The 144,179-nt window shown below is 44.6% G+C and overlaps 3 protein-coding genes across 5 annotated transcripts; 2 read left to right on the plus strand and 1 right to left on the minus strand.

Moving 5' to 3' along the window:
* Positions 1–1,834: 1,834 nt before the first annotated feature.
* On the plus strand, positions 1,835–102,953 carry GLB1 (galactosidase beta 1; the record flags this gene model as incomplete). Of its 3 annotated transcripts, none has more annotated exons than XM_079712048.1 (16): positions 1,835–1,906; positions 25,485–25,654; positions 27,789–27,939; positions 28,471–28,531; positions 30,014–30,108; positions 34,954–35,134; positions 37,739–37,797; positions 39,223–39,344; positions 39,431–39,471; positions 44,838–44,950; positions 63,171–63,245; positions 65,973–66,062; positions 69,359–69,472; positions 71,087–71,218; positions 73,141–73,380; positions 102,381–102,953. In XM_079712048.1, 16 exons carry the CDS (start codon positions 1,835–1,837, stop codon positions 102,621–102,623), a joined length of 1,959 nt encoding a protein of 652 aa, XP_079568174.1. In that variant the 3' UTR covers positions 102,624–102,953. The 3 variants fall into 3 exon arrangements, with proteins under 3 accessions (XP_079568174.1, XP_079568175.1, XP_079568176.1); XM_079712049.1 differs by having other exon boundaries at positions 1,835–1,891; XM_079712050.1 differs by lacking the exons at positions 27,789–27,939; positions 28,471–28,531; positions 34,954–35,134.
* On the plus strand, positions 4,195–5,538 carry TMPPE (transmembrane protein with metallophosphoesterase domain; the record flags this gene model as incomplete). Its single annotated transcript, XM_079712051.1, has 1 exon — positions 4,195–5,538. One exon carries the CDS (start codon positions 4,195–4,197, stop codon positions 5,536–5,538), a length of 1,344 nt encoding a protein of 447 aa, XP_079568177.1.
* A 19,566-nt stretch (positions 102,954–122,519) lies between the features above and the next one.
* Positions 122,520–123,596, minus strand: CCR4 (C-C motif chemokine receptor 4; the record flags this gene model as incomplete). Its single annotated transcript, XM_079713401.1, has 1 exon — positions 122,520–123,596. The coding sequence occupies one exon, from the start codon at positions 123,594–123,596 to the stop codon at positions 122,520–122,522; it is 1,077 nt and encodes a 358-aa protein (XP_079569527.1).
* Between the last annotated feature and the right edge of the window lie 20,583 nt (positions 123,597–144,179).

The raw sequence follows: 144,179 nt of genomic DNA on the forward strand, positions 1-144,179 counted from the left end.
CCCTCACAATCTCAGGCCCTCACCCCCACAAATAACCACTATTCTTGACTTTTATAATCATCGCTCACAGTGTTAAAAACCAGACTAAGTTTTAAAAAGATGCACAAGTTGTAAAAAATAGTGCTAAAAAAAATTATTCTGACACTTGCTAAAATGGTAAGGAAGATTTCCTTCAAGACTTTTTCGTAATAAGGGTCAACTCTACTGCCATAGGTGGGGAGGGATGGGTCTCAATTCTAAGTACAGCAAAGATAGCTGGGGATTTACAGCCAGCAGAGAGAGAAGGGCTTGTTGGTGAAAAATTTTAAGAGGACATCTCAAGGGTTTCTTGCTAAGGGGAGGTCAAGGACTTAGATGTCAAAGGGAGGTGGGGTGGGGATGAGGACCTTGATCAGATAACAAGAATTGGGGGATTGTTCCTAAACTGACTTAGCAGGATTCTTTGCTAAGACTGGACAATACAGGGCAGGCAAGGACAGGACAGGCATAGAAGGCCAAGGTCCAGGTCTAGAAGAGTCTAAAAGAGTCTCTAGTCAGAGGAGCCTAAGTAAAGTTTAGTCTAGGAGTCTGTCAATAGACCGCATAATTTAACCGTACATTTGTTTTTTTGTTTTGTTTTGTTTTGGTTTTGGCTGCGCCCTGAGACTTGTAGAACCTTAATTCCCCCACCAGGGATCAAACCCAGGCCACCGCAGTGAAAGCGATGAGTCCTAACCACTGGGCCACCAGGGAATCCCCTAACCCTACATTTTTATTTTTCAAAACTAAGTTAACAATATGAAAGTCGAAAATATTTAAAACGAGTGAATTTTGTGGAATGTTAATTATAACTCAATAAAGCTGGAAAAATACATATATTTGAAATCGATTTCCCTAAAGGCTCCTTCCTCTGAGAAAGGGGGGATTTTCAGAGAGTTCGGGGAACTAGGTAGGAAAGACTTAACTTCAGACTCATATCTAGTGGTTAACCAGCGGTCCTGGACACGTTAACTCACACAGTAGAGACTTCGTTTTCACGAGTGGAAAACTTGGATAAAACTTGTATTTTATGCCCAGTTGACAGATCTGCGGCATCGCAGGGATGTTGAGAGGCTCAAGGGCAAAACTGAAAGATGGGAGGTGTTGCTACTCTTATCTCTCAAAACCCAACGATGAAATAAAAATTCCGCAGCCCCTGGTGCTTTGAGGGTTGGCATTCGGAAAGATTTCGCCACAGTTGAAACACACCTCTAAATGTATCAATAACCTGGAACAGTGGTTCTCAAACTTTAGCGTGAATCGGAACTACCTGGAGGGTTTGTAAAAATACAGATTTCTGGATCCCACCCCTAGAATTTCTTGGGCGAGGACCTGCTATTTCTAACACGTACCAGATACAGGATTGGTCTAGGGAACCACACTTTGCAGGCCCCTGGTTTAGTCTTCCGGACAGCCCCGTAGGCAGGGCTGGGAGTCCATCTAGTCCACTTAGGTTTATCTGGCCTCAACTTCCCTCTTCTGTCCTGTCAAGGGAGTCAGGGAGCAAGGAGACCCCTGTTAAAGTCCAACCCCGAGGCGCGTTATCAAGCTGCTGACAGCCAGGCCTCCTGAGGGTCTTTGCAAAAGGCCCCTCCCTCCGGCGGAGCCCTGCCAGGGCCAGATAACACCAGCCTGCTGTCACGCGGCCGCGCTTGGCCCCAGGCTCCCGCCTCCCTGGGTTCAGGGCTCGGCGGCCGCTGGGCGGGGCGCGGGGCGGAGCCGGCGCGGGGCGGTGCCAGGCCGCGGGTCCTCAGTCAGGTGACACCCGGCGGCTGCCCGGGCGCTGACTGTGGAGCCAGGGGGCCGGAGTGTGGATATGCCGGGGGTCGTTCGCATCCTCTCCCTGCTGCTGGTGCCGCTGCTGCTGGACTCTGTGCGTGGCTTGCACGTAAGTCCACAGGACCCCCGCGCAGGAATGATGGATAGGGGACAGGCTGGCGGGGGACCGGGCTGGTGCTGCGGCCACCTGGGGTCCCAAAGGGCGGAGGTCCTGGGACCCCAAGGCGCGCCCAGGCCCGCAAGGCAACCGGGGGAGCTCAGGCAGTGGGCTGAGCCGGCAGAGGGCCGGCCGGGCGGGGCGAGCTTTCTTACCGGTAGCTCTGTCGCTCGTGTGTTCCGCCCCTGCCGCCTCTTTTCGCTGGGACCTACTTCCTTATTGGTGCAATGAGGGGCTGAGATAAGGTGCTTTCCAGCTTTGCGGGTTTCCGGGAGGGGGATTCCAAGTAGCGCGCGTTCTTGGAGGGCGCCTTGGGCTCTGGCTTGGCGCGCCCTCCCTTGCCAGCGCTCTGCGGAGCGCTCCGGAAGGAGAAAAATGGGGTCAGGAGAGGCCCCCGCAATGGGAACACTGGATTAATTACCTTCGAGGTGTTCTCTTTTCGGACATCTCGTGCCCTTCTCGGCCCTTCCCGCCGCCTACTTTTTAAGGCTTGGATTTTCCAAACCTTCAGGGTTTGGCGGTGGGCAAGAGGCAGGCTGCAGGTAGCCGCCAGCGTTGCTGGAGGGAGGTCTGGCGGGGCGAGGTGCTGGGCGGTGCGGGCCGTGCACGATTGCAGGAGAAGAACTACAGCCTCAGTCCACCCGGCAGAGCTAAGACAGGGGCCGAGGGAACTCCGAATCGCTCCTGGGAAGGTCAGCATCACGGCCTTGGAAAGGTGGGGTGGATCTGAGGAGGGAGGGACCGGGGGATTGAAACGGGCGCCTGTCTCTCTGCACGTTCAGGGAACCAACTTTGGTTCCTCCAGAGTTTGGGTGGGCTGAGTCTGGGACTTGTTTTATAAGTGGAAAATGGTGAACTTTGACTTGCAAATTACACCTTTGATAAAAGGCTTTCAGTAAAGTGCGTAGGGCAGGGGGAAAAAATACATACATATATATTTATTTATTTATATACTTATTTATTTATTTATCTTAAACCTAGGTTGAGAATCTTATTTGGAAAACAACTGCTGAAAATATTTTCATTTTGGGTTCTTCTTGGGAAAAGGTCACCTCAAATGACTATTTGCTAACCTTTGTCTACCTGGGTCTGTGCTTCCCCCTGCCCCAGTTTTTTGTCTGGGAGCCCTGGAGTGGGAACTAGCCAGCTATGAGAGCCACAAGAGAATAGTTCAAGGATTCAGTGGCAGAGAAAGATGGGGAGAAGGCAGATCTTAACCAATATCTAGGAGTGTTGTGAGACGGGAGGGATAAGGATTTATGGAGGAGGAGCTGGGGGACAGGGCAGCCTGCCATGTCGTGGTTGCTCATTATCCTGTGCAGCATCATTCACAGGGGCTGCCCTGTGACTGCCAGGAGGCCGTCTTCACCCCAGGAATCCTTATGTCAGGTGTCTAGGTGTCCCTCCTGGGCCTAGAGCTGAAAAAGATACCAGCCGACTAGCTTTCCATGATTTCCTTCTTTACATTTATTTACAACAGCGGTTCTCAAACATTAAGTGTCCTAGAAGTTAAAACCGAACATGTAAAAATATTTATTAACTTACTTAAGAAATCATAAAATCGTTATATGTTAATAAACTTTATATATTTCTTGAAAAATAATAATTTCTTCCCAAATTTTAGGGCGAAGAGTGACATTGTACATTTTTGCAAATCTCTTTCATGTCTGTCTTAATAGATGATAGTCGGATTCTCATAGCTACTTCTGCATTCAGTCTCGCTATATCACATGTCATGTAGCCTCTGGAAAACTTCACTGTACACTCATGAGAGAATGGTTATGGCTTAGTACTGTTTTTGAAAATAGTTTTGACTTAATGGACCCCCCGATATGGTCTCCCTGGACCACACTTTGAGAACCGCTGGTTTAGAATAATGTTTTTCTTATTATAAAAGTTCATACGCATTATGGAAATACCTTAAACATACAGAAAATGGTAAGAAAATGAAACTGCCCATCCTGTTATAATCCAGCGTGTTTGTATTTCAATAATAAAATGTAGCAACTGACTGGTATTTGAGTGGCTTGGATTCAAGGTGGGTTGGGCAGGTGTAAGTGGCCTTCAGGTTTTGACTGGGGTCAAGGAAGCTCTCATATCCCACAAAGCTGACGCCGGTTCCTGGTTGCAGGCGGAGCTGACCTGGAAACCTGTCCTTGGCCACTGTCCTATCTAAGGAGCTCACCTTCCAGAGCCCGCCTGCACAGAACTGGCAGGGGACCCTCTTAGGAGCAGAGGTGATGGCGATCTTCAGGCAGCTGTCCCTGGGCGCAAAGGCCGCCCTGGCAGCCGGCACTGTCTTCGTGTCCATGGTCGTCTCCCGCTCCTACCTGGCGGAGAGCCTCGAGCTCAGGGCCTGGCGGTGGCTGTTCCGCCTGCAGCTCGCCCTGTTTGCCAACTCGCTCATGCTCCTCGGTTCCCTCTACATCTGGCGAAGCACCGTCAGCAACCTCAGCCACTCCCCTGCTGCAGAGTCGGCCTGTTTCCAGCTTTGGAAGATGGCCGTTGTGGCCTTCCTGGCCCTGGCCCATTCCAGTTTCTTCACCATGCTCTTTCTAGTGGCCGAGGAGCCCTATCTCTTTTCCCTGACGGCCTACTCCTGCCTCGGGGCATACATCATCATGGTCTGCTTCCTCTGTACCCTCAGTGGCATGGAGCAGGCCTACCAGCTCCTGGCCTTGCGCGCCGGCAGGGTGGTGGGCAGCCTTGACAAGACAAGGAAGCTGGCACTCAGGCCAGCGCTGGCGGTGCTGGTGTCCGCCGTGCTCAGTGTGGTAGGGCTGCTGAACGCTGCCCAACCCCCGGCTGTGAAAACCGTGGAGGTGCCCATCCACTGGCTGCCCGCCTCCATGGACAACCTCAAGATCGCACTGCTGTCGGACATCCACTTGGGCCCCACGGTGGGCAGGACCAAGATGGAGATGTTCGTGAAGATGGTGAACACGCTGGAACCGGATGTCACAGTGATTGTCGGTGACCTGTGCGATGCCGAAGCCTCTGTCCTCCGGACAGCCGTCGCTCCTCTGGGCCAGCTTCGTTCACGCCTTGGCACCTACTTCGTCACGGGGAATCACGAGTATTACACATCAGATGTCAGCAACTGGTTTGCGCTGCTGGAATCCCTGAATGTCACGCCCCTTCACAATCAGAACGTGAAGATTTCTGCCACCCGGGCCCAGCCTGGCGGGGGTGAAGATGATGACTGGATCTGCTTGGCTGGGGTGGATGACATCGAAGCAGACATCCTGCACTACTCTGGCCACGGCATGGATCTCGAGAAGGCTCTGGGGGGCTGCAGCCCGGACCACACCACCATCTTGCTAGCTCATCAGCCCCTGGCTGCCAAGAGAGCTCTCCAGGCTCGGCCAGATATCAACTTGATCCTTTCTGGGCACACTCACGCTGGGCAGATCTTCCCCTTGAATGTGGCAGCCTATCTCCTGAACCCCTTCTTTGCTGGTCTGTACCAAGTGGCCCAGACTACATTTGTTTATGTGAGCCCAGGCACGGCCTACTATGGGATACCCATGCGACTGGGCAGCAGGGCGGAGATTACAGAGCTCGTCCTGCAGCGGGTTCCCTGAACCCGCCCCTGCCCCATGCACCTCCTCATTGCTCTTGCCCTCCGTCCCCGACCCTCTGCAGACCAGGCTGCCTGCTTTATCCCCTCCAGTCTCTCCTGCCAGCACACGCTTGTCACAAGACTGGCTTGCACCGTGATCAATGGTGAGGCTGCCTGGCAAGTCCAGGCCAGTTAACTCTGTAGATGGCCATCTGCTTCTTTCTGTGCATTTGTGAGGCCACTAAAGTCACATGTGTAGGAACAGGCATCTATTTTCCAGATGATGTGGAGTAAGCCCTCCTCCTCTGCAGAACTCATGGGGATGAACTGAATCAGGGGGTTGCTTGAAGGGGATCCCTGTGGAAAGTGGAGTAGGGAGGGGACTCTTGGTATTTTAAAAGCCTCTTTAGGACTTAAGCAATTTTCAAAATCATTGATCCAGAGCTTTCTGGGGAAGGGGCAGTGTGGCTAGGTAATCTGGGAGAACTGGCGAGATGGAGGCCCCCTCTGGCTGCTGGAGAAGAAGGTTTTCTTTTCCCCCTTGGTTCTATCAGAGTCACCTTTACTGAGAGCGTCAGCCAAATCGGCTGGAATATAGGGCTCATCCCGATCCGGGCCGTGAGTGATGCTGTCTAATTGGCTGTGCTCCTGGGCCTTTGGGGGTGGGGGTGGGGTAGAAGGCTGGGAACACTGGTAGGTGAATGAAGGTCCGATTGCTGCTGCCTAGGAATTCAGAGGGTGTTTGCCAAACTTGGCTCCTTTTATACAACACCTGGATGAGGTGATTAGGGACAGGCGACTTTCCCCAACGGAGAGATGAGGGAACCGAGGCAAAGGGAGGCAGAGCAGTGGCCGCAGCACAAGGGTTATGGGAGATTCTGGCTGGAAGCCAGGTTTTCTGCCTCCCAAGACCAGTGCTCTTCCCACTGCCTGACGGTAAGTAGCTGTACCCTTACAGGTTCAAACACAAGTAACATTGGAACGAGAACAAGCAAGGGCCTATAACCTGATGCCCTTTCGAAGTGCTCTGCTTGAGGCCGATTTCAGTTCATGGTAACTGCGTGAGCCGGACCTGGAAGCGGGTCAGCCAGTTTCAGTGTAGGATGGCTGTTACACTGGAGGCACAGTCAGGAAACTGGAGTGCACACCCTCCACCCCAGGTTTGGGTCAGAAACGGAGGTTCGCTCTCTACCGGTAGGGAGGTTGAGGCTTGCATGGGGAGTGGCAGGGCACTGAGCTCCCGCAGGCCCCAAGGCCTTCCCTTCGTGGGACCCCTGGCTGTGGGATGCTGGGCTGTCCTTCCTGCTGGTGGCTCACTGCCCCCTTCCCCCCCACCAGCCTGACCCCATCAGAGCTGTCCTAGCGCTCTGGCCACAGAACCAGATGGCCATCCCTAAGCTGGACCCTCAGAAAAAAAGGCAGGGGTTACCGTGTCTGGAGCAGCCCCACCCTCGCTGGCCGGCCTCTGTGCCAGAGGTAGGAGACCCTTTGACCCTGGGGTAGCAATAAGGCCTGATAGACAAGGCCTCACTGAGAATCTTTCTGCAACAGGGAACTCTGACTGGAGGGGCTTACCCTCCTCTTGTCAGGCAGCATCGGGCAAATGACCTCACTGAGCCTTGGTTTCCCTCACCCTGAAATGGGGATAATTATCGTATCTACCTCAAGATTGTTTTGCAGGGAGGGTATTAAGACATGGCGCAGAAGTTGCTTGTGGCTCAGTCACAAGGAAGCACTTGATGTTGCTAATTTTTAAACATCCCATGGGGCCTGCAAAGGGGCTGTGTTGGTCACAGGTGCACAGAGAATTTATGGAGCAGCCAATCCTGAGGAACAGGAGTGGGTACCATGCCGCCTGCCGCTGGGGCCCAGTGATTTGTCACAGCAGCAACTGCTGGGGTTGCTTCCCTCTGTCTCTTGCCTGTGTTATTGTCTCCCAGTGCACACTCAGCCTGGCCAGGGCGAGTCTCTCCATTTTCCCCCTTGTCCTCTTGGTTAGCGGAACCCTGGGGGCTCCTGGAGACCACCTTTCTTGTTTCCAGGCAACCAGAGTATTGACAGCGGGTCTTCCAGTCAAGTTTAAAATGTATCTTTGAGTTGAGATTTCAGTGGTTTCCTTATTATTTACCCCCTCGTGTTTAATCATCCTTACAGCCAGGAATAAGTTTGGAGAAAAACGTATCCAGAACCAAGGAAAGGACCCTGGAGAGCCTTTCTTTTAACACATTTTGCGGATGGTGGGGTTATAGGAGGGGGAAGTGCTTTGCCAAGGGCAGCGCCCAGCTCAGCTCAAGTTTCCTGACTGCCTTCTCGGTGGCATCACTCAACCCCCCCACCTCAGGAAGGTCACTCTTCCAGACCCTCTCACTTTCTCGTGCCCTGACCCCAGGTGGGATCACCCCCAGTCTACACTAGTTCTGCCATTTGTCTTCCACCTTGTGTGTCTCCTCTATCCAAGTATTATTTCACTGGTTTCTTGATTTGGGATCTTTCTCATCAGTGCCCTGAGCTGGATGGAATTCACTTCCATCCGTCCTGCTTTTCATCTTGCACCTTCTTGTCTCTTCTCTTTCCCTGAGTGCCAGCATTTTTCAGTCTTGAGCACCTGTCATCCCTGCTCTGAAGTCCTTGCTTGACTGATTCCTCTCTTAACAGAAACAAGACACGTCTATCTTCTGTGCCCAAGGAATAGTCAGCAGCACCTTCTCACACTTCGTTTGTATTCCATGACATGGTGGAAGTTTTCCCAGCACAAATTTCTCCAATTGTGTCCAGATACGGTCCTGGTGGGCTGCTCTCCACGGCCCCCTTGGTACCTCTGTTCCCTGTTCTTCACTCATTTACCTTCTTTGATTTGTTTATTTATTGCGGGGGGAGGTGGTGAGAAACATTTACTTGAAGCTTGAAAATGCTTTCAATTGCATTCTAGTTTCTTTTTAAAAATCTGTTAAATGCAAGTTAAAATAAAACATAAAGCTTTCTAAAAATTAACTATAGCCTGTGTACTGGGATGCTATTTTTTTTTTTTTTTTTTTTTTTGGCTGTGTTGGGTCTTCATTTCTGTGCGAGGGCTTTCTCTAGTTGCGGCAAGCGGGGGCCACTCTTCATCGCGGTGCACAGGCCTCACTATCGCGGCCTCTCGTTGCGGAGCACAGGCTCAGTAGTTGTGGCTCACGGGCCTAGTTGCTCCGCGGCACGTGGGATCTTCCCAGACCAGGGCTCGAACCCATGTCCCCTGCATTGGCAGGCAGATTCTCAACCACTGCACCACCAGGGAAGCCCTGGGATACTATTGTTATAAAACCTCAATACATTAATCCTGCTGCCATTCATTCGAAACATCCATCCGTCCAACCATCCTTTTTTCCCCCTTGTTTGTTCTTTTTAAAAGCTTTTTATTGTGAAAACTTGGAAGTACTCACAAACTAGGGAGAGCAGCAGCAGAATCCGCATCGCCCAGCTTCAACATTTGTGACTATTCTACTGTTCCTTCTCATCTACCCCCGCCCTTCACTCTTTCTTTTTTGTCAGGAGTATATTAAGGCAAATCTTAGAAAATATAATTTCACCCCCAAATGCTTCAGTATGAGTCCTTTTAAAAAAAGCATATCCATAATGCTGTTATAGCCGATGAAATTCACAGTAATTCTTTAATATCATCTTATACCTAGTTAGGAGACTTGGGGCTAGAAGTTAGGTTTTCTACCTCTTAATGAAAGTATTTTTTCCACTGAGGATTAGGTGGCTGTATCTATTACAGGTAAGTATAGGATTCAAATGCAGTTAACTGTGTGAAGAGTTAGTTTTCAGTTTTTCCTGATTATCTCAATTGTCTTTTGTGTGTGTGTGATAGAAAAACACATAGCATGGCATTTATCATCTTAGTGATTTTTAAGTGTACAGTTCAATGGCGTTAAGTGTATTCACATTGATGTACAACAGATCTGCAGAGCTTTTTCATCTTGCAAATGTAAAACTCTATACCCATTAAACAACAACTCCCCTACCCACCCCCAGCCCCTGGTAACCACTACTTTACATTCTGTTTCTATGAATCTGACTACTCTGGGTACTTCATATAAGTGGGATTATATATTATTTGTCTTTTGTGGCTGGATTATTTCACTTAGCATAATGTCCTCAGTGTTCATCCACACTGTAGCATGTGACAAGACTTCCTTTTTTTTTTTCTTTTGCGGTACGCAGGCCTCTCACTGTTGCGGCCTCTCCCGTTGCGGAGCACAGGCTCCGGACGCACAGGCTCAGCGGCCATGGCTCACGGGCCCAGCCGCTCCTCGGCATGTGGGATCTTCCCGGACCGGGGCACGAACCCACGTCCCCTGCATCAGCAGGCAGACTCTCAACCACTGCGCCATCAGGGAAGCCCAAGACTTCCTTTTTAAGGCTGAATAATATTCCATTGCATGTATATACCGCATTTTGTTTATTCATTCGTCCATCAGTGGACATTTGGGTTGCTTTCACCTCCTGCCTGTTGTGAATAGTGCTGCTGTGAACATGGGTGTGCAAATATCTTTTTGAGACCCTGCTTTCTATTCTTTTGGATATATACCCAGAAGTGGGATTGCTGGATCATATAGTAGTTCTATTTTTCATTTTTTGAGGAAACTCTATACTGTTTTCCATAGCAGTTGGACCACTTTATAATCCCATCAGCAGTACACGAGTGTTCCAGTTTCTCTATATCCTCACCAAATCTTATCTTCCATTTTTTTGTTTGTTTTAATAAATTTATTTATTTATTTATTTATTTATTTATTTATTTATTTATTTATTTATGGCTACACTGGGTCTCTGCTCTGCACGGGCTTTCTCTAGTTGCGGTGAGCGGTGGCTACTCTTCGTTGCGGTGCACAGGCTTCTCACTGCAGTGGCTTCTCTTGTTGCGGAGCATGGGCCCTAGGCGCGCGACTCAGTAGTTGTGGCTCGCGGGCTGTAGAGTACAGGCTCAGTAGTTCTGGTGCACAGGCTTAGTTGCTCCGTGGCATGTGGGATCTTCCTGGACTGGGGGTTGAACCCATGTCCCCTGTATTGACAGGCAGATTCTTTTTTTTTTTTTTTTAATTATTTTTGGCTGCATTGGGTCTTTGTTGCTGTGCACGGCCTTTCTCTAGTTGTGGCGAGCAGGGCTTCTCTTGTTGCGGAGCATGGGCTCTAGGCGCTCAGGCTTCAGTAGTTGTGGCACGCAGGCTCAGTAGTTGTGGCTCCCAGGCTCTAGAGCACAGGCTCAGTAGTTGTGGCACATGGGCTTAGTTGCTCCGCGGCATGTGGGATCTTCCCGGACCAGGGCTTGAACTCGTGTCCCCTGCGTTGGCAGGCAGATTCTTAACCACTGCGCCACCAGAGAAGTCCCTGTTTGTTTGTTTTTGATAGTGGTGTGAGATGATAACTTATTGTGGTGTTGATTTGCATTTCTCTGATGATTAGTAATGTTGAGCATCTTTTCATATGCTTGTTGGCTATTTGTATACCATTTTTGGAAGAATGTCTATTCAGGTCTTTTGCCCATTTTAAAATCATATTTGATTTTTTTTTTGTTGAGTTGTAGGTCTTTATTATTCTGGATATTAACCGCTTATCAGATATATGATTTGCAATTATTATCTCCCATTCCATAGATTGACTTTTCACTGTATTGATTGTATCCCTTGATGTGAAAAAGTTAAGTTTGATGTTCCATTTGTCTATTTTTGCTTTTGTTGCCTGTGCTTTTGGTGTCATATCCAAGCAGTCACTGCCAACCAAGCCCAATATCATAAAGCTTTCCCCCTATGTTTTCTTCGAGGAGTTTTAAATTTTGGGTTTTATGTTTCAGTCTTTGATCCATTTTGAGTTATTTTTGTATATGGTGTAAAGTAAGGATCCAACTTCATTCTTCTGCATGTGGATATCCAGTTTTCCCAACAGTTTTTGTTTAAGAGACTGTCCTTTCCCCATTGAGTGGTCTTGGCACCCTTACTGATGACCATGTGAACATTTGCGTGACAGTTTATTTTCAGGCCCCTCTGTTCTATTCCATTGGTGTATTTGTCTATCTTTATATCAGTAACTCATTGTTTTTATTACAGTAGTTTTGAAATCAGGAAGTGTGAGTCTCCAAACTTTATTCTTCTTTTCCAAAATTGTTTTAGCTATTGGGGGTTCCTTGAAATTCTGTATGAATTTTAGGATGAACTTTTCTATTTCTGCAAAGAATGCTGTTGGGTTTTTGATAGAGATTACATTGACTCTGTAGATCACATTGCGTAATATGGACATCTTAACAGTACTAAGTATTTCGATCCATTAACATGGGATGTCTTTCCATTTATTTGTGTCTTTTTAAATCTCAGCAGTGTTTTGTAGTTTTCAGTGTATGAGTCTTTCACCTCCTTGGTTAGGTTTATTCCCAAGTATTTTATTCTTTTTGATGCTATTATAATTGGAATTGCTTAATTCCCTTTTTGGATTGTTCATTGTCAGTGTATAGAAATGCAACTGATTTTTGTATGTTGATTTTGTATCCTGCAACTTTGTTGAATTCATTTATTAGTTCTAACAATTTTGCGTGTGTGTGTGTGTGTGTGTGTGTGTGTGAAATCTTTAGGGTGTTCTACATATAAGATCATGTCATCTGTGAATAGAGATAATTTTACTTCTTCCTTTCAAATTGAATGTCTTTTGTTTCTTTTTCTTGCTTGTTGCTCTGGCTAGGACTTCCAACAGTATGTTGAATAGAAGTGGTGAGAGTGAGCACCCTTGCCTTGTTCCTGATCACGGAAGAAAAGCTTGCAATCTTTCACATTGAGTATGATGTTAACTATTGGTTTTCATATATGGCCTTCATTGTGTTGAGGTAATTTTCTCCTATTCATAGTTCGTTAAGTGTCTTATCATAAAAAGTTGTGGAATCTTACCAAATAAATTTCTGCCTCAATTGAAATGATCATGTTTTTGTCCTTCATTCTGTTAATGTGCGTTCCATTGATTGATTTTCATATGTTGAATCATTCTTGCATTCCGAATCTCACTTGGTCATGATGTATAATCCTCCTAAAGAGTTGTTGAGGGAATTCCCTGGTGGTGTAGTGGTAAGGACTCAGTGCCTTTACTGGCAAGGGCGCGGGTTCCATCCCTTGTCAGGGAACTAAGATCCCACAAGCCATGCAGCGTGACCAAAAAAAAAAAAAAAAAAGTTGTTGAATTTAGTTTGCTGATATTTTTTGAGGATTTCTGCATCAATATTAATCAGGAATATTGATATTGGCTTGCAGTTTTCTTTTTTTGATATGTCCTGTCTGGCGTTGGTGTTAGGGTTATGTTGTTCTCATAGGATGAGCTTAGAAGTGTTCCCTCCTCTTTAATTTTTTGGAAGAGTTTCAGGAGGATTGGTGTTAATTCTTCTTTAAATGTTTGGTAGAATTCTCTAGCTAAAGCCATCTGATCCTTTGTTTTTCTTTGAGATTTTCAATTACTGATTCTATCTTCTTACTAGTTATTGGTCTGTTCAAATTTTCTATTTCTTCATGATTCAGTCTTGGTAGGTTGTATGTTTCTAGACGTTTATCTGTTTCTTTAGGTTTTGCAATTTATAGGTATACAATTGTTCATAATAGTCTCATAATCCTTTTTTTGTGTGTGTGTGCCATCAGTTGTAATATCTTCTCTTTCATTTCTGATTTTGAGTCTTCTCTCTTTTTTTCTTAGTTAATCTAGCTAAAGATTTATCAGTTTTGTTGATCTTTTCAAAAAATGAACTCTTACTTTCATTGATCTTTTTTCTATTCTCTATTTCACTTAATCCCTGCTCTAATTTTCATTATTTCCTCCCTTCTGCTAGCTTTAGGTTTAGTTTTTTTCTTTGATTTCTTGAGGAATTGTGTCACTTTACAGTTCTTTTGTTTGAATCAGGATCTAAAAACAAGATCCATATATTGTATGTGATATATTTCTTAAGTCTCTCTAAGTCTATAAGATACCCTCTCTTCTTATTTTGTGCCATTTATTTGTTCAAGTTATCTGGATATTATATCTTCATATTTCCTACATTTTGGATTTGTGGTGGTGTTTGACATGTACTATCCTTCATATTTTCTGTAAACTGGTAGAGGTGGACATCTATTAAAGTTAGAGCTAGAAGCTAGACAGATTCATGTTCAACTTTTCTCCTTTTTTGGTAGGAAGACTTCATTGCTTTCAGTGATGCTGAGATTGACCAGGTGTTGTCAGCTTGGCTCCTCCACTAGAAAGTTCCACATCATCTTTTCATCTAATGTTTCAGCAGTCATTGGTGATTGTTGCCTAAAGTCATTAGTCCAGCAGGGATTGTAAAATGGTGATTTTTTTTAAGTTTGATACATTTAATACAGAATTTAGTAGGCCAGAGTACTAAATAGACTTTCTGGGAGTATTTAGTTGGCTTTTATCTATTCAAGAGACAATGGAAACTTCTTTTACCTCAGTTCTGAATTTTGAAGGAGTTTTTGTGGAGCTTAGAAGTATAATCCTGGGAATTCACTGGTGGTCTAGTGGTTAAGACTCTGCACTCTTGCTGCCGAGGGCCTGGGTTCAGTCCCTGGTTGGGGAGCTAAGATCCCACAAGCCGCACGGTGCGGCCAAAAGAAAAGAAAAAGAAGTGTAATTCTGCCTTCAGCCCCCAAAACGATGATTTTAAATCTCATTTCTTCTGCATTTACTAGCTGTGGTTCTTCTACAAAGAATTCTCTTCATCAATTGTTTGGTTATTCTGAAAAAGTCTGTAGCAAAGGCAAGACGGATGCTGTATTCTTCCTCTTTATTCATCAGTTTTCAGAATAATGAGTTGATACCCCAGCAGACTTCAGGGATGCCCAATAAGCTTTTCTTTTAGGTGGGAAGGAGTATTATGAATTTGGCTATTTTTGCATATCTGATGTGTTTCAATCTAACGAAATGATAAATCTTTTAATGCTCAAAATATCCCATTTTCAGCCAGTTGGAGCTCCTTCAAATTGGCTTCTATGTCATTTTGTGTGGCCCTAATAGTTGTTGATTGTTTTAGGCTTATTTTGTATATATTCTGCCCCAGACTTGGATTAAGTAATTTCTTAAGGAGCCCTGGTTCCTTTTTGTGGGAAATATTTAGAGACCATAATTTAAGTGCTAGAGGAGCTAAGTGCTACTGGCTAGTGTCATTTCTTAGCTGTTTTTGTGGCTATTGCTGGGAAATAAATATTTTTTTAGAAAGAGAAAAAATTTTAAGTTACATTGTTTTTTAGAGCAGTTTTAGGTTCATAGCAAAATTGAGTGGATGGTACAGAGATTTCCTGATTGCAGGGCTTTTACTTAACTTTCTTTGATTTTATGTTTGTTTCTATTTTATACTGAAATGTTTGGTTCCTAAAAACCCGATGTAATTACTTATTTATCCTATTATGTATTTTATAGATTCAGAATAGTAATGAAATATTATTAATAGGATGAAATCTACCAGATGCAGGTTTATTTGTTTTAATGCAGTTCAAGATGTATTTTTATCCTTAGTCTAAATATAGTCAAAATACTATTTCAAATTCACTTGAAATGATTACTTCCTCTGTGGACAGTTAGGTCTGTTTTTCACTTTTAAGAATTATTTTATATTTTTAAATTTATTTTTTTTTAAACTGTGTACTTACCTTTTCTCCGTGATGAGGGAGCAGAATTAAATCTGTAAATGTCTGTGAGTCCTGGAGGATAGGGATCTGATCCTCAACTGTGCTCATTTCTCCTCCATTCTGCCATTTCCCCTTCCTCTTCCATTGACATTTGCACTCTTTATCCACAGTCTTTTGGAATGCTGAACAAAAATCTTCTTGGAACAAGACAAGAATAAGTAAATAAAATTAATAAATCTATAAGCCATAGCAGATCATTCACAAACTCCTCCAGATCCATATTGATTATCACCATTCATTCCGTGTGGTGGTTTTTCTTCTACAGCCTGTCTGATGTAATGGTGCTTCCATGACATTTGATGTTTGAAAGGCTCTAGCTCTGGCATTATCAATGTATGTTTTATAGTCGTCTGCAATATTCCTTCTCTTTCTCTTTGTTCTGTGAACTGAGGGATCTGGGAAGCCCATGTGTGTAAACACCCCTCCACCCCTGTCTTCTCCCCTTCTCTTAATCCCTTTTCCCTCAACACTAGGGTGCTAGCAGCCTGGGATGGTTGGGTCTCTGTCACCCTGGAGCTGAGCAGCTCATGTCAGGAATTCTCCAGGCTCTTGGGCCTCTGGGGTGAGTTGAGAAGGTATGTAGGGTGCTGGGGATGGAGATCCATGGAATAGGTGCTTACCTGAGTTATTATGAGAGACTTGAAGACGTTAGCATCTTCACGTAATCGGCATGACACATAACCTGTGATAGCACTGAGCTCCTTTTATTTCTTTATTCAGGTTGAGGAATGTGCACAAATAATGCAAATATAATTATTTTTAGTCCTGAGGATTAGGCAACTTGAGGCATGTTCACATTACCTGGTGATGTAAATACCAATGTTACGTTGAATTTTTTTTAAAGAAAGGCTTATTCACCACTGAAATAATCTCAACAGTATCATTAACTTTAAAAATGTTGTATTGGACAGTATTAGTTACCTGATACGTATTTGGTCTGGGGTTATTTCATTTGTACTGTGGTCTTTTTTCTCCAGTGTTATATGCATTATGCATAATACATTGGTTGGGGGTGGGGGCACAGCTTGGAAAGGCGTGGGCTTTGACTTGCTTGGAATTGCTTTTTATTCTGTAAGTTCTGTGACCTCATGCACTGTAAATATTGATGCTACCACACCCGAGCACATGTGAAATAAAACTGTGGCTCTTCAGTATTTGGTTCCAATGCGAATTAATTAAAAAGGGGTTGGGGAAGTAGGTGTCCAGTAGTTAAGAATCCGCCTGCCAATGCAGAGGACACGGGTTCCATCCCTAGTTGGGGAAGATCCCGCATGCCATGGAGCAACTAAGCCCGTGCGCCACAACTACTGAGACCGTGCTCTAAAGCCCGCAAGCCACAACTGCTGAGCCTGCGAGCCACAGTTACTGAGCCCGTGTGCCACAGATACTGAAGCCCGTGTGCCTAGAGCCTGCACTCCGCAACAAGAGAAGCCACCGCAATGAGAAGCCGGCACGCTGCAATGAAGAGTAGCCCCCACTCGCCGCAACTGGAGAAAGCCCACGTGCAGCAGTGAAGACCCAGCGCAGCCAAAAAAGGGGGGTGGAATTTGCACACAGGGCAAATTTTCCATTATATGTATTTGGGGGGAATAAACTCTGAAGGCAGCTTTCCCTCTTTTCTCCTCCCCCCACATTTCTCGGTGGCCCTACTTCTATCAGTGGTGCCACAGCTCAGAGATTAAGGAAGCTGACTCTTTTAGGCTGGGTCCTCTCAGGTCCTTCAACATTGAAAGGGGTCAGGTTGGAGCCATAAAGTGGATTTTCCCTGTTTACCTCGGCCCTGACAGTCACCAGTTAGAGGCTGTCTCTTAGGTGATGCTGCTTCTGCATCTGTCTGTATCATCCCCTCTGCTGCTTTTCTAAGCTTCCGTTTCAGAGACGTGTCACCGCTCCCCAGGTCCAAATAATATGCTGTTGTTTGTATATCAGACCAGTGTGACAGCTCAGGCAGTGTCCTGACAGTCGAGGTGTCTCATGGGAGAGAACGGGGCAGTTACCAGGTCCCTGGAGCAAGACAAAGAATGTGTCCTGCTGTCCTGCCCACTTACAAACCAACTGCTTTTGACCCTTTTTATTGATAGTTTTGAAAAGATTAGCCACAGACCAAATGCCAGAGGCTGTGTTGACTGTCCCACAGCTGCCACTGGGGCTACCACTTGGTTAAACAAGTGGTCCACCACCATCCAGCACGATCTGTTTTTGGCAGGGGCTCCCTGGTGATCTGAATGGGGATGTGATGAGGATGTCCACTGAGTCTTTGTGGTAGAGGCACCAGTGTCTGCAATTCCAGGAGGAACTGTGGGCTTGTTTAGATTTATCTTGGGTGGAGGTGGGCAGTGGGCAGCTCCAGGACATCTGTTTGGTCCTTCCCTCCACAGTGGCTGTTACTCATGGGGAGGCTCCTGGGGGCTGTTAAATAAAACCACCCCAGTTTGCACTCAGAACCAGGGACATCGCCATAGGGTAGATCCTCTGACTAGTGAGAAGGACGTGGGCCCTTTCCCGTGGCAACAAGGTGAGGGTGGTGGCATTCAGGAGCCCTGGTATATACATACCAGCCCAGACTGCATCCAACAGTCCTCACGAGGTCTGGGGGTGCATTGTCCTAAGTCCCGCTGGGGAAGGAATATTTATTGTGTGTACTTAGGGTGGCATCACAGGGCCCTTCCTCAAGGGGATCCATCCAATCCTTCCTTCCATCAGCTGTTTGTTGTAGAACCGCCTCAGAGCTGGGAACCAGATGAAGGAGTCATGATTTTCCACTGCAGGGGCTGACCTCAGCCTTTTGCTCACGAGTGATTGATTTTTTTCTTGCGAGACACATCAAGCAGCACCCTCACTGGTTGGCCAACCATCTCACCCTCTAGGAATGCTGTCGTTTCTGAGCCCTTGCCTGAGGTCACCTCTGTCAACAACACCCCAGCTGCCACTCTGGCCTAGCTGGTTGTGGTGGTAATTATGTCCATCTGCATCTGGCAGTTAAGTGGTACCTCTTTGGTTATGCCAGGATCTCATCACCCTCGAAGACACGAGGGAGCATCTTCTGTCACCCCCTGCCCACTGAGCACAGCCCTCAGGGGACTTCTGGAGGACACCAGGACCCTCCTCACTGCTGTGTTCCTTACTGAAGGGTGTGTTCTCTGGCCAGTCCTGGGGAGTATAGTCAGATGTTGGGGTGTCTGGTCACCGTTTTTACTTTCTCACTTCTTGGAGCCATCTCCTACCTTCCTCAGGATTCCATGGCAGTCCGGGCACCTCTACCTTATTTCCTGTAAGTCAATATCACGTCCAAGTTCCAAGGCACTGGGTTCCAACAGCACAGGGACTGGGTTGGGCACCTCTACCAAGACGATAGCTCACACATGGGAGAACGCACCATGTCCATACACTCCCCTCTATCTGCCTTGTGTTCTGCCCCCTCAAGATCCCCTCCCAGTGTCCCCCCTGCCCCTCCCCGATTAAGTCCTGGCCTTATCTTTCTGGCAGGAGATGTAGGTCTCTTTAAACATTGCCATAGAAGCCTCTGGCATTCACAGAATGCCCTGAGTGGATGGCTGATTTGAGCCTGTCAACCGGTCTCTTTCCTCAAAGCTTCCAATCTGTTAGTAAAAACCAGCCAACCTCACAATCCTTATAATTACCAGCACCCACCCCTCCGCCCCATTCCACGGGTAGAGCTAATGCAGATGCCCACTCCCCCCCCCGCCCGTGCCCCCTCCCAGTCCTGCACAGGTGAGGGCCTTATCGTGTGTGTTTGCATACCGTGGGCCGTCGCCACCCACTTAGCACCAGCTGTTTGATGCACAGGAAATGAGAAATCCAGGTATTGACTCACATCCTGAGGATCTGCTGTTTAGGACAGTTCTGGTACCAAGTGTCTTGGGTTCCTCTAAAAGTAAAACATGAAACCAGGGCTGGAGTGCAGGTGATCTGGGAAGCGGTCCAAGAGGGACGGATTCTCACTCTGGGCAACAGGACCGCGATTCTGCCAAGGTCTCCTGGAGAGCTGACTGAACGTCTCCCGAATTGCCTGCCTAGGAGAGGAGAGTGGGGCTTCTCCGGTGGTGCAGTGGTTGAGAGTCCGCCTGCTAATGCAGGGGACACAGGTTCGTGCCCCGGTCCGGGAAGATCCCACATGCCGCGGAGCGGCTGGGCCCGTGAGCCATGGCCGCTGAGCCTGCGCGTCCCGAGCCTGTGCTCCGCAACGGGAGAGGCCGCAACAGTGAGAGGCCCGCGTACCGCAAAAAAAAAAAAAAAAAAAAAGAGGGTGCAGTTATCCACTCCCACTGGTTGAGGGCCGCTCCGAGGTGCGTGGACTCCCCCCGACACCTGGGTTCCTGGGTGAGCAGGTGCCCGTGGCGTGTGGGTGGGAAAGACACAAAGACTTGACGGGTGAGCTTGAGATGAGACACGGTCAGCACACTGTACACTGAACTCGCGCAGGACTATCCACAGGGGCTGACATAGGTGTGTTTTTTTGAGGTTTCGTTTTTTTGTTTGTTTGTTTTTTTAATTTTTTGGCCGCACCTCGAGGCATGCGTGATCTTAGTTCCCCGACCAGGGATGGAACCCGCCCCCACCCCTGCAGTGGAAGCGCGGAGTCTTAACCACTGGACCGCCAGGAAGTCCCCAGGTGTGTTTTAAAAAACACGTCTTGACCTTCTCTTTATTCTGTCTCAGAGATCTTAACACAGTGGCAAGAATAAGTCATTACTCTCAGGATGTACATAATGTTTCATCATGTGTGTGTATGTACATTCATATGCAATACACATAACGTAGAAACCGTAATTTATTTCATCAGTCCACATTTTTTTTTTTTTTTTTTTTTGTGGTACGCGGGCCTCTCACTGTTGTGGCCTCTCCCGTTGCGGAGCACAGGCTCCAGACGCGCAGGCTCAGTGGCCATGGCTCACAGGCCCAGCCGCTCCGCCGCATGTGGGATCCTCCCGGACTGGGGCACGAACCCGCGTCCCCTGCATCGGCAGGCGGACTCCCAACCACTGCGCCACCAGGGAAGCCCCATCAGTCCACTTTTTAAGTTTAATCTTTTTCCAGTTTTATTGAGAAATAATTGGCATACAGCACTGGATAAGTTTAAGGCAAACAGTGTGATTTATTTACATGTTGTGAAATGATTACCACAATAGGTTCAGCTAACACCCATCTTCTCATACAGATAAAATAAAAAGGAAAGAAAGAAAGAAGAAAGGAAAAAAAATTTTTCTCCTTATGATGAGAACTCTTAGGATCTACTGTCTTAACAGCTTTCCTGTATATCCTACAGCAGTGTTAGCTATAGTCATCATGTTGTACATTACATCCCTGGTATTTATTTATCTGATAACCGGAAGTTTGTGCCTCTTTTTTTTTTTTTTCTGGCTGTGCCACACAGCATGTGGGATCTTAGTGCCCCCACCAGGGATTGAACCTGCACCCCCTGCAGTGGGAGCGCAGAGTCTTAACCACTAGACTGTCAGGGAAGTGCCTGGAAGTTTGTGCCTTTTGACCACCTTTCTCCAATTCTCCCTGCCCCTGACTTTTTAATTTGTGTCATCATTTTACTAGGAAAAATTTTCACACATAAAAATTGAGAGTTGAAAACATTTTATACTCACCTTTCAAATTCTACCATTAACAATTACTATTAATCCATCCCTCCATCCATCAATCCATCTTATTTTTGGGATGCGTTTCACAGTAAGTTGCAGACATCAGTGTACTTCCCCTCAAATACATCAGCATATAAATCATTAATTAGAGGTCAATATTTGTTTATATGCCTTTTTTTCCCTCTTAAGGTTAACTTTACATACAATGAAATGCACAAATCGTAAGTGCGCCATTTGATGAGTTTTGGCAAATGCATATATCTGGTAATCCAAAACCCTGATTCAGCCCTAGAACATTACCCTTGCCCCCAGAAAGTTCCCTCATATTCCTTCCCAAGCATTGTTATTATCTAACAATACTCTGTTTTGTTTTAATACCATCAGCTTTTCAGAGTAACTCCATCGCTGGACTTTTAGAATGTCCCCCATTTCAGGCTTGGCTTATCGCTTCCTTGTGTTATAGTTAGATTCGGGTTCAGTGGAGATTTAAGTTCCACAATGAGCACTGCTTGGAGGAGAGGCTGTATCCTTCCTCATGAATCAAAACATGGGAGTGGGCTTCCCTGGTGGCGCAGTGGTTGAGAGTCCGCTTGCCGATGCAGGGGACATGGGTTCGTGCCCCGGTCTGGGAAGATCCAACATGCCGTGGAGTGGCTGGGCCCGTGAGCCATGGCCGCTGAGCCTGCGCGTCTGGAGCCTGTGCTCCGCAACGGGAGAGGCCACAACTGAGAGGCTCGCGTACCGCAAAAAAAACAAAAAAACAAACAAACAAAAAAAAATGGGAGTGACGTCTGCTCGCTCCATTTTTATGAGGTTGACGCTGAGCAGCTGGGATCACGGAGAATCTGCCTGATCCCTTCTTTATAAAATTCCATCAACCTTGCTGATGGTTTTAGCATCCATTGATGATTATACCTTAAATCCATTATTTCACTAAGTGTTCAGAAAAGGGGGTTTTTCAAATTCTGTTATTCCATCTGCATTTATTAGCTGGAATTCTGTGAAGAGTTTTCCATTGTCAGCTTTTCGGTTACCCCAAAATATAGTTTTCATGTGAAAGGGAAAGAACCTTTTAGAGTATGGGCAACCTCCAAAGGTGACCGATTAGTTCTTTTTTCCTCTCAGTGTATCATTATGAACTCAGGTGTTAATATCCTTGCAGCCTTCCCCCACCCCTGCCTCCAGGTCATATGTCTCTTAGGTTTCTCTCTCTTAAAAAAAAAAAAAAAGCTCAAATTTTTCTACCTGAGGCTAATGGGAGCCTCTTCAGGTTAGTCCCCGTGTTCATCCTGCATCTAACCAACCCCTCCCCCCACCCCCCGCCCCCTGGTCCTGTGGGTTCCATCTCCTGCCCGCTGCCCACCTTGCTGCCACCCACCATCGTCCATGATTCTGTTTCCTTTATTGCCGTTTCAGGAAAAGACCACAGTGCCAAATATTTGAAAACATGTCTGATCCTATCATTCTTCTGTTTAAGTTGCTCTCTATAGCTCTTGGCATAAAGCCCAGGCCCTTGAACATGGACTTCAGGGCTCATTCAGTCTGGCCCCTGCCTGTCTCCCCTGTTTCGGCTGCCACCATGCTTTATCTGTGTTGAGGTTCCATTGCTCCTTCCCTGAATCCTGTGTTGTACATTACATCCCTGGTATTTATTTATCTGATAACCAGAAGTTTGTGCCTCTTTTTTTTTTTTTTTTGGCTGTGCCACGCGGCATGTGGGATCTTAGTGCCCCCACCAGGGATTGAACCTGCACCCGTGGGAGCACAGAGTCTTAACCACTAGACTGTCAGGGAAGTGCCTGGAAGTTTGTGCCTTTTGACCACCTTTCTCCAATTCTCCCTGCCCCTGACTTTTTAATTTGTGTCAACATTTTACTAGGAAAAATTTCAGGAGGGTGGAGCTCCCCCACCAGGGCTCACAGTTTCCTCTGCCTGTGTCGCCCATCCCCTTGGCTAACTCTTCCTCATGCTGGGGCTCAGCTTAGACCCATTATTCTTAACCCTGCCTGTACATTACATCCTCTGGGCAGTTTTAAGAAATACCAATGCCTGGGCTCCACCCAAGATCAATTAACATCTGAATGTCTGGGCAATGAGGCTTGACTTTGCTATTTTTAAAAGCTTGCGCAGGTGATTCTGATGTGTGGCCAAGGTTGAGAACCACAGTTTGGGGTGTTCCTTCCTCTGGGAAACTTGTCCCCCAGGCCTGGATTACATGCCATTTATTACTGCTGCAGCCTTCTGCTCTAATCCTGTCCCCCGAGCTTTACTCAGATATAATGGATGGATAATGCTGTGTACGTTGAAGGTGTACAACCTGGTGGGTTTATCCTCATTTTACTATGTAGGCCTCACTATGTCCACTCTTGGGTTTCTTCCTTGCTAGACAGAAGCTTCATGTGGTCTGTGGCTGCATCTGTGTGGTTCCCCTCTGTTATTACCCAGCACATAGTAGGTGTTTGTAATACTTGCAAGTGCTTGCTAGGTTGATGTTTGGGCTGGATTTTGAGGTTGTTTGAATGCAGAGATGCTCTCCTCTGTGGGACAAAGGCCATATTCCACCATCTGCCCAGATCGTTTCTCTCCAACCTCATCTGCTTCTCCAAATCCCTTCCCTTAGACAAGTGAACTCCAAACAGCCCTTTCCTTTTCCCAGTTATGCCCGAAGGTGCTCACTCCCTTTCTACCTGTACAAACACTTTCCCCAACATATGGGCCACCTTTGAACTCAAAGAACTTGTGGGAAACCCTTATTTGACATTTAATCATATACATGCTGTGAGATGTTTTCAAAGTCATCCATTGAGGCACCTGGTATAAGAAATCATGTGAGTTTCTTGCTTTTGAGTAGCAATTAAAGCGTTGTTTGGAGATATTAAATTGACACTCTGGCCTTCTAAAAAATGATTCTTAAATTATTTGTTTATTTTTGGTTAGCTTTAGTAACTCGCGTACAGTAAAGCTTTCCCCTAAGTTGCCCCTAAGCAGTCTCCTGGCGGCATGCAAGATCTTTAGTTCCCCGACCAGGGACTGAACCCGGGCCCCCTGCAGTGGAAGCTTGGAGTCCTAACCACTGGACTGCCAGGGAATTCCCACAGTCACAATACTTTACATTTGGATTTCAGGCCAAAGGTGATCTAGGACCCTTGCTCTCATTGATGTTTCTAGATATGGCTTCAAGGGCAACCCCCAAAGCTCTCATGGACTGTGATGCTGCTATGAAAAAGAGATTAAAAAAAAAAAAAAAAGCCTAAAGATGCACAAGGAATCTTACCAACAATGGAGGATACTAATTAAATGGTCTCTTGTAGCCCTTGTCCTGTTGGAACCTGAGGTCTATTTCTACCTTTTTATATCCACCAGAGGGCAGTGTTCTATTCTGCCTCACAGTCGGCCTCCCCTTTGAGGTCTCCCCTTTCTTTTCTTTTTTTTTTTTTAATTAAAAAATTTTTTTTGGCCACGCTGCATGGCATGTGGGATTTTAGTTCCCTGACCAGGGATCCAACCCAAGCCCCTGCACTGGAAGCACAGAGTCTTAACCACTGGACCACCAGGGAAGTCCCAGAGGTCTTCCCTTTCAAATCTTAGCATTTCAGCTCCTGAAGTGATCCCCAAACTGTGTTTCTCAAACTTTGATTTGACTTCTAGAAATACATCTTACATCTCAACCCCACAGAGACATACAACCATATGCAACTCTATATATGTATATATAACAAAATTTCATAAAATGACACTCGTTTTCATAGAGAACAGACCTGTGGTTGCCAAGGGGGAGGGGGGTTGGGAGAGGGATGGAGTGGGAGTTTGGGATTAGCAGATGCAAACTAGTATATATAGAATGGATAAACAGAAAGGTCCTACTGTATAGCACAGGGAACTATATTCAATATCCTGTGATAAACCATAATGGAAAAGAATATGAAAAAGAATGTATATATGTGTATAACTGAATCACTTTACTGTACAGCAGAAATTAAGACAACATTGTAAATCAACTATACTTCAATCAAATAAATTTAAAAAAAAACACTTGTCTTTACTATGTGCAATACACTGATATTTCTATTCTCTTTCATTATAAAAAGTGCCAATCATCACCAAATTGAGTTCACGACCTACAAATTGGGTCGCACATACTGCCTTAGAGTTCATTTAGTCTGGCATCCTGCATATTTATGGATGAAGAGATGCAGGGTTAGAGAGGGATGCTCAGTCATTGTGGGACTCAGCGCAGCACCTAGGATAAGGCTTCAGGGCTTCGGACTTCTGATCTGTTGCTTTCAGCACAAAGACATTCCTGATGAAGGACACCCAGAGCTCCGGGAGGTCACAGCCATGGGGGCCAGGGTGTGTATGTGTGTGTTCCAGCTCCAGCACACTGAGCTTCGCCACACCTTGCGAAGAGTCCCCTGCAGCAGGGTTTTCTCTTTGGGCATGTAACTTCTGCAGCTCACCCACTGATCGTCACATTGGTGCCGGCCTCTGGAATCCTGCACGTGGCTCCTCCGTGCCCTGACTTATTAGTGGTTTGCTTTATAGCCCAGAATCAAGAACGTACACAAACTAAGAGGGAAGGGAGTCAGTTGCCACTGTTGAAGCGTCTGCTTCTGAGATGCGGAGGGTGGAAGTTCTCATGTGGTTCCGTCCTTGCTCTGTAGAACGCCTCCCAGAGGACTTTCGAGATCGATTACAGCCACAACTGCTTCCTCAAGGATGGCCAGCCCTTCCGCTACATCTCGGGAAGCATTCACTATTTCCGCGTGCCCCGTTTCTACTGGAAGGACCGGCTGCTGAAGATGAAGATGGCTGGGCTGAATGCCATCCAGACGTAAGTAGGAGGGCACTGGGCTCTCACCTGGGCCTGGACACCCACCCCTGGAGGGAGGGTCCAGCTGCATCTCTCGGCGCAGCTGTTTCATTGCTCAGAACGGGGAATAGCATGGTCTGGGGTCCCGGGAGCGTCTAGTCATGGGCTTGAGTGTCCCTTCTTTAGACAATTAACTACTTCTTCCCACCTTGAACTTTGTCACCAGAAATCATAAAATGAATATCAGCTTGAAAGGGCAAAGGGAAGTAACAATGGCTGAGCGTTTACTGTGTGCAGGGCACATTACATGGATGATGCCATTTCTCCAAGGTCACCCTTCTTGTTTGCAGCTGGCGAAACTGAAATTTGCCCAGGCACATGTTTTTGGACAGAGGTCCCGCTGAGATTTGAAGATAAGGGTGTTGGTAGGCAACCATAGCTCCTCTCAGCTCCTAGAGGGATATGCCTTGTTGGGTAGATTCCTGAAACCTAGTTTGTCTTTGTGGTTCTGCTGGGGTGATTCCATGGCCCAAGGTTACAGAATTTTATCCCCAAAACTAGCTCTCCTTATCTCTTCTGCTGTTGTAAAGTGACTAATTGAGAAGGAAGTTGAGGTGGCTGGCCACTTTGGTTTTTGCATTGCTGATGTGGATTGCTGATAACTCTTCAAAGATAAAGGGTGAGAAAACCCAGCGGCAGATTCCTGGGACAGATAGTTAGGAAGAATCCCCCTTGTTATTCTGGTTCTAGGGCCACTGGGACATGTCTGTAGCTTCAACACTAAGTTCTGGGGCACCAAGACTGTTCCAAGGAACCCTGAAACCATGGGATTGTGGAAAAAAAACACAAGCCAGCGGTCATCAAAGACACCTTTGTGATGGCAGTGGATGGCTTCATATTTAAAGTTGTGTCCCAGGGCTCCTCTGGTGGCGCAGTGGTTAAGAATCCACCTGCCAATGCAGGGGATATAGGTTCGAGCCCTGGTCCGGGAAGATCCCACATGCCACGGAGCAACTAAGCCCATGCGCCACAACTACTGAGCCTGCGCTCCAGAGCCCACGAGCCACAACTAGTGAAGCCTGCATGCTTAGAGCCCGTGCTCCACAACAAGAGGAGCCACCGCAAGCAGAAGCCCGCGCGCCACAACGAAGAGTAGCCACCGCTCGCTGCAACTAGAGAAAGCCCGCACGCAGCAATGAAGACCCAACGCAGCCAAAAATTTAATTTAAAAAAATAAACTTTAAAAAATAAATAAATAAATAAGTTTGTGTCCCATGCTGCAGGCAGCCCAAGGAGCTGGTTGGAATTTTATTTTATTTTTTATAAATTTATTTATTTATTTATTTATTTATTTTTGGCTGCATTGGGTCTTCATTGGTGCATGCAGGCTTTCTCTAGTTGTGGCGAGCGGAGGCTACTCTTCATTGTGGTGTGCGGGCTCCTTCTCATTGCGGTGGCTTCTCTTATTGCAGAGCATGGGCTCTAGGCACACAGGCTTCAGTGGTTGTGGCACGCGGGCTCAGTAATTGTGGCACGCAAGCTCTAGAGCGCAGGCTCAGTAGTTGTGGCGCACGGGCTTAGTTGCTCCGCAGCATGTGGGATTTTCCCGGACCAGGGCTTGAACCCGTGTCCGCTGCATTGGCAGGCGGAGTCTTAACCACTGTGCCACCAGGGAAGTCCCAGAATTTTTGTTATTTTACCTCCTTCGGGCTATTCCTGACAAAATCTTTTGTTAGGAGGACACAGGGCTTGGAGGTTTTCCCATTTTTATTGAAAAATATTTTTCAAAATATAAGTATGCCTCTTATTACTTTAGCACCAATATTTTCATTTTTCCTAAGCCCTTACATAGGCATAAGTAATTTTTCCATAGTAGTAATTTGTGTCCCTGAACTCTGTATTGTTTTTTAAGTCAAGCATTAAATAGGAATGGGAGTTCTTTGAAGGTCATACACTTAAAAGTGTTCCCCACAAGTTTGATTCTCTTGGTAGCTGCTGTGAAAACTCAAAAGAAGGCTTCTTTTCTGTGAGTCTGCCTTAGGAAGATGTCTGTGTGTCCTGCGGGTTTATAGTTCTGCAGATGGTTCAGAAATTCACGTAGGACACCTGGATTTTTTGAGCTATTTCCAGGAAGGGGCTGTGTGTGTCTTGGCAGGTATGTGGCCTGGAACTTCCACGAGCCCCAGCCAGGACAGTATGAGTTCACTGGGGACCATGACGTGGAGCATTTTATTCAGCTGGCACATGAGCTGGGACTGCTGGTCATCTTGAGGCCTGGACCTTACATCTGTGCGGAGTGGGACATGGTGAGTGCGGCTAGACCTGCCCTGCCTGCCTGGTGTGCGGACAGGCAGGGATCTGGGGGCAAGTGAATTAAAGCAGCGTTGGTAAGTCTCTAATTCCAGGTAACACGGGCCTGTGACTGAGAAAACCCAGTTGTCTTTTACCTTGGGCAGTGCCCAGGCAGAAAGGAGCAGGGAGGGATCAGAAGGCATGGGTCCTCCTCTTGGTGGTCACATACAGAAGTCAGTTTCCTCATCTGTAAAAAGAAGTTCATGGTGTGGCCTCTGTCTCCCTCACAGGGTAGTTGTGAGGTTAAGTGGAGGAATCTGTAGAAAAGGCTTTGATTCTCAAAACATTGCATTCATGCAGAGTGATCTTATTTTTATTATGTTTACAATTTCTAATTGCCCTGAAAGTTAAAACCCAGAAAGCCCAGATCAAATACCCCTTCTCCCTGACACTTTTCTTCTTTCCCCTCTCTGCTAATGGTAATTTCTGTCTCCCCTAAGACCTTATTATGGCCTCTTCTTCCTTTTTTTTTTTTCCCCTCCTAGGGAGGATTACCTGCTTGGCTACTAGAGAAAGAATCTATTGTTCTCCGTTCTTCTGATCCAGGTAAGCTGTTACAGATGTCGTAAGAGAATTTAAGAAAGCTTAGATAATTTATATCAAAAGAGTCAGGTATTTCAAAGGCTGGGGTACTCCTGGGTGAATGCTTCCAAAAGTTTAGCGAAAGTGTGAGTGTTCATCCTCCTCCTCCAGATACTGAATGTTTTAGGAAAGAAGGACTATTCGAACAACTTGAGCAGATCTCGCTGATACCCTGGTAACTCTTTGAATTGGCACTGGGCCCTGTTTGTGGTTGACTGGCTGATTTTAATGCTTTCTCTGCCTCTGTTCTTAGAATACGACATGGCTGGTGATGACTCCCAGCTAATCAGAATGGCACGTGTAGTTTCTGCAGTGGTGTCACTGGATTTCTCAGTAGCTGCAGTGTCTTCAGTTCCTTTGTCTACTTTTACAAAGTTATCTGTAAAATGATAGGTTTTTTTCTTGTCTAGCTGTAAACCCTGATCAATCTTCAGGTCCCATTTAGCTGCTATTCTTTTTTTTTTTTTTTAATTTTTATTGGAGTATAGTCGATTTACAGTGTTGTGTTACTTTCTGCTGTACAGCAAAGTGAATCAGCTATAAATATACATATCTCAACTCTTTTTTAGATTCTTTTCCCATATAGGTCATTACAGAGAATTGAGTAGAGTTCTTAGCTGCATTTCTGTCTTCTGAAGGCTTCAGTTTCTCTTGGTGATGAAGCTGGTCATAAGAGCAGCTAACACTGATTAAATTTGCTGTGTAAAAGGCTAGTATATTATGCTCTATATGCATTTCCTTCTTAGTGTACTACCCTCACATTTTACGCTCTTAGTATATTAGTGTTTTTCCACATTTTATCTCAATTAATCCTTACAGCAACTTTATGACCTATGTACTCTGTTATCCCCATTTGACAATGTAAATGTGTAATTGATTAGAACTTAATTTTTAAAAAACTCAACTGTGACAGAGAGGACACATCACTCAGTCATTCAACAAACATTGGTGGATGCCTCCTGTGCTGCAGGCTTTTTGTCCTAATGGCAGGGGTAGATACCAGGCATACTGGTCCTTGTCCTCTCAGAGCTCCGCTGAGGAGACAACTCTCGGCAGGACAACTTTTTTTTTTTTTTTTTTTTTTGCGGTACGCGGACCTCTCACTGTTGTGGCCTCTCCCATTACGGAGCACAGGCTCCGGACGCGCAGGCTCAGCAGCCATGGCTCACGGGCCCAGCCGCTCTGCGGCATGCGGGATCTTCCCGCACGGGGGCATGAACCCATGTGCCCTGCATCGGCAGGCGGACTCTCAACCACTGCGCCACCAGGGAAGCCCGGCAGGGCAACTTTTAGCAGACTTTTAGTGCATGTAGCGCCCCCCATTTCAGAAAGTGGTTGTTGAATCCAGTCTGTTCAATCTCTGCTGCCAGCCCCAGGGTAATAGGCTGCGTTGTGTCTCTTTGTAGAAAAAGGCGTGTGATGGTGTTAAACCTGGTTGTCTTCCAGATTACCTTGCAGCCGTGGACAAGTGGTTGGGAATCCTTCTGCCCAAGATGAGGCCCCTCCTCTATCAGAATGGAGGGCCGATTATAACAGTGCAGGTAACCGCAGAGAGGAGCCTGGCCGGGTCAGGGGAGGTTTCCATCCATCCACATTATATATGGGAACGAAGCAGACATGAACCTCATATGTCTACTTCTTTCTTTTTTTTTCTTTTTAATTTTTAAGATTGAAGTATAATTGATTTGCTATGTTGTGTTAGTTTCAGGTGTACAGCAAAGTGATTCAGTCATATACATATATACATATATATTTTTTTTTCCAGATTCTTTTCCACTATAAATTATTACAAGATATTGAATATAGTTCCCTGTGCTATACAGTAGGTCCTTGCTGTTTATCTTCATATGTCTATTTCTTTAAGAGGCAATGCCACAGATGGTGCTTTGATTTAAATTGCATTTTGGGGAGGCATTACCATTTTTGAATGCTTGCTGTGTGAGACTCTCTGCTGGATGCCCTACAAATGCTATTCAGTTATTCCAACCACCATCTTCAAAGAGGTTAACTGACTTGGCCAAGGTCACGCAGCTGGCAGATGTTGCAGCCTGGCTCCTCTCCGGTGCGACGTTGCCTTCTGGCCACAGGGATGCAGCATGGACTGACCAACTTTGGTGTCTGCACTGCCTAGGCCGTCAGTTTCCATGGGTGTGGAAAGAGGATGCAGTGAACTGGGGCCACTGTGTTTTCTCTCCCACTTCCTGCCCTCACTTTCCTTCTTCCATGTGTTTTTCACTTTGCAATGACTGGTAGATTGTGAGGTATATCACGTGGCAAGAATTTTCCAAGTGAAAAATAGGTATACTTGACCTGCGATGATTTTTGATGTTTGTAAAAATACTTAGGTAAAACAAAACCATGTCTGTGGGTCATTTACCAAGGACGCTCTGATTGCAAAGAATACGTTATGTAAAACTGGCTGCATCCCGGACCAGCAAGGGGGTGCTTGCAGTGCTCCCTAGGGGAGCGTGGGCCAGATTTCCTTCTTATGAACAGCACTGTGGAGTGTTTGCAGGGACGGTCATTGTGGGGAGGGAGCCTGGCCATTTCCATGCCCTTCAGATATGAGAGGGCTGGACTGGCCAGGGTGTCCTGCGTGGTGGAGAGAGGCCAGGCTGCTACTCCCAGAGAGGTGTACTGATAGCACTCACTGCCCCTCACCTGTCCTGAGTCTGTACCAGTTAAGCTTACAGGAGCCCATTTTCCTGTACGAAGATTTCAAGGCTGAAACTGGATGTATCTGCATAGCTGGGTCTTCTTCCTTTCTCTTGATCTCAGGTTTTCCTCAGTTTCCCTTGCTTTTTAGTCTCTGCTTCTGCCGAAATCACTTTCCATTTTTGCTGACGGCTTTTCTGTACTTTTTGGTTATTGAAATGCACCACAGTGTCAACAAATATGAACTGTGCAGGGGAGAGCAAAGTTGACTGTCTTGGGGGGCATTTCCTCCTATGTCCATCCCTGGCAACCTCAGATGACTTGAACTTGACTGTGGATCCTGCCGGAGGACTCAGCTTCCTCCTCTCCCTTCCCCCCGTCACATCTCCACCTGCTAAAATCCCACCTAATCCTTTTGCCCCTTGATAATTAGGAGTGGGGGCCTTCCACCCACAAATTTGCTTCATCCAATTTGTGAGGTACTCATGAGGGATTAGCCCTGTTTATACCTGCTGTTTTGGAAGAGGAACAACTGAAAACGTCTGCAGTGTTTTGTGCTTTATTAAGGAGCTACAGGGTGAGATAATTATTCTAGAACAAAGACCTGCAACCTGCAAACCTGGCCCTCTGCCTGTTTTTGTAAATAAAGGCCACTGGCACATGACCACGCCCGACCATTTATATATTGTCTGGGGCTGCTTGTGAACCACAATAGCACAGTTCAGTAGTGGAGACAGAGACATATGGCCAAAAAGCTCCAGATATTTACTCTCTGGCCCTTTATAGAAAAAGTTGGCAAACTCCTACTCTAGAAAAATGAGCGTTCCTCTGAGGCTAACTGCAACTTCGTCTATGAGTCTCAAGCCCTTATCCGTGTGTTTCTCCTCTCACCTCCCCCGCCTCCACACACACCTCTTCTTTCCTCTCGTTGGCAATGATAGAGAACTTGACTGTACGCTTTATTGCCAGCTTTCTGAGCACTTACCAGGTGCCAGGTATTGTGCAAAAGCCCTATTCGTGTATTGGCTCAGTGAATCCTCATGCAACCCAGTGAGGTAGATACACTCACCTCTTACAGACAAAGTGACATTTTACAGGTGGAGCCACCTGGATAAGAAGAGGCAGAGCTGAGGTTTGTACAGGGACTCTTGGGCCTCTCGTGTCTGTGCCTGTGACCGCAGCACTAAGCTGTCTTGCGAATGTTGAGCTTTTCTCTTTCTCTAAAAACCTAACCAAATTAGGTATATGCATTTATTACAATCCTGTTTAAAATACAGTCCTGTATTTTATCTTCATACAATGATGATAATAGATAAATAAGATTTGAAAGAGTAAGTGAAAATCAATGACATTGGCTTGGGGCTTGGCCAGAAAAGAACGAGAGGTGCAGAGGCGCTGGGCCCTCTTAGTTGCTAAAGCCGACCCTTAAATTTAGCTCTGAACTTCTTGTCAGCCAGATGATGAAGGAAGACACAGCCATTTAAGTAGCTCTTAATTAAAGAGGAGAAAAAAGAAAATGAGGGGGACAGTACCTTGCCAGTATTTGCAAAGCTTTTCTTAAGATTTATTTCCATTATTTCCAAAGGGACTTCTGAGGCACCAATCAGAGTATCAGGATCAGTCATCCAAGGGGAGTTTCCTACTCTGTGTGAGTGGCAAACACCTTCTATTGCAGGATGGCTTCATGACCTGTGAAGCCCTTGATACTGGCCTACCACTACTTGTTTTGCTTCTTTTTTTTTTAAATTTAATTTATTATTATTATTATTTTTTTGGCTGCACCTCGTGGCATATGGGATCCTAGTTCCCCGACCAGGGATGGAACCCACGTCCCCTGCACTGGAAGCGCAGAGTCTTAATCCCTGGACCTCCAGGGAAGTCCTTGTTTTGCTTCTTTCTTTCTTTAATTTATTTTATTTTTGGCTGCGTTGGGTCTTTGTTGCTGCACGTGGGCTTTCTCTAGTTGCGGCGAGCAGGGGCTACCCTTCGTTGCAGAGCATAGGCTCTAGGTGCACAGGTTTCAGTAGTTGTGGCTTGTGGGTTCTAGAGCACAGGCTCAGTAGTTGTGGCACACGGGCTTAGTTGCTCCGCGACATGTGGGATCTTCCGGGACCAGGGCTTGAACCCGTGTCCCCTGCATTGGCGGGCGGATTCTTAACCACTGCACCACCAGGGAAGCCCTGTTTTGCTTCTTGAACCCATAACATGAAAGTATAGTCAGAGGGATTCTCGCTGAGAAAACCATCGTGCATTAAACATTTGGGAGGAGGTGCTTTGCAGATGATGATGGTGGTGTCTAGTTCTTCTACATCACTCCCTACTCCCTTCCCACTCCCCAACTCTGTCCATAGGCTTCATGGAGCTACTAGCAATTTTGCCAACAGCATACTCCTTGCAGGAATACTCTCTACCTCCTGCTTCCCTGACCAGAGAGTGCCTTTCTGTCTAGAGCTGCCTCGGGCAATCCCTCCGGGGAAGCTTCCTTAACCATCTCTTCCAACCACTCTCAGACTGGGCACCTCTTTTCTGGGGGCTCACAGTTTCTTATGCTCATATTCAAAGGCCATGTATCCCTAGGATCACAAAAATTTGTTTTGCGTTGTGTGCAGGTAGAATTTGTTATGTATGGGAAATTTTAAAATTTTTGTAAAATTGTGAAGTATACCACACACACATTAATGTGCAATAATGAAGCATTATGATGAGAACAGCCACAGAGTGACCACCCAAGATGGAAAATGGTACGTGGCCAGGACCCTGGAAGCTTCCCAGGTGTCCTTCTTAATCACACCCGACTTCTTCTCACTCTTCTGACTTTCGTAGCCATCAGCTTCTTGCTTTTCTTTCACATTTACCAATTATGTGCACACCAAGACTTGATAGTTTGGTTTTGAATGATTTGGATTTTCTATTCGGGAAATTGTATCGTGTGTATTTTTCAGTGTCATGCTTCTTTCACCAACCTCTATACCTCTAAGATTCTTTGGTGTATTGGATTTTTTGGTGTATCTGGTGTATTGGAAATAAATGAAGGTCATTCATTTTATTGCTTTAGAGCAATGTTACTTAATCTTTTTTTCATTGTTGCCCATTAAAGATCCTCTCTAGACATATTTTTCTAATTGCCCCCCATGAAATTTTAATACCTGAGATACACTGTATAATTGTACATATATCTGTACTTTATATGAAAAATAAGATTTTTTAAAAAATCCTATAAAAATCAGCTCCCACCTCCTTGGGGATGCTCTCCACCTCATTGAGAATGGACACTTCAGAGCAGGGGTTACTACCCTCAGCACTATTGTCATTGTACCCAGTAATTCTTTGTTGTGGAGGCTGACAATGCAGGATCTCTAGCAACATCCTTTGGCCTCTACCCACTGAATTAACAGATGATTTTTCTTCATTTTTTAATATTTTTGCCATGGAAAGGTATTATTTATGTAATGTTTAAAGTATCGGTTACCTATTATAGGGGACAATATCACTACAATCTGAAAACTAACATATTGGTTGTTTTCCTTATTTCTGGGAGGTATTAGAAGGTAGGTTTTTATGCTGAGTTGCTTTTTGGAAAATGAGTTTTGAGGCTTGAGTGTAGGAGATATTTGGGGGTATTACTAAGCCTTGTCATCTCAGAGATGTGCAGGTAGTTTCTCTAAACAAAAGCTTGCCTTCGGACGTTGGAGTCTCCTGATTTCTTTCCCCTCCTCTTTTTAAATTTGCAGGTTGAAAATGAATATGGCAGCTACTATACCTGTGATTACAACTACCTGCGTTTCCTGCAGAAGCGTTTCCACTACCACCTGGGTGAGGACGTGCTCCTGTTCACCACGGACGGGGTGCATGAGAGTCTCCTGCAGTGCGGGGCACTGCAGGGGCTCTATGCCACCGTGGACTTTGGAGCAGGTTGGTGTCTACAGTCACAGAAACCCAGCTGAGCAGGCAGGTTTGGGCTTTTTACTCCATCGGTCGTTCTAGGCAGCTGTTGTTCAAGTGGCAAGAGCATATCGAGTGAGATTTCCCAAGTTTTCCTGTGTCTGGTAACTGGTAAAATAGAAAACCTGATAATGCACCCCTCCATTGCAGAGATCATTTTATGTCAGCTGAGCTGGCCCTTAGGTCAAGAGCTCCATTTCCAGCCCTGGCGGAGCTGGCTGAAGCCTGGAGTCCCGTTCTCTTAGGGGCTGCCTGCCAGGAGCAGTTCCAGGTGGAGGAGCTCCACCTTTCAGGCTCTGTCTGGGATGTGCTGCTCTTCCCTGCTCCCCCTGTCCCCCGAGTCGTGGCTGGATGCTCGAGCTGGGTCGTGGCCATCGTGAACTCTGAGGCCAGCCCTGGGGTTCGGGGAACTTACCTGGCACTTCCGTTTTCTTTCTACATAAACTCATAAGGCTGGGAACTGTGATGGGCCGGAGGTGGTTTGGCAGATGCTACAAAAAATCGTCTTGCCTGATGCATTAGTGCTGTGTAAGCTGCTGAGGTTCCACACATGAAAGGAGGGCTGGGATGCTTCGGGCTGTAATGACATTAAGAAATCTCCATGTAGGTTGAGAGCAGCTTTCATAAAAGGCATGGCAGCTAAATGCATTGTGTGATCCTGGACTTTTTTTTTTCCGTGTTTTTTTTTCTTTCTTTGGTTGTTGTTGTTATGAAGGACATTATTGAGACAATTGAAATCTTTGAATCAAGCCTTTAGATTAGATAATAGTATTCTATCCATGTTAATTTCCTGTTTTTTATCATTGTATTCTGTTTATTTAAAGAATGCCCTTGCCGTTAGGGGATACACACTGAAGTATCTAGGGGTAAGGGGCCATTCTGTCTGAAAATTACTTTCAAATGGCTCAGAAAAAAATATGCATATTCATATAGAGAGGGAAAACCTGATAAATGTGGTAAAACGTTAACAGTTGGGGAACCTGGGTGAAGGGAAGATGAGTTCTTTGTACTATTCTCACAGCTTTTCTGTAAGTCTGAAATTATTTCAAAATGAAAAGTCACTGCCCCACCCAAAAAGACCAGCTCTTCAAGTAGCATAAGGATCCCGCTGTTCTCCCATCTGAGGGATGAGACACACATCCAGCGTTGCCTTCTCTTGAGAAGGATGTACAGAAAACTGAAGCTGCATTTTTAAAAAGATTCTTCTACACTACCAACAAGGAAATAACTGGCTCTGAGTGAATTGAGTGTTTCTAGAAACATGGTACGTTGCTCAGAGCATTTGACGATGAAATAACTCATCTACAAAGCGCTGCACAGGAAGTGGCATGCTGGTTTCGTCCTGCTTTGGCACACTTCCCAACACAGTGATGAAAAAGCACAGTATTTTTCTGTTGGGAGGAACAAATTGAAGATAATTATGAGTTAGTTGTAAGTATTATTTGTATATAGGGTGACAGCACATTACTGGGTTCAAGGACAGACACTCAAGACCAGTGTACCTGGGGCAGGTGGGGCTGTGGTAGCTTTATTCATTTGTGTGCAAGAGGGGCAGTGCCTGGGGTTAGATCCCAGGAGAGGCGCCTGAGAGCAGCATTTAAAGATCTGGAAGCTACCGAACGCGTAATAGTGAGAAATTTACAGCCATAAAATAAATGAGATTCCATTCTTTCTTGATCAGCACATTCTCTCCTGAAAGCTGGCCTTACAGAGAAGCCCAAGGCTTATCCAAGAGCAGGGGGTTTTTGGAGACTTGGCTGGTGTTCCTTTCACACTGGGACACTCACTGCGGGAACTGGACTGTGCAGTGTGGGGTCAGGGCGTCCTCTGCTCTGGCTGGGAAGCACTGTGCGTGTTCACTGATGTAAAGCAGCCCATTACCTCTCTGGGGAGAAACGCTTTCTCTCTTTAGAGGTGGAGGGGAGAACAGAGACGTGGGAAAGCAAGATGAGATACAGGCATCCTAATGGAATATTTCAGAAGAAAAAATTGAGTTCGCGAGTAGTCTGGAATGACTGTTGATGTACAAATTAAAATTCAGAGTATACTCCGTGATTCAGGGATAAATGTAATTAGAGCACATTTGTCCCTTTGATTTGTTAATTAAGTGGTAGATATTTGTGCCACTATGATGTGTATGGCACTGTGGAGCTTACCAGGAAGTATGTTCAAAGCAGGGCTATCCTGTAGGGAGCAGCTAGGTCAACCAGATGTCCGAGTGAAGAGAGAGAGAGAGAGAGAGAGAGAGAGAGAGAGAGAGAGAGAGAGAGACACCAGCCATGTGTCCAGGTGCTGGGGACACAGAGGAAGCACAAAGCCTGTGCCGTGACCTCCCAAAGGAAAGCAGTCAGGAGAGGCCCGGGCACTGTTCACAGAGGAAGCATCATTCTGTGGTCCCCACGGTCCGTCAAATGGATGGCCTGAGTCCCCACCTAAAGCTAGCTTGGAGGTGTGCAAGCCCCTGGGGGTGTGGGGAAGGGCGGGGGCCTCGGGCGCAAGTCCTACAAAGGAATCTTTTTATTTAACTTCTTGTCATTCCCATGGCTGACTGTCCTTCTCCCTCTCATTTTTCAGATGTCAACATCACAGCTGCTTTCCTAATCCAGAGGAAGAGTGAACCCAAAGGACCCTTGGTAAGAATCAGGTGTGAGGCCTGGGGAGACTGTTTGCTTGTACTAACTTCATTACCGCTGCTGGGAGAGAGCGATTAACTGCTGCAGAGGGTGGGAATGGATCCTTGGTTTCTCTGGGTCTGAGGTCAGCAGCTGATGGGAGTGTAGAGACCCCCTTCTGGACACATGGGAAACAGCAGAAGCAGTGCTGCTGCTTGACACTGAGGCCCTGCACTGGAGGGGGGCAGAATGGGGACCAAAGTGAACATCCCGCCTCCATCAGGCTCTGCGCTCTTGCATACCTCATCGTATTTGGTCCTCGTGCCAGCTCTCATAGGTAGTATCATTGTCTCCATTTTCAATGAAGCTCAGAGACCACGTCACTTGCCCAGGGTCGTACAGCTGGTGAGTGGCAGGGCCAGGATCTGTGTTCAGGTCTGTGTTTCTTGAAAGCTCTTTGTGACAGAGCTTCTCCACCTTTAGTGTGCTTACAAATCACGTGGGACTCTTGTCAAAATGCAAACGTTGATCTGTTGGGTCTGGGAGGGGATTGAGATTCTGCATTTCTGACAAGCAACCAGGTGACCTGGGGATGTAGGGTTGCTGACCACTCTGGGAGCCGCGGGGCTCTGTGACATGCTGTGTAGGCGCCTGGTAGGTGGAGATGGTGGCCAGGTCCTGGCAGGTATGCTCAGCCCATCAATGATGCAGCCCTCTCTGTGCTTCCCTTCTCCTTGCATTTGTGGCAGTTATCCTTGTCACTTGGCCCCGTGTAAGGGGGAATATCCTGTGCCTTCCCCGCAGCAAGTCAGGCTGCCCCGCCTGTGTACCCACCTTTGTACAAAGCAGCCTTTTCTGAACCTGGTCTCTGCTTGGTGAGCCATGCAGAACCCAAGTTCCCAGACTCTGGGTGGAGCTATTTCCTGGAGCCTGAGACAAGAAGTCCCTAGAACACGTCCAAGATTTCTCTTTCCTTCTATAGATCAAGGGCTTGGCAGGGTCATGCCCAACAGAAACATGAAGTGCTTGGGGCCTGCTTGGCAGAATATTTGGACAAGTCTACCTCACTTTAAGTCAACCTGAGATCTGAAAATCTGGATTCACACAAAGGGTGAATTTGGAGCTAATTATTTTATAAACATTTTGTCATCTGATTCTTTTGCCCAACAAACTTTCCTACCATATTCAAACTGGGGATTGGTTAACAAGATTTTGATGCAGGTACAACTTTTCAGGGACACCTGTATTGTCTGCACCTGAGACCTGAGTTTAGGCAATGCTGTATGGGATGTCCTCATTGGTCCCCCAGCTCCAGGTAAAGTAATGAATGTCAGCTCCTCTCCCCACCTGTTTCTCGGTAGAGAACCTAGGGCAGTAGTTACTGAGAAGCCCAGCATGTGAAAGTCTTAAATCTATCCTAAGCTCCGTATCCCTTTCTCTTTTCAGGTCAATTCTGAATTCTACACTGGCTGGTTAGACCATTGGGGCCAACCTCACTCAACAGTCAAGACTAAAGTGGTGGCTTCCTCCCTTCACGATATTCTTTCCCGAGGGGCCAGTGTGAACATGTGAGTGTTATTTTTCGGAGGGGAGGCTGTTCTCCGTAGCTGTGGGCTCATGGTGAAGTACTGTCTGTTCTCTTGTTTCCTTGTAGGTACATGTTTATAGGTGGCACCAATTTTGCCTATTGGAATGGTAAGAGCAATTTAACATCTGTTTGTAGAATCTAATCCTAAAATGTTTCTGGTGCTTGATTTTTGGAGGGGTGTGCCTATGGACAATTGTTATTTTCTACTTTTGTTTGCTTTCTCCCAAATTTTCTAATATATAAGAATTGCCTATACAATTTAAAAAATCATTTTTCTTTTATTTATTAAGAAGAGGAGAGAAATGTTGAATTTACTTTTCTATTGAGAACTGATTTAAAAAAATTGAGTATCCAGGTGTTATGAAATAATCAGTGTTATATAAATGAGGAACTGCATTATGATGATTATAGATTACCCTTCTTCTATACTTATTTTAGATGCTCACAAATTACTTGTTCTTTTAAAATTAAATTCAGAATTTTAATTTAATTTATAAATGTGTTATAGAATCATAGAAATGGAATATTTTTCATATGTAAATACGAATCTTTCAAAGTTTTCTTTTTTTCTTTTCTTTTTTTATTTTTTTGAAGTATAGTAGATTTACAGTGTTGTGGTAGTTTCAGATGTACAGCAAAGTGATTCACATATAGATAGATATAGATATATAGATATGTATTGTTTTTCAGATTCTTTTCCCTAATAGGTTATTATAAAATATTGAGTATAGTTCTCTGACTATACAGTAGGTCAAAAAATTTCCTTAAAAAAGATTTAAGAGACATAACTTGTACATTTAGAACCTATTGTTTTAAATCAAGCTAGTCAGGCATGTCATAGTCTCTGGCTATAACTTACTTGTTCATATATTCTGGTCTTTTTCTTCTCTTTTTTTTTTAAAAAAAACACTTTGTTTTGTTGAGATATAATTCACATACCATAAAATTCATGATTTGGGGAATTTCCTGGCTGTCCAGTGGTTAGAACTCCGCGCTCTCACTGCCGAAGACCTGGGTTTGATCCTTGGTTGGGAAACTAAGACCCCACAAGCCACATGGTGCGGCCAAAATAATAAATAAATAAATTCATGATTTTAAAGTATACAATTCAGTGGTGTTTAGTTTATCACAAACTTGTGCAGCCATTATCACCATCTAATTCCAGAACATTTTCATTACCCCAAAAAGAAACCTCGTACCCAAGAAATGCCCCACTCTCCCTCCTCCCAGCCCCTGGCAACCACTAGTCTACTCCCTGTCTTTATGGATTTGCCTATTCTGGACATTTCATACGAAGGGAACCATACAATTTGTGGTCTTTTGTGTTTGACTTCTTTCATTCAGCATAATCTTCTCAAGGTTCATCTATATTGTACTGTGTATCAGGACTTCATTCCTTTTTATTGCTGAATAATATTCTATTGTGTGGATATACCACATTTTGTTTATCCATTCATCAACTGATGGACATTTGGGATGTTCCCCCTTTTGGGTCATTATGAATAATGTTCCTATGAACATTGATGTGTAAGTATTTGTTTGAACCCCTGTTTCAATTCTTTTGGCTTTACACCTAGGAGTAGGATTGCTGTTTCATATGGTAACTAACTCTATATTTAGAGTTAGAGGAACTGCCACAGTGTTTTCTAAAGCAGCTGCACCATTTTACATTCCTATATGACCTATATGGTCTTTTTTTTTAGTAGGAAAAATTATGGTAAAATTCTCTTCATTGTCATTGACTTTTGCCAAGACAAACCATCCTATATTGCTTTTCTCTAAACCTCATTCCCCACATCTCTCCACATCTGCATTTTCCTCTAGGAGTCACTGAGGATGCTCTACAGTTGAGTTTTGGAAACCTAATTGGACCTCAGTCTCCTGGTGTTAGTAATTGGACACTATCAGCTCTTAATGAATTTTCTTCTTCAAACTGCTATCTTTTGTGCAGGGCAGGATGGTCAAGGAGAAGACTTTGGCTAAAGTATTATTAATATTATTATTAGAGCCAAAAAATGGAGATAATGCAAAGTTCAAATGTCATTTCTTAAAAGATAGTAGTGTGCCAAGGTTGGTAATTGAAGTTAGATCAGCCCTGTGTCTGTCTTCCCCTTAGAAACACTTCGGACTTTGTGATGCCTTTTGCATTCAGAAAGTAGAGATTCCTCCTAGCTTCCATCCATGGAACCAAGACCAGTCACCAATCCAGGAATAAAGACTGATATTTTTTGAAACTTTACAGTTCATGAAACAATTTTTTATATCCTATTATTTTATTGAAAACAATACATTCTTTTTTTTTAATATATTTATTTATTTTTGGCTGCATTGGGTCTTCGTCGTTGGGTCTTAGTTGCTGCGCGCGGGCTTTCGCCAGTTGCAGCGAGCGGGGGCTGCTCTTTGTTGTGGTGCACGGGCTTCTCATTGCGGTGGCCTCTCCCGCTGCAGAGCACAGGCTCTAGGCGAGTGGGCTTCAGTAGTTGTGGCACGCGGACTCAGTAGTTGTGGCTCGTGGGCTGTAGGGCGCAGGCCCAGTAGTTGTGGCACACTAGCTTAGTTGCTCCGCGGCATGTGGAATATTCCCAGACCAGGGATCAAACCTGTGTCCCCTGCATTGGCAGGCAGATTCTCAACCACTGCGCCACCAGGGAAGTCCCAATACATTCTTTTTTAAAATTTACGTATAATAACTGATTCACTTTGCTGTACACCTGAAGCTAATACAACATTGTAAATCAACTATACTCCAATAAAAATTTTAAAAATAAATAAAATTTACATGTATAAAACTACCACTCAGAAGTTGTCCTTAATCCTGTCCCTTGCCCCTGACCCTGCCATAAACAATACAAGGCTTTTTCTGCCTCTGTTTTCCCATTTAGTCCTCATAGCGGTCTCATCTGGGCTGGGGATTATGGACCCACTTTACAGAGAAGAAAAACAGGGTACCAAAAAAGTCCACAAGATTCCCATTCAGTTGGCAGAGAGTGGAGCCTGGGCTCAAACTCAGGCCTTGGAAAGCTGGTCACCGCTCTTTGGATAACTCCTTGCAGCCTGAAGCCTGTGTTTCCAACCCCCAAACCAGCCCCTCTGTGTTTGCGGGCCTTTCTCTCCTGCCCTGTTGCCCGGTCTCTTTGCGGGAGTTGGGTGGGGGGGTGAGCAGTCTCTGCTTTTGGCTGCTATTCTTCGGGCCAGCTTCCCAGAGGAGAGCATGGGAGAAAACCTCCGGCTCAGGTGCTCACTGCGTTCCTGCCCACAATAGCTGCCCATGCTGTGCAGATAGGCGCCCACTCTGTGCTCATGTATCCCCACGGGAGCCAGGCTGTCCTCTCCTCCTCACACACCCTGCAAAGCTGAGGAGCGGTACATCCTGCCATTTCTCTTGTCTTCCTACCTCACACTCCCCAGCGTGGCCAGAGGAGGCTGAAGTCAGCACTGTTTCCCTAGGACACTGCCCTGTGGGGATCTGAAACATCCAGAGGAAGATTCTACTGATAGAACTGCACAGACTTAGTTTTCCAGTCTGTCCTGTAACCCACTGGCCAACTTCCCAGCCTGGGTTCCCTTGGCCCGTAAAGTATGTTTCTGGGTGTTCACACTTGTTGACACTCCTTCACAGAGCTCCTTCTCATGCATGGCTCTGCAGGGGCCTCGGGTAAACAAGGCCATGCCTACCACTAGGATGCACTTGGTCTAGTGGAGCGAGGTCACTGCCACACTGAGCAAGAGGAGGGACCACAAAGGAGAAGGTGAGCTCCTTGCAGCAAGGGATGTGGTTTTTCTTTTCTTTGCATCTCACAGCAAAGGATGTGTTTTAACATAGGTGTTCCCAGAGGCAGGAGAGTAAAAGTAATATGACTGGATCAATTCAATTGGTTGAGTGGTCCAGGTCTTTCAAAATATAGATTCTGTGCATAGAACAGATTAGACAGTCTTTGGGGGATGACCTGATCCTTGGCCTCCCTCATCTGTCAACCCCGCCACCAGTAGGATCACCCAGGGCGGCTCCATCATTCGTGAGCTGTGGGATCACTCCAAGGAATTCGTTACTAAATCATAGTGAACTGTCAGATTTTGTGCCTCATTTACTTAAAAATTAGATTGGATATAAGATTATCCTAAAATAACTGTATTCTTTCACACACTTGCACTGCAAAATGCTCTCTGGAGTAGAAGAGAAAGGGGTGGCATGGAGCCTTGCTGGTCTGCAAACAGCAGCGTCAGTGTCACCTGGGAGGCTTACTTAGAAATGCAGAGTCTCAGGTCTGACCCTAGCCCTGGTGAATCAGAATCCCAGGTTGGGCTAAGGAGTGTGTTTTAACGAGCTCTCCACGTGACTCTCAGGCCAGGGCAGGTTGTGCTGACACAGGGTCACTGCCCAAATCTGCAGTCTCCTATCTGTGAATATCACCTGTGACAAGGCTGGGGCCCACTGGTCTAGACTGTGCCCCTTGGACAATAATTGCAACGCTGTTTGCTTTTTGCATCCACAGTATTGGCATTATCTATTAGTCTCTGTGGCGGGTCACGACCCCTGGGAAACGGACTCTGAGATTGCCTGGCACAAGTTTATTGGGGTGTGCTCCTAGCGGCAACACCAGTGAGAGTCAGGATTGGGCAGAAGGAGAAGCTGGGCAGTGATGCAGTCTCAGAAGTGGCTCAGCTGATTCTAGAGGGAGCTCTGGAGCTGGGATGGCCCTTTGAGGCAAGGGGACTGGGCTTTTATATCCCTGCACTGGTCAATCTTTGGATGTGGGCGATCCCAGGAGGGGTGTAATCTTGGGCAAGGCGGCCCAGCAGAGGTCAAGGACCAGAGAGGGGCACTCAGCCAGCACTCCCGGTAACTGTGGGAATGAGTGAGTGCCTGGGCCCTGAAGGTCAATGTGAGAGGCACACCACAGCACCCCCTAACTCTTTGCAGACATTACAAACGCCCAAGGTTACACTTGACTTTCAGTGGGCTGATGTGTGTCTGCAGTCATCTCCCAGTTTGTTTGGTCTGATAGCCCCTTAGTTGTTTGCAGCTGATCCTGGGCCCAGAAAACTGTGTGTCCACCATGGACCTTTTCTCAGCCACACATGAGGTCATGAACAAGATCACGGCTGCAGGGTTAACAGTCAGACATGTGGGTCATGCCATGAGCCTTGCCGTTGCTGGTTGTGAGATGTCCAGGGATTTTGGGGGGAGCTTCAGAGGCCCTGCTTGTCCAGTGACAGGGCTGTCTGCTGGGGTCGCTGAGAGAGTGGATGGGGAAAGTGCTCCGTAGACTCTAAGAGCTTGGCGAGGGCCACCTGCAGGAAGAAACTCGTTTCTCTAAACCTTGCCTCCTGAGGGCCACCTCTGTGTCACTTAACAGTTGGTTCTAATGTGTTCCTTATTTTCTCCCTGCACAATGCTGAGCCATGAATCCCAAAGAACTTGTCCCAGGGGAAGGCCTTCCTTAGTAGCTAGTGGCACGGTTTTGTCTTCCAGGGGCCAACACGCCCTACCAAGCACAGCCCACCAGCTACGACTATGATGCCCCCCTGAGCGAGGCCGGGGACCTCAGTGAGAAGTATTTTGCTGTGCGGGATGTTATTCAGCAGGTGAGTGCTTTGTACGGGCTGCAGGGGCTGGTCTGGGCCAGAGCCTGCCCGGGACTCACAATGCTCTGTAGACAACTTCCTGGAGCCTTTGTGTTTAAAAGGACGGATGAAGAGAAGCATGAGCAAGACTTGGCCTTGAGTCTTGGTCCCACCCGATTAAGAGTGAGCCTGTCAGCAAGGTACTCCACAGTACGTTGTAAGGATTAAAAAGAACACAGGTAAGGCCTCCGGTACAGCCCTGACACATCTGTTGTCCAGTAAGCGGTGGCCATTTATACTATTATTCATACTAAACAGAAGAAAATGTGTGTCCACATAAGTAGCTGAAGTATGCAGGAAAGAAAATCCGTGGGCATTCTGAACACGGTACAAATGTGAGCTGTCAGCAATGCTTCATTTTTCTATTTGGGACAAGTGATTGCTGTTTCCTCCTGGCCTGACACCTGAATGCTTAGTCCTGCTAACGTTGTGACCTTTGAGGCATCTAACGCACCCAGGTGGGGTTTCCTGTCTCTGTGTGGCTTTAAAAAAAAACCCACAGTTTTTCTGCTCAGTCACCTGAGTTTTGAAGTTAAAAAACAAAGATTTTCTGCCTATATATGGTATGGACTTTTTTTTCTGTTAGTTTTAGGTATACTGTAGTCTTAGTTTAAGCCTAAGTGTTATTTATATTATGAAAAATTTTAAACATATTGAAAAATATGATCTATACTTAACTACTCTTAGAGTTTGTCCATTTGATCTACGTTTTCAGATGTGTGGTTAAAATGTTGCTTGTGTGATTTTTATTGTGGGTTTAATCTCTGTAGAATTTAGAGTGATGACTCCCAAGTCCTGTCTTGTACGTTTGTTCTCTGTTTCAAAGCTCTCTATTCCTATCTTTATTATTTCCTTCCTTTATTTGAAGCTTAGCTTTTTATACTTTTTTTTTTTTTTTTTTTTTTGCGGTACGCAGGCCTCTCACTGTTGTGGCCTCTTCCGTTGCGGACCACAGGCTCCGGACGCGCAGGCTCGGCGGCCATGGCTCACGGGCCTAGCCGCTCCGCGGCATGTGGGATCTTCCCAGACCGGGGCACGAACCCGTGTCCCTTAGCATCGGCAGGCGGACTCTCAACCACTGCGCCACCAGGGAAGCCCCGAAGCTTAGCTTTTTAAACTGGGCTTTCTTCTTTTCTTTTCTAATATAAATACTCAAGTCTATACATTTCCTTCAAGTACTGCTATGGTGCCATCTCATAAGTTTTGATATGTAATATATTTATTATTGTTTGCTTTTAAACATGCCTATTTTGATTTCTCTTTGACCCTTCAAACGTTCAGAAGTGAGTTTTTAAATTATTAAACATAAGTATTTTTCTAGTCTGTTGGTTTCTCACATATTTGCATTGTGGTTGGAGAATGTAGTGTGTATGATACCAATCCCTTGAAGTTTCTTGAACCTCTCGGTAGAGCCTGGCCTATACCAATATGAACAAATATTCTGTGTATTCTCAAAAAGACTTCGTGTTTTATAATTGTTGGCTATAATCTGTATATGTGTTCATTAGATTAAGCTTATTAATGGTGCTGCTGATATCTTTGATATCCTTCCTAAATTTTTTGGTCAGTTTATTCTATTAGTTATTGAGAGAGTTGTGTTTATGTATTTCTTCTTGTAGTTCTGTCAGTTTTTGAGGCCATGTTATTAATATGTAGATTGAGGATTAAATCTTTTAGTATCATTATATGGAAGTCATCTATCTCTGATAATGCTTTTTGCCTTAAAGTCTGTTTTGTCTGATACTAATACTACCTGCATTCTTTTGGTTAGTATTTATCTGGTATATCTTTCATAATGCTTTAACTTCAACCTTTTTATATCCTTTTTAAAAAAAACACGTGTCCGGAAACAGAAACAGACTCAACAGACGTAGAGAACAGACTTATGGTTGCCAAGGGGGAGGGAGGGATAGATTGGGAGTTTGAGATTAGCAGATGCAAACTATTATATACAGAATGGATAAACAACAAGGTCCTGCTGTATAGCATGGGGAACTATATTCAATATCCTGTGATAATCCATAATGGAAATGAATATAAAAAAGAATGTATATGTATAACTGAATCACTTTGCTGTACAGCAGAACTTAACACAACATTGTAAATCAACGTTACTTCAATTAAAAAAATAAAAATAAAAACGTGTCCCTTGTAAACAGGATATAGCTGGATTTTAAAAAAATCTAGTTTGAACATTTTTGTCTTTTAACTGGTGCACTTGTTCATTGTCATTCGTTATAATTCTTGATACACATCAATTCATTTCAACCATCTTATAATAATCTATTTGTCCAGCTCTTCTGTTTTGTCTTCCCTTATTACTTTCTTTTAAACTGTTTATTTTTGTGTCCTTATTTCATCTCCCTCCCACCCTAGTTTGGATGTTATTTACTATATTTTTATTCTTTTTTTTTAAAATAAATTTATTTAATTTATTTTTTTTTGGCTGCGTTGGGTCTTTGTTGCTGTGTGCGGGCTTCTCACTGCGGTGGCTTCTATTGTTGCAGAGCATGGGCTCTAGGCGCCCAGGCTTCAGGAGTTGTAGCTCGCGGGCTCTGGAGCACAGGCTCAGTAGTTGTGGCACATGGGCTTAGTTACTCCGCGGCAAGTGGGATCTTCCCGGACCAGGGCTTAAACCCGTGTCCCCTGCATTGGCAGGCAGATTCTTAACCACTGCGCCACCAGGGAAGCACTATATTTTTATTCTTCTAGTGGTTACCTATTGAAGTGTGAAATATGTACCCCCCCCAAAATACAACTCAGTATAGAACAGCGTGAACCCCTGGAACCAACACACAGTCCCCCAGAAGCTCCCTTCATGCTCCTTCTGGTCATTGGCCTCCCATTGACCTCTATCACCATAGGTTAGCTGTGCTTGTTTTTGACTTTATATAGATGGGTTCATACAGTATGCACTCCTTTATGTCTGGCTTTCAAAAAACTTTAACATTCAGTTTTTACTTATAAGAATTTAAAATTAATCCATATCTTTACTTCCTTCCTACAACCAGAACTTTATCTCACATTAACTCCAATTACATCCTTCCTGACTTACACGCTCTGAATGTCATGTATTTTAGTTGTGGGCTAGTTGTGGATGTGAATCTTCAAGGGAGATTTGTTTTCTCCCCTATTTATTGCTGTACAACAAATTACCTACAAACTCAGTAGCTTAAAACAACAAATGTGGGACTTCCCTGGTGGTGCAGTGGTTAAGGATCCGCCTGCCATTGTAGGGGACATGGGTTCGAGCCCTGGTCTGAAAAGATCCCACATGCCGTGGAGCAGCTAAGCCCGTGTGCCACAACTACTGAAGCCCGTGCGCCTAGAGCCCATGCTCCGCAACAAGAGAAGCCACCGCAATGAGAAGCCTGCGCACTGCAACGAAGAGTAGCCCCCACTCACCGCAACTAGAGAAAGCCCGCGGCAGCAGCGAAGACCCAACGCAGCCAAAAATAAAAATTAAATAAATTAATTAATTAAAAAAAAACAAAAACAAATGTTATGACCTCACACAGCTTCTGAGGGTAAAGAATCTAGGGGTGGCTTAGCTGGATGTTCTAGCTTGTGAATTCTCCTGAGGTTGCACTGAAAGCTGTTGGCGAAGCAGCAGTCTCTGAAGACTTACGTGGGGCTGAAGGGTTCATTTCTTTCTTTCTTTTTTAAAATATTTATTTATTTATTTGGTTGCACCAGGTCTTAGTTGCAGCACGTGGGCTCCTTAATTGCAGCAGGTGGGCTCCCTAGTTGTGGCATGCATGTCGGATCTAGTTCCCTGACCAGGCCCCCTGGATTGGGAGCATGGAGTCTTACCCACTGTGCCACCAGGGAAGTCCCTGAAGGGTTCATTTCTTTCTTTACTTTCCTCTTTTTTTTTTTTAAATTGAAGTATAGTTGATTTATAATGTTGTGTTAGTGTCTGTTGTACAGCAAAGTGATTCAGTTATACATGTATATATATTCATCTCTTAAATGACTAGACAGTTATCCCAGCCCTTTTTATTGACTTATCAATTATTTTGCCACTGGTTTGATGTGCCCATTTTGTCACCTACTTAATTTCCATAAGTATTTGGGTCTATTTTTGAACATTTTCTTTTATGTTATTGATTTTTTTTTTTTTTTTTTTTTTTTGCGGTATGCGGGCCTCTCACTGTTGTGGCCTCTCCCGTTACGGAGCACAGGCTCCGGACGCGCAGGCTCAGCGGCCATGGCTCACGGGCCCAGCCGCTCCGCAGCATGTGGGATCTTCCCGGACCGGGGCACGAACCCATGTCCCCTGCATCGGCAGGCGGACTCTCAACCAGTGCGCCACCAGGGAAGCCCAATGTTATTGATTTTTTTTTCTCTTTTATTAATACCAAACTGTTTTAATTGTTACCTTTACAATGTTTTATTATCTGGTAGGATTAGTCTTCCATCTTTAGTCTTTCAGTATTTCTCCGGCTATTCCTGCAAGTTTACTTTTCTATGTAAACTTTCGTATTATTCTATCAACTTCAAAACAAAGTAAAAACTCGAGATACCTATTTTGTTTTAAGTTTATACATCAAATTAGGGGTGATATTTACAATGTTGAGTCTTAGCTAAGAAAATGCCTTTCTATCTATTCAAGTCTTCTCTGATGTCCTTCTTGTTCTAAAGTTTTCTTAAAATAGTCCCTGTCCATTTCTTAATATGTTTGTTCCCAAATATTCCATGTTTCTAAAACTAATATCATTATAAAAGGAGTCTTTTATTTCTTTATGAGAAATATTATATATATTTGTCTTTAAAATATAACCTACTTAAAAAATGTTAAATATATAAAATAAAGTCACACACATCCATGTACCTGGTACCTAGATTTAACACAGGTTATTATGAAATCTTTGCTTCTGATTTTTTAAGAAAATACATCACAGATAAAGCTGGGTTTATTTCCTGTTTCTTCTCCTCCCTCCTCAGAGGGAGGAGGAGGAATAGTATTTATCCTTCACACACATTTTTGTGATTTTTTACCACAAATACATGCATCCATATACACTATATTTAATTTTTTTGTCTCTTTAAATTGTACATGAATATTCCATTGTACTTCCCTTTTTAAATTACTGATTTCTTTGATTTTATTGTAGTGCCTGTGGACTTATTTCTTTTACAGTCTGTTGCCTCATCTCACAAACCACTTCAGGTTTGTTTATTTTTAAACAAATTTATTTAGATATAAATCACATACCATAGACTTCATCCATTTAAAATACACAATTCAGTGGGTTTTGTATGTTAATTTTTTTAAATTTTGATAAAATATATATAACATAAAATTTGCCATTTTAACCATTTTTTGTTTTTGTTTTTGTTTTTGTTTTTTTTGTGGTACGCGGGCCTCTCCCGTTGCGGAGCACAGGCTCCAGACGCACAGGCTCAGCGGCCATGGCTCACGGGCCCAGCCGCGCCGCGGCATGTGGGATCTTCCCAGACTGGGGCACGAACCCATGTCCCCTGCATCGGCAGGCAGACTCTCAACCACTGCGCCACCAGGGAAGCCCCATTTTAACCATTTTTAAGTGTACAATTCAGTGGCATTAATTACATTCATAATGTTGTGTAACCATCGCCATTATCTATTTACAAAATCTTTTCATCCACCCAGACAGAAACGCTAACTATTATGCAATAACTCCCCATTTCCCCTTCCTTTCAGCCACCGGTAAGCACTAGTCTACTTTCTGCCTCTGTGAATTTGCATATTGTAGATGTTTCACAAAAGTGGAACCATACAATATTTTCCTTTTGTGTCTGACTTATTTCACTTAGCATAATGTTTTCAAGGTTCATGTTATAGCATGTTTCAGAAGTTCATTTCTTTTCATGGGTGAATAATACTTCATTGTATATATACGGGCAGCCCTCCATATCTGTGGGTCCCACATCCGCAGACTCAACCAACTACAGATTGAAAATATTTAAAAAAAAAAAAAAATTACAGAAAGTTCCAAAAAACAAAACTTGAGTCTGTTGCATGCAGGCAATTTTTCACATAACATTTACATTGTATTTACAACTATTTACATAGCATTTACACTGTATTAGGTATTATAAGTAATTTAGAGCTGATGTGAAATATATGAGAGAATGTGCACGGAACATATGCAGATGTACTCAAGTCCCTTGAGCTTCCTGGAATGTTGGTATCTGTGGGGGTCCTGAAATCAATACTTTGCAGATACAGAGGGACGACTTGTATACCACAGTTTGTTTATCTATTCAGCTCATTCATCTCTTGATGGACACTTGGGTTGTTTCCATCTTTTGGCTATTTTGAATGATACTACATTGAACATTGGGGCACAAGTATCTGTTCAAGTCCCTGCTTTTGATTCCTTTGGGTATATACCTCTCAGTGCTGTTGCTGGCAGGTTTATTTTTAGAATCATTTACCTTCTGAAATAATGAGTTTTTCTATGCTTAACATAGAAAAACAATCCAAGTCAAATTTAAAAGCAGATATTTACATGTGCTTTTCTTGCACAAAACATCATCTAATCTTTGGCCTCATCATAACCTCACGTCTTTATTCTCCCATATATTTAGCTACTTCTTTCTGCCCCTTCCCCCAACCCCTGCAACCCCTCACATTTTCTTGATCTTCACTGGCTCTTAGGATTGATGGCTGTTAGGGTCTTTCACCATCACCCTCCATAGCCCTCTCTGCTGCTGTTCAAGGGCACCTGCTCCACAATCCACTGGCCTGGACCATTCTGCTGTCACACTCTGGCCCTGAAACCAGGCAGGAGGACTGTGAACTTCAGTGTGGACTGGCTGGAACAGGAATTTGTACTTCCAACCTCAACTGGACCTTTAATTACCTGCACTTCTCTATTTACATCCTGGTCTCTTCTCCCCCTCTAGTGGGAACCAACACTGCCATGCTTTCTCCTTAAGGTATAGGTGATGCTATCTCCTCCTTCACCAAGAACATTAATGCTGCTGAATACATCATGTGACATAGTCAGATATACATTTCAGAAAGGGTACTGAGTGAGGCACCAAAAGCGAATGTATATTTAAATGAGTAAAAAAAAAAATCATTACACACTTACCGTTACCAGGGGATAAGTGGGGGGAGAGATAAATTGGGAGATTGGGATTGACATATACCCACTACAGTATATAAAATAGATAACCTGCTGTGTGGCACAGGGAACTCTACTCATTACTCTGTAATGGCCTATATGGGAAAAGAATCTAAAAAGAAAAAAGAGTAGATATATGTATATGTATAACTGATTCACTTTTCTGTACACCTGAAATTAACACAATATTAATCAACTATACCCCAATAAAAATTGTTTAAAAATCATTACAAATTAAAAAAAATTTTTAATTAAAATAATTGCAGGGCTTCCCTGGTGGCGCAGTGGTTGAGAGTCCACCTGCCGATGCAGGGGACACGGGTTCGTGCCCTGGTCCGGGAAGATCCCATATGCCGTGGAGCGGCTAGGCCCGTGAGCCATGGCCGCTGAGCCTGCACATCCGGAGCCTGTGCTCCGCAACGGGAGAGACCACAACAGTGAGAGGCCCGCATACTGCAAAAAAAAAAAAAAAAAATTGCAAACATCACAAAACTTAAAAACATATTTTGGCTTTATTAACTGAAACACCTCTGCCATCCTTCTTTCCTTATATTCTTTTGGCTGCATGCTGTTTTATTGTCTCTTCGGAAGACAACAATGTTTGTAATCTTCTCTAGAGAGACTGACAGTCTTTCTCAAGTGTGACTGATTGAAATTTGTTTTTTAGTATTGATAGTTTAGAAAAACAGGAAAGCTTCACATTTTGTTACTGATAGCATTATATGAATATTTAGGATTGTTATCTAAACTGGGGAGATCTCTCTCAAATTCTTTCATGCATGAGCTGTAATATTTAGAAGACATTTCTATAGACAGGTCCTGGCCCCATAACATTTTTTTTTTAACATCTTTATTGGAGTGTAACTGCTTTACAATGGTGTGTTAGTTTCTGCTTTATAACAAAGTGAATCAGTTATACATATACATATATCCCCATATCTCTTCCCTCTTGCATCTCCCTCCCTCCCACCCTCCCTATCCCACCCCTCTAGGTGGTCACAAAGCACCGAGCTGATCACCCTGTGCTATGCGGCTGCTTCCCACTAGCTATCTGTTTTACATTTGGTAGTGTATATATGTCCATGCCACTCTCTTACTTTGTCCCATCTTACCCTTCCCCCTCCCTGTGTCCTCAAGTCCATTCTCTAGTAGGTCTGCGTCTTTATTCCCGTCTTGCCCCTAGGTTCTTCATGACCATTTTTTTTGTTTGTTTTTTAGATTCCATGTAAATGTGTTAGCATACGGTATTTGTTTTTCTCTTTCTGACTTACTTCACTCTGTATGACAGACTCTAGGTCCATCCACCTCACTACAAATAACTCAATTTCGTTTCTTTTAATGGCTGAGTAATATTCCATTGTATATATGTGCCACATCTTCTTTATCCATTCATCTGCTGATGGACACTTATGTTGCTTCCATGTCCTGGCTATTGTAAATAGAGCTGCAATGAACATTGTGGTACATGACTCTTTTTGAATTATGGTTTTCTCAGGGTATATGCCCAATAGTGGGATTGCTGGGTCATATGGTAACTCTATTTTTAGTTTTTTAAGGAACCTCCATACTGTTCTCCATAGTGTCTGTATCAATTTACATTCCCACCAACAGTGCAAGAGGGTTCCCTTTTCTCCACACTCTTTCCAGCATTTATTGTTTGTAGATTTTTTGATGATCTGGCCCCATAACATTTTAAACCCTGTTTCCCCTCCACAACCCACATATTTCTGGAGCTGGATGCCTTAGAGCACAATCATATTGCGAATCAGCATAATCTGTTAGCAATAATTTACCTACTCATAGGAGTGACAGTGAACCTTGTAAATATATTCTACGCCCAAATTAAATAAATCCCCACCTCAACTCTCGTTTGGTTGAATCTCAAAGATGCCTGTAGCCACTCTAAAGCCTCCTGGCCCAAGAGGATGTTTAACACAGGAAAGCTGGCACAGAAAAAGGCGAGGGTCTTAGCCTTTTGTGATTAAATTGCATTACTTCTGCAAATTTTACAAAAACCTATAACCATGAGAACGCACTGCTAGGACCCTCCCTTGGGGCACTTCTGGCTGCAGAAGATGAGTTCAGCAGCTGCTGCAGTAACCTAGGAATTAGATGATGGCAGGGCCAACGGGGAGTGGAGAGGAAGCAGTTGATTTGAAAAATATTCAGGAGGTAAAACTGATGGAATTTGGCAACTGGCTGAATGCCGGTGTGAGGGAGAATGAGGAGTCATTGATTTGTCCAGGTTACAACCTTGGTTGGATAACTAGATTGGTATTGGGGTCAGCAGCTAACATAGAGGGTTGCAGAGAAGGCACAGGTGGGAAGGGGGAGGGAGAAGCAAGTTGAGCTCAGGATGCCTCTGAGGACATCCAGGTGGAGGTGTCTGTCTGGCAAGCACCTCACTTAAGAGTGAGAAGCTCCAAGAAGAATCCGTTAGGCACAGATTCTGCAGTCATTGTGGAGGTGGAGGCTGAAGTCCAGGAGAGGTTGAGATTGAAGCTGAGTGAGAAGGGCAGCGGGCCAAGCAAAAGACAAACCCAGAGGATCCCAAGCATTTAACCAGTGGCCACAGTAAAATGAACCCATGAAGGAGACAGAGCCTTCAGAAATTAATGTAATTCAGTAGCTTATGAGAGATTGCAGCTTAAGATGTGGTCATCTTTCCCCACTTCTCTTTTTTGATATTTCAGGTTTGGAAGAGAGAAATGAATGACTTTAAAAGTGAGCTCTTTCTTTTGAGCCTCTGTAGATGTTCACTTCAATGGTTTGTTAGATGGTATTCAAAGTATTTGTCTGCATCGAGGAAAAGAAATGGGATCATAAATACCCCCATATATAGCTCTTCCTGCCTCTTTCCTTCACCAAAGACTTAAAAAGTCGAATGGGTCTCTTCTTTAGCTCATCTCAAGAGTAAGCTGGATGGAGATGGACAGTCTGTTTCACTGACATGGACTCCTAGAGATGGGAATTTCCCAACAGGCTGCACAAGCTTGTGCTCAGCGGTGAAGACTCCAGGCAGCCCTTGCACAGGACTCTTCAAGGCGTGACAAAGCTCGTGACAGGGCTTCCCTGGTGGCGCAGTGGTTGAGAGTCAGCCTGCCGATGCAGGGGACACGGGTTCGTTCCCCGGTCTGGGAAGATCCCACATGCCGCAGAGTGGCTGGGCCCGTGAGCCATGGCCACTGGGCCTGCGCGTCCGGAGCCTGTGCTCTGCAATGGGAGAGGCCACAACAGTGAGAGGCCCGTGTACCGCAAAAAAAAAAAAAAAAAAAAGCTCGTGACATTTGCATTTTTAAATGTATTCTCTTTGGTGTGGGTAAAACTCAACCAGACGTGGTTAACACCTTGACCTCGAGGATGAAGCATAATACTATAGGGTAGCGCCCTCCTCCTTGGTAGCAATTCCTCAGAGGGGCAGTGGTGAGTTTATTTTTGTATGCTTTTGAATGAATTTCAGACCGATTTTTAAAAGAGTTTTGTTCCAGTTCTTCATAGGGACTCCATCAAAGGTGAGTCCAGCTGACTTTCTGAAGATGGGTCATTCTGCAGAAATTAAGTTGTAGTTGAGGACCTTGATGACTGGAGGGGATCTCGGAATTCCATGAGGGTGGTAGTGAGGCTGGGCGGGGACTGGACATGAGAGAATGGCCATCATGATTTTCAGTACTCCAGAAGCTTAATGAAGTTTGAAACTTGACCCAGGACCAGTCTATACTGGCTGATTGATTGTCCTTCTTGGTTTATGGCTGGAATGACATTAGCTCAGTGGGTAGACACAGCTGTCTCTTGATGATCCATGTTGCTGGTGGACACAGTGTTTATGTCTGATAATTAAGGAGTTCGATGTGAATATTACTTAATGAATGTTAGTCTTTTTTTTAATTTATTGAAGTATAGTTGATTTACAACGTTGTGTTAATTTCTGCTACAGCAGAAGTGACTCAGTTATACATATATACATATATATATATATTCTTTTTCATATTCTTTTCCATTACGGTTTATCACAAGATATTGAATATAGTTCCCTGTGCTATACAGTAGGACCTTGTTGTTTATCCTTCCTATATATAATAGTTTGCATCTGCTAATCCAAATAGATAGTCTTTTAAAGCATCACCTGTACTCTTGTGGCATTAGTCTATTCATTTCCTACAGACCTGGCTTTTCTAGTCTGTCTTCCAGAGTGGTTTCTCTGAAATGCTGATCTCGTCAGGATGCCTTCCATGACTCTGCCCCTGTTTTCATCAAGCCTCATCTTTCAATTCTCCCCTTTTTTTCTGTACCACTTTAAAAATATCGAAGCGTGGTTAATTTACAATGTTGTGTCAGGTTCGGGGTGTACAGCAAAGTGATTCAGTACTTCTTCATTCTTTTTCAGATTCTTTTCCATTATAGGTTATTACAAGATATTGAATATAGTTCCCTGTGCTATTCAATTCTCACTTTCTTGTATGTGAGTCTCTAGCCTTAAAATGAAGGTGCATAAAATTCTAGAATTTTACAGGAGGTGCAGTTTACAACTGCTGGCCTCTGCACACACTGGTCCCTCTGCCCTGATCCATCTGGAAAATGAGGACACATCTCATTACCTTCTCTGGGGTTTGTCTTTGATCGTCTCTGAAGATTTAGTCACACTTTGTTTTCTGTCACCACATTATACTGTGGAACTCTTGAAGACACAACTTCTCTTAGGTTGCTGATATAACTTGTTTATACGTTCTCACTCTGGACTAGGGGCTGTTATTATCCTTAGTCCCAAGCATAAGACCTGACACAAAGTACTTTCCTTTTTTTTTGCCGTGGCTTGTGGGATCTTAATTCCCTGACCAGGGACTGAACCCGGGCCCTGGCAGTAAAAGCGTGGAGTCCTAAACTCTGGCCAGGGAATTTCCCGAAGTACTTCCTAAGAGCTTGTTAGATAAATGAATGAAAACATTAGAGATCTTGGGAAAAGAAAAGTTGGTCACCATTGAATCTATTGGATTACACTGGGAAAAGAGCAGCTTCCCATGTTGAATTTGTCCATCTAAACAGGTAGGATAAGAAGCAGTATTTATGACTGCTCTTATAACTATGATTAAAGGGCTTCCCTGGTGGCGCAGTGGTTGAGAGTCCACCTGCCGATGCAGGGGACATGGGTTCGTGCCCTGGTCTGGGAAGATCCCACATGCCGCGGCGCGGCTGGGCCCGTGAGCCATGGCCGCTGGGCCTGCGCGTCCGGAGCCTGTGCTCCGCGGCGGGAGAGGCCACAGCAGTGAGAGGCCCGGGTACCGCAAAAAAAAAAAAAAAAAAAAAAACTATGATTAAAGTACAAATTACTATGGAGAAATAAAGGTTCAGAAGTATAATATTTTGGCATATTTGTCTATTTCTTTTCTGACATATTAATCAGTTGGACAGATTAGGATTTTGCTGTATGATAATCAATGAAAACTCACTATAATTTTTTTTTTAAAGACAGAAGATTGTGGCAAGTGGAATAGACACATGGAGGCTTAATAATGAGAATATAATGAGCTCATACCACTGATTAAAAATTCAAGATCCAATTAGATAATTGGGCAAAAGACATAAACAAGTATAGACATTTGGTGAAAGCTTTGGCATACACTATATTAAGAATCATATAAAATGCTTATATCATTTGACCTACTGACCCCTTACTTGGAACTTTATTTTTAAAAAATTCTGAACATGGAAAATGCTATAGACATGAAGTTGTTCATTGCAATATTATTTATAATATCAAAAATTGGAAAGAATTCAACTCCTAATATTGAAAGGTTATGGTTATGTAAACCATACATAACCATATGTAAATTCTGTCATATCTGTTTGACTGTAATATGCAAGTAAATAAAATTATTGTTACTATTTGGTCATGTCAAAAGTGCTTTTGGTAAGTGGCAGTAGCAAATTACAAAATTACCTCCTATCTTTATGTATGCATAAGTGGGGAGGGGGTATAGGAGGAAAACTAGAAGAGAGAAGGTTTTGTGGGATTTTTTGGTTTTGGAATTATGGGGTAAGACACTTTCTACTCCATTATTGTTCAGCAAAAAAGGAGTCAAGATGGAGCTGTAGAAACAACACTAGACTTGGAGTCAAAGTCCCAGCTCCCTCCCTTGCTCTCTTTAAAATCTTGAGCAAGTTCCTCAGTCTCAGCTCTAAAAAGGAAATATAATAACTAGCTATGAAGGTCTTTGTGAGTAGTAAATAAGATGAGAGAACTGGCTGAATGTAGGTTGAATAAAGGTGTCTGTGCGGTGACTTTTTCTTCCAATGTGGTAGAGGGATTGCAGTCCTGGCTATATTGGAATCCACCTTGACTTCAGGAGTTAGATGTGCCATGGTCACTACCATGTGCAGTGTATAGGGGACCTCAGAAAATGAATTGTACAGCTGTCAGGTCTCCTCTGTGGATTTGTGTTTACTTATTTTACTGACCAGAATGGGGGTGGGGGGGAATGGGGTGGGTCAGCTTACAAAGAAGAAAGAATGTGGTCTAGACTTCAGGGAAAGCTGGGAAGAGAGATCTTACATCTTACTCTAAGATTAGCAGTAACTCTGGCCTCACATTCATGTTACTATGAGTCATGAAGATCATTTTTAATATGATCTTTAAAAATTTTTCACAGAAATATAGACTCATAGAATATTAGAAATACAAAGGGTTCCCAGTTCAAGATGGCTGTCTGTCTACATATTTGTCTCTTCTCCCTTCCAAAATGTTACTAAATGATAAAAAAGGATTTTTTTTTTTCTAATGAAGCCAGCAAGAGGGGAGCTGTCCATGCATGAGAGATTTCAACGGATTTCTGGGAAACAAAAATAGGTGGAGCAATGGTGACTGAAGAAGTAGGATGAGAACATCTAGGTTCCCAGTGATGATGGAAAGGGGGTTATAGGAACAGGGAACAGGGGGAGATCGGCCTTAAAGAACCCTGGAGAGCCAGGGCCCTGGAAATGCAGGCATGGAAATGAAAGGGTGGAAATGAAAAGGAAAGGAAAGGAAAAGGATGAAAATGAAAGCTGAAAATGGGAAGGCTGATGAAACTCTACATATTTCCTGTCATGTCCTTCACTTCTTCACCCCACTTTGAAATAGACTATCCATCAAGGAAGCATCTTTCTATCAGTTAGAAAATCAGGGCTTCCCTGGTAGCACAGTGGTTAAGAATCCGCCTGCCAATGCAGGAGACATGGGTTCGAGCCCTGGTCCGGGAAGATCCCACATGCCGCGGAGCAACTAAGCCCGTGCGCCACTACTGAGCCTGCGCTCTAGAGCCCACGAGCCACAACTACTGAGCCCACATGCCACAACTACTGAAGCCCGTGTGCCTAGAGCCTGTGCTCCGCAACAAGAGAAGCCACCCCAATGAGAAGCCCGCGCACCGCAACGAAGAGTAGCCCCTGCTTGCCACAACTAGAGAAAGCCCGCACACAGCAACAAAGACCCAACACAGCCAAAAATAAATAAATAAAATAAATAAATTTATTAAAAAAAAAAAAAGAAAATCAGAGGATTTTTTTTTTGAAAAAAAAAAAAAAGAACAGCCCCAGAGCAAAGACCCCATATATTATGTCTGACTCCCTGCCAAGTCACCCTAAAACAAAGCTCCCAACTGCACAAGCCTGGCGCCTGTACACAGAGCAAGACTGGCAGAGAAAAGCTGAGTGTGCACATGCTAGTGCATTCATCTGCATTACCGTTAAATATGAATAGACAACTGAGGATGACGGCCAGATGTTTGAGCACATCCGTAAAACCTGCAAAGAGAAAGAGAAAGACCAAGATGAAATAAACAGAAAAATAACCCTAAAGGCAACAGAATTCAGGAGACAGGAGAGATCTTAAACAAAACAAAGCAAACTTTCTCAAATGTGTATCCTTTAGAGAGATTTGAGAAGATATTGCATCCATAAAATAAGAACAGGATACTTTGATAAAGGAGACCAAGAAAAAGTTATTGGAAATTAAAAATAATATCCTAGAAATTAGAACCAGAAGACAGAGATGGAAACAAGAGAGGATATATGAGACATACAGAGGAAGAATCTAGGATGTGCAGGTTACTTACAAGGAAGGGGAAAATAAATGGAGAAAAAGAAAACATCAAAGAAACAGTACAGATTTTTTTTCCAAAACAGAAAAGGATATCTGAGTTGCCTAGCATAATGAATGTAAAAAACATATGTATCCAGACACATCCTTATAAAAATTTAGGACATACAAGGATAAACAGCCTACAGCTTCTAGAGAGAAAAAGCTGGTCACCTTTTTCAGGAATGAGCCTGGCATGAGCCACACCAGGTGATAGAGGACACAGAACAGTACCCTTGTCATTCTAAGGGAAAATGGTTTTCAATATAGAATTCTATACTCATCCAAATTATTAATTAAATGTGACATATTCAGACATTGCAAAGATTCAGGAAGTTTACCTCCCATGTACCAGTCCTTAGGAAGTTACTTGAGATTTCTCTAGTGAAATGAGGAAGTCATGAGAGTCTAGAAACAGGAGGGAAAAGCCAGAAGAATAATGAAGGTAAATCCTGGACTCTCAGGGAATTTACTGGTGGTCCAGTGGTTAGGACTTGGCGCTTTCAATGCTGTGGGCCCAGGTTCAATCCCTGGTGAGGGAATCAAGATACCACAAGCCATGCGGTGGGGCAATAAATAAATAAATAAATAAATAAATAAATAAAATATAAAAGTTTAAAAAAAATCCTTGACTCTCAAGCCTTGGAGCAGGAAGACTGAGGGTTCCAGTAGGAAGTTTTCTGCGGGGGGGAAAGAGTGGTGGGAGAAGCTTGATACCATCTCTGAAAATTTGGAACAACCTAAAGAGGTGTTAACCTAACGGCAGACAGGAAAAAAGAAAGCAATTAGAAACCCCAGGGAAAAGAAGAGAAAAAAATCATCTACAAGGAGAGAGAACATACCATCCCAGTACATATCCGCCACTTAGCTGTGCAGAGAGCAATATTTATATAATTATAATAATGTGAGCATTGGTGACTTTTTTTTTTTTTTTTTTTTTTTTTGGTTGTGTTGGGTCTTCGTTGCTGCATGCAGGCTTTCTTTTTAGTTGCAGCGAGCAGGGGCTACTCTTTGTTGTGGTGCACAGGCCTCTTATTAAGGTGGCTTCTCTTGTTTCAGAGCACAGGCTCTAGGTGCAAGGGCTTCAGTAGTTGTGGCACATGGGCTCAGTAGTTGTGGCTTACGGGCTCTAGAGCACAAGCTCGGTAGTTGTGGCACACGGGCTTAGTTGCTCCGTGGCATGTGGGATCTTCCTGGACCAGGGCTTGAACCCATGTCCCCTGCATTGGCAGGCGGATTCTTAACCACTGCACCACCAGGGAAGCCCTGATTTTTAATTTAGAGTCAATGTACACTTGAAGGGAGGACTTATGGCTATAGACTAGACTTTAACCTTGACAATGTAAAAAGTACAGTTGATGGTTTGGAGGTGGGAGTGGAGAGGAGAGCTCAGCAAAGCATGCAAATAGCCTTATCTTTAAATGTGTGGACACAAGGGATGTCTTAGTTGGTTAGAACTGAGATATAAAGGTATATGATATTATTTAAAGCTACAAACGTAACCAGTAGAGAAAGTGAAAATGACATAACCACATTGGTAAGAAAGGGAGATACCCAGAAGAGTACAGCTGAGCTAAATCCCATGTATTAAAGAAATCAATAATCATGCTTTAAATTGACTGAACAAGAAATAGCAGATGAGTATATTATTTAGAGACTAAAAGAAGCAAAAATTGGAAGAATTAAATGATTTTAAAATGGTTTCCTCTGAAGAACAGAACTAAGAGAATAGTGAATCAGGAGACTATTGCTTTTTACTATAGCAGTGTTTTATTCTCTTCTTTTTTATTACTTTTAAAAAGGGAAGCAGAGAGAGCAAGAGAGAGGAAGGAAGGGAGGAAGGAAGGTAGAAAGGAAGCAAGGGAGAAAGGAGGAAAGAAAGAACTGTAAGGATCCTGACAAATCAGAATACAACCTACTTGGAGATTCCAGGTGGACATACACTTTTTTTTTTTTTTTTTTTTTTTTTTTTGTGGTACGCGGGCCTCTCACTGTTGTGGCCTCTCCCGTTGCGGAGCACAGGCTCCGGATGCGCAGGCTCAGCAGCCATGGCTCACGGGCCCAGCTGCTCCGCGGCATATGGGATCCTCCCAGACCGGGGCACGAACCCGTATCCCCTGCATCGGCAGGCGGACTCTCAACCACTGCGCCACCAGGGAGGCCCATGACATACACATTTTTAAGACCTGGGAATTACACCCATACCTTCTGATGTTAATAGAAACTGTGTGTGTGACTCTGTGTGTGTACATATTTAATAAGGTTTTATTTTCTAAATTTTTTTATTTAAAAATAATTTCAAGCTTACAGAAAAGTTTCAAGACTAAGAATATTACAAAGAACACTTGTATATTCCACACCCAGATTCACCCCTGTCAACATTTCACTCTATTTGCGTCATCATTTGCCCCTTGTCAAGCCCGTGTGTTTCCTAAACCTCTGGAGGGTTGCAGACATCAGGACCCTTTACCCCTAAATACTTGAGTGTGTATTTTGTAAGAATAAGCAGGAATATGCTCTTATATAACCACAGCAAATTTAACATTGACACAAAACTTTAATCTACCAACGAGATTTAATCTGCAAATACAATCTTTTCCTACTATAAACTCCCTCCCTTCAGAGTCCGTTTTACCATGTACCTTTTTCCTTTTCTCCTCCACTTCAGTCTTCTGCTGTCACCGTTATTCTCTCTACTTGTTTTTGCTTTCGGTTTGAAGTCTTTTGTTCTATAATTATTTGAATGATTCCTGGAGCTTAAAGAAAAGACATACAAAGATATATACTTAGATTCTGTTTTGGGGAGAGTTTTTGGTTCCTTTGCCTTTCCAAAAATCACTGGCACTGTTGTTTGACTCTTTGACCCTCCTTTTGAAACATGAATTGTATAGATATGTTTCTGAGAGTTTAACGGCTGTTTTTCTTTTCTCTCTTTTTCCACTCTGGTTTGTAGTTTGAAAAAGTACCGGAAGGCCCTATCCCTCCATCCACACCGAAGTTTGCATATGGAAAAGTTGGTCTGAAAAAGGTAAGGAAAAAAAAATGACAGAAACATTGAGAGTGAGGAAGTGGAATTCAGCAGTCGTGAGTGAAAGTGTTATGCTGGGGAATCGGTTCGTTATTTTTCTGTGAACTTGTTTCCTGTGAGACTGATGGGGTGGATGATGTTTCTGGGAAAACGGAGACACGGGAGGTGAGAGACTCTGTGTGCATGTTGACAGGGTGAGCACGTGGGGCACGAGCGGGCATTCTTAGATCATTTTGGTGCCATTATCCATGTCAAAAGCAGCACTAGGAGCCCTTGTGGGAATAACGTGCACCTTATTGTTATGGCTGATGGTGTTCTTTTCTATAATTCATCTTTCTCAAAGGGGGTTCTCAAAAGCCACAGGCATTAACCCTCAATTATACACTCCCCTCCATCTCAAAATTATGTCCTCGTGGCTTGTGGCTTATATGGTAATTGGGACATCAGGGGGGAAAGCTAGAAGTGGATCATAAATATGAGTGAAGACCATTTTATTCTAGGGAAAGAAGCGAGGTTTCATTTGATAGAAGTGACGTAAGCCCAAATCAATTTGTTTTGACCATCTGTGTCTTCAGGTTTTCCCCTCTGATAATCCCTAACTCCTACATGGGTTAACTCACAAGGAAAAAACAGTTACATATTTCTTACGAATCTTGATAATTCTAAAATAGCATCATAAGTTTTTATCTTTAAGCAAAATACCAAACATGATTGTATAATTTTTCCATTCGTGAAGCCCTTTGATGTATTATTGGTTGGTTGAACTCTTGTAACATTTTCCACCTAGTGTCGGACAGGTGTGTTATGATCTACAAAGAATGTGGTCTCTCTGCCTGATAGGAATCTTGCTTTAGATTAACCAAACTTTAATCACACTTGTAAAGGGAGTATCTTCTACTTGTTCATTGCAACTGCTACTTAAGGAAAGGGTTGGTTTGTGTCTTTTTAAAATTTTTTTTAATTTTTGGCTGTGCTGGGTCTTCATTGATGCGCGTGGGCTTTCTCTAGTTGTGGCAAGCAGGGGCTACTCTTCGTTGCGGAGCATGACCTTCTCATTGTGGTGGCTTCTCTTGTTGCGGAGCACGGGCTCTAGGGTGCATGGGCTTCAGTAGTTGTGGTGCATGGGCTTAGTTGCTCCGCGGCATGTGGGGTCTTCCCGACCTGTGTCCCCCGCACTGGCAGGCGATTCTTTTTTTTTTTTTTTTTTTTTGCGGTACGCGGGCCTCTCACTGTTGTGGCCTCTCCCATTGCGGAGCACAGGCTCCGGATGCGCAGGCTCAGTGGCCATGGATCACGGGCCCAGCCGCTCCGCGGCATGTGGGATCTTCCCGGACCGGGGCATGAACCCATGTCCCCTGCATCGGCAGGCAGACTCTCAACCACTGCGCCACCAGGGAAGCCCTTGGCAGGCGATTCTTAACCACAGTGCCACCAGGGAAGTCCCGGTTTATGTCTTTATAGAGCTGTGAAAATTTTATTTTTATGCAACAGAAAATAACTGCAAATGTTTCAAACAACAACATTGCTAAAACATAGCTACCTTAGTACCAGAGCACATTTTGTTTACCAGGAAGGAAAATTGTGAGACCAGAAACTAAATATATACAATTGAAGATAGCAAATCGGCATATAACTAAATGAAGTTTAAGTAGAACATAGTTATATAGGATAAAAGCTTTCACCATGAGTTGAGTTCCTTTAGTTGTCCAAGTGGGAAAGCACCCACTCATCTGAATTGGGGCTGTACTTAAGACTCTTTTCGGGCTTCCCTGGTGGCGCAGTGGTTGCGAGTCCGCCTGCCGATTCAGGGGACACGGGTTCATGCCCCAGTCCGGGTAGATCCCACATGCCGCGGAGCGGCTGGGCCCGTGGACCATGGCCGCTGAGCCTGCGCGTCCGGAGCCTGTGCTCCGCAACATGAGAGGCCACAACAGTGAGAGCCCCGTGTACCGCAAAAAAAAAAAAAATTCCTGACCAGTATCGTATTAGGGAAAGCCCTGGGTTTGGAGCCAAACCTAACTGCAAATCCTGTCTGCACCTTGATTCAAGTGAGCTGCTCTGAGCCCCGTTTCTTCTTTCCTAAAAAGGGACAGTAATGCCTGCCTTTCCCGGTGTTGTGAGGTTTCAGTGAGGTATGCGGGTAAAGTGATGTCTCCCCTGGAGTTTGGTGAGGCAGCCAGAGCTTATAGCCATTATCATTGTTGTTATTGCATCAGAATAAACACCGTGAGCTGCAAGCATACACAGTCATAAGTATGAATTGAGTGTCTACCTTCTGCTGGCATTGGAGGTAAGCACAGTACAGACCCTGCCCTTAAGGAGCTGACGGTCAGCAAGGACAGCAGTGGTATAAACAACTGGAAAGTGATACAGGCGTGGGAAATGTGCTGCAGACCAATTCAGAGGAGGGCACAGCCGGAGCTACTTCATTGGGAGTGGTGGGAAGGCTTTACGGAGCTTTGGTTTTCATGCATTTTAAGAGCCTTTCATATACAGGAGGTTGTGTTTGCAAATAGCTATGTTTGAAACTATTTTTAAGTTTATCATCTGTTAATTTTCATCCAGGGTTAAGGAATAGATGGAATTGATTGAAGGTGACTGGGGGACAGCACTAAGTAGAATTTGAACCATTTCAATTTATTTAGGGGTTGGTCAATGACGTTATTCTCTACTGTGATTACCAGGGAGGGGTGACAGTGAGTGAATGCTGCTTTTGTTTCTTTTCAGTTAAAGACAGTGGAGGAAGCTCTCGACATTCTGTGTCCCTCTGGACCCGTAAAAAGCGTTTATCCCTTGACATTTATCCAGGTGAAACAGGTAGGCCTTCAAAGGTAATGCTTCACCTTTTTTCTACTTGCAAAAATGTGCTTTCTGCACTGCCTGTTCTGAACACAGAGACCAAAATGGTAAGTATATAAATCAGACCCCACATAAATTAACCATGAATCTCCACGCTCTCTTTAGTTCTAAGTACTACATGGTGAGCTGATCTTTCCTGTGTTTTCCCCCCATTTCTTATTATCAGATAGGTAGTAGCTCAACCTGCTTCAGCATAATTCTGTACAAGCTATAAAATGAGTATATTTAGGACATAATTAATCTTTCTTATAAGGTATCAGAGGAAAACGACTATTTTATTACTCAAAAAAGACAATTATTTGTCCTTAGCTCAAAGGTAGAAGGACTGTGTTCTTAATAGATTAGGTTATTAGAGATTCTTTTTCCTGCTTTTGAAGAGAACAAGAACAGTACATCTTGTGTGTGTGTGTGTGTGTGTGTGTGTGTGTGTGTGTGTGTGTGTTTAATCTCCAGGCCACAGCCCCATCTTTACTGTGAAAGTTTTCCCCAACTTTTTATTTTGGAAAACTTGCCAGAATAGTACAACAAACACCCGTAAAGCTTTCACCTAGATTCACCAAGTGTTAACAGTTACTTCACTTGCTTTATCTTTCTCTGTGTGTATACTCAGTCAACTGCTTTTTTTTTTCCAGCAGTTTGAGGTAGTTGTCAACATCATGACACTTCACCTTTAAATATTACAGCATATATTTTTAAGAAGGACATTTTCCTACACGACTGTAAATAATGATCACCCTTAAGAAATTTAGCATTGGGACTCCCCTGGTGGCACAGTGGTTAAGAATCCGCCTGCCGGGCTTCCCTGGTGGCGCAGTGGTTGAGAGTCCGCCTGCCGATGCAGGGGACACGGGTTCGTGCCCCGGTCCGGGAGGATCCCACATGCTGCGGAGCGGCTGGGCCCGTGAGCCATGGCCGCTGAGCCTGCGCATCCGGAGCCTGTGCTCCACAACGGGAGAGGCCACAGCAGTGAGAGGCCCGCGTACTGCAAAAAAAAAAACAAACAAACAAAAAAAAAAAGAATCCGCCTGCCAATGCAGGGGACACGGGTTCGAGCCCTGGTCCGGGAAGATCCCACATGCCGCGGAGCAACTAAGCCCCCGAGCCACAACTACTGAGCCCGTGTGCCTAGAGCCTGTGCTCCACAACGAGAAGCCACCGCAACGAGGAGTCTGCACACTGCAACAGAGAGTAACCCCAGCTCACCACAACTAGAGGAAGCCCGCGCAGCAACGAAGACCCAACGCAGCCAAAATTTAAAATATAAATAAATAAATAAATTTATTTTTTTAAAAAGAAAGAAATTTAGCATTGATACAATCTTATTATCTAATACACATTCCAAAGTCAGGTAGCCCTGGTCATTCCAATAGTGTCCTTTATAGCTTAACTGTTTTTCAGTCCAGTTTCCAGTTCATGATCACACATTGTCTTCTTTCATCTGAAATGGTTCCTGAGTCTTTTTTTCTTTCTCTCATGACATGGACATGTCTGAAGAGGTCAGCCCAATTTTGTATATGGCCCCTCACTGGTTAGATTCAGTGAAACGTTTTTGGTGCAAACGTGACAGCGGTGATGTGTTCTTCTCAGGGCACCATTTCAGGATGCCCATGAGGTCACTTTTTGCCTTTGGTTCAATGTTCAGTTTGATCACTTAGGATCTCAGCACCGTTTTTGAAATGGAAAGTTATCTCGGCCCTCCTTTCTGACCTCCCAGGGAGATCACCTTCTAGAAGGAATAATAGCACATCTGATCTCACTTTAACATCTTCTGCCTCCAGTTATTATTGTTATACTTGTGATTTCACTCCAACAGCACTGCTTTGTGATAAATAAAAATGACTAATTAAGCTCCCCACCCCACACTTTTTTATTAGCGTTGCGTAAGTTCTTTCTCTGATTCTAACACACACTGACTGTACGTCCACGTCCTCATCTACCTGTCTTCTCCACCTAGTAGGTCTGAGCACATCAGACAAGACACGACACGGAGCAGTAGGGACCTGGGAAGTGAATCCCAGGCTCATGTGTTGACACCGGCAGCCCTCGTTCTTCCTCAGACCCCTTCTGCTCTCTCATCTTTGGCCAAGGCAGTGCTCTCGGATCGCGTGGGGCTCCTGGGCCCTGGCTGTTTCAGATCTGAGACAAGCCCATAGAAGATTTATTTCCAGCAACCCCCTTGGCGGGCACAGCGGCAGGGAGTGGGGTGCAGCCCTGGTACCCCTGCAGCTGCCCCCCACCCCATCCCCAGAGGCCTCAGCTTTGCCTTCGCAGGGAAGATCTCAGCTTCTGCTCCCCTCCTGGAAACCCCTGGCTAAGTTTTCCTCGGCCTCTGAGCTAGGACTCACCACTTTGGTACTTTCAAAAGATAAAAACAAGAGAGAGATGAAGATTTGGGGTCTGGGAGGGAGGCATCCTTGCACTTGAAGGTTTGGCTGGCGACAGCAATAGCATTTCTTGAGTTCAGCACTTTCCTGCAACACAGGAACGTGTGTTAGCGTTTTCCTTCCACTCCTGCAAGGCACCTCTCCACTTACCTGGGGTGCACTTTCTTGCTTTTGGGACCTGAGGAGTAGGGAACTTTGTCTCTGTTCCCTGCTGGATTTCCATTTGGACTCTCTTGTATGACTCAGGATTTATCCACCTCCCCCAGCTAATGGCCACAGCAGGAAGCCACGAACCGAGGCTGATGGATCCCTTCCTTTCGGACCAGGGATCCCAGCTCTCAAAGTACTTTCTGACTTAGCGACAGGTTACACCCCCATCTCTGTTGGTTTCCCTCGTGCCTCCACTTTAAACAGTTTCTGATTGACTCTTGTTTTGTATGTTAGAGCGGATTTAGCCCAAGAATCTGGAGAATGTTTTACCGAGCATTCTGTTGCCATTTGCCTTTTGTTGTTGTTGTCTTTGGTTCTGGTTTTTGAGGTAACAGAAATAACTTTGGGATATATATGATGGGATCCCCCGAGTGATTCTGGGCAAATGACTTAACACATTCCAGGGCCCAGTTCCCTCTTGTGGGAGGGGAGCTGACGTTTGACAAAACACTCTTCAGGCTTCCTTGCAGTTCGCTGCTGTGATAGTTTTATTCTATGACCTGAAGATTGAAGCCAGTTCCCTTCTCTCAGATGGAATTTTTGCCGAGGCTGGGAAAGCATTTCATTCCTCTGGTTTTAGAAATGTCACTTTCACACGGATCGAGGGTGACCAAGTTCTCCTAACGTGAATGTCTTTTTCTTGCATCCTTCTCTAACCAGTACTTTGGGTTTGTGCTGTACCGAACAACACTTCCTCAAGACTGCAGCGACCCAACACCCCTCTCTTCGCCCTTCAATGGTGTCCACGATCGGGCCTACGTCTCTGTGGATGGGGTAAGAATTCTCTCTGTACCTGTGGGTCTGCCTCCACGGGAGAGGGGGTTTGTGGGTTGCACTTGGTAACATGACAGTCAAGGCCGTTGCTGCCTTTCCATCCTCAGGCTCTACCCCTCCTCGTGATGCCCCTTAGCTGTGGCCCTTGCTTGCTGATGTAGCCTCACCTGTGCTCCATCTACCTGAGATACACCCCTCACCCATCCGAACCGCAGGGCTGTGCTGAAGGCCCCACCTCCTCGGAAAGCTTCCTGGTTGCCCCAAGTCCAGGGCCATCCCCCTCTGACTGACCATGTGTGTCACCCACGTTTTCTTTGCTCCTGGAGGGCAGGGTCCGTTCTGTACACCCCAGATGACTCATTTAACTTTGGGTCTTCATTACATGAGAAATTGTATTCTGTAGGATTGTTCATGATAATTAGAGCTAAAAGACACAAAGGCTTTGGTTTTGTAGCAAAGTAAAGATAACATTTTAGGATTTCCCTTCCTCTCACTGAAACGATCATGTGAAAAAAAACACATGAAGAGATTTTTCCTAACCAAGAAAACTTGTTCAGAAAATTTTTAATGAAAATATTTCCATTCTGTTGTCATTAGCGGCTTGAATTTCAGTGGCAGCAAGTGTCTAAGACATTATGTGTATACTGGCAGCAGTTGTTTCTAAAATTCCAATCTGGGGGTTGTCTTAGTGAATTACGGTCATTTTTTTTTAAATCTTGCATTAAAAAAAACTAGGAATATGTTGCTGCTAAAACACCTGTTGTTTCCCCTCATTCTGTTATTTCACCTTTGTGGTTAATGCATCATATCAGGTATTTTGAAGTGAGACTACTCCACCTAACTCACTGATTTTATCTCATTTGTCTCCTCTCTCCATGTTGTTTAGAAGCTACTTTTTGTGACTGCCTTTTTGCTGTGAGAACGTGAAGAGGTTCCTGTATTAGGAATCTTCCCCTGGAATTTTTGCCTCTATCCCCTTTCTGTTAAAAATAGATACACAGGCTACTCAACACTCTGTTATAACCTATATGGGAAAAGAATATGAAAAAGAATGCATATGTATGTATGTATAACTGAACCACTTTGCTGTACACCTAAAACGAACACAATATTGTAAATCAACTACACCCCAATATAAAATAAAAATTTAATTTAAAAACTAAAGGACTTTCCTGGTGGTCCAGTGGTTAGGACTCTGAGCTTCCACTGCAGGGGGCGCAGGTTTGATCCCTGGTCAGGGAACCAAGATCCCACATGCCGTGCAGTGGCGCCAAAAAATAAAAAAACAAAAAATAAGATAAAAATAAAAAATAAAAATAAATACAAAATTTAAAAATAAAAATAGATGCACAACAAAACATCCCAGAGCTAAGGAAACCAGCCTTGCCCCTTCCTTGCTGGGAGCTGAGTCTGCTGATCTTCTTGTGTAGAAAGCAGTGATTTCAGGAATGTGGGCGTCTGGCCAGTAACTTGGGCAAAGGAGCCATCAGAGCATTTCCTCCCAAGTCTGGTGACATTTCCAGGCAGGAAAATGAGTGCTGAATTAACTGAGCGGGCTGCCTCTCTGCTGACCCTCCCACCCTAGTTAATTCTCATTTGGCATTGAACTGACAGGTCCCCCACGGAGTCCTTGAGCGAAATATTGTGATCACCCTGAACATAACAGGGAAAGCTGGAGCCACCCTGGACCTCCTGGTGGAGAACATGGGGCGTGTGAACTACGGCAATTCTATCAACGATTTTAAGGTAGGCCTAGCTTCCCTGTTAGGAGTGAGGTTCAAAGGTTGACCTGTGCCTAAGCCACTAGGGAAGTTTCTGTAAATCCATTTAAAAACTCCCACATACACTCTTTCCCTCCAGCCCTGTTCACATAGAAGTAATTTTTAAAAGCACACCCACCTTTCCGTATTTGATGAGTGAACCTACCCTGATTTGTTTTGCAACCTAGAAGTTGGGTTGTTTTGAAGAACTGTTTTCCTCTGCAGGTGATGAGAAAGTTGAGCTTTGCAAACAGAAACCTTCCTTTGCGTTTGAATTCAGTCATCCTTTAGTAAGAAACAGGAGGAGAAAGCCACTGCACCATGCTTTTCCTTTGCTTAAAAAACCCACTGAGGTCGCAAAAGGCACTCCCTTGCCAACAAAGCCAGCTTAGCATTTGGTCTGCTCTGTTTTCTGGATGTGGATGAACCAGGACAAACTCTTGAATTGAACCTTTCCCTTGGTGCACTGCCTCTCACTTCTGTTGGTTAGTCTGTGCCTAGGTGTCGAGTCCATATACATTTTTCTAATGTACATTTTGAGAGCATTATTCAGCAAACATTTGTGAAGCTCATACTCTGTGCACATGCTCCGTGAGGCACTTTGGGGGATGCAAGGATGTTGAGATATAGGCTACCCCATGAGGAGCTCACCATCTGCTAGAGGAGGGAAGTCTTCACTGAGGGAATGATGACACCACCCACCCTAGGAGAGGACAGGTGTCTGTGGCTATTTCCTGACCCTCCTGGTGACACCTCAGAGGCAAGGCAATGACACTCTTAGGGAATAGCCATACAGGGGCCACTTTTGTCTCCAGTAGAAATGTCCCTGCTACAGTCCTTGTGCTCAGGCTGTAATCAGTGGCCTTCCTGCTTGGCTGTCACAGGCCACGATGACCTGTAGAGTGATGGGGACTCTTATGAGGTGTCTAAGTCCCCAGGACCCAACAAAGAGCCTGGCACACAGCTGCCTTGTTAATGCTTATTGAATTACTAATTGGACAATTGAGGCTTGGTATTGAGAAGTGCCCTGGGACTAATTTGGGATCCCACTGGGTTGGAGAAGTTCCCCTCATAAAAGGCTGGGAAGAGGGACTTCCCTGGTGGCACAGTGGTTAAGAATCCACCTGCCAATGCAGGGGACACAGGTTCGAGCCCTGGTCCGGGAAGATCCCACATGCCATGGACCAACTTACCCGTGCACCACAACTGCTGAGCCTGCACTCTAGAGCTCGTGAGCCACAACTACTGAGCCCATGTGCCACAACTACTGAAGCCCATGCACCCTAGAGCCCGTGCTCCGCAATAAGAGAAGCCACCACGATGAGAAGCCCACGCACCACAATGAAAAGTAGCCCCCGCTCCCTGCAACTAGAGATAGCCTGCGCACAGCAATGAAGACCCAACACAGCCAATAATTAATTAATTAATTAATTAATTTTTTAAAAGGCTGGGAAGAGAAAGCCAGATAAACCATGATCAAAGGCTTCAATGCAGTGGCTGGTGCCATGGACACCCCAGGCCCCTGCCCCTGCTGGACAAATAGATCAACTTCAGAATGTGAGTCTGAGGCTCCCTATCATCATCACGGCCCTTTCTATCCTTTTACAGTGGGCTGGATGTTCTTTTGCATCCCCCCCTCCACTCACTCTCTCATCCTCAAATTCCATCATTTCCTCCATTCTAGCAATGTCTCTGAACCAAAAACTGAAGATTGGGGATTTGAGATCAAAAGCCCTGGCTTCAAGCCAGATCTGTCACTTTGATGTACACACCGTTTGAGTCTGCATATACTGTTTGTGTTTCATATCCCAGTTTGCTTTTCCCAGGAATTCAAGGCTGGAACACAGAGTCACTTGAAGCCTCCCTCCACCCCCACCCCCAGCTCATTGCTCTGTTTCTCCTTTACAGGGTCTTACTTCTAACCTGACCCTTGATTCCAATATCCTCACCGACTGGGAGATCTTCCCACTGGACATGGAGGATGCAGTATGCAGCCACCTGGGGACCTGGGATGGCCATGACAGCGGCTGTGCCCACAGCCCATCTGACTACACACTCCCGGCCTTTTATGTGGCTAATTTCTCTATTCCCAGTGGGATCCCAGACTTGCCCCAGGACACCTTTATCCAGTTTTCCGGATGGACCAAGGTATGTGTCTTCATGGGAAGTGTTTGAATTCAGGCCTCAGACGTCTGGTTTTCAGTCTCTGATTGAGAATCAAAAAGAGCTGCTAATGGGATGCTGTGTGAGTCTGGGAGTGGAGGGTTTTCTTTGGAAGTTTACCCATTTCTCAGGAGCAGGACCATGGCAGATCTTTGAAGGTGCAATGGTCAGCATGAATGTACACCATCTACCCCATTTTCATTGACTGACAACTTTCTTTAGAAACTTCCTCCTTCCTCTAAGAAAAATCATAGTTCCCTTGGAAAGTGCCTAGGAGGAACCCTTCTTCTTTATCCTGAAGAAAATCTGGCCCAGGCAACCGGGTGAATATCTGGGGAACCTGTTTTCTCTTGTTCATGCCTAACTATACTCTCAGAACACCCTCACCTCCGTGTGAAAGTGCCCCTGTGCCCTGGGGGCATCCACCACTGTCTGTACGATCCTCAGCTCTCCCTTGGCCACTTTACTGCCTGCTCACTCTCCTTTATTTTTTATTTTTTATTTTTTTAGTTTCTGCTTTATAACAAAGTGAATCAGTCATACATATACATCTGTTCCCACATCCCTTCCCTCATGCATCTCCCTCCCTCCCACCCTCCCCATCCCACCCCTCCAGGCGGTCACAAAGCACCGAGCTGATCTCCCTGTGCTCTGAGGCTGCTTCCCACTATCTATCTACGTTACGTTTGGTAGTGTATATATGTCCATGCCTCTCTTTCGCTTTGTCACAGCTTACCCTACCCTCTCCCCATATCCTCAAGTCCATTCTCAAGTAGGTCTGTGTCTTTATTCCCATTTTACCCCTAGGTTCTTCATGACATTTTTTTTTCTTAATTCCATATATATGTGTTAGCATACGGTATTTGTCTTTCTCTTTCTGACTTACTTCACTCTGTATGACAGACTCTAGGTCTATCCACCTCATTACAAATAGCTCAGTTTCGTTTCTTTTTATGGCTGAGTAATATTCCATTGTATATATGTGCCACATCTTCTTTATCCATTCATCCGATGATGGACACTTAGGTTGTTTCCAGCTCCGGGCTATTGTGAATAGAGCTGCAATGAACATATTGGTACATGTCTCTTTTTGAATTATGGTTTTCTCAGGGTATATGCCTAGTAGTGGGATTGCTGGGTCATATGGTAGTTCTATTTGTAGTTTTTTAAGGAACCTCCATACTGTTCTCCATAGCGGCTGTACCAATTCACATTCCCACCAGCAGTGCAAGAGTGTTCCCTTTTCTCCACACCCTCTCCAGCATTTATTGTTTCTAGATTTCTTGATGATGGCCATTCTGACTGGTGTGAGATGATATCTCATTGTAGTTTTGATTTGCATTTCTCTAATGATTAATGATGTTGAGCATTCTTTCATGTGTTTGTTGGCAGTCTGTATATCTTCTTTGGAGAAATGCCTATTTAAGTCTTCTGCCCATTTTTGGATTGGGTTGTTTGTTTTTTTGCTATTGAGCTGCATGAGCTGTTTATAAATTTTGGAGATTAATCCTTTGTCAGTTGCTTCATTTGCAAATATTTTCTCCCATTCTGAGGGTTCTCTTTTGGTCTTGTTTATAGTTTCCTTTGCTGTGCAAAAGCTTTGAAGTTTCATTAGGTCCCATTTGTTTATCTCTGTTTTTATTTCCATTTCTCTAGGAGGTGGGTCCAAAAGGATCTTGCTGTGATTTATGTCATAGAGTGTTCTGCCTATGTTTTCCTCTAAGAGTTTGATAGTGTCTGGCCTTACATTTAGGTCTTTAATCCATTTTGAGCTTATTTTTGTGTATGGTGTTAGGGAATGATCTAATCTCATACTTTTACATATCCCTGTCCAGTTTTTCCAGCACCACTTATTGAAGAGGCTGTCCTTTCTCCACTGTACATTCCTGCCTCCTTTATCAAAGATAAGTTGACCATATGTGCGTGGGTTTATCTCTGGGCTTTCTATCCTGTTCCATTGATCTATCTTTCTGTTTTTATGCCAGTACCACACTGTCTTGATTACTGTAGCTTTGTAGTATAGTCTGAAGTCAGGGAGCCTGATTCCTCCAGCTCCGTTTTTCGTTCTCAAGATTGCTTTGGCTATTCGGGGTCTTTTGTTTTTCCAAACAAATTTTGAAATTTTTTGTTCTAGTTCTGTGAAAAATGCCAGTGGTAGTTTGATAGGGATTGCATTGAATCTGTAGATTGCTTTGGGTAGTAGAGTCATTTTCACAATGTTGATTCTTCCAATCCAGGAGCATGGTATATCTCTCCATCTATTTGTATCATCTTTAATTTCTTTCATCAGTGTCTTATAATTTTCTGCATAAAGGTCTTTTGTCTCCTTAGGTAGGTTTATTCCTAGATATTTTATTCTTTTTGTTGCAATGGTAAATGGGAGTGTTTTCTTGATTTCATTTTCAGATTTTTCATCATTAGTGTACAGGAATGCCAGAGATTTCTGTGCATTAATTTTGTATCCTGCTACTTTACCAAATTCATTGATTAGCTCTAGTAGTTTTCTGGTAGCATCTTTAGGATTCTCTATGTATAGTATCATGTCATCTGCAAACAGTGACAGCTTTACTTCTTCTTTTCCAAGTTGGATTCCTTTTATTTCCTTTTCTTCTCTGATTGCTGTGGCTAAAACTTCCAAAACTAGGTTGAATAAGAGTGGTGAGAGTGGGCAGCCTTGTCTTGTTCCTGATCTTAGTGGAAATGGTTTCAGTTTTTCACCATTGAGGACAATGTTGGCTGTGGGTTTGTCATATATGGCCTTTATTATGTTGAGGAAAGTTCCCTCTATGCCTACTTTCTGCAGGGTTTTTATCATAAATGGGTGTTGAATTTTGTCGAAAGCTTTCTCTGCATCTATTGAGATGATCATATGGTTTTTCTCCTTCAACTTGTTAATATGGTGTATCACATTGATTGATTTGCGTATATTGAAGAATCCTTGCATTCCTGGAATAAACCCCACTTGATCATGGTGTATGATCCTTTTAATGTGCTGTTGGATTCTGTTTGCTAGTATTTTGTTGAGGATTTTTGCATCTATGTTCATCAGTGATATTGGCCTGTAGTTTTCTTTCTTTGTGACATCCTTGCCTGGTTTTGGTATCAAGGTGATGGTGGCCTTGTAGAATGAGTTTGGGAGTGTTCCTTCCTCTGATATTGTTTGGAAGAGTTTGAGAAGGATGGGTGTTAGCTCTTCTCTAAATGTTTGATAGAATTCGCCTGTGAGGCCATCTTGTCCTGGGCTTTTGTTTGATGGAAGATTTTTAATCACAGTTTCAATTTCAGTGCTTGTGATTGGTCTATTCATATTTTCTATTTCTTCCTGAGTCAGTCTTGGTAGGTTGTGCATTTCTAAGAATTTGTCCATTTCTTCCAGGTTGTCCATTTTATTGGCATAGAGTTGCTTATAGTAATCTCTCATGATCTTTTGTATTTCTGCAGTGTCAGTTGTTACTTCTCCTTTTTCATTTCTAATTCTACTGATTTGAGTCTTCTCCCTTCTTTTCTTGATGAGTCTGGCTAATGGTTTGTCAATTTTGTTTATCTTCTCAAAGAACCAGCTTTTAGTTTGGTTGATCTTTGCTATCGTTTCCTTCATTTCTTTTTCATTTATTTCTGATCTGATCTTTATGATTTCTTTCCTTCTGCTAACTTTGGGGGTTTTTTGTTCTTCTTTCTCTAATTGCTTTAGGTGCAGGGTCAGGTTGTTTACTTGAGATGTTTCCTGTTTCTTAAGGTGGGATTGTATTGCTATAAACTTCCCCCTTAGAACTGCTTTTGCTGCGTCCCATAGGTTTTGGGTCATCGTGTCTCCATTGTCATTTGTTTCTAGGTATTTTTTAATTTCCTCTTTGATTTCTTCAGTGATCACTTCGTTATTGAGTAGTGTATTGTTTAGCCTCCATGTGTTTGTATTTTTTACAGATCTTTTCCTGTAATTGATGTCTAGTCTCATAGCATTGTGGTCGGAAAAGATACTTGATACAATTTCAATTTTCTTAAATTTACCAAGGCTTGATTTGTGACCCAAGATATGATCTATCCTGGAGAATGTTCCATGAGCACTTGAGAAAAATGTGTATTCTGTTGTTTTTGGATGGAATGTCCTATAAATATCAACTAAGTCCATCTTGTTTAATGTATCATTTAAAGCTTGTGTTTCCTTACTTATTTTCATTTTGGATGATCTGTCCATTGGTGAAAGTGGGATGTTAAAGTCCCCTACTATGATTGTGTTACTGTCGATTTCCCCTTTTATGGCTGTTAGTATTTGCCTTATGTATTGAGGTGCTCCTATGTCGGGTGCATAAATATTTACAATTGTTATATCTTCTTCTTGGATCGATCCCTTTATCGTTATGTAGTGTCCTTCTTTGTCTCTTCTAATAGTGTTTATTTTAAAGTCTATTTTGTCTGATATAAGAATTGCTACTCTAGCTTTCTTTTGATTTCCATTTGCATGGAATATCTTTTTCCATCCCCTTACTTTCAATCTGTATGTGTCTCTAGGTCTGAAGTGGGTCTCTTGTAGACAGCATATATATGGGTCTTGTTTTTGTATCCATTCAGCCACTCTGTGTCTTTTAGTGGGAGCATTTAGTCCATTTACATTTAAGGCAATTATTGATATGTATGTTCCTATTCCCATTTCCTTAATTGCTTTGGGTTCGTTATTGTAGGTATATTCCTTCTGTTGTGTTTCTTGCCTAGAGAAGTTCCTTTAGCATTTGTTGTAAAGCTGGTTTGGTGGTGCTGAACTCTCTCAGCTTTTGCTTGTCTGTAAAGGTTTTAATTTCTCCATCAAATCTGAATGAGATCCTTGCTGGGTAGAGTAATCTTGGTTGCAGGTTTCTCTCCTTCATCACTTTAATTATGTCCTGCCACTCCCTTCTGGCTTGTAGAGTTTCTGCTGAGAGATCAGCTGTTAACCTGATGGGGATTCCCTTGTGTGTTATTTGTTGTTTTTCCCTTGCTGCTTTTAATATGATTTCTTTGTGTTTAATTTTTGACAGTTTGATTAATATGTGTCTTGGCGTATTTCTCCTTGGATTTATTCTGTATGGGACTCTCTGTGCCTCCTGGACTTGATTAACTATTTCCTTTCCCATATTAGGGAAGTTTTCAACTATAATCTCTTCAAATATTTTCTCAGTCCCTTTCTTTTTCTCTTCTTCTTCTGGAACCCCTATAATTCGAATGTTGGTGCGTTTAATGTTGTCCCAGAGGTCTCTGAGACTGTCCTCTGTTCTTTTCATTCTTTTTTCTTTATTTTGCTCTGCATCAGTTATTTCCACTATTTTATCTTCCAGGTCACTTATCCGTTCTTCTGCCTCAGTTATTCTGCTATTGATCCCATCTAGAGTATTTTTCATTTCATTTATTGTGTTTTTAATCGATGCTTGATTCATCTTTAGTTCTTCTAGGTCCTTGTTAACTGTTTCTTGCATTTTGTCTATTCTATTTCCAAAATTTTGGATCTTGGAAATAGAATCTTGGATCAGCTTTACTATCATTATTCTGAATTCTTTTTCAGGTAGACTGCCTATTACCTCTTCATTTGTTAGGTCTGGTAGGTTTTTATCTTGCTCCTTCACCTGCTGTGTGTTTTTCTGTCTTCTCATTTTGCTTATCTTACTGTGTTTGGGGTCTCCTTTTTGCAGGCTGAAGATTCGTAGTTCCTGTTGTTTTTGGTGTCTGTCCCCAGTGGCTAAGGTTGTTTCAGTAGGTTGTGTAGGCTTCCTGGTGGGGGGGACTAATGCCTGTGTTCTGGTGGTTGAGGCTCGATCTTGTCTTTCTGGTGGACAGGTCCACGTCTGGTGGTGTGTTTTGGGGTGCCTGTGGCCTTATTATGTTTTTAGGTAGCCTCTCTGCTAATGGGTGGGGTTGTGTTCCTGCCTTGCTAGTTGCTTGGCATAGGGTGACCAGCACTGTAGCTTGCTGGTCGTTGACTGAAGCTGGGTGCTGGTGTTGAGATGGAGATCTCTGGGAGATTTTCGCTGCTTGATATTATGTGGAGCTGGGAGGTCTCTTGTGGACCCGTGTCCTGAAGTTGGCTCTCCCACTTCAGAGGCACAGCACTGACTCCTGGCTGCAGCACCAAGAGCCTTTCATCCACCCAGCTAAGAATAACAGGGAGAAAAAGTAGAAAGAAAGAATTAGTAGAAGAAAGAAAGAGAGACGGAAAGAAAGGAAGAAGGGAAGAAAGGAAGGAAGAAAGAAAGGAGGGAGGGAGGAAGGATGGAAAGAAAGAAAGAAAGAAAGGAGGGAGAGAGGGAGGAATGAAAGCGAAAGGAAGAGTGAATGGAAGAAGGGAGGGAGGGAGGGAGGAAGGAAAGAAAGAAAGAAAGACAGGAGGGAGGGAGGGAGGAAGGAAAGAAAAAGAAAGTGGAAAGAAGAAGTGTGGGAGGGAGGGAGGAAAGAAAAAGAAAGAAGGAAAGGAGGAGCGGAGGGAGGGAGGGAGGAAGGGAAGGTAGGAAAAAAAGAAAGAGCAGGTAAAGTAAAATAGAATAAAGTATGAAATATAGTAGCGTTATTAAAATTAAAAAGTAATTATTGAAAAAAAAACGGACAGATAGAACCCTGGGACATATGGTGGAAGCAAAGCTATACAGAGAGAATCTTACCCAGAAGATTACACATACACATTCACAAAAAGAGAGCAGGGGGAAAAATCAAAAATCTTGCTCTCCAAGTCCATCTCCTCAATTTGGGATAATTCGTTGTAAAAAGAGGAAAAGGGCGAGAAGTCTGAAATCTTGCTCTCTAAGTCCACTTCCTTAATTTGGGATAATTCGTTGTAAAAAGAGGAAAAGGGGGGAAAGTCTTAAATCTTGTCCTCAAAGTCCACTTCCTCAATTTGGGATGATTCGCTGTCCATTCATGCACTCCACAGACGCAGGGCACATCAAATGGACCGTGGAGCTTTAATCCGCTGCCTCCGAGGCTGCACAGAGAGATTTCCCTATCTCTGCTCTCACAGCTCCCGGGTCTCAGCCTTGGACCTGGCCCCGCCTCTGCGCGTAGGTCGCCGGAGGGCGTCCGTTCTTCGCTCAGACAGGACGGGTTTAAAGGAGCCGCTGATTCGGGGGCTCTGGCTCACTCAGGCAGAGGGGAGGGCGGGGCGCGCAGTGTGGGGCGGGCCTGCGGCGGCAGAGGCCGGCGTGACGTTGCAGCAGCCCGAGGCGCTCCGTGCGCTTTCCCGGGAAAGCCGTCCCCGGGTCCCGGGACCCCGGCAGTGGCGGGGTGCACAGGCCCCCCGGAAGGCGGGGCGGACAGTGATCCGCGTTCGCACACAGGCCCCGCGGCGGCGGCGGCGGCGGCGGCAGCAGCAGCAGCCCCAGCGTCCCACGCCCGTCTCCGAGGTCCGCGCCTGTCTCCGACGCTTCCCCAAGCAGCCCTCTTAATGCTCTCTCCTCGCGCACCAGGAAACAAAGGGGAAAAAAGTCTCTTGCCTCTTCGGCAGCTCCAGACCCTTTCCCCGGACTCCCTCCGGGCTAGCCGTGGTGCACTAACCCCTTCAGGCTCTCTTCCTGCCGCCAGCCCCAGTCCTCTCCCTGCGCTCCGACTGAAAGCCGATACCCGAGCCTCAGCTCCCAGCCACGGCCGCCCCGGCCGCCCCGGCGGCCAAGCAGACAAGCCTCTCGGGCTGGTGTGTGCCTGAGGGCACCGATCCTCTGTGCCGGAATCTCTCCGCTTTGCCCTCCGCACCCCTGTTGCTGTGCTCTCCTCCGCTACTCCGAAGCTTTCCCCCTCCGCCACCTGCAGTCTCCGCCCGCGAAGGGGCTTGTAGTGTGTGGAAACCTTTCCTCCTTCACGGCTCCCTCCCACTGGTGCAGGTCCCGTCCCTATCCTATTGTCTCTGTTTATTCTTTTTTTCTTTTGACCTACCCAGGTATGTGGGGAGTTTCTTGCCTTTTGGGGGGTCTGAGGTCTTCTGTCAGCGTTCAGTAGGTGTTCTGTAGGAGTTGTTCCACGTGTAGATGAATTTCTGATGTATCTGTGGGGAGGAAGGTGATCTCCGCGTCTTACTCTTCCGCCATCTTCCTCCGGGCCTCCTTTATTCTTTGAAGACATCAGCATGTCTTCTTTCACCGTTGTCTTCTCCACTTCAAGTCCTGTTTTCATCCTAGATGCCCTTATCATGACTCAGTTATTCATTCAACAAATATTTTAGTGGCCACTGTTACCAAGAGTGGGTCCAGTTGCTTGCTGCTCTAAAGCCAATAAAGAGGCAAGGTTGGTGGAAAGGATAGTTTGTTTTATTTTGGTTGCCAGCAATTGGGGGTGGGGAGGACAGACTCCTACCCAAAGGCTGACTCCCCCGCCGCCCCCAATCATCAGGCAAGAGCTTTTTTTTTTTTTTTTTTTTTTTGCGGTACGCGGGCCTCTCACTGCTGCGGCCTCTCCCGCCGCGGAGCACAGGCTCCGGACGCGGAGGCCCAGCGGCCACGGCTCACGGGCCCAGTCGCTCCGCGGCACGTGGGATCCTCCCAGACCGGGGCACGAACCCACGTCCCCTGTATCGGCAGGCGGACTCTCAACCACTGCGCCACCAGGGAAGCCCCCAGGCAAGAGCTTTTATAGGTGGACGGAGGGGGCTACATATAGAAACAGCACAGTCAGCCTGACAGTCATATTGAAATTGGTCCTGCGGTGGTCTGACCACCATCATCTTGATTGTTTTAAGTACAGTTAATCTTCAGCTCCAGGGTCAGTTTGTTACCATTTCCTTGAGGCCATTTCTCTGAATTGTGGCAGCTTATGTGATGGCTATAGTCTGGGCCTCATGTAGTTAACTTCTTCCACCTGGTGGGGGTTTCAGTATCTATAAGACAGCTCACAGAACATGGCTCAGAATATTATCTATAGCCCTTGAGGAGGAACTAAAGTCCTTGACTTTGCTTAATGACTAAACTATTAATGTTTTGTCCTATTTGATTGTTTTCCTTTGCTTCTGTATTTTCCCACTTCTCTCATTAAACCTATCCTTTGGCTAAAGTTTTTCTACAAGACAAAAGGCAGGTGGAGGACATGGAGGGAGAAGGACAATAGGGTCCTGCTCCATTTCAATCCCCCCTTTGATACTCCCCAATCTTGATGAAGGACAGGTATAGAACAAGAAAGGGAATAAAGTTTTGGATAGAGAGGTTAATCATAAACTTGGCAGAGGAGCTTGGTTTTAGTTCCATTTCTGTTCCAATTTCCCCCAAATCTTTGAGGGAATGGGGTGACAACTGCTCTGGCTACTTCCTGGTGAAATGGGGCCTAGTCCTGCCTAATTTGGGGAATGGACACAGAGTTGGAAATAATTTCATGTTCCAAGCTTAGCATCAATATTTTGTATTATGAAAACATTACCTCTGTCTTTGATTGCCTTGTCATAGTACCTGGACAAACATTTGAAAATTAGTAGTCATATTGCAATGAGGATAATAATCAAAATGTTTTTTTTTAAAGATCAGCTTTTTAAATAAATTTATTCATTTTATTTATTTACTTTTGGCTGCTTTGTTTCTTTGTTGCTGTGAGCGGCTTTCTCTAGTTGCAGCGAGTGGGGGCTGCTCTTTGTTGCAGTGCACGGGCTTCTCATTGCGGTGGCTTCTCTTGTGGCAGAGCACGGGCTCTAAGCGTGCAGCCTTCAGTAGTTGTGGCACGCGAGCTCAGTAGTTGTGGCTCGCAGGCTCTAGAGCACAGGCTCAGTAGTTGTGACCCACGGGTTTAGTTGCTCTGCGGCATGTGGGATCTTCCCAGACCAGGGCTCGAACCCGTGTCCCCTGCATTGGCAGGCAGATTCTTAACCACTGCACCACCAGGGAAGCCCCAAAATGTATTTTTGTACTATTCTCTGAATGTATTTTTTTCCTTAATGGTTAAAGTGGATGTACAGTGTATGTTTAATAGGCCATATACAGACTGTTTGGTTAGCCTAAAGTTCAAATTAAATCAGGTATAAGACAGAATGACTTCCCCATACCTCAATATGTGAAAATTTCTTCTATCATTTTCCCCTTTCAATTGTAAATAGAAAACATTGATAATCAATGTATTTTTCCAAGTTGCCATAGTGGCTCAGTTGCCATAATGGCTCAGTTGCCTACTCTGGGTCCATTCATGTCCCTCAGTGCTAGACCTACTTTTTTTTTTTTTTTGTGGTATGCGGGCCTCTAACTGTTGTGGCCTCTCCCGTTGCGGAGCACAAGCTCTGGACGCGCAGGCTCAGTGGCCATGGCTCACAGGGACAGCCGCTCCGTGGCATGTGGGATCTTCCCGGACCAGGGCACGAACCCGTGTCCCCTGCATCGGCAGGCAGACTCTCAACCACTGCGCCACCAGGGAAGCCCTAGACCTACTTTTTGTTTATATATTTGTCTAGTCATCTACATTGGGGGAAAACTAATCAGACATAACAAACAAGTACAGAAAAGTCTGTTGATGGGGAAACATTTTATAGGCTATACATTTTATCAGTTATACCCAGTTGTCACACAAACATTGTACATGTGCTTTAAGCAGTAAACTTAAAGCCAGCAGTGATACACATCATTAGTAGTTATACTCTGTGACAACTTCATTAGATATTGGTGAACATTGGCGTCAGAAGTATAGTTAGAAGAAAAACAGTAGCTTTCCATTAGAATTCTTCAAATTTCTTATCAATATTTATCTCTGAGATTCCTCAGGGGCCCTCTGGAAAACTCAAAATTAGATAGATAAAGAAACTTACAATCTGTTTTCAAAAGCAGCTCAATATTCCAGGAAAACTTTGTTCTCTTAACAGAGAGAAAACCAGATTCCCACCTTGTACCAGCTTACTGTTAATAACAAAATTCATTTACATAATTAAATTCAATCTAATCTTAATTGATCTTAACAATGTACAAAATTCTTTTCTCAAAATACCTTTTTTTACAAAAAAAGGATACTTTCTATATCCATATTAATTTGTCCCTTATTTTTTTCCCATCCAGAAGCAACCAGCTTTAGGACAAAATTATTCTACTTTTATCCCTCAACAAAGATATCTCCAGGGAATTCCCTGGCAGTCCAGTGATTAGGACTCCACGCTTCCACTGCAGGGGGCATAGGTTCGATCCCTGGTTGGGGAACTAAGATCCTTCATGCCACATGGCATGGCCAAAGGAAAAAAAACAACAGAAAACAAAAATATCTCCATTCTTTTTATTTTCTCTTGCCAACAACACACATCCTACTTGCTTTACATACTGAAATGTTTCCCTTATCATTTTTACATATTACAATTTTTAACCCTTTAAAACCTTAACAAAACTAAGAAACAAGTAATCAAACTGTTATACCAGCATTTTCTGATTGGCAAACTTAAGAACATATTCCATAACCTCTAAAAACATACATTTTTTTCATGCACAATTTCTCTTTAATGTGGTACCAGATGTATGTTTAATACACCTAAGTCCTCTTTCCTCTCTTTTTTTTTTCTTTTTTTTTTTTTGGCTTGAAGTTCTACTAATTAACCCAAGGCTGAAGTCTCAGGCAAAGTGAGCTGTGTTTGTATTTCAAGGACGTGTTAAGAGTTAACTTCAAACTTTCTCCTAAGCATATTTTTGTTCTCTCAGGGTCAGAATTCTGAGAAAAAAAAAAAGTATTTATCAAGCTAGCTTTCTCTAACTGCATATACAAAAATAACCAGTTTTGGAATTTCAAAAAAAATTTCATCTTAACCAATTTTTTTCTGAGTTTGAAGAATACTGTTGGTGGCCACACAGTGTTTTAAGAAATCATCTTTCTTTTTCTTTAGTCATAGTGTCATAGCTAAAATCTTTCTAATGAACTGAACCTGAATTTCTCATTTTACAAAAGGCAACAAGAATACCAAAGACACAAATGGAATACACATTCACACACCAGAAGACAGAACTGTCACAGATCCTCCGAGAGAATGACCAATACGGAGTCCCAAACAAACACTTCCCAACACAAATGGTCTTCAATGGTAGACACACATCAGAACCAATTGGCAAAATGCCCAAATGACACTCAGTGCTCACAAATGGTTCTCAACATCAGACATACATCAGAACCAATTGGCAAAATGCCCAAATAGCACCTCATGCTCAAAAGAGAAGTTTGCCCAGGTACACACCAGTGAACCTACCTTGGTCTTGGAGCTCATCAGCTCGCCCAGAGGCATCTTTCTGTTCCACCAAGGAAAAGTGTACGTTGGCAGCCAGCGGTGAGCAGGGCAGAAACAGGGAGGATCCCCGAAACAAATGGTTTTGGCAGCTGCTAGGAACGCCCCCAAATCCCCCTCTCAGGGCCAGCAAACCATGAGCAGTGGGCTCCTTGCAGCCATCCCGGTGCATCGTCATGGTGGCAGCTCTGCTGGAGAAAACTCCAAGGAGCCAGATATTGTGAGAGTGCAGCTTCACATTGGAAGCCAAAATCTGTTAGCAAAAGTGGGTCCAGCTGCTCACTGCTCAAAAGCCAATAAAGAGGCAAGGTTGGTGGAAAGGAAAGTTTGCTTTATTTCCAAGGCTGGCAAGTGGTAGGGAGGGCAGACTCCTGTCCAAAGCCGACTTCCCCCGCACTCCAACTGACAATCAGGGGGCAAGAGCTTTTATAGGTGGATGGAGGGGGCTACATATAGAAACAGCACAGTCAGCTCTGACGGTTGTCTTGAAATTGGTCCTGTGGTGGCCTGACCACCATCATCTTGACTGTTTTAAGTACAGTTAATCTTCAGCTCCAGAGTCGGTTTGTTACCATTTCCTTGAGGCCAATTCTCTGAATTCTGGCAGCTTATGTGATGGCTACAGTCTGGTCCTCATGTAGTTAACTTCTTCCACCTGGTGGGGATTTCAGTATCTATAAGACAGCTCACAGGACATGGCTTAGAATATTATCTATAGCCCTTGAGGAGGAAATAAAGATCCTTTTTTTTTAACATTTTTTTAAAGATTTATTTATTATTTTTTAATTTATTTTTGGCTTGTGTTGGGTCTTAGTTGTGGCGCGCAGGCTCTTCCTTGCTGCACATGGGCTTCTGTCTAGTTCTGGTGCGCAGGCTCCAAGGCACGTGGGCTCTGTAGTTTGCGGCACACAGGCTCTCTACTTGAGGCAAGTGGGCTCAGTAGTTGTGGCGCGTGGGCTTATTTGCCCTGTGGCATGTGGGATTTTAGTTCCCTGACCAGATATGGAATCCGCATCCCCTGCATTGTAAGGTGGATTCTTTACCATTGGACCACCAGGGAAGTCCCAAACTAAAGGTCCTTGATTTTGCTTAATGACTAAACTATTATTGTTTTGTCCTATTTGATTGTTTTCCTTTGCTTCTGTATTTTTCTCACTTCTCTGATTAACCTTATCCTTTGGCTAAAATTTTTCTAGAGACAAAAGGAAAGCCGAGGACATGGTGGGGAAGGACCATAGCATCTTGCTCCATTTCACTACTGTGTGCCCAAACTTTGTGCCAGGTGCTAAGGATACAATAATGAATAGAACCAGATATGGTTCTTGCCCTCATGGAACTTAAAGTCTTGTTGGGGCAGCCAACCCAAATCATATAATCACCCAAATTAAATGATAGAACTGCAGCTGCAATGGGTGCTAAGAAGAGATATGGAGATTGATGATAATTGGGCATTTGACCTTGTCAGGGAGGTCAGGGAAGCCTTACCTGTGGACATGATGCTTGACAGAGGTAGGAGTGTTGAATAGGAATTAACGTGGCAGAAAGGGGAGGGAAACATGCTCCAGGCAGAGGGGACAGCATGTGCAAGGGCCATGTGGTTAGAGGGGAAAGTGGCCAGTGTGAGGAACTGATAAAGGACTGAAATGTATGGAACACAGAGAAAAGGGAGTGTGGTTCAGAGAAGAGGCTAGAAAGCAGGTAGAGACCAGATCAGGACAGGCCAATTAAACCATATTAAGGTTTGGTCTTTCTGTTGAGAGTCACTGAAGCAGCAGAGAGACATGGCACGATTGTGATGTGACGAGCCTCTGTGACCCCAGGATGGGTTGGTTGAGGGTACATGTGGATTCAGGGAAACTGTCTAGGAGGCTGGACCATAGTTTCATTGAGAGACTGGGATGGTGGGAGCCAAGATAGAGATGGCATCAACTATATGAGAGATGTTTGAAGTTAAATTGGGAATTCCCTGGTGGTCCAGGGTTAGGACTCCGCACTTTCACTGCCAAGGGCGTGGGTTCAGTCCCTGGTCAGGGAGCTAAGATCCTGCAAACCACATGGTGCAGCCAAAAAAAAAGAATAAAGTTAAATCAATAAGATGTAATGACAGATCGGATATAGGGATTTAAAGAGAAGGACGTATCAGATGACTCTGAGGTTCCAGGCTTGCAGCTGGGTAGATGGTACCATTTACTGAAAGAAGAAATTTCAGAAGAGGACTTGGGCTGGAAGAGCAAAATCATGAGTCTGGATGTGGACAGCTGAGTTAGAAATGCCTTGGAGAACAGTGGAGAGAAGGTACACAAGGAGGCTGTTGGATTTATGGGTGGGGATTCAGAGGAGGGATCTGGGCTGGGAACATACATATGAGATCATTTGTGTACGGATGGTTGTTGAAGACATGGGATAGATGAGGTCCTCTAAGGAGAGAGGATGAAGAAGGAAGAAAGGAAGGCCTCAGGCTGATCTTTGAGAGACACAAACATGACAGAAAGTGAGGAGGAGAGACCAAAAAATGAGAGAAGAACAACATTTATGCCGCCAAGAGGACAAGTGAGATGAAGACAGAAACATCTCTGCTGGATTTAGCACCAGGGGATCGTGGGGACCCTCAGTAAGCGCTAAGCCAGCAGAGTGAAGCATTGCAAGCCAGATGGCCTTCTACTAAGGAGTGTAGGGGGAGGACATGAACACATGAATAAATACGGATACTTGAAGATAAACATTCTTCTTGAGAAGTTTGACTCTCAAGGAGAAGAGGAAAACAATACTGGAAAAAAAACTGGAAGAGACGATGCACATGGCATGTGTTTAATAAATGCCCTTTTATAATATTTGCTTTTTACATGTTTATGGACATATATTTTCATTATCATTCTGTTTGAAATATTTTCTAATTTCCCTTATTATCTCTTTGAACCATGGATTATTTAGAAGTGTGTTGTTTAATTTTCATATATTTGTACATTTTTTAAAGCATATCTTATTTTTGATTTCTAATTTAATTCCACTATAAAACTTCTGGAAGAAGGAGGAAAATCTTCATGATCTTGGGTGAGGCAAAGATGTCTTATATTTGACACCTAATACATGGTCCTTAAAGGAAAAAATAGATAAATTGGACTTCATCAAAATTGAAAATGTTTTCCCTTCAAAAAACATTATTAAGAAAATGAAAATCCAAGCCACAGACTGGCAGAAAATGTTTTCAAATCATATATCTGACAAAGGACTTGATTTTAGAATATATAAATATTCATATAACTCAATAATAGGAAGACAACCAACCCAATCAAAAAATGGGCAAAGGGGGCTTCCCTGGTGGCGCAGTGGTTGAGAGTCCGCCTGCCGATGCAGGGGACGCGGGTTCGTGCCCCGGTCCGGGAGGATCCCACATGCCGCGGAGCGGCTGGTCCCGTGAGCCATGGCCGCTGAGCCTGTGCGTCCGGAGCCTGTGCTCCACAACGGGAGAGGCCACAACAGTGAGAGGCCCGCGTACCACAAATAAAATAAAAAAAAATTTTTTTTAAAAAATGGGCAAAGGACTTGCATGGATAGTTCACCAAAGAAGATATACAAATGGCTGATAAGTGCATGAAAAGATGCTTAATATTCAACATCATTAAGGAAGTACAAATCAACCACAATGAAATACCACTTTATACCCACTAGAATTGCTATAATAATGAAACATGGACAAGAACAAATGTTGGCAAGGATGTAGAGAAATGGGAAACCTCCTACATTGCTAGTGGAAATGTAAAATGGCACAAACACTTTGGAACACAGTTTGGCAGTTTCTTCAAGGGTTAAATATAAAATTACCATAGGATTCATCAATTCTACTCCTAGGTAGAGACATAAAACATATGTGCACACAAAGACTTACATGCAAATATTCATAGTAGCATTATCAAAATAACCAAGAATTGGAAATAATTCAAAATGTCCATCAACTGATGAATGGATAAATAAACTGTGCAATATCCGTACAATGGAATGGTATTCCACAGTAACAAGGAGCAGACTACTGATACAGGCTACAACATGGATGAATCTGAAAAACATTATGCTAAGTAAAAGAAGCCAGTCATAGAAGGCCACATATTGTATGATCCCATTTGCATGAATCGTTCAGGAAAGGCAAATCTGTAGAGACGGAAAGTAAGTGAATGGTCACCTAGGACTGAGGGTGGGAATAGAGAATGACTGCAAATGGTATGGGGTTTCTTTTGGGGGTGATGGAAATGTCCCAAAATTAAATTGTGGTGATGGTTGCAAAATCTTCTTCAGTTTATTGAGACTTGGTTTATGGCCCAAGCATATTGTATTTCTTGATGAATATACCTCCGGAATTTTAAGCTCTACCATCCTCTCTCTGGCCACATATTTCTATCCCTCAAACTCTCATGCCTCCCAAGCCTACTCTTGGATCTTATGGATGACCTGAAGCTCCACCATTGAGGCCGCAGCTCTTCCCTATCCTGCCTAGACATCACCACCACTTTTTTAGGGGCCATCAATGCACTGACCCTCTTGCCCTTCCACTCTGTCTCCTTGATCATCCTCCACCGGGAGTGGGTCCACCATTGGCCTCCGCTGGTTCACCAGTAACTGAGCAGCCCTGGGGGAGCCACTCTGGCACATTTGTCAGGGCCACGTTCCCCTCACTGTCTCCAAACTCGGAAGGTGCCAAGTTGCCCAGCAGTCCTGGGCCTCTCTCTTCCCTGTCCCCAGATGGCCTTTATGACCCTCATCATCCCCCTTAAACCACCTTCCTCTTCCCCACCCCCTCCGCTGAGGACTCACCCTCCTTGACACTCTCAGGTGGAGCTCCTTTGTTCCTCAGCTTCCTGTCAGACTTACCTCTCTGCCTCCACCCTCGCTTCCTGCCCAGTGGCCTCTAGGAGGAAGTCTAAGCTCCAAATCCCCCTCCCACCACTTTCCTCCAGGCCGAGATCCTGTTCTCTTTCTCCTCCTGCATTTTGTCAGCCTTTCTGTCTTCTCTGCCAACTCCCGTGTTGCAGCCCAGAAGCAATATCCAGGGCCTCTGCGACCCAGAAACAAAACAAAGCCCTCCCCGGATCTTCCCACTGGAGCACAAGCAGGCTCGTTCTTGTTCTCTTGCTCCCTGCCCACCCCCGGTCCTTCCCCGCTTTTCCTCTTGGTGTCCTCTGTTCACGCTTTTTCATTCCCTCCCTCTGCCCACCAGGTCTTCACGACGTCAGGACTGGCATTAACTCCTCTCTGAAACCTTCCTAGACCCTTAGTCCCCCTTGATCCACCTCGTGCCCCGCCTGGACTCAGCTCCGTGATGCTTCATCACTCAGGCTGGCACCCTGGTTTCACCCACTGAGTCATAAGTTTCACGAGGGGCGTTTCTTTAAGTGCCCAGTTTATGCTGTGTCCTCCCTGGGCCTGGCTGCTCTGTAACTGCTTTCAGGTGGAAAGGGGGAATTGCCTGTGTTGCTGGGTCCCTTGAAAGAAAGCACATGAGAGGAGTGTAGGCCCTTGGGCGGTCCTGTTGGTGAAGAGGGGCTTGGCTGGTGCTCTGCGTACAGGGCCAAGGCCAATGAGAAGACCCAACACAAACCATTGCTCACCAGGTGGTGTCAGTTTAGTGCCTTAAGAGAAACAACCTTCAGGAGATGCAAAGTAGAAAGAGAACATTATCTGTCACAGGGGTTATGAACAGGGCTAGGGGGCTCAGATGGAGCTTGAAACACACCTGAAGGATGAATGGTCCTTCATCGGAATCGGAGGCTTTGTCAAGGAGGGAATTTCAGGTGAAAGAATAGTAGATGCAAAAATGAAGAAATGGAGAAGCATAGGATGTTTTTGAGGTCAAGGGGTTTTGCCTTGGCCAGGTCATAGAAGTGTCACAACCAGGAGTTACTGACGCAGGAGTTTTGCTCAGCACTTAAGAGACACTATCTTCCTAATCATCAAAGGAGGCCCCTGTGGTAGGATATCCTGATAGTGTCTCCAGTTTGCAGATGAGCAGGTAGAGGCTCAGAGACCTCAATATCATGTGTGAGGTGCAGACATGGTGGTGGAAAGGCTCCCCAGCCCCAGGTCTGTCTGACTTGAAGGCCCACACGAAAAGGCAGGCAGCATGTATGGGGCCTCGAGGGCCAGCTGGGAGATTGTGCTAATTATCCAGGCAGAAGCTCTTTACTTACTTAGTCAGCCTGATGGATTTTCTGCACCGTCATGCTTGAAAAGTACGTGTACACACAATATTTATGAATGTGTCAAGGGGTTTGGAACCCCAGAAGCCCAACTAATTTATATGTCGGATCAAAAATGAGTACACAAATGTTCACAGCAGTAGTATCCAAAATCAACCAAAAGGTCGAAAAACCCAAATGCCCATCAGCTAATGAATGCATAAACAAAATCTGGTCTACTCACATAATGGAAGATTATTTGGCAATAAAAATAAATGAAAACAAATAAATAAATAAGTAAAGTACTCATCCATGTTACAACATGGATGAGCCTTGAAAACATGTTCAGTGAAAGAAGCTAGTCACAAACCATACATACAGTATGATTGCATGTATATGAAATGTCCAGAACAGGGACTTTCCTGGCGGTTCAGTGGTTAGGACTCCACGCTTCCACTGCAGGGGGCACGGGTTCCATCCCTGGTCGCAGAACTAAGACCCCGCATGCCGCACAACACAGCCAAAAAAAAAAAAGAAATGTCCAGAACAGGCAGATCTCTAGATATGGGAAGATCAGTGGTTGCCTAGAGCAGGGAGAAGGGAATATTGGGGGGAGATGGGGAGTAAATACTAAAGAGTTCAGGGTTTCTCTTCAGAGTGATAGTTGGGTAGCTCTGTAGTAAACTAATAACCACTGAATTGTACACTTGAAATGAGGGAATTGTATGATATGTGAATTATAACTCAATAAAGCTTTACACACACACCTGCAAAAAGGCCCATCCACAGGCTTTGTGGACCTGGGTTGCACGGGTCTGAAGGTCAGAGGACATACGTGTATCATACATAGGACAGAGCATGTGTGTTTTCTGTTATTTTCCAGCGAGCATGGTCCCAGTTGCCAAGGACAGTCCCGGGCCAGCTCCTGAGGTTCTGAATGATGAGCAGATGCAGAACAGACAGATTCCACTCCCAACAGGGCATGGAGTTCTGACTTTGGGAGAATGAGCACTTTGGCAGATCTGGGGGTGCGTTGGGGATGGACTGCCTGAAGCCTGGGCCGTTTCCAAGACTCTGCCTCCAGGCACTAACCCGGCTCCATCCACCTCCAGCAGGGAGGCCCTGTCAGGCCCCTGTCCCAGCCTCTTGACTTATGCTAATCACTTGCTGTAGAGAAACTACCTTGATGGAGTGAATGATAAGGGTGATTCAGGAGATTAAAAAAATCACTTCTGATTACTCAGCCTTACTTAAGTCAGATGTGGCTTTCTGGTTTAATGCCCGAATGTCAACTGGGATTTCAGTGGGAAGCGGTCAGGCATGTTTTGCTCCATCCCAGAGACACAGGCCAGCGCTTTGTCTGCACAGAACTCTCGTCTGATGCAAACTCCCCACAGTACGCACTGTTCTCCAGTGCTCCAGCTGGGTCAGATGTGCCAGACCTAAAATGTCATGCTCTGCCGCTGCAGTGACGTGTGTGCTGTTTATCTCTCCTTCAGATGCGTGTGGATAATCTCACATGAATATCCTGTGTAGCCTTCCTGCATTTTTCTACCACTCGCAGTACATCTGGGTGCCTAGCAAAGCCTGGCAGTGAGAGGGGTGGGATAACTTCCCGCTTTTCCTCTACCAGAATTAAGCTTTGAATGTTGAGAATCAACATAGAATACGGACAAAAAGCAATTTTATTCTTTAAAGGCAAACATTCCCTCTTTGAAGATGCAAAAAAATCATGAAATAAAAGAATTTATAACAGAGCTGACAGAAATCCCTTCTATGTTGAGACTGTTTTTGCAGCTTGCCTTTGAAATTTACAGCTCTCTAATCAATTGGTCTTTCTGGTGACCAGTCCTATCCAGAGGCCTGGTCACCAGAAAGATGATGTGATTAGAGGGTTGGAACTTTCAGCCCCACCCCCAATCTCTAAAGCCAACGTGGGGGACTGGAGATGGAATTCTATAAAAACTCTAGAACAACAAGATTTGGGGAGCTTCTGGGTTGGTGAAAACTTTCGAGTGCTGGGTGGTACACCTGGGTGGGTGGTACACCTGGAGAGGGCTGGGAGCTCAGCCACCCTCCTACCTTGCCCTATGAATCTTTTCCATCTGGCCATTCCTGAGTTGTAGCCTTTATAATAAGCCCATAAATATCAGTAAAATGTTTTTCTGTGTTCTGTGAGCCATTCTAGCAAACTATTGAACCTGAGGAGGGATGCGTGGGAAACCCTAGCTTACAGCTGGTTGTTCAGAAGCAGGATTCCAGAGTTTGGAGCCTACACAACTGGAGGGCTGGAGCTGTCAGCCTCTGAGAGGGGTGACTGAGCAGCACAGGTGGGGACCAGAGGCCCTGTGTTGAGCATGTTCAGTCTCAAGTACTTCCTGTTCATCCACGAGGAGCTGTCTGCTCTTGGCCACCAAAGCCTGCAACACAGCAAAAAAGGAAAGCTGCACTCAGTACAATGGAATATTGTCATCTCTGTTTCCAGACCTGATGGCCATACTCTAGAAGGCCTGTCAGTCCTGAGTCTATACGGATAATCTGTACAAATGGGGAGGTGGGCTACAATGTAAGTTAAAGGTGTGCTTTTGGTGCCTGTCCCAGGTTTGGGGCTGTTAGGAAAAGGACCCAACCTGTAGAACTGACTCCCGAGTGGAGGACGATGGGGAGGAAATCTGCTCCCACACTCCTCGGAAACTGTCCCCGCCGAGGCCACCGACACCCACATAGTGACACCCCAGACATTTCTCACTTAATGTCTTGGCAAGTAACGTCTGACATAGGTAACCACTTCCTCCCTTGAAGCTATCCTGACGTCTGTGACCAAACTTCTGGTTTCCCTCCCCGTCTTCATTCCTCCTCAGGCTTCTCTTTCTGTGTCTGTGTTTCAGTTCTCAGGACTTGATCCTGGGCCCTCTTCTTTTTTCTTTCTTTTTTTTTTTTTGGCGGTACGCGGGCCTCTCACTGCTGTGGCCTCTCCCGTTGCGGAGCACAGGCTCCGGACGCACAGGGTCAGCGGCCATGGCTCACAGGCCCAGCCGTTCCGTGGCATGTGGGATCCTCCTGGACCGGGGCACGAACCCGTGTCCCCTGCATCAGCAGGTGGACTCTCAACCACTGCACCACCAGGGAAGCCCCTGGGCCCTCTTCTTACATTTTCGTGGGAGGTCATCCTCACAGATGTGCTGGTAACACCCAAATTTTCAGCTCCAACTCACCACTTTTGAGGACCGGGAACACCACATCCAAGCACCTGGGGGGACCAGCTACCAGAGGCCTCAGAGGCACCTCCCACCCGATACATATAAGACAGACCCTTCCTCCTCATTCCCCTGAAACCTACTCTTCTGCAGGAGAAGTGGTCCAAGGACAAGGAAGGAAGCTGGACTTTAGTGCAGCAGTTGCGGCGGGTGGGGGATGGAGAAGGGGCCCAGCTGTGGGAAATAATACCAGCAGCCTCATCATGGAGCACTCCCTGCACACCAGCCACTGTGCTGAGTGCTCACCTGTGTCCTCTCACTATCATTTAAAAACAACCCTGAGAGAGGCACGGACACGACAGAGGTAGCCCTAACGGGATTTGGTGACTATTTAGTGAAAGAGGAACTGACTAGTAGAGGATGATCCTACTCTTGTTAAATCGGGTTCAATGACATCATTTACTTTACTAAAAAGCAGAATGCTACTGTACCTTGAGGCCATGGAGATGTGTATCAGTTAGCTTTTGCTGCTTAACAAACCACCCCAAACTTAGTGGTTTCAAACCAAAACCATATATTTAGGTCCTGATTTGGAGTGTTGGCAGACTGGGTGGTGGTTCTTCTGCTGGTCTCAGATGGGCAGGGCCTTCTAGTCAGTGAGGAGGCCCTCCTCCTGGGGGCTGGCTGTCTGTCTGCTGAGGCCACAGAGATTGGTCCACATGTCTCTCATCATCTACCAAGCCAGCCCTGGCTTGTTCATATGGTGACTGGCAGGGTTCAAAGAAAGAAGGCAGATGTGCAACATTTCTTAAGACCCAAGTCAGAATTCACATGTCACTTCTTCCATGTTCTTTGCCCAAAACAAGTCACTAGGCCAGCCCCATCCAAGGGATGGAGAAACAGATTCTACCTCCTGATAGGGGAAGCTGCACAGAATTGTGGCTATTTCTGCAGTCTGCCATAAAGTCTTAGCACTGTTTGACCCTACTTTCATTCTGAATTTGATATGTTTTTTCAACTTTTTTTGGCCTGATTTACAGTTATTCTTACCCCCTACAAAATCTACTATTTCCACCTCATTTGTTGTTTCTAGTCACAAGTCCTTTGAACTTGGAAACTACATAATCAGACTCCTTTGCACAAATATATATTAATTTAGTAACAAAACTTGTAAGAATTGTGTGTAAACAGGAGTAAATAGGCTCTGAGTGAAGGAGGGTCTCCTACAAATTTTAGTGCATGGACTTTGTAACAAATAGTATATGGCTGCCTGGAGGTGGTTTTCACTCACCAGTTCCTAGCCTCATTTCAGGCACGTGAGAACGCGTGATGACTGTCGTTAGGTGAGATGCTCCGTAAAAAGATCAAGCAATGGTGGCACTCTGGGGGAGTTGAGAAGGAAGGAATTTATCTCTGGGGTGTGCTGAGAGGAGGAAGTGACTCATCTTTTAGGCTAATATTCTATGTTTTCATGGCTTCGATTCTATCTGAGTCTGCCCCAAAATACAGAGAAACCATAAAGTTCTTTAACATTTTTACTCTTAAGACCAAGGAGAGTGCAAAGGATTTGCATTAGCTACAGACCCCTTGGGGTCTGAAGGAAGGGGTGATTTTGTTTTTCCCCTGTGTACTTCATGGAGGTTTATTTAATGTCTTATCTCTCACTATTTTACCCTTGTTTTTCCTTTTTTTTTCCTCCCAAGTTAGCACCATAAATACTCATGAATTGTGTGTGGCGAGAGCCTTCTAACCTTGAGAAATGAAACTTTGCCTTTTCCATGTTAAGTCCTCCAAGTGTCTAAATGTCTTTTTCCAGAGTAGGACAGAGTCGACATTCAACCCAAGTTTGGTGTTGTTAAAGGAATTCCTGACCACATCTGAAAACTTTAAAAAGCTATGACTTAAACCAGGATTGACTCTTTTATTTATTTATTTGTTTGTTTGTTTTTGGCTGTGTTGGGTCTTCGTTTCTGTGCGAGGGCTTTCTCTAGTTGCGGCGAGCGGGGGCCATTCTTCATCGCAGTGCGCGGGCCTCTCACTGTCACGGCCTGCCGTTGCAGAGCACAGGCTCCAGACGCGCAGGCTCAGTAGCTGTGGTGCACGGGCCTAGTTGCTCCGTGGCATGTGGGATCGTCCCAGACCAGGGCTCGAACCCGCGTCCCCTGCATTGGCAGGCAGATTCTCAACCACTGCGCCACCAGGGAAGCCCCAGGATTGACTCTTTTGCTTTGCGTTCTTATCAGAGGGTTCTATTAATCTAGAGAATTTAAAGCAGACAAGCAGACACATGTCTGTCTGACAACACAGAGTAGGTCAGGCACTTCCTATCCTTCATTGGAACTATTACCACCTTGGTGATAGTAGCAGAGAGCTGGAGTCAGCCAGGGGTCTAGCCGTGGTCAGAGAAAGTCAGCCTTTGTCATGGAGATATTTCGGCTGGGACAACCACAGGAAGCCCCAGAAGCCACTGGATTCACTCTACAGATGCTCGGCCTCAGTGAGCCTCCCTGTATTAATTAAGAGTATGTCTACTTTTAGGGACTTCCCTGGCGGTCCAGTGGTTAGGACTCCACGCGTCCACTGCAGGGGGCATGGGTTTGATCCCTGGTCGGGGAACTAGGATCCCACAAGCTGCATGGAGCGTCCAAAAGAAAAAAAAAAAAGAGTGTGTCTACTTCTAGAGCACATGTGCCTACTCTCCCCTCCACCAATAATTTCAGCATTACTTTAAAAAGAGAAACAAGAATCAGAGTGTATATGTTTGTTTGTTTGTTTGTTTGTTTCATAAGTTCATTTATTTCATTTATTTATTTTTGGCTGCATTGGGTCTTCGTTGCTGTGCGCGGCTTTCTCTAGTTACGCGAGCAGGGGTACACTTCATTGCAGTGCGCTGGCTTCTCATTGCAGTGGCTTCTCTTGTTGCGGAGCATGGGCTCTAGGCACGTGGGCTCAGTAGTTGTGGCTCGTGGGCTGTAGAGCGCAGGCTCAGGAATTGTGGCACACGGACTTAGTTGTTCCGGGGCATGTGGAATCTTCCTGGACCAGGGCTCAAACCCGTGTCCTCTACATTGGTAGGTGTATTCTTTTTTTTTTTTTTTTTGCGATACGCGGGCTTCTCACTGTTGTGGCCTCTCCCATTGCGGAGCACAGGCTCCGGACGCCCAGGCTCAGCGGCCATGGCTCACGGGCCCAGCCGCTCCGCGGCACGTGGGATCCTCCCAGACCGGGGCACGAACCCGTGTCGCCTGCATCGGCAGGCGGACTCTCAACCACTGCGCCACCAGGGAAGCCCTGGTAGGTGTATTCTTAACCACTGCGCCACCAGGGAAGTCCCAGAGTGTATATGTTTTTTAAAATAGATTTTTTTTTAAGTTTGACTCTTAAAGTGTTAATAAAGGGGGAAAGCAAATATTGCATTGTTCTTCCAGTAAACAGTATTCTCTAAAATTCTTAAGCTGAGAGCAGAGGGGCATGAAGTATCTTTGAGTAGGGCTGAGTCTCTCCCCAGGCAGAATCATCCTCCAGTGTTATTTACTGAGTCAACACTGGTGTATATAGAATGTCTCTCTGCTAGGTGCTGAGAAGCTCTCCGTGAACAAGACGGACTCAGCCTTTTCCTTCATAGAGTCTCTGCTGGAAATAGCTGATAAACCAGTAATGAAACAAATGACCAAAATTTCAAACACTGATAGTAACTAGAAGAAAGAAATTAAAGGGAGAGTGAGTGATGGAATGGAAGGCCCAGAATTGAGGAGGGGATGACATGATCCTTCTCTCCGAGGAGGTGATGATGGGGTGGAGACTCGAGGGATCTGAGGGCTTCAGGTGTGGGGGACGGTCTTGCAGGCGCAGGGGATGCTTGGTGCCCAGGTGAGCAAGCCTGGCGTGTGGAGTGGGGAAGTGGGGAGCTGGGATCAAGGGTGAGAGGACCAAGGCATGTGCCTGTTGGCCACTAAGGAGATTAGAAGCAGAAGCATGTGAAAATTGTCTTATTTTTATGTGGCTGCTGTGTGGAGCCTGGGATCTAGAGTTAGAGGAAGTCCGGGGGCCAACCTTGGGGGGCAGCTGCAGGAGACTGGGTCAGCACTGCCTGGGACGTGCTCTGGAGGACTGGCCATGAGGGTGGAGAGCAGCGTGGACACCGGTCTGATGATGGAATGACGGCCGTTCGCTGCAACTCAGCTGTGCTGCCCAGCACGGCAGCCACTGACCACATGTGGCTTTTATGTTTACGTTTGAATTAATTCAAAGAGAAAAGTCAGTTCCTTACACCAGCCACACCGCAGGTGCTCAGGAGCCACTGTCAGGGCACACAGCTGGCATCGCCAAGCCCTCCATCTCTGCAGACAGTTCTGTTGACCAGCGAGGCCTCGGAGCTATGTACCATGACCTGTGCGTTCCCAATCCTTCATTCCTCTCTCTTGGAAGGGCAACCAAACCATCACAGGCTTCATCGAATGTCCATTCTGTTAAGGACTGAGAGTAGAGGGGAAGTCTGTCCTGAAGACTTTCATAGCTTTGGAGAATTAACCAAAACCAAAGACAGTGTAACCCTGGGTTTTGGGAAAGTTGGAGGGAAGGTGCCAGGCAGGATGCCTATGTGTTGGAGTCACTTGGACAAGTTAAAAGACAGAGTCCAGGGACTTCCCTGGCAGTCCAGTGATTAAGACTCCACGCTTTCACTGCAGGGGGCACGAAATTGATCCCTGGTCAGTGGTCAGGGAACTAAGATCCCGCACGCTGCGGCGCAGCCAATAAAACAGTCCACGTGGGAGCTGAAGGCTTAAAATAGGCCACAGGTGATCATTTGGGGGAGAAAAGAATAACTAGAACAGGGCTTCCCTGGTGGCGCAGTGGTTGAGAGTCCACCTGCCGATGCAGGGGACACGTGTTCGTGCCCCAATCCGGGAAGATCCCATATGCCGCGGAGCAGCTGGGTGCGTGAGCCATGGCCGCTGAGCCTGTGCGTCCGGAGCCTGTGCTCCACAACGGGAGAGGCCACAACACTGAGAAGCCCGCGTACCGCAAAAAAAAAAAAAAAAAAAAGAATAACTAGAACAGATCGTGCAAATGAAGGAGAATCAGGAGAAAAATTGTATCACCTTGGACGTGCATCTAGGAGCGACAATTGCGGGTTACATCCGTCGCAGAGTAGTCTGGGAAGTGGGGCCACCACGAGTGTTCGCTAGTGGGAGTTGGACCTTCCAGAAACATGGGGGCAGCTGGAGAAGTGAAAGTTGGAAGAAGGACCAGACAATCAAAGGCAGAAACGCTCATCACCCTCCCGATTTGGTCCAGTCGGCTTCTCTGGGGACTCCCAGAAGCAAGTGGTACCCTGGGAAGCTCACGGGAGGCCTTTGGGGCTGTTGTCTGTGCAGTTACTGCACTGTTGGTTGGCAGGGCAGCATTTAGGAGGACGAGCTGGACCTGGACCAAGAGTGAGCTGAGCCCACAGCTGCCTGGTTCTGTCAGTTCCTCGTTTAACCGTGAAAACCCCCAGCAGTGTCCCGGTTCCCCTTCCACCTTCCAGTGTCAAGCAAGTTGCTCCTTGCTCAGGGAGCGTTCTGCTCCCAGGACCCCCGCTCGCTGCACCCTGTCTCCTTGCCCGGGTGAGTTGCACCCCCTAACCCTGGAGGGAGCCAGGGGAGCCTATTTCCACCCTGAGCTCCCAGGTCCCAATAACCAACAGAGGGGACTCAGGACCCAGTCCCCAGCTTCCAGGTGGACATGCCCGGTGCAGCACGAGGGAGGTGAGGGGTAGCATCTTAGAAGGGACTGACCCTCAGCATGGCCGTGGCTGGGATGCAGTGTGGAGCCCGTGTCGCCCAGGCCAGCCCTTGTGTGCTACTCACCAAGCCCTGTCGCACTCCCCCTTGGAGCCCATTGTTCCCCCTCGACCGCAAAAGTCAAGTTCTGCTGTTCTCTAATACTGCGGAAACAGGGCGCTGCCAGATCTTCAACTGATAAACCTGGTGAGGCTGTCATTGCGTGTACCTTCAGGATGGATCGAGATAGCATATCCCGTGGTAAAAACAAGAGTAAAATAATTCTGAGAATTGTGAAACTGTCACCCTTTTTCTAAATGACTTATTCCAACAGACAGGTGGCTTTCCATCACTGGCCTCCTTTCGTGGACCTGTGGAGGCCAAGGTCTTTTCACTGTGCTGGTGTGAGGGGTGCTACCACGCCATGCTGACCACGGGCCAGGCACTGCTTCCTCCCGCCCTCACTGTCCCCGAGTACCAGAGTGAGTGGGGAGCCACCCAAGGTCACACAGCCAGTAAGTGGCAAGAGTAAGGTTTGAACCCAGGTAGGACGCTGACATTGAGGGGACACCTGGGGTTAACCAGGTGAGAACTGAGTAGTTCTGCAGCTGGGTCAGGGCTGCAGGTGGCAGCCAGGACTGGGCCTCCTCCAGGGTGTCCCCCAATACATGTGGGCCACCGTGGGAGCGATTTTTATACTTCTCCCTCCCTCCCTTCCTTCTTCCTTCCTTCCCCCATCCTCTCCCATGTATTCTCTCTCTCCCCACTCGCTCTGTCGTGTGTGTGAGATCTCCCCTCCTTTGCTCTCTTTCTGTGTAACAGAAGGTTCCATCTATTCATCCAACTGCTAAGTCCCACCTGTGAGCAAATCCTAGCTGCTGCCTAGAGGCTGTGCAGACACACCTGCACCTGGTCCCTATTCCTGAGGACTTTCTCCTCCCTCTCAGTTTTGTGGTGGAAGCAGCTTCTCCTACTCACGGAAGTCGTCTTTGCAGCTTGTAGGATCCCCTCTGCTCCTTGAAGCAAGTCCCCACCCTCACTCTGATGCTGGTGTGAAAACTGCCAAAACACAGCAGGAACATAAACACCCTCCTGGGCGGCCCCCGTCTCTCCCTCCGCGACCTCCACATCCTTCTAGAGGACCTGTGTGTCCCAGGCTGCAGGCCCCGTGCTTATCTCGTGCACAGAGGCAGCGAGGTCACCACCTGCCTGGAGGAGGGGAGAATAAAGAGGGAAAGCTCGTCTCCTTGAGGAGGCAGGGAGGCAGCTGCCTACAGAGGCTCCAGGCAGAGGCTGGTGTGTGCCGACAGGCACCTGACCCCCACCCCGCCCTGGACCCAGGACGAAATCCAGTAACTTGGTGCATCTGCCACAGTGTCATCCAGTGCTGATATATGTGGTGCTGAAGCCAGTCAAAGGGACCAGACACATCTCTTCCTGAAGCAGGGTGGGTACAAGGGGCAGCTTTTGTGGCTTCTCCCACCCAGCCCCTGCCCGACTTGGCTGGACATCTCGGCAGGATGCTGGACCCCACGCTGGCCTGGCCTGGCTCTGGGCCTGGCCTGTGGCAGGAGAGCGCCTTTCTGGGGACACTGCCCGCCTCCCCACCCTGGGCCCCTTGCACCAAGGCTCTCGCACTCCCCGGGGTGGTCAGTGCAGCTGGGTTGATGGTTTTCTCTCTCTCCAGGGTCAGGTGTGGATTAATGGCTTTAACCTTGGCCGCTACTGGCCAGCACGGGGCCCCCAGATGACCTTGTTCGTGCCGCAGCACATCCTGGTGACCTCGGCCCCAAACACCGTCATCGTGCTGGAGCTAGAGCGTGCGCCCTGTGGGGACGGTGGCCCAGAACTGTGCACTGTGGAGTTCGTGGACAGGCCGGTGATCAGTGCAGCCAAGACCCACAGCCATGTCCCTGCAGACCAACACTAAGACTCATGGCTGGACCATGTGTGATGACAAGGACTGTGACCCTTTGGAATTCTAGCCTTGCTCATACCTCACATGCCCCTCTGAAGGTCAGCATTCATTGGAGAGTTTGATTGGAAAATAGATTAGGTGTGTTCTCACCTGAGGTTTCCCTATAGCCCGGCGGTGCCTGACGCACCCCCGTCTGGCTGCGTGGACATAGGGTGAGGGTGGTAGCCCAGCAACACACAGAGGCATCTGCAGAGTTGGAATGGAAGCGTTCAAGGTGTTTCCGATTTTTATTTTGTACAAATCATGTAGTCTTTTGATTAAATAAAATTTGTATTCAAATGATCTTACTGTTTTTAATGTTGAGCAGGTATTAAATTATAGGTTCTGATTTAAATCATAACTAGACTTGAGTGGGCTGAATAAGCCACTTCACTAACTTGAGGTTGGTTCAAAGGAGCAGAAGATAGTCTTGTTTTGATCTAGTGGACTATTGCTTTTCTGATCTTTATTTGACTTCCTTTTGAATCTCTGTGATATCTACTAGGTGAGCCTTTAAACACAACTCCAAATAATTATGCAAAGGATTGACAGTTGGAGAGCGTAGATAGGATGGTGCATCTGTACAGTAGGAGACCCCAGAGCCACTAAAATGGTGATGCAGATCATGGTAAGTGGTGTTAAAAAAGCAGGTTGCCTTAAGTTGGATCCCATTTTGTGTGTTTAGACATAAGAGCTGCATGTATGCACACATTCAGCCCAGGCCTGTTCAACGTCAGTAGACACGTGAACACATGTGGACATGCAGAGACCAGGCGTTGTGTGAGATGCATGTCCTGCCCGGGGCATCCTGCTCTCAGACGTTGGGCACTGTCCTCCACCACACCCAGTTCTGAGCATACTGTATATTTAATCCACTTGTCCCCCACAAGGACTCAGAGGAACGTATTGTCCTCTTCCCCAATTTACCAGGGCACATGTCTACAAGTGGTAGAGATACGGTTTGAACCCCGGTTGTCTGGCTCTGGTGTCTAGACACACACTGCATTCGTCGTATATCGACACATGCTCATGTTCCCACAGGAGAGGACCACAGCAACATAAACAGAATTGTCAGTATGAGCATATCTGGGTGGTGGGTGTTTGAGAGATTGTTTACTTTTTCTTTTTTGCTTACCTGTATTTTAAATCCTGTACAGAGAAGATGTACATTTTTTTAAGGGAGGAAGAAAGGAAAAATTTCTGATGCTAATCTACAACATCTTTTTTTTTTTTTTTTTTTAATTAATTTATTTTTTTTGGCTTCATTGGGTCTTTGTTGATGCGCACAGGCTTTCTCTAGTTGTGGCAAGCGGGGGCCACTCCTGGCTGCGGTGCACAGGCTTCTCATTGTAGTGGCCTCTCCTATTGCGGAGCACCGGCTCTGGGTGCTCGGGCTTCAGTAGTTGTGGCTGGCAGGCTCCAGAGCGCAGGCTCAGCAGTTGTGGCTCATGGGCTTAGTTGCTCCATGGCATGTGGGATCCTCCCGGACCAGGGCTCAAACCCGTGTCCCCTGCATTGGCAGGTGGATTCCCAACCACTGCGCCACCAGGGAAGCCCTACAACATCTTTTACGGGAGTGTGTTTTTCTCTGTCTCCTAGACATCAGTGATGACTGTCTGGGATTCAACAGGGAGTTTGGAAACTCTGGTTGAGCCACTGCAGGAGGCAAGTGTGAGTTGAGACAGACCAGAACTTAACTCAGGACTGTCTTCCATAGCATCTTCTGCTGGATGTCCTGCATCCTTTGGATATTAGGCAGACCACAGGGTGAGGGGGTTGCTACCTGCACACGCAGCCTCACTGCATCACTCTTTCTTCCACTACTAAGTTACTGAAAACTTAGAAGACGATTCTCAAGAACTGTGCCCAGTGACACGTTTTGGGAAGATGTGAGACCATTCCTTTTAAAGCCTTACATACATTGGTACATTGCACGTCCCCTTCCCAGAGATTCCCTGTCGTGGAGTCTCCAGAGGCTCGGGCAGTGGAGTGAAACCACCGCGTCAGGGCGTACATTTCCCTTCCATCCTCTCATCCGATATTCAGAACTTCACCCTACGATAGGCAGCGGTAAACCCGCTTCACAGATGAAAACATTTAAACGTCAGCGAGAGCTGGAGTTGGATTCCAATCTGGTCTATCTCTGTGCAAAGCCAGAGTGTTTTGTCTGGTTCATGTGAGGGAATCTTTTAGGGTTCTCACCCTTGTCCAGGATGTCATGTTCTGGAAAACAGAATCTTAATACACAAATGGTACCACCCTGGACGCTACCCAAACCTCTCCAACTCTCTGTACTGACTCTCAGGGGCATACATTTCATCTTCTATAATGTTGTTCTTAAAATACAATGCCCCTTCCATCATTGCTGATTTCTTAACTCTGTGGAAGGGTGCTACCTCTGAAAATAATAAGGGCAGCACCTTTATTGCCTGCTATGTAAACCTTTTATATTAAATTTATCTTAAGCTGGTTTTATTTATTTATTTATTTATTTTCTGTACGCGGGCCTCTCACTGTTGTGGCCTCTCCCGTTGCGGAGCACAGGCTCCGGACGCGCCGGCTCAGTGGCCATGGCTCACGGGCCCAGCCGCTCTGCGGCATGTGGGATCTTCCCGGACCGGGGCACGAACCCATGTCCCCTGCATCGGCAGGCAGACTCTCAACCACTGCGCCACCAGGGAAGCCCTTAAGCTGGTTTTAATATGTCAAAGCTTTCTGAGCAGGCCTGAGCTAACCCAACCATAACACTGATGTTCCTGGAACATTACCATATTTTCAGCCATCCCTGTAAACATCGTGGCCTTTTCCTTGGTACGCTTGGCTTAGATGTTCCCCAGATTTGCACAACCTGCAGAACCTCTTGTTTTGAACAGAGTTATTGAAGTGTGATTTACATACCATAAAATTCACTCAGTTTGATGAGTTTTACTAAACTTATACGGGTGTAAACCACCATCACAATCCAGTTTTAGAACACTTCTCTCACCCCAGAAGGTTCTCTAGTGCAGAAGATCTTCATTTCCACCCTACTCCAGGGAACCACGAATCTGTTTTCCATCACTGTAATTTTGCCTTTTGTCAGAATTTCATGGAACTGGGATCACAATATGAAGTCTTCCGCGCCTGACTTCATTCACTCAGCATAATGTGTTTGAGGTTCGCCCATGTTGTAGCGTGATCAGAAATTTCTTCCTTTTTTCTGCTGAGGAGCATTCCATGTATGGACATCCATTTGTCAGTTATGGGCATTTGGATTGTTTCTAGTTCGGGGCTCTTATGAATAATGCTGATCTGAACATCCATGCACAATTCTTCATGTGGTCAACTGTTTTCCTTTCCCTTGGGTAGGCACCTAGGAGTAGAATTGTTTAGTCACATGATAAATGTATGTCCCATTTTTTAAGAAACTGCTAAACAATTTCAGAAGACCTTGTCTGAGGCAAGGAAGGGATGAAGTAGGGACAGTTGCCCTGGGTGGAGCCCTGCGGCACTGGAGTCTGTGCCCGCTGTCTCTTTACCCTGCTCTGTGTCAGGCTACTCAGCGTCTCTCTCTTTTTGTCTGTCAGTCAGTCCATTGTTATTTCTCAGCAAATCCAGTTTATTCAGAATGAAATTGTTTCGTGTTCATCCAAGTTTGGGTTTTTTTCATTGTTTCCCCAACAAGCGATAGGTCTTCTGTCAGATGACACACATAGGAAATGATCTTGTGTGGTCTTTGTTTCTTGCCTTATGAGCATTAAAAAAAAAAAGTCATTTCCTGAAATCACTTTTTCAGTCAATGCTCTGAGGGAGTCTGTCTGGTCTGTGGCAGAAGAGACGGCTCGGGTGGCCTAGTAGCTCGTGGGCTGTGAGGAAAGTCCAGTCGGTGTCCAGATACTTGGGCTGAGGCAGTTCTGGGTTAAGCCCAGCCTCTGCTCTTGGTCTGACTGAGCACGTTCCCAGGTTGTCCCCTGTCCTTCAGCCTTCGGGTCCTGAGGTTTGCTAACTAGACACCCTGCAGCCCTCAGTTGTCTATAAAAGCCCAGGGAAGATTCTCAACTGATTCCTCAGCAGACAGCTGCTCTGTACCCCCAGGGGTTTTCCACATGTGAGGAACCCCCCAGGAGCCCAGGCCTCTGAGCCCTCAGGCCGGCAGCACTGTCCCACCCCACCCCTGCCCCGGTGAAACAGGACAGGCTGGGGGCAGAAACGCAGGTGCGTGTGCCCGCACCATCACTCACCATCGACAAGGTCTCAAGGAAGTGATTCGCTTATTAAGCCCCCATATCCTCACCTCCTAAGTGGGGTCCCCACTTGTGGAGTTTTTACGTCAAAGGCAATAATCATAAAAGCGCCTCATAGGGCACTTGCCATGGAGCAGGGGCTTCCTGAAGGCTAATTGCATTCCTTCCCATCACATTCCTCCACAGAAGCAGGTAACCGATCATCTGGAAACCTGAGGGACGCGCAGGGAAGAAAAGCCACCACGAGACACCATCCTTTCCCTGGAGCTCCTTGTGTTCAGTTCAACAACTTGGCTCTTCTGACCGGGTGCCATGCTTGGCTGAAGGACGCAAAGCCAAGGAGACAGTCTAGTATCAAACATGGACCCAGACCAGAAAACAGGGGGGAGGCTCCACAGAAAGGGTGAAGGTGCTTCATCCATCAGGACCCTCCAGCACTAGCCTGGCTTTGCTGGGAGCAGCCTGTGCCTACAGAAAACACTTGAAATTCAGCATGGACTTCAGAAACCTCAGTGTAGACCTTCCTTAAGGCCTCTGTTCACCTGTTCTCAAAACGTAAGCAACTTTCTGGTGCCAACACCTTGAATTCCTAATCCGAAGGGCATTGCCCATCACCGCATGCCGCGCTGGTCATGGTCCGTTGCTACACATCAAACTGCTTCAATACATTTGCATAAGTGGCATAAAAAACTATTTTGTGATGTACATGATTCCATGGATCAGGAATTGGGACAGGCACAACAGGATGGTTTGTCTCTTCCATGACATCTGCGACCTCTGCTGGGTCCTGGAATCCTCTGGAGGCTCCTTCACTCCAGACGGCATTTGGGCTGGGATGTCTGAAGGCTGAGCTCAGCTAGGATTGTCAACCAAAGCTTCCATACATGGCCTTCTCTATGCCTTCAGTAGCCAGGTTCCAAGAGGGCGTGTTCCCGGAGGGAATTCTAGAGCGTCCTTTTTGTGGATTTACGTCCATCCCAGTAAAGTCTGAGAAGCCGGTGAACATGAATTGAATCCCTTCACCCTTGGTCCGAGGTCCCGTTGGCAGAGCACTGTGCTTGCTCCAGAGTGGGTGTGTTTAGCCTGTGTTAATGAGTTGGATTCTTTTGTCTCTTTTGCAGATTACTGGCCTTTAGGGGTCCCACCAGTTATTAACGAAAGGGGAATTGTGACTCTGAACATAGACTAGAAATCCACTGTGTGACCCTCCACCGGCAAGAGTATATGGCAGGGTGAGGTGATGGGAGTGTTTACTGCACTTAAAGTCTGGTTTCCTTCTTTGTTATCTTTGGATTTAGATTTCTGAGCAAGATGTGCACTCTGTCCAATTTACTTCCCCTTGGCTTTAATTTTTACTAAGCAATGGGATTTTTATCTAGGTAATTGGGCCGTTCTGGATCACCTGTCCTCTTTTCCATGGCCTTTGAGGTCATGAAGTGTCCCAAAAAGTGTCGGTGAGGACTCCCCGGGGGCTCAGGTCCTGTCCCTTTTAGGGTGGGTGTGCTCTTCACCTTTAACTATGAGTGGAGTGTTTTCATTTATACAATAAATGTTCATTCAGTACTTACTCTGAACCTCATGCTACTGAGTAGGACTTATTTCTTGCCCCTCAAGGAGCACACAGATGTGTGAATGGACGATGCAGTGTTTGTGGGGAAGACAATTCGAAGGACAAGACCAGCGTGCTGTGAACATTCCAGATCTAGTCCTGGACCTGTTGCAGAGCTGGGATTGGTCAGGGTAAGCCTCCTGGAGTGGAGCCATGTGGAGAATAAGAGAAGGAGAAAGGAATAGAAATGAAGAGAACAGAAGGTACTTCAGGGAGGAAGCAGCAACTACAAAGATCCAACATCTAGACAGACAATAGAGAATTCCAGAAATATTCAGACCCCAACCAATCTTACTTAACAAGCACCCTTACTTCTCGCTAGCTCCAATTCTGATTCTCGATAAACAACTCTCGTAACTGACAGTAAACTTGTGGGTTTTGCCTTTATCAGCCTCCCCCATTTTGTAGTCCAGCGGAACAAATTCAGGTGCTTCTTGAGTCTGTGTCTCCCAGGCTACAGTGCTAACAACCCCCGAATAAACACCTTTTTATTTCAATCGGGTCTCAGTTTCTAAAAATTTTGGTTAAAACTCTTGTTTCATAGTCCAGTGAATTCTTCTGTTGCAGGAGTCTGCAATACAAGAACTTATTTTCCTCCTCAACTCTTGAAACTGAGATAATTTGTTTTCTTTCTTTCTTCTTTCTTTTCTTGATTGCTGTTATTATGGAAAATGGTAGGGGAGAATTTTTCTTTTCGACTCATACTTGAAGAAAACATGTCCCACACAATCCCTCCATCTGCATCATGTCTCGTAAAATCTCTCTATCTTCACACTAAATGTGCTAAGAATCTCATCTGTCTCTTTGGGACAAATGCCCACCTCCAAAAAGAACCTTTTGTTTTTCGTGCTAACTGTGGACATTAAGGCAATTATCTCACCCAAAGGTTTTTGAGATAATGGGCGATTTCCTGTTGTGTTGACACTTGCTGTTAATACTGTACTCTCCCATCACCTTAACTGCCATATGTGGTCATCATGGAGCTTCTGCAGAGTAGTCTTATGCTCATGAAGCAATAGCCAATGATAATAACAATCACAAAAGAAGAGGAACTTCCATCGTTTAATTAGGCAAAGGACACATAAGTAAATAGCCTGGGCACTGTGTCAGAAATTCAGACTTGCGGATTAGGACCAGGTTGGCAAACATTCTGTGAGCCTTGGGGGCAGACGAGGAAATGGAAGAGCTAGGTTGCCCTGATAATTATTAGTGGAGGGACTGTTAATCCTTGCTCAGGTTACATCTCCTTCTGTGGGACTTAGCTCATAACATTGTTGTTATTTGTTTACCGCTGACCTGAGAGCCTTCATGACAAGTACCATGTGATTTTCATTCTTGTATCCTTGGTACCCAGTACAGCACATCTAGCCCTCAATCAATGCTTCCTGGATGAAAAAATACTTCTGCGTCTACATTCACAGACTGGGAGTGGGTCCATGTGTTTTCAGTGTTCCTTTAGCCATGTCGAACACAGATGCTAGCTGAGGTGTCCTCTTTAAAAAATTTAGATGAGATTTGTCTTTAAAACCTTCCCAAGATTTCGGTGAACCCCGGGAGAGCTTCCTTTCTCATGGTTTCCTCTGGCTACACATTGTGGTTCCACTGAATTAGTTCAATTCATGAACGAGCTCATCATCCCACACAGTCTTTTGCAGTATCTTGACTCAAATGTGGAACTGAGTCCCTTGAGTTTCACCAAAACCTCACCCACATTGGGCCTTTCATCTTTAGAACTTTACAGAAGCTTTTAAGAGATGTGGGTGAGGGACAGTCTACAGAGCAACAGCATAAGCTTGATAGTACTGAATATCAGACACTCCAGTTTTTACAAGACATTCTACCATGCTCCATATTGCTTGGCCATCCTTGTTTATCTTCACTTCTCTTCTCTTCTTTGTCCACTCCCCCCTCTGAGTTTCTAATAACTTAAAAATTAAACATGTCCCATCTGTATTCCTGAAATGACACATTCTCACCTTTCTCCTTCAGGTCCAGTTTCTTAGGAAGGGCCCCTGAGAAGGCTTCCATGCACTAAGAGAGAGGAGTCAAAAGGAAAGCCAAGTCAGATGCCAGGGAGCATCCCTGGGAAGTGTTCTGGCATGGCCACCTCCCATGGCCAAGCCCTTGGAGTTGGAAACCACAAGAGAATCCCCACCAAAGTTTTGAGATCTGAGCAAATGGGGCTTTGCGGGGAGGAAGCAAGATCCCTGAGCTCCCCATCATGGCTCAAGTGTGAAGGCAGCATGAGATGGGTGTCTGCACGTGGACCAAGGCTCCTTCAAGGGTTCCTATGAGCAAGACATGGAGTGGAGAGCAGAAGGATGGTCTTTTATGCCAGCCAGAGCAGCATGAAGTAGCAAAACCTCCAGAAAGCCCTGCTAAGTCTTCTGAGGCCACAGAGGAATACAGGAGAAAATGGAGCATTTCCAGTGTTGCAAGAGGAATGCCAAAGGATCAGTGGATCAACTCAGGAGGTCAGTCCATGGGTTGATGGTTGAGGCCCAGACAGGATGAGGTACGTTTCAGCAGGTGCTGACAGCAACAGAAGACAAAGACCAGAGTCCCTTTCCCAAAACTGTGACACCAAATGTCACTGAAGGAAGGGGGGTGGGTTAAATGCTGAATTGACTGAGATTAAGTCTCTGCCTTTTGGAGGAACTGGGGTCTCAAAACAGAAGTTAAGTTCAGTTCTAGATGGAAGTTTACTGTTAACACCCACATACATCTCTCCTAACACCTTTGGGTAGGATCAGCCCTATCTGGTGTCGGTAAATGTTTTAGAATCGTTTGTTCTTTGTTAGTAGGTGTTATTACTTCCTCAGAATGGATCAGCATATTTATTTAGAAGTATTTCCTCTGCTACTTTATTATATTGAGTTCATCTCAAGTGAGCTCGTTTGGATTGTTGACCTTATTCATTGTTGTAGAATTATATTTCTTCCTTGGACTAAGGAGTGTTGGATTGCAGGCTCATTTTGAATGGGAGATTTCCTATTAGTTTGTTTATAAAGATTTGTTTCTCTCTCTCTCTCTGCTCCTCCATCCCTATATAGGAATTTTGAGGTTGCCTCTGTATTGGAGGCTGTTGGTACCCTACCCAGGAGCCTTTGCCCACTGCTGCACCCCTCCTTTACCTGCTGTGAGCGTTGGTTGTTCTTTTCCCCAGAGAACTACTCCTGGCTTAATTAAGAAGATGCCTCACTAACATGAGAATACAAAAGGCCATACTCTTTGCCTCAAAATGGGCTTAATTCTGTGAAACAATTCATGCTCCAGAGCCCCTGTGAAATCAAGCCAATGCAGGCAACTTGTAATGGTTAATTTTATGTGTCAACCTGGCTAAGCCACAGACATTTGGTTAAACATTATTCTGGGTGTGTCCGTGAGGGTATCTGGATGAGATTAAATTTGAATAGAAATATAACTGATTTCTTTATATAGATCTTGTATCCTGTAATCTGCTGAACTCATTTATTAGCTCTAAGAGTTTTCCTTATGGATTCCTTAGAATTTTCCACATAAAAGATCATGTTGTCTGCAGAGAGATGTAGTTTTACTTGTTCCTTTCCAATCTGAACCTGGATGCATTTTATTTCTTTTTCTTGCCTTTTTTATTTTTTCCTGACCAGAACCTCCACTATGATAGAAATGGTGAGAGCAGACATCCTTGTCTTGTTCCTGATCTTAAGGGGAAAGCATTCGGTCTTTCACCATCAAGTATGATGTGGTGAACATTCTTGAACAAGTCTTTTAAGGACTGAGGTCTTCATTTCTATTGAGTAAATACCTCGGACTAGAATTCCTGGATCACAGGGTACGTATATGTTCAACTTTACGAAGAATTGTCAAGCTATTTTCCAAAGTGGCTTTTGTATCCAACCATCTTTAAAATTTTTCTTGTTACATGTTATGTATCATCTCAGTGAGTTTTGGAAAACAGGAAGGCCCCCAAACTGTGGGCTTCTTGTTGCACCTTAATTGGAAGTCTTCTCAGTGATAGGCTCAACACATCTACAACCCTCAAGAAGTTTCCGGGGGTGGGGGGGGCTTCCCTGGTGGTGCAGTGGTTAAGAATCCGCCTGCCAATGCAGGGGACACGGGTTCGAGCCCTGGTCTGGGAAGATCCAACATGTCGCAGAGCAACTAAGCCCATGTGCCACAACAATTGAGCCTGAGCTCTAGAGCCCATGAGCCACTACTACTGAAGCCCACGCGCCTAGAGCCTGTGCTCCACAACAAGAGAAGCCACCACAATGAGAAGCCGCAGCAAAGAGTAGCCCCTGCTCGCCTCAACTAGAGGAAGCCTGTGTGCAACAACGAAGACCCAATGCAGCCAAAAACAAATAAATAAATTTTTTTTAAAAAAGAGAAGTTTCCAAAGGACATTCTTTTATTTTCAACTTAAATCCATTCCCTCATAAGCTCACTCTTTGTCGACTGTACAAACCCTCTCAAACTCCTCCGTAGTCATTCCCCCAAGAGAAGCCCAGCTAGACCACAAAACCTGCCGCTTGAACCACCATTCACTTTATTTGCATGTGATGTTTTTGTGGCGATGTCATTACAATTAGGAGGAATCCCTCTAACCAAGGCAACCATGGAGAGGTGGTTGTACAGTCCAGTCTTGGTGCAGATCTTTTTCCTGCCTGGCAGGGCTCCAGTTATAGCCTTGGGCAGGTATATCAGGATGAGCAATCACTTGCTCACCTCACTTGCGAGCCCTGATTTTTAGATTCTCTCTCTGCTGTTCATTAGTCAGTTTTCCTTAATCACAAGGTCTCCCTCTTTTTATTTTTCTAAAATGGAGGATATTGTTTTGGAAGAATATGAAAATAATGCATGTTTGTTTAAAGAAATAAAGAAGCCCTGAAATTATAAAGCATAATTCTTCCCTCTATAAAATGGCTAACATCAATAATATCTCAATAAATCTGGAAACATTTAAAATGACTAATAGTTTGGGGTTGAAGTTTGAGGTTTATCCTTCCAGGTTTTTAAAACACACTTAAGGGAAGTCCCTGGTGGTCCAGTAGTTAGTGGTTAGGACTCAAAGCTATCACTGCTGGGGCCCAGGTTCGATCCCACAAGCCATGCAGCCAAAAACAAAAACAAAAAAATAGAAGCACTTAATATACATCATGAAAATTTCTGCATGGTAGTAAGTTTATAGCTGGACGTGATTATTTTTAATGGCCTATTCCATAATATGGATATACATTAATTAATTAATTTTTATTATTAAATGTTTTAACCATACAGAAGAGTACTAAGAATAATGTAATAAACATCCATGTGCCATTTAATCATCAGAAAAAAAGTTCAGTCATGTATACGTATTTTCTCCAGTTTGTCATTTGTCTTCTGATTTTTCTTTTGGTGACGTTTCGTCCTGCATATTTTTGTATTCACATGGATGAATTTATTACTCATTTCTTTTATGGCTTCTGAATTCTGAGAATGTTCTTGCCTGTGCCAAAATTCTGAAGAAATTCTCCCATGTTTCCATTTAGAACTTTTATTGTTCCAACTTTTACATTTAAATATTTTATCTATTTGTAATTTAACCATGTATGGTGTGAGGTATGAATCAAGCTTCATTTTTTTCCCAGATGATGGTCCATTTTGGTCTACTCCTTAAATAAACAATTCCTTGTGTCCCTCCTTTGATTTAAGATGCCATCTTTATTTTTTTAATCGAAGTATAGTTGATTTACAATATTGTTAGTTTCAGGTGTACAGCAAAGTGATTCAGTTATATATATATAAATATTCTTTTTTAGAAGATGTGGTATATATGTATTATATATATATAATGTGATAGTACTCAGCCACAAAAAAGAATGAAATCTTGTCATTTGTGACAACATGGATGAATCTAGAAGGCATTATGCTAAGTGAAATAAGTCAGACAGAGAAGGACAAGTACTGTATGTCATCACTTATATGTGGAATCTAAAAAACAAAATAAATGAACAAAAACAAAACAAATGAACAAACGTAAAAAAAAAAAAAACAGAAACAGTCATAGATACAGAGAACAAACAGGTGGGTATCAGAAGGGAGGGGGTGGCAGATGAGTAACATAGGTGAGGGAGTTTAAGAGGTACATCTTTCTAGTTACAAAATAAATGAGTAACAGGTATGAAATGTACAGGGTGGGAAATATGTCCAATAATTATGTAATATCTTTGGTGACATTTTTTTCTTTTTCTTTTATTTCATATCTATATGAGATGATGGATGTTCACTAAACTTAACGTGATGATCATTTCATGATGTAGGTAAGTCAAATCATTATGCTGTACACCTTAAACTTATACAGTGCTATATGCCAATTATATGTCAATAAAACTGGAAGAGGAAAAAAAAAATTATGAAGAAAGTACAGAGAGTTCCTATATACTCCATATTCCATTTCCCCTATTACTAATATCTTACCTTAGCATGATGCATTTGTTATACTTGATGAACCAATATTGATGCGCTATTATCAGCTAATGTCCACATTTTATTCAGATGACCTTGGCTTTTAGCTAATGTCCTTTTCTTTTCCACAACTAACTACATTTAATTGTCATGTCTCATCAGGCTCCTCCTGGCTGGGACAGCTTCTCAGACTTCCCTTGTTTTTGCTGATGTTCACAGTTTTGAGAGGTACTGGTCAGATACTTTGTAGAATGTCCCTCTTTTCCAGTTTTTATACCTCTAATTTATTCCACTTACAGCAAGGAGCTAGTATCTCCAGCACGATGGAGTGTAGCAGTGATGATAGCAGGCATTCTTGTTGTCTTCTGCTTTTAGCCAGAACACCTCAGGAGTGCCCTGTTAAGCATTTTGAACTGAGATAAATATATTTGATCATGGTAGTAAAATACTATATTCCTACACTTCTGTAGTATTCCTATCCTGGTTATAGTCAATATTATTTTTCTTAGTGTCTATCTTTGAATTGTTTTTTTTCAATTGTTTAATTTATTGTTTGTTTTTATTTTGAGCTGTTTTAGATTGAGCTTCTCGTTGTGGCTTCTCTTGTTGCAGAGCGCAGGCTTCAGTAGTTGTGGCACGTGGGCTCAGTATTTGTGGCTTGCGGGCTCTTGAGTACAGCCTCAGTAGTTGTGGCGCATGGGCTTAGTTGCTCCGCGGCATGTGGGATCTTCTCGGACCAGTGCTCGAACGCGTGTCCCCTTCATTGGCCGGCGGATTCTTAACCACTGCGCCACCAGGGAAGCCCTATCTTTGAACTGTTAAATATGATTATGTTTGTATTTGTGTGTGTCTGTGTGTGTCTGTGTGTGTGTTTGGGGCAAGGTGTCGGTAATTTTCCAGGAGGCAAGCTGTTTTCACAACCCAATGACTCTCTTCTACTGCCACAGAGAGATATTGCAATCCTGCAAATGTGAAATTTAACAAATCTGCCTCGTCTGCTCTTCTGAATGAACTGGGACTCGGAGGGCTTCCGACTGAAGCCCTTCTCCTGGAGGTGTGCCCCTCCCTTTGGGAAGTGGATTCTTTCGGTGCTTTGTGAGGTCCGTCACTGCTGCACCCTCTCCCCACCCTTCTCTTCACCTTTCCCCACACTTTGTGCCTGACGTCGGCTGCTTTTAGCAGACCTTTCATATATTTTGGAGCCTGAACAGTATCTCTCTCTCCAAGTTTGATTGAAAATGGAGTTCGTGGGTTTTTTCATTCTTTCTTCTTGCTGTTATTTTACAATTTCCCAGAGAAGATGAAAATGCAGACTTCTGCAGCTCTGTTCATACCAGAAGTCTTTAATGAAGTCATTTTTGACTCAAAGACCACAAACTAATTTCTGGAACTAGGAGGCAATTCAATCAACCTTTGAACTCTGTCACACAAAGTTTTATTAGAAACATAATGGGGATTTTGGAGAGAGGACTGGTGAACTTTGTGTAGTGAAATAGAAACTTGAATTGCCAGCACAGAGTACTTAATTAAGAGATAAGGAAATTCACTCATTCACGAAAAAATAATTGAACAACTGCTCTGCGCTAGGCATTTTACTAAGCAGTGAGGTGATGATTATTGTTGGTAGGGTTTGTCTAATTCATTATTAGAATATTGTTTCCCCTGAACTCAGTTGCTTGGAGATAATAAAAACAACCTTATCTACTTTAAGAAGAGGCTAAAATGAGTTTCAATATATGAAAACAGTTGGTGGAGTTCTGATATTCTGAAAGGGGAATTTGGAACCATTATAAGCTTTTAAGGGGTGAAGTATTTTATTTTTATTTTTATTGAAATTAGTTGATTTACAATGTTGTCCTGGTTTACAGCAAAGTGATTCAGTTATACATATATGTATCTATTCTTGTTCTGATTCTTTTCCATTAAAGGTTATTACAAGGTATTGAACATAGTGCCTTGTGCTACAGAGTAGGTCCTTGTTGGTTATCTATTTTATATATAGTAGTGTGTATATTTTGATCCCAAGCTCCTAATTTATCCCTTCCCCCCTTCCTCTTTGGTAAACGTAAGTTTGTGTTCTATGTCTGTGAGTCTATTTCTGTTTTATAAATAAGTTCATTTGTATCTTTTTTTTTTTTTTTTTCGGTATGTGGGCCTCTCACTGTTGTGGCCTCTCCCGTTGCAGAGCACAGGCTCCAGAGGCGCAGGCTCAGCGGCCATGGCTCACGGGCCCAGCCGCTCCGCGGCATGTGGGATCTTCCCAGACCGGGGCATGAACCCGTGTCCCCTGCATCGGCAGGCAGACTCTCAACCACTGCGCCACCAGGGAAGCCCTGTATCATTTTTTTAGATTCCATGTGTAAGTGATATAATATGATATTTGTCTTTCTCTGTCTGACCTCCTTCACTTAATAAGATAATCTCTAGGTCCATCCATGTTGCTGCTGATGGCATTATTTCTTTTTTTTTTTTTTGGTGGCTGATTAATATTCCATTGTACATATGTATCACATCTTCTTTATCCATTCATCTGTTGATGGACACTTAGGTTGCTTCCATGTCTTGGCTATTGTAAATAGTGCTGCTGTGAATGAACATTGGGCTGCATGTATCTTTTTGAGTTAGAGTTTTCTCCAGATATATGCTCAGGAGTGGGATTGCTGGATCATATGGTAGCTCTATTTTTAGTTTTTCAAAGAACCTCCATACTATCTTCCATAGTGGCTGCACCAATTTACATTCCCACCAACAGTGTAGGAGGGTTCCCTTTTCTCCACGACCTCCCTAGCATTTTTTTTTTTTTTGATTTGTTGTTGCTTTTGCTGTTGGCTGGGCCACATGGCTTGTGGGATCTTAGTTCCTTGACCAGGGATTGAACCCAGGCCCTTGGCAGTGAAAGCATGGAGTCCTAACCAATGGACCTCCAGGGAATTCCCTCCAGCATTTATTATTTGTAGACTTTTTGATGATGGCCATTCAGGAGTAAAGTATTGTGACCACAGAAATGGGTGGAGCTTGTGTCTGGTTCCTTTGAGCCCAGGAAGTCACTGACTGGTACAGAACACAGGATGTCAGGTGGCCGCAACATGGCCAAGGGTAGAGTTGGCCTATGACTATAATAGAAACAGAGTGTAGGGACAATGCCTCAGGGCTTGAGGCAGGCAAATTATGGCAGCAAAGGTGAGGTTGACTAATAGAATTGCATGAACCAAGAGTCAAATGGGGGCCAGAAGGCAATGAATGGACAGCCCTGATGCAAACTCAGTGCTTCCTCATTTTCCCACAATGGAAATGGGGTCAATTTCCATTTATATTAGGTGCTGATCCAGAAGTCCCCATTTTAGACCTGAGTTCCTGGAAACAGACTCTGAAACCCTGAGATTAGCATACAGGAGATTTAATGGGGAGTCCTCTTGGGAACAACACCTGTAAGGGCATGAAGGAAGCAGGAGTGGGCAGTAGGAAAAGTTGGTCCACAATGTAGCTGTAACAGAGGCCCCAGCTAATCTTATGGGGAGCTCTGCAGTTGTAATGGCCTATCAGCGTTGTCCCAAATTAAAGCAAGGGGGCAAGTGTTTCTTTCTCCTCAGTATCCAGGCGCTGGATATGAGCTGGCCCAGGAAGGACAGTCCTGAAAGGAGACCAGCTGAGAGCCCCAGATGTCCGGGCTCCTGGTAGATGGTGCAGTGAGTGGCCCTCCATCCTGCATGGGGTGTGTGGATGGCATTCCACAGCACCCACTAACAGTCTCCTCCAGCCCAATGCAGGATGGCCACTGGCTCAGGAGCTCAAAGCTGCTGCCTCTTAGGTCTATAATTTTTCTTTTGTCTCATCTTTTCCTACTTTGCTCCTCTCCCCCACCTGCAACGTTCACTTTAACTACAAAAACCTACTCACCACTACCTGACCACACAGTGTGCTCTTGACACCACACCTGCCTTTTCATGTGTGATTTCATCAGCATAGAATGTCCTTCCTCCCTTCCATTCATCCAAATCATGCTCTTCTTATAAAGCCGACTTCAAAAGCTACTGGTATTATGAAATTTGACATTGAATCGATTTCTCCTTCATCTGGGGTCCTGAAGCATTTTGTTTGTGACTTTGTTATCCTATCTGTCCTGCTTGCACTATAGTCAATCTTGTGCTTGTGTTTTCCCTTCTCAGATTATAAATTCCATACATGCAGAGCTCACTCCTTTATCCTATATCCTATCCATTACCTAACATCCGGCTTGGCACAAAACAGACTCTCAACAAATAGGAATTAATTGCATCAAATGTCCCAAAGTGTTATGAGAGTGTCTTAGGAATAACCTAAGATCTGAAGACCTTTTGCCATCATCCTGTATTCTTCCTTCTCATGGGAAGCAGGTAACACATCTATTTAATAGAATTTGAGTACCAACTATGGGACAGATCCTGACAGGGCTATTTCTTATTATTCTTTTTGTTGTTGTTGTTGTTGAGGTAAAAGTCACATACTATAAAACTAATCATTTAAAAATGTGCAATTCAATAGCATTTAGTACATTCACAATGCTGCGCAGCCATCACCTCTATCTAGTTCCAAAACATTTACATCACCTCCAAAGCAAACCCGCTTCTTTTGTTCTTAAAGAATTTACACCTAGCCTGTGTTCCCCAGAAGCAAGGCATGTTGCAACAAGAAAAGGATGGGTCTAATGTCTGAAAACTTATTGTTAAACCCACCTTAAAAAGGGATTCTGGGGCTTCCCTGGTGGCACAGTGGTTGAGAGTCCGTCTGCCCATGCAGGGGATGCGGGTTCGTGCCCCTGTACAGGAAGATCCCACATACCGCGGAGCGGCTGAGCCCGTGAGCCATGGCTGCTGAGCCTGCACGTCCGGAGCCTATGCTCCGCAACGGGAGAGGCCACAACAGTGAGAGGCCCGCATAACACACACACACACAAAAAAAAGGCTTCTGTTGTGAGTGGCACACGTAGGGCAGCTTGCTTGTTCTTTGTGCGGAATCGACATCAAGAGATTTTGGAAGCATAATTTTTTGGTACTTGGGCAGCTGGTGATCATTGGTCCTGATGCCCTCAAAAAAAAACCTTTGTGTAGAAATCAAGCTGGCTTGCTTTCTATGTTTCTGTTAAGGGGAAGAAGGAACTTTCTTTTCAGTGTTCTGAGAGGATTATGTTTGGGTATCACCAGAGGTTTTAAATTCCCATCCTGAGGGGACACCCCCCAACTTTGGAACAAGGGAGGCCCTGAGTGGCTGGAGGTGATAAGTGACCCTACCCTCAGGTGGAAGGGTGGTAGCTGTGTGGTCTGCACTGCAGCCTTGCTTAGCACTGTATGCGATGGACAAGGAAGGGACAATAAAACCCCTTTGGCCAGTCTTTGTCTTTTGGTGTCCTTACTGGGGTTTTTGGGGGGGTTTTTTTTTTGTTTTGGCCATGCTGTGTGCCATGTGGGATCTTAGTTCCCCAACCAGGGATCGAACCCGTGCCCCCTGCAGTGGAAGCTCGGAGTCTTAACCACTGGACTGCCAGGGAACTCCCTCGGTGTCCTTAAATTTCTGTCTCCTTGTGATTAAATGAATGAAATTACAAGCTCCCTCAGGAAAGGGGAGGCAGTCACTGGCTGGGAAGTTCAAAACCACACTTTATCTATGACTAAGGAGCATAGATGCTTTCAGTAATCATCTTATTTCTTTTTTTCAATCACTATGAACTATATTCTGCCTTACAGTTGTGAGGAAACTGAGGCTAAGAGAGGAAAGTAATGTGCTCAGACTCACAAGGAAACACAGAGGTAGGATTTGCAGACCCTGCCATATGGTGCGGAGGATTTCTAAGGAAACACTGCCTAGGAACCTGACCCACCCCCACTCCTTATCCATTCTAACCTCCAAGCGTTGTTGTGACAACACGTAGCGACTCCTTTCCCCATCCCAAGTGGTGACCTTAACAGTGAACGCTTTAATTCTTCCTCTCAGGGACATCCATCTCGTCTACGACATGTAGCAAAGATGATTAATCGAGACAATGGGAATATTAGTGGCTCAGATTCTCATCCCCATCGGGAGACCAAACACACACATAACCAGGAGAAACCATACCCAGGTTTATTTTATTGTATTTCTATAAAGGCAACATCAACTTACCCTGTTAAAATCACTTCTGAAAATAAATTTTCTGGAAATGCATTCTTTATAAATGTAAAGCGTGCAATAATGTGTAAATTTACAAAAACATTTTAAACTGGTTAACTCAGGTAATAGTCTGTAAAATAGGTTTTGTTTCTGGAGATATTACAGGTATCCCTAGACTTTGTTAAAGTCTTTACTTAATTCTGATTAAGGCTGTACGAACAGAGATTTATCTTAATGGTGTAAAATGATTAGTTACATAATTAAAATGACTTGTAAGAACCTTTGAGTCATCCAAAAGTTAAAAAGCAGGGCCAATATTTCAAAAGGGAGGATGACACCTTGGAAAGTCATTTTTATGCCACGTCAGCAATAACTTTGGGTGGATTATTCTTGCCTCACTTGACGGCAGGCACTTAAAATGATTAAGGAAAAATTGTCATACTTGATTAGTCCTCATCATTTTTGGTTTTGAAGGAAATGTTTGTAAATGAGTAAAAGACCCCAAATAAATGTGTCTGGGCCTATGTATTATTTTTTAAATTTGAATATTCATCTGTTATAATTAAAACATGTCCACAAGCATATGAAGCTGTGTTTGAATTTCCACAAGTATGTTTAGATTTGTTAATGCCTTGTATTTCACGTTGGGAAATCAGACCATGCTAATGCCTTTTTCTCCTTATGATTGTAATCAACATTGAAAGCTTGGCTTCCATTAACAAATAATCCTTTACAATAAAAGAATCAAGATCTAGGGCTTCCCTGGTGGCGCAGTGGTTGAGAGTCCGCCTGCCGATGCAGGGGACGCGGGTTCATGCCCCGGTCTGGGAAGATCCCACATGCCGCGGAGCGGCTGGGCCCGTGAGCCATGGCCGCTGAGCCTGCGCGTCCCGAGCCTGTGCTCCACAACGGGAGAGGCCACAACAGTGAGAGGCCCGCGTACCGAAAAAAAAAAAAAAAAGATCTAAGTTCATTACTTCACTATTCGTTTCTGCAGACACCTGGCTTCATGGAGTATACCATGCTTCAGATATATTCTTAGGAAAACACTGGGACAGCATGCCGAAGTTTTCTATATTGTTTCACAAAAAGCTAGACGTTAATTAAAGGGCTCATTTTCACAGCAAGAAGTAGAGATTCACTCCCCCAGTCAATTCTCTACAGTCCCCTCTAGAGAATCCCATGAGTTCAGGTTAGAAGGGACTGGTCTTCCCTTTCCAAAATCATCCAACTCCTCATTGAAACACTGCTCAGAATCCTCCTCGGGTTTACTCATCCCTGCAGGAATGCCTGGTGCGAGGAAGGACACCTTGGTCCGGGTGAACTCTGGTCACACTGAACTTGTACTTGGCAGGAAGTCAAGCCCTACTTTTTGCAGTGGATATAATTCTTCCCAGTACTTGTTCAGGAAACTCTTACTACAATACAATTTTAAATAAGCTCTTAATTTGGGAAGCTTATTAACTCTGCTTTTTGCATTTTCATCTTTTACAGAGCATCATGGAGATCGTGGTCCACCGTGGACTGTGTGTAAGATGAGCTGGGGGTGTCGGGGTAAATCGGGAGGAACCTACAGTATTGGCAGACCACCAAAGTGCCCCGGCAGGTTTTGAAGAGCTGTACAATGTACTTGCGAAATTTCTCCCCCAGGAAAAAGTAGATGACCGGATTAAGGCAGCAGTGAACAAAAGCCAGGGTCTCTGTGGCCTGAATGGCATAGTCCAGGTGTCTCTCAAAGGTGCAGTCTTGAAGGACCTCCAGCTTCACCAGGGTGTCCAGGAAGAGCACCACGTTGTAAGGGGTCCAGAACCCCAGGAAGAGGACCACCACAGCAAAGATCATCTTCACTGCCTTGTTCTTCTTCTCATTTTTGCAGTGCTGCAAGGTCCTAATGATCATGGAGTAGCAGAACAGCATGATCCCCAAGGGGATCACCAGCCCTAGAATGTTGATCTCCAGGGAGCTCAGAACCTTCCACCTCGTGGAGTTGAAAGAATACTTGGTTTTGCAGTAGGTGTGGTTGTGCTCAGTATAACACGTGCTGAACACAAGGCCTGGGAGGGAGGTGAGCACAGCCACTGCCCACGTGGCCACGCTGGTGATGACCCCATAAGTCAAGGTCCTCGCTCTCAGGGAGAAGACCGCGTGCACAATGGCCAGGTACCTGTCGATGCTCATGAGTGTGATGAAGAATATGCCACTGTAGAAGCCCACCAGGTACATCCAGGAAACTAGCTTGCAGAGGCTGAGCCCGAACACCCACTGGTCTGCGGCATAGTAGCCCCAGAAAGGGAGCGAGAGCACAAAGAACAGGTCCGAGATGGCAAGGTTGAGCAGGTACACGTCGGTCATGGACTTGAGCCGCTTGTACTTGAACAGGACCAGAACCACCACAGAATTTCCAAGCAGACCAAACAGAAAGACCAAAGAGTAGAGGGGGGGCAGGAAGAGCCCCCCAAATGCCTTCATACCTTCCTTGGTGCAAGGCTTGGGGATTTCATAAAGGTAATAATTGTTATAGATGCTTTCATCCAGGGTGGTGTCTGCTATACCCGTGGGGTTCATTTTCAGATTTACAGGCTCCTCACGGCAGGTCTGAGCCCAGCCAGAAGAACCTAATGAGTGGAAGAGCCAACAAGATTTCTATCAGAACAAAAGCAGATCAGAACAGTGCTGCGTACAGAGCACAACTGCTTCGTATTTTGCCCAGATCATCATACGCTCTTCCCAACCTTCCCACGTGGAAGGGCTCAGGTCCTTGAACTGAAAGGCAGTGCAGCCAAAGTGAAATAATCCTGCCCTTTGGAGGCAGATTCCAAATTACAGCAGCTCTGACACTTTTCCTACCTCTCTGCTGGGAGCTCGGGTTCTCCTGTTTGTAAGCGGGGGTAGTAGAACCTCCTTATCAACAAGAGGTTTTTCTTTTTTTTTTTTGAAGATTTTTTTTTCAATACAGGGACCATTTTTAAAGTCTTTATTGAATTTTGTTACACTATTGCTTCTGTTTTATGTTTTTTGGTTTTTTGGCCGTGAGGCATGTGGGATCTTAGTTCCCCGACCAGAGATCGAACCCCTGCACTGGAAGGCGAAGTCTTAACCACTGGACTGCCAGGGAAGTCCCAACGATGAGGCGTTTTTCAAAAATATATTTCTGAAAGCTAGTCTGGCATTACTGAAATCACTCGCAAGAATGACAAGACTAGCTGACGTGCCCAACAGAACTTTACCCAGGGCCTTTCTGACATGAAAGCCAAAAAAAAAAAAATTAAACAAATATTTTAAAATCTATGCATGTTTCCCCTTCAGACTGTAACACCAAAAATTCAGTGATGACTTAGGTAAATCATCAGGCTAGAAGGGAACCAGGTTGGCCTCTTGCCTTTATATAAAAATTCTGGGACTTCCCTGGTGGTCCACTGGTTAAGAATCCGCCTTCCAATGCAGGGGATGCGAGTTCGATCCCTGGTCAGGGAACTGAGATCCCACATGCCGCTGGGCAACTGAGCCTGCATGCCACAACTAGATTGCCCACATGCCACAACGAAGCTCCTGCGTGCCACAACTAAGACCCGATGCAGCCAAATAAATAAATATTTTTTTAAAAAAAGAATAAAAGGAAAGAAGGCAAGGACCAAGAACATATTTTTTAAAAAAATTCTAATTCCTTCTGTGTGCTTTGTACCTCATGGGAGTTCAGATCATGTTCACTCCTATCGTACATTCAATCCCAGTCCTGTGCTCCTGTTCCCACACCGCCCTCCAACAAAAACCTGGTACTCTGAGCCAAATAAGCATACTGAGCCATGGTGTAGATGACTCATGAAAGACTCAGAGAAGTTAAATGCCTCCTGAAGGCCACACAGCCATGTAGAGAACTTGTTCCTCGGGCCCCAAGTCCCAGTGATGTGCTGGTGAACCAGGTTTGGGAGGGCAAAGAGGTGCGGGGGAGGGGAGGCTCTGATTTATGGCTCTTGCTGGTTTCCGTGGTGTAAATACTCCCACCGTGGCCAAGTTCAAGCCACCGACCGCCTCAAAAATTCCTGAAGATTTAACAATCAGCTCCTGAGAGCTGGTGGCGGTGGGCCCTAGCACGCCACGCCCAAGCCCCATGTTCCCTCTGGAGCACCTTCTTAGTTGGAACACACCTAGCCTCCCAGGCTGGGTGGCTGGCCACTCCTGGGCCAACCTGACACTAATGCAGCAAATGTTTTCCAGGCCCTGTAAAAGGTTGCAGTATTCAGTTGGGTAAATTGAGGGAAATTTTTGGCCTTTTCATTGAAACCACATGTAAAAAATCAACCTTACACACTGAATCCTATCAGAGTGGGAATTAGCAGGACAGATCTAGAAAAGGCACATCACAGCCAGAAATAAAATCTCTACCTCGCCAACCACCCTCATTTCTTATCTAAATTGGCAGATGAGGAGGTTAAAACCTGCTTAAAGTTATTCACACGTCCACATGTGAATTGGAGCAAAGCAGGAGGCTTTCCGACTCAAGCCCACCTCCTCTTGCATCCTTCTTAGTGGCACCCTGATATTCCTTATCAAAACCCTTTCACATTGTTTGATAATTCACATCTATTCCCCATCTCACACCCTGACCACCACACACCCAAACACCCAAGCTATGTGTTTCTCAAGAGAGAGGTTTTGGTTTATTCCTGCAAACAGATGCTGAAGACCTGAGGCATCTCAGGGTCTCAAAAAAAAAAAAAAAAGCTGTGTTAAATGATTACCAATTCTAGTTAAATGAATAACAATTCTAGCCTTCCTCCATCATTTTACCACTGAAAATGAAAGGAATAAGAGAGACTGAGGTGTTAGGAAATTATCAGGAGAAGAAACGAAAGTCAACACAGCTGGTAACTGTCTGGAATTATTCTGCAGGCCTTATGTGGCTGGTGTTTCTTGACCTGGGAGTCTTGATAGAAGCCAGAAGCAGAAAAGTGTATATGTTGAATGAAAATTAGCTGTGTGTTCTGAGCCTGTGGCTTAAGCCAGATGTGTGCAGGAGGAGAGCCCTGTATGTATGTGAGAGTCAGTCAGATGAGGGCTGGGAGGGTAGGTTGTGTGTGAGCTGCAGGACAGGTGCCAACAGAACGACCAGCAGGATGACCAGGATGCCTGAGTGATGGGGTTAGCTGTGTGGCTGGGCAGCTTTCAGCGCTTCCAAAGTCCACACACCTGTGGACAAAGCAACGCAGGGCCTGAGGCCCTGGGAATGCGCCCCCTCACCCGCCCCCTGCCCCCCCAACCCCGCCACGCCGGCGCCTTACCTTGCGTTTCGGAAAGTGGCTCCAAGGCAGGTCTGCGAGGCAGTGCCTGGCTTGCTCAAGAAGCAGGGCGCTAAGAGCGACAGGAGCCTTTGAAGGGCTCGTGGCTTCCTGTGAGCACCAGCTCTGTTTCTCATCCATCTACGCTGAGTTCAAGTGGGGTTTTTTGATAGAAGTAAGAAGCAGAAAATGAGTGACTCTTAGCTTGGGTTCAGGTTAAACTCTTAGTCACTCATTTCCCCAAACTGAAAGCTGGGAAGGTTTGCTCTCTGAAAGATGAGGGGAGTTAAGTTTTTCAAGAGAGAAACTTTTAAATGTTTTAAAATTTATTTGTTGGATTTTTAATTTAAATTTTTTCATTTTAGCTGGCTATGTGCAGTAGAAGTGATCTTTATATTCTGGATCAGTGGGCTGTTTGTTATTTCCCCATCATGGATGTACAGTGGCCAGCAATCAAGATATTCAGTGTTCTCTAAACAGTGGGACCTGAGGAGGTCGGAGTGAGAGGCCAGATTTATTCAAGAATAAGGATAGTCAGGAGGAGAGAAAAGTGTATCCAAATGTGTGAGTCTGGCAGTGACGTGGAGGCCCTAGTCAACCACATTCGATAAACGTCCTCAGCCTGGTGTAAAGTGACATGACAACATAGCTCTAAGCCCCTTTCCCAACAGGAAGAGCCCTCCCCCAAGCCCCTTCCACTGAGAAACAGCAGAGCTTCCCCTGACAGTGCTCCTGGCTGAGAGTTTCTTCAGGTTCATGTACCCATCATAGCCAAGGAGCTGACATCAGTCCTGAGCCTTTTCTATATGGTATCCTGCCAGCTTCTGCCAGCTCCCAGCCATTTCCTTCTATGTGTCCACAGTTGCTTGGCTCTTTGGTTCAGCTTACAAGAGCCACAAATATCATTTTTCCTGAGGAATTTGCATAAATGACTGAAAAATTGAGCTAGAACGGTGTTTATCAACCTTTTTTTTTTTCATGATCACCCCTCCCAAGGAGTCTTTTCGGATGTTTTTTTCCTAATCACCTCCCCATGATATATTTTAATACCACAGATAAATAGGCAAGTTCCCTGGTGGTCTAGTGGTTAGGATTCAGTTACCCGGGTTCGATCCCTGGTCTGGGTACTGAGATCCCACAAGCTGCTTGGTGCAGCCAAATTAATAAAATAATAATACCACAGATAAATAGTAAATCTGCTTATGTTTCGTATATATATACGCAAATATATATGTTTTATATATATATAAGAGTAAGGTTTGTTTAGGGTGGGGGGAGTTGCTTCTGGCTTCTAATGGGAAAAGACCAGAAATGCTGCTTAAAATCCTACCACACACAGGCCAGCCCTCCACAATACAGTCATACAGCCCAGAAGGCCAGCAGTGCTGAGGCTGAGGACTCGTCAGCTAGAGCAATATTCCCACCTGTGAACTGTGGAGCCAGATTCATAGAAATCCTGTGAAAAGGAAATGGACAAATAACCTTAGGGAATGCTGGGCTTGGATTCAGGTTAAATACAGTTCCTTACGGCAGTGCTTTCCAGTGCTAATAGTATCATGAACTCTGGAAGCAGATGTAGAGTAAAAATGTCCCAGATATATTTTGTTGCCAGAGCTGACACCAGATCCTTGCTCAAAACCCGCCAACCTCTCCCTTGGACAGGAACTAACATATATCTTTAAGTCACAGGGTCTGGAGACAAAAAAGGGGAGTTATAGGAAGAGAAAAACAAAAACCCAGATAGAACCAGCTGGAACCAAGATGAATCTGACCTCCAGCAACCCCTGAGCCTCATTCTATGCTGATTTCACTACATCAGCTACTACATGACACCCCTGCTCGCGGCCATGACCCAAAGTTGCGCCACATGGGCGAGAAGCTCATCCGTAAACAAAGTTCCCGCTTCTCCATTCTCAGGCCATTTAATAAAGCTTGCACTGCATCAATCTCAGCTTCGTTTTTGTTTCTGGCTGCACGAACCTGAAACTTCCCTGCTGAGGCAGGGGGCCTCGGCTGGGCTAGGCCCCGAGCAGGGGTCCATACGACCTGATTCAGTAACAATTTGACCAGTAAATCTATGCTCGTTATACAGAGTAACTTATTTTTAGAAATGCAGAGCCTAAGGAAGGTTCCACCATGGAATTAGAGGTCTTGAGGGACGAGTTACCCTGGGCAAGGCCATCTGAGCATGTTGCCTAAATCTCCATGGACCCTCCATGGAGAGGGGAGAAGTGGTAAGGTCTAGAACAGATGATATCTGGATGTCCAAATTGTCATCAATGGTAGTTGGTCATTGTGGGTCTGGAGATGGTCCCTTAAAGCTAGTTGGTGCTCCCTTGGCTCACTGGCCACGTGACAGACACCTGGCCCCATGAGTGGGGATAAGCCCAAGCTCCAGGGTCCATGTTAGCTGAGGGCACTTGCTTTTTTTTTTTTTTTTTTTTTTGCAGTACGCGGGCCTCTCACTGCTGTGGCCTCTCCCATTGCGGAGCACAGGCTCCGGACGCGCAGGCTCAGCGGCCATGGCTCACGGGCCCAGCCGCTCCGCGGCATGTGGGATCTTCCCAGACTGGGGCACGAACCCGTGTCCCCTGCATCGGCAGGCGGACTCTCAACCACTGCGCCACCAGGGAAGCCCGCACTTGCTTTTTGAGGCCTGCTCAGTCTGGGTTTGGATCTCAGGGCCACCATGTACTAGCTATACGAACCTCAATTTTCTCATCTGTAAAAAAAGGTGATAAAGTCTGAGGATTGTGGGAGGATTAATGACCTAATGTTTGTAAAACACTTAGCATGGTGCCTGGTACAGATATGTGCTCAAAATGGCACCAGCTGTGAAAATTAGTAGGATAAATAAAACACACAAGAATAGCTTTCTCTCTTGAAATGGGTGAGCCTGGCATGTTGCCCTTAGCCATAACTAGGAATCCAGGAAATATTTTGATTTAGACTCAGTGGGCCCCAATCAATTTCTGAGTTGCTGTTCAGGTTAAAAGCAGGTTTCAGGGCTTCCCTGATGGCGCAGTGGTTAAGAATCCGCCTGCCAATGCAGGGGACACAGGTTTGAGCCCTGGTCCAGGAAGATCACACATGCTGCGGAGCAACTAAGCCCGTGCACCACAACTACTGAGCCTGAACTCTAGAGCCCCCAAGCCACAACTACTGAGCTCACGTGCCACAACTACTGAAGCCCACGCACCTAGAGCTCGTGCTGTGCAACAAGAGAAGCCACAACCATGAGAAGCCCGTGCGCCACAACGAAGAGTAGCCCCTGCTCACTGCAACTAAAGAAAGCTCGTGCACAGCAACGAAGACCCAACACAGCCAAAAATAAATAAATAAATAAATTAATTAATTAATTAATTTTAAAAAAAGCAGGTTTCAGATTTCCAAGTTGCAAAGGTTACTGCCCTGGAGAAAGTCGGTCTTCAGGTTTGCAAAGTAATAATGATAGTGTCCTGGAGAAACACTAAATAGGTTTTCCCTCCAGTAAGGGATTCAAAACTAAACAATATCTCCACCCACAAAAAAAGAAAAAAGGATGAAATTTTAAGAATCCAGAGAAGGGAGGTGGTGCACTCAAGGCAACACAGCCAGAGACACAGTCAGGGCTAACGCCTACCCTCCTGACATTTCCATGGACAATATCTTTTATTGAGCTAAGTTTCTGAAACCTGACCAGAGAGAAGGTGACCAACAAAAAAATACCCAGAGCAAACCCTCCCCCAAAGCAAGGTGGTATGCCATATGCTGCACAGCACAGACCTTCAACAAGAAACAAAGCAATAGCGTGAGTCTACAGCGCCCCCTGGTGGACCAAGCCTTATTTCACGACCAAAGACATCAAATTACAATCCCCGGGCCACAGGTACCGTAGCCACCCAGCGTGTCTGACCCTGGAAGGCAGAAACTCCCAAGGCCTTCAGGAGGACCTCCATGGACCTCTGCTGCAGAGCAGAGGTGATAAAGCATCCAGAATTTGGTGTCAGACCTGTTACTTACAGCTTAAAATGAGAGAAGGCTGTCAGGCAGGCCACACAGGGGTTGCACCCAAGGACAGACTAACAGCAAGCTAGAGCTGTAGGGGCGACTTATGTATGGCAAGCAGGGTGGGGTTAGTTAGCTTTCAAGAGTTCTCTGTTGATTGGCTAAGTTGAAAAACTTTGCAGGCTTGGAGCAGAAGAGCTGTCCCTAGTCATCTGGTTCCCAGTCCCCAGGACAGTTAGGGCTGGTTCCTAGTGATCCCAGCGTACACACAAGAGGCTAATGGGGGAAGTGACTGGGGTATGGACCTAACTTCAAAAAGGGGAACTGACCGAGCCTCAAAACTGGGTGAAGAAAGCATTTGAACAAACTATATTACAGGGGAGGTCTGAAGAAACAGACAAAACTTTGGAAAGGAAATAAAAGATTGCAAACAGTTAAATTACAAATGGGTTGTTTTGTTTTGTTTTGTTTTAAATTTACTTATTTTATTTATTTATGTTTGGCTGTGTTGGGTCTTCGTTGCTGCACGTGGGTTCTCTCTCGTTGCATCATGCGGGGGCTATTCTTTGTTGCAGTGCGTGGGAGCATGGGCTCTAGGCGCACGGGCTTCAGTAGTTGTGGCACGTGGGCTCAGTAGTTGTGGCTCGCGGGCTCTAGAGCGCAGGCTCAGTAGTTGTGGCACACGGGCTTAGTCGCTCCGCGGCATGTGGGATCCTCCCGGACCAGGACTCAAACCTGTGTCCCCTCCACTGGCAGGCGGACTCCCAACCACTGCGCCACCAGGGAAGCCCTTTTGTTTTGTTTTTTGACAAGAACTAAAAATTACTGCACATTTGAAAACTAGAAAACACATTTTCATGTAACCTGGATGTCAAAGAAAATACTATAGAAAATAGAAAACACTTATAACTGAATGATAATAAAACATCATTTATCCAATATTGTGGTCAGGGACTTCTCTGGCGGTCCAGTGATTAAGACTCCAAGCTTAATCTACAGGGGGTGTGGGTGGGGGAACTAAGATCCTGCATGCTGTGCAGTGCGGCCGAAAAAAACAACCAACAACAAAAATTGTGGTCGGCAGCTAAAGAGGCTCTTAGAGGATAATTTAGACCTTAAATGTTTATACCAGAAAAGAAGAAAGGCTACAAATTGGTAAGAAGTGTTTAACTTGAAAAAGAAACTGCAGAAAAAGGAAGAGTAGAAGAAACTCAAAAAGGGTATAAGGAAGGACTTCTCTGGTGGCCTAGTGGTTAGGATTCCAGGCTTTCACTGAGGTGGCCCAGGTTCAATCCCTGGTCGGGGAAGATCCTGCAAGCTGTGCGGTGTGGCAAAAAAAAAGAGAAGAAGAAGAAGAAAAAGAGTATAAGGAAAAAATAATAAACATAAGAGAGAAATTAGTTAAACAGAAATTGAAAGTGGGGCTTCCGTGGTGGTGCAGTGGTTAAGAATCCACCTGCCAATGCAGGGGACACGGGTTCGAGGTCTGGTCTGGGAAGATCCCACACGCTGTGGAGCAACAAAGCCCGTGTGCCACAACTACTGATCCTGCGCTCTAGAGCCCGTGAGCCACAACTACGGAGCCCACATGCCACAACTACTGAAGCCTGTGAACCCATGCTCCGCAACAAGAGAAGCCACCGCAGTGAGAAGCCTGTGCACCGCAATGAAGAGTAGCCCCCGCTCGTTGCAACTAGAGAAAGCCTGCGCGCAGCGACAAAGACCCAATGCAGCCAAAAATAAATAAATAAATAAATAAGTGTATTTAAAAAAAAAGAAATTGAAAGTAAAATAGACCCATAAAAGTATTTGAAAACAATAACATAATTGACAAACCTCTAGGAAGATAAGTAAAGAAAAAATAGGAAACAATCTTGGGAATGTAAAGGGAGAAATAAATACAGAGCAGAGACTTAAAAGATAATAAATATTATGAATGATTTTATTACAATGAATTTGAAAACTTAAATGAAATGGATAAATTCCTAGAAAAATCTACCTACCCAAATTGTCTCAAAAAGAAGTATAAATCAGTCAAAGATTGAAATAAAAATTGACATAATCTTTCAAAAATTGTATCAGTAGTTTAAATGCTTTGCACAAAAACAAAGTTAAAAAAAATACAAAAAACATCTCAGGATGGTTTTATAGGAAAACTCTACCAAACATGCAAGGATTTTTTTTTTTTTTTTGGCATATAACTGCTTTACAATGTTGTGTTAGTTTCTGCTGTACAGCAAGGTGAATCAGTTACACATATACATATATCCCCTCCTTTTTGGATTTCCTTCCCATTTAGGTCACCACAGAGCACTGAGTAGAGTTCCCTGTGCTATACAGTAGGTTCTCATTAGTTATCTATTTTATACATAGTAGTGTATATATGTCAACCCCAATCTCCCAATTCATCCCACCCCCACCCCTTTCCCCCCTTGGTATCCACACGTTTGTTCTCTACATGTGTCTCTATTTCTGCTTTGCAAGTAGATCCATCTGTACCATTTTTCTAGATTTCACATATATGCATTAATATATAACATCTGTTTTTCTCTGACTTACTTCAGTTAGTATGGTAACCTCTAGGTCCATCCATGTTGCTGCAAATAGCATTATTTCATTCATTTTTATGGCTGAGTAATATTCCATTGTATATATGTACCACATCTTCTTTATCCATTCCTCTGTTGATGGACATTTAGGTTGCCATGCAAGGGTTTTTGTTTCTTTGCTAACTACACATCTCTAGCACCTAAAACAATGTCACACATGGGATATGCTCAAAATTATTCGCTGAATGAATATCTTACACAAATTACTTTATATGACATAACCAAGAAACTTAAGACTTCAGTAATGGGCAAAAAGTATAAAAGTAACAATTCACCAAATAGAAAATACAGTTAGTAATAAGTGATAATGGAATAATGTGCAATCTTCCTAGCAAACAACAACAACAAAAAAAGCAAGAGATTTTTTCCTAAGAATTTAAGTTGTGACCAATTCTCCTAGGTGAAAATTCATTCAATGATTCAACAAGATTTCCTGAACATCTCCTATGTACTGAACAATGGTGATTTCAAGAGGAAGTGTCCATGTTTCAGGGCACCAGTTCACAATCCAGTGGAGGAGATGACAATGTAAGAAGATAGTTATGATATAATATTATGTAAAATAAGATTGAACAGAACTGTATAATAAAATAAATAGATATTTTATAAAGTATAATACTGAGTAAGTGAGATATGAGCACAATTCTATAATAGAACAGAAATCATACCTGGCTCTGCTTGTTGGAATAAAGGAAGGCTCCTAAGAAGAGTTGATATTTGCCAACCATATTTGCCAAATGAAGGCATGACGTTAAGGACTGACTGGCAAGGCTAAGGAAACGGTGGGGTCAGAGGCAAGGAATAGAGAAAGGGCAGGAAACCTGTTTGGGATGGTGATGCTCAGTGTAGTAGGCAGGGAGGGACACTAATGGTAACTGAGATCAGACACAGGCTGAAGTCATCACTGGCATCAGCATTCTTTGAAATAAGAGAAACCATAATCTCATCAATGCTCTTCTTTCTTTTTTTTTTTTTTTTGCAGTACGCAGCCCTCTCACTGTTCTGGCCTCTCCCCTTGCGGAGCACAGGCTCCGGACGCTCAGGCTGAGCGGCCATGGCTCACGGGCCCAGCCACTCCGCGGCATGTGGGATCTTCCCAGACCGGGGCATGAACCCGTGTCCCTTGCATCGGCAGGCGGACTCTCAACCACTGTGCCACCAGGGAAGCCCAATGCTCTTCTTTCTAATCGAACGTTAGCTCTACCTCTGAGCACAGTGATGCAGATGTGTCTAAGGTTCCATGCAGTAGGTAGCTCTTGGGAACACCCCATGGGATAGTCACCTTCCACTTCCTTGCTTTCTTTTGAGCTCCTGATGGTTTTCTTCTGCCCCAAAGCACACCAGGGCCAGCTTAGCCAGTGTGCAGCACCCCTTCTTTGGATTTAACCCTGACAATTTTCCTTCCCGTTAGGTGAGGATAGGAGACAACAGCTAATTTCCTCTTTGCATCCAAGGAACTAAATATATCACACAAGTACTGCCAAATTCTGAATAATAAAATATGCATTAGTCTCTTTTTATGAACAAATGTATTAGTGTGAAGTCAAGCGGAGGCCAGCGTTCATGAAGGAACAAATCCAAACATCTCAAACAGATCGATGGTTGATTACACACCTTACTCCTCCCAAGGGTGACACTTGACGCCAGAAGGGAGCTGGAGCCCAGAGTCCAACGACCTCATTCCCACCCAGCCAGTCCCCATGTTACAGTTAGAGATTCACTGAGGGGAAAAAACTGCCCAGGGTCATTAGCCAGAGGGTATTTCAATCCCCTGAGGTGGATTTTTTTCTGGGTGAGGCTCGGACACCTCACAGCCTGTCCCCCAGTGCGGGCCCTCGTGCTCTGAGGAGAGTGGAGCCCAGCCCTCCCACCAACCCCTGAGCTTCTGAACCCTAACTTCCGACACCCCTACCCCTATACAAAACCCACCAGTGGCCCAGAGAGGAGAAAGTGAGAGAAATATGGTAGGCAGCAGATAAAGACTGAAAGCCTTCGCTCCAGCCTGGCTCAGGCTCACAAGGGTCTTGTCTGTAGGGCACAAGGAGGGGTGGTGCCTCACAGCCTACCAGCCAAGGGAGCAGCATGGGGGCATGGCTTCAGAGGAGTTGGTCATCGCTACCTGCCCCCTAACTGCTCAACACTGACCAGCAGGAGACGCCAAACACCTACTGCCACTCCCAGCAGCCGCTTTGGCAGCACAGCTCCTCAACCCGTTCCCCTTGCTTCTGCTTGGGAGAGGCTGCAAGAAGCTGGATGGTTGATCTAAGAACCTTGCTCATCTCTTTCCTCAAATTCACACAATAAAGAATGCTGAACACTGGAGCAGGCTGGGGCACTCCTGCCTTTTCATCTTTGCTGTACCTAATCAATAGAAACATATACGTAACCATATGATTTATGAGTTTATTTGCTGCATCATTCCTTAGTTATGGAGGCCAATTTCAATGACTTTCTTCCAGAGATAGACTTTTTACATTATTAGGAAGCCCCCTGAATATTGTCTACCACCCCCCCAGCCCCCGGCGACTATAGCCCACTGGTGAAATTGCAGTTGTTTGACCCTGAGAAATAGTATAAAAAAACAATGGGAGATTGTTGATGGGCAGCAGAGACTCCAGGGAACAGCGCCTAGACCCTAGAGAGGTCCCTTCCATACTGCTAGATACCAACATGTTCCATCAGTTCTTCAGGACATATACTCCACACAGAGCAACGACCACCTTTCCTCCTCCAGAGCAACTACCACCCAGCACACCTACAATCCACCAAATCCTGTCTCTGAAATAACCAACTGCCTCCAATCCTGACTTTCTACCTGTAAGTCAGCCCTGTGAGGTTCTTCCTCCCATCTTAACCCAAGGTTCTATTCCTTCCTTGTTAAACACAGTTGAAGACATAAAATATAAAATACAGCTCTGCATATTCAAAGAATATATTTTTATTTTACCATGTAAATAATTTTGGAAACATGACAGTACATTCAATATGAGGAATTTTAATAGTGCCATCTTATATGTGAGAGAGGCAGTAGAGAAGAGTATCACGGGCATTTTTACTACAGAGAAACAGTTTACCACAGCCCTCAAGAGGGTACGTGAGGAGTCACCATGAGGAAAGAAGTTGGAAAAAAATCTCATTCCTGCAGCTCTGAGAATCCTTGGGTGGGACCTGTGGAGGCAGAAGGTGGCTGTGGAGAATGGAAAACAGACTGCAGAGGTACACCATGGTCTGTTGCTGCCATCTTTTTTTGGTCTAGGGTAAAAAGAGGAGAAAAATCTGTCGGAAAATAATGGCTCCATGATGTGCTGAATAATGAAGCCCTGAACTGCAAAACCCAGGGCTTTCAACAAAGAAAAACAAAACTGCTTAGAAGCAGTTGGGAGAAACCCTGGGCCATATTCCCTTAGGGGTTACTCCCTCCTCAGTGTTTCCAGGTGTCAGACACTGTCTCTCCTATCTCTTAGGAATAGATATCCCCATCCTCCCTCTTCTCTTTCCTCTGGCCTCCTCCGGCCCTACCATTTCCCTGACACTCCCACGTCAACACTTAGTCCCAGAAGAGCTGGGATATACCAAGCCTTCCTAAGTGCCAGAAGTCAATGTGGAGAGGGAAATGAAGTAGGAAAGACTGAATATTTACCTTATAGCCACATAGCCACTGTGATTCTCTCATGCTATGATACTTGAGAACATTCCAAGATAAGAAGTGATACCTAATATAAAATAAAATGTTTTTTTTGTTTTTTTGTTTTTTTTTTTTGCGGTACGCGGGCCTCTCACTGTTGTGGCCTCTCCCGTTGCGGAGCACAGGCTCCGGACGCGCAGGCTCAGCAGCCATGGCTCACAGGCCCAGCTGCTCCGCGGCATGTGGGACCTTCCCGGACCGGGGCATGAACCCGTGTCCCCTGCATCAGCAGGCGGACTCCCAACCACTGCGCCACCAGGGAAGCCCATAAAATGTATTTTTAATCAGAAAACATTTTTTATATATTATCTATGGTACTTAAAAATGTCATGTAGAGAAAATTAACTTTTGCTCTTTTCTGAAAATATTTAAAGTTTATATAATAAAACACAAAATGATACTGTGAATATGTTATCAAACAAGAATGTGTGTGTGTGTTAGCTTGTGTGTGTGTGTCCCTGTATACATACACTTTTGGGTGCAGATATTATATAAGCAGTACTCACACCTACACAATGACATGATGTAATAAAAAGCTCATGTACTAAAATGTATCCACGGTACAATGGTATATCTGCATTACAAAAGCCCTCCTCCCTCATACTTTTTTTGAAACGGGGTTCCTTTTACTTTATGGGACATGCACACATTGTTAGCAGTTCCAAGATATATTTATTTGAATGTCTTGGTTTATTAAGGAAAAAAGGAAGAGATGTTGTGATCAATAACTGAGTGCTGGAAAAGGATCATTCTTGCATATAATTGAGAAGTGGGACTGATTTGGTCAAAAGTGTCAGCCAAGCTACATTAAACATATTTTAACATACAAAACTGATTTTAGAATTATGAGAGTGAAACAAAGAAATGCATTTTCCATGCTGAGTGTAACTTACATCATTTATTCATGAGCAAAATCTTCTAATCAACTAAGTTTTTCAACTAAGGGAATAACTATAGTATTTAAACTCACCCATTTAGTATGTTTTTAAATGCTTTAGCTTCTTTCAACTTCTCTAAGAGTTTCTGCTTGATGCTTCTATTACCTCCAGAGTTGAATGCCACTCCAAATTCACTGTCACATCCTCATCTGCATACTAGGGCCTCTCATGGGTCATGTGCTATGAAGTAATGTAACCAGCTTTTCACTTCAATCTAATTTTATATCTAACATTTAAATTCAGCTCAGAGGGAGTTTCCCTGGTGGCACAGTGGTTGAGGTTCTGCCTGCCGATGCAGGGGACACGGGTTTGTGCCCCAGTCCGGGAGGATCCCACATGCCGCGGGGCGGCTGGGCCCGTGAGCCATGGCCGCTGAGCCTGAGCGTCCAGAGCCTGTGCTCTGCAGCGGGAGAGGCCACAACAGTGAGAGGCCTGCGTACCGCAAAAAAAAAATAAATAAATAAATAAATAAATTCAGCTCAGAATTAATTTGGAGGATCCAAAGAATATTATCATTCTTAAACATGTGGAAAATTTACATGTGAAAAAATATCCCTTCTCAAGAAATTGAGAGTTAAGTTTCAGAATTCTTACCTATGAATGTGCTCAAGACGATCATCAACAATATCATTCCCACCCACCTTATGGTTTAGCAGTCATAGTTTATTACAGAGCTTGGAATATTTGGGGAGAAATATTACTGTAGGCTAAAACCTTAGAAAAATTCACATAATTAGCTTAATGATAAAGATATTACCCCAGCTGTTATGTCATATGACAGATCTTGACTATTGTTCTTGCACCCAAACTAGGATTCAAGGCTTCATTTTGGCAGTTTTTTTTGTTTTGTTTTGTTTTTTTGCAGTGTGTGGGCCTCTCACTGCTGTGTCCTCTCCCGTTGCGGAGCACAGGCTCCGGACGCGCAGGCTCAGTGGCCATGGCTCACGGGCCCAGATGCTCCGCAGTATGTGGGATCTTCCCGGACCGGGGCACGAACCCGTGTCCCCTGCATCGGCAGGCGGACTCCCAACCACTGCGCCACCAGGGAAGCCCTTGGCAGTTATTTTAAGGGCCACAATCTGATTATATGCATGTGCAGCCTTTTTATCACAGAATTTAGAAAAAAAAAGTTAAGAACAGAAATAATGTACTAATTTAAAATATACTTAAATCACATACGAAAACTAAATTAAATATTAATATTTAGACTCTTGCCTTCTGAGATGGCCGTGGAGTGTGTTTTTCCCAGGGCCACTCTCACTTTTTGAGACGGACCGCATTCTGTCTATGGAATGTGTACCTCTCTAAATAAAGCCACTTCTTACCGATCACTTTGTCTCTCAGTGGATTCTTTCTGTGACAAGGCATAAAGAACCTGAGCTACAATAAGTCCTGACACCAGTTCTGCAGGAACTAATAAGACCCCCCACTCATGTGGAGGATGGAATGATGATGTTGACCCTCCTGACTTCAACCAACTAAAGCTTGGACTCTGTCGACCTTTGCCCCAATTCTATGCTGAATTCTCCTCAGCTCAAGCCCCCTCCTGAATATGCACGTACCCTTAGTTTAAAACTTCCCCAATTTTGCAGTTCAGGGAGACACCTCTTTGGGAAAATATCTCCAGTATTCTCCTTACTTGCTGCAAGGAGAATCCTTCCTTCTCCCCAACCCCCCCAAAATTAGTATTTAATTAGATCAAAGATTCCTCAATATATAAGTGATACTGGTAGAAATTTAAAGTGCATTTCAAATAATTCTTCCATCAAAGGATCTATTATGGCAGTACAGTGGTTCTTGGAGTGTGGTCCTTGGACCCATAAAGGGGCTTCAGGATTGTTTCAAGGGGCCTATGAGGTCAAAACTATTTTTGTACTACTACTACTAATACCAAAGTAAATAATTTTTTTAAAATTTTATTTATTTATTTATGGCTGTGTTGGCTCTTCGTTTCTGTGTGAGGGCTTTCTCTAGTTGCGGCAAGTGGGGGCCACTCCTCATCGCGGTGCGCGGGCCTCTCACTATCGCGGCCTCTCGCTGCGGAGCACAGGCTCCATACGCACAGGCTCAGTAATTGTGGCTCACGGGGCTAGTTGCTCCGCAGCATGTGGGATCCTCCCAGACCAGGGCTCGAACCCGTGTCCCCTGCATTAGCAGGCAGGTTCTCAAACACTGCGCCACCAGGGAAGCCCAAAGTAAATAATTTTAACTTCTAAAGAATTTCTAGAATTACAGTTGACCCTTGAACAACGTCGAGGTTAGAGACACCCACCATCCATGTGGTCAAAAATCCGACTATAAATTAAGTTGGCCCTCCAAGTATGCAGTTCCATGTCCGTGGATTCAACCAACCACGGATCAGATCGTGTAGTAATGTAGTATTTACTATTGAAAAAAAATCCACCTATAAGTGGACCCACGCAGTTCAAACCCGTGTTGTTCAAGGGTCAACTATATATCTGTTTTTAACTTTTTTCTTCTATATCCTGAAGAATGTACAATGAGGGGACTTCCCTGGTGGCACAGTAGTTAAGACTCCGTACTCCCAATGCAGGGGGCCCGGATTTGATCCCTGGTCAGGGAACTAGATCGCACATGTATGCTGCAACTAAGGAGCCCACGTGCCTCAACTAAGGCCCGGTGCAACCAAATAAATAAATAAATATATTTTTTCTTTTTTTTAAATAAATAAAGAATGTACAATGAAATTTCCCAGAGACTACAATGTGATGATGCTGCCAGTGGTTTTACCTGACAATACTTTTGCCCCATTAGTGCAAATATCAACACAGTGAAAAAGGCAAATAACATCTTATCATTATTATGAAAATAGTTTTGGACTTGCAAACACTCTAAAAGAATCTCTGGTTCCCACCAGAGGGCTCCACATTCCACACTTTGAAAACTGCAGTATTAGGGTAATGAATCTTGCCAGCAGGTGACAGAAGGTATAGTTTAGTATATTCAAATTAATCCTAGCCACAAGTTAAGATATTGTGAGTTATCAAATGTAATCCAGGATTAGGCAAAGCCTTCTTAGATATATAACAAAAGCACAACAACAACAAAAAAAGTAAATTAGACTTACAAAAACTTTTATGCTTCATAGGATACCATCAGGGAAAAAGACAACCCACAAAATGGGAAAAAATATATATATATCTGATAAGCGACTTGTATCCAGAATATATAAAAACCCTTACAACTTAATAAGACAAATAACCAAATTTAAAATGAAGAAAGGAGCTGAATAGACATTTCTTCAAAGACGAGATACAAACAGCTAATAAGCACATGTAAAAATGGTGAACATCATTAACTATCAGGGAAATGTAAATCAAAACCCCAATGATATACAACTTCACATCCACTAGGACGGTTATAACCCAAAAGACAGATAGTAACAAGTGTTGACAAGAACATAAAGAAACTGGAACCCTCACACATTACTGTGGGAATGTAAAATGGTGCAGCCACTTTGGAAAACAGTTTTCCAAAGTGGTGCAGCCACTTTGGAAGACTGATTACTGGATAAACAAAATGTAATATAGACATACAATGAACTATTATTCAGCTATAAAAAGGAATGAAGTACTAGTACATGCTACATCATGTATAAACCTAGGAAACATTATGGTAAGTGAAAGAAACCAGTCACAAAGAACAGATATTATTTCATTTACATGAGATGTCCTGAATAGGCAAATCTATAAAGATAGAAAGTAGATTAATGGTTAATTGGGCTGGGGGAGAGGAGGATGGGAGAATGGTGAGTGACTACTAATGAGTATGGGGTTTCTTTTTGAGGTGATGAAAATGTTCTAAAATTGATTATGATAATGGTTGCAAAACTCTGTGAATATACAAAAAGCCAATGGATTGCGCCCTTTAAAAAGGTGAATTTTATGGTATGTGAATTACATCTAAATGAAACTGTTACATGCATACATAAGTCAGTGCCCTTATTATGACTTTAAGACACTACATGATCTACCCTTAATATTCTAACCTCATTTCCTACCATCTCTTCCTTTCTCCCTCAACACTAGCCTTTGCCTCAGAGATGCCACCAGGCATGTTGCCACCTCAGGTCATTTACATTTGGTTTTTCCTCTGCTTCGAATATTCTTTCAGATATGTACAGTAAATTCTCCCATTCCTTTCAAGTTTTTACCAAAAAAATTACTTTCTGAATGAGGTCTTCAACTGTTATCTGAATGAAAATTTCAACACTCTCTGACATATTCTTTTAATCCCCAGTCTGCTTTTTTTCTCCCTAGCATTTCCTATTACCTAAAATACCAAATATTCTATTTTCTTGTTTCTTTTCTTATATCTTTATTATTTTTTATTCAAAAAGTTGATTTACAATATTATATTAGTTTCAGGTGTACAGCACAGTGATTCAGCATTTTTTAAGATTATACTCCATTATAAGTTATTACAAGATAATGGCTATAATTCCCTTGCTATACAATATATCATTGTTGTTTATCTATTTTATACATAGTAGTTTGTATCTGTTAATCCTATACCCCTAATTTGTCCCTTCTCCCTTTCCTCCCCCATTTGGTAACCACAAGTTTGTTTTCTATGAGTCTGAAAACATTGGTATTATTTTTTAGATTCCACATATAAGAGATATCATACAGTATTTGTCTTTGTCTGACATTTTGCTAAGCATAATATTCTCTAGGTCCATCCATATTGCTGCAAATGGCAGAATTTCATTCTTTTTTTATTTTTTATTTATTTATTTATTTTTAATTTTTTAATTTTTTACTTTATTGGAGTATAATTGCTTCACAATGGTGTGTTAGTTTCTGATTTATAACAAAGTGAATCAGTTATACATATACATATGTTCCCATATCCCTTCCCTCTTGCGTCTCCCTCCCTCCCACCCACCCACCCTCCCTATCATTCTTTTTTTTAATGGCTGAATAATATTCCATTGTGTATATATGCCACATCTTACTAATCCATTGTCTGTTAATGGGCACTTGGATTGCTTCCATGTCTTGGCTATTGTAAATAGTGTGGCTATGAACATTGGGGTGCATGTATCTTTTTGATTTAGCCTTTTTGTTTTTTCTGGATATATAACCAAGAGTGCAATTTTTAGTTTTTTGGGAACCTCCATACTGTTTTCCAGTGACTGTGCCAATTTACATTCCTACAAACACTGTACAAGGGTTCTCTTTTCACCACATCCTCTCCAACATTTGTTATTTGTAGACTTTTTGATGACAGCCAGTCTGACAGATGTGAGGTGATATCTTGTTGTGGTTTTGATTTGCATTTCTCTGATGATTAGCAAAGTTGAGCATCTTTTCATGTGCCTTTTCATGTACCTGTTAGCCATCTTCTTTGGAAAAATGTCTGTTTAGGTCTTCTGTTCATTTTTGATTGGGTTGTTTGTTTTTTGATATTGAGTTGTATGAGCTATTTATATATTTTGAATATTAACCCCTTGTTACATCATTTGCAAATATTTTCTCCCATTCCGTAGGGCTTTTTAATTTTGTCAATGGTTTCCTTTGCTGTGCAAAAGCTTTTAAGTTTAATCAGGTCTCATTCATTTATTTTTGCTTTTATTTCTTTTGCCTTAGAAGACTGATCCAAAAAAATATTGCTATGACTTATGTCAAAGAGTGTTCTATGTTTTCTTCTAGGAGTTTTATGGTTTCTGGTCTTACATGTAGGTCTTTAAATCATTTTGAGTTTATTTTTGTATACGGTATGAGGGACTATTCTAATCTCATTGTTTTACATATAGCTATCCAGTTTTCCCAGCACCACTTGTTGAAGAGACTGTCTTTTCTCCATTTTATATTCTTGATTTCTTTGTCATAGACAATTGAACATAGGTGTATGGGTTCATTTCTGGACTCTCTATTCTGTTCCATTGACCCATGAGTCTGTTTTTGTGCCAGTACCACACTGTTTTGATTACTGTACCTTAGTAGTATAGTCTGAAGTCTAGGAGGATTGTACCACCAGCTGTCTGAAGATGGTAAAAGGTTTAGTGTGGTAGATCATAATATTAATGGTAATGGATATTAGACATAGGCTGAAGTAATCATGGGCCTTTTCAAATATGAAAAGCCATAATTCAATCAATCTTATTCTCTCACATGGACATGAGTAAAATGGATAATAAGAGAGCTCTAAAAGATGAACTACTGAATGTTTACTTTGTAATATACACTCTACTGAATATATATCTATCCATTTAAATCCTCACAATTACTCTATGAAGTAGGTTTTTTCATTATCTTCCATATGTGGATGGGGAAATTGAGATACACACATATTAGTAGCCATGCCAACATCATAAAGTTGGTAAGTGATGGAGCCTAGATTAACATCCAGTGCTTGAGCTCTGAGCCATCTTTTCTTGACATTAGATCTGGCTGAAAGGAGTCAGCCCATCTCACTTCATGGGTCCACAAAGAACCCCAACCTCTCCTAAAAACAAGTGTCAAGCTACACACAAGAACTTGGATGGGGACTTCCTTGGTGGTCCAGTGGCTAAGACTCTGTGCTCCCAATGCAGGGGGCCTGGGTTTGGTCCCTGGTCAGGGAACTAGATCCCACATGCATGCTGCAACTAAGAGTCCGCATGCCACAGCTGAAGATCCCGCATGCCA

Source organism: Hyperoodon ampullatus (assembly GCF_949752795.1).
Source record: "Hyperoodon ampullatus genome assembly, chromosome: 10".
In the NCBI taxonomy this organism is placed as follows: domain Eukaryota; kingdom Metazoa; phylum Chordata; class Mammalia; order Artiodactyla; family Ziphiidae; genus Hyperoodon; species Hyperoodon ampullatus.